The 142270-nt window shown below is 39.6% G+C and overlaps 9 protein-coding genes, 4 long non-coding RNA genes and 3 pseudogenes across 17 annotated transcripts in view; 14 read left to right on the top strand and 2 right to left on the bottom strand.

Moving 5' to 3' along the window:
* The first annotated feature begins 5463 nt into the window (after nucleotides 1–5463).
* LOC115667495 (disease resistance protein RPV1-like) lies at nucleotides 5464–36286 on the top strand. Its single transcript, XM_056306010.1, has 6 exons — nucleotides 5464–5792; nucleotides 5889–6558; nucleotides 6667–7762; nucleotides 8694–8966; nucleotides 35368–36214; nucleotides 36279–36286. The coding sequence occupies exons 2-6, from the start codon at nucleotides 5996–5998 to the stop codon at nucleotides 36284–36286; spliced, it is 2787 nt and encodes a 928-aa protein (XP_056161985.1). The 5' UTR covers nucleotides 5464–5792; nucleotides 5889–5995.
* A 592-nt stretch (nucleotides 36287–36878) lies between these two features.
* LOC130136034 (disease resistance protein RPV1-like) lies at nucleotides 36879–37897 on the top strand. The gene is made up of 2 exons (XM_056306011.1): nucleotides 36879–36897; nucleotides 37038–37897. Exons 1-2 carry the CDS (start codon nucleotides 36879–36881, stop codon nucleotides 37895–37897), a joined length of 879 nt encoding a protein of 292 aa, XP_056161986.1.
* Nucleotides 37898–37993: 96 nt separating this feature from the next.
* LOC130136066 (uncharacterized) lies at nucleotides 37994–39027 on the top strand. The gene is made up of 3 exons (XR_008815133.1): nucleotides 37994–38684; nucleotides 38842–38872; nucleotides 38909–39027. It is a non-coding gene; the product is annotated as an uncharacterized LOC130136066 (long non-coding RNA).
* A 100-nt stretch (nucleotides 39028–39127) lies between these two features.
* On the top strand, nucleotides 39128–49974 carry LOC115684211 (26S proteasome non-ATPase regulatory subunit 12 homolog B-like; annotated as a pseudogene).
* Nucleotides 49975–55268: 5294 nt separating this feature from the next.
* LOC115693886 (disease resistance protein RPV1-like) lies at nucleotides 55269–82515 on the top strand. The gene is made up of 5 exons (XM_056306012.1): nucleotides 55269–55286; nucleotides 75672–76341; nucleotides 76450–77545; nucleotides 79992–80279; nucleotides 80770–82515. The coding sequence occupies exons 2-5, from the start codon at nucleotides 75779–75781 to the stop codon at nucleotides 82513–82515; spliced, it is 3693 nt and encodes a 1230-aa protein (XP_056161987.1). The 5' UTR covers nucleotides 55269–55286; nucleotides 75672–75778.
* LOC130136062 (toll/interleukin-1 receptor-like protein) lies at nucleotides 55398–56232 on the top strand. The gene has a single exon (XM_056306083.1). It carries the CDS (start codon nucleotides 55519–55521, stop codon nucleotides 56230–56232), a length of 714 nt encoding a protein of 237 aa, XP_056162058.1. The 5' UTR covers nucleotides 55398–55518.
* LOC115669559 (26S proteasome non-ATPase regulatory subunit 12 homolog A-like) lies at nucleotides 63189–64889 on the top strand. The gene is made up of 3 exons (XM_056306089.1): nucleotides 63189–63446; nucleotides 64509–64616; nucleotides 64707–64889. Exons 1-3 carry the CDS (start codon nucleotides 63369–63371, stop codon nucleotides 64776–64778), a joined length of 258 nt encoding a protein of 85 aa, XP_056162064.1. The 5' UTR covers nucleotides 63189–63368; the 3' UTR covers nucleotides 64779–64889.
* Nucleotides 82516–84163: 1648 nt separating the features above from the next.
* Nucleotides 84164–88931, top strand: LOC130136064 (uncharacterized). 4 transcript variants are annotated; one of them, XR_008815131.1, is made up of 7 exons: nucleotides 84164–84193; nucleotides 85968–86075; nucleotides 86351–86407; nucleotides 86485–86681; nucleotides 87107–87219; nucleotides 87323–87552; nucleotides 88335–88931. It is a non-coding gene; the product is annotated as an uncharacterized LOC130136064 (long non-coding RNA). The 4 variants fall into 4 exon arrangements; XR_008815128.1 differs by lacking the exon at nucleotides 84164–84193 and adding an exon at nucleotides 84200–85529; XR_008815129.1 differs by lacking the exon at nucleotides 84164–84193 and adding an exon at nucleotides 84200–85198.
* An 862-nt stretch (nucleotides 88932–89793) lies between these two features.
* LOC115665516 (deoxyuridine 5'-triphosphate nucleotidohydrolase-like) lies at nucleotides 89794–93509 on the top strand (annotated as a pseudogene).
* Nucleotides 93510–97268: 3759 nt separating this feature from the next.
* Nucleotides 97269–104556, top strand: LOC115668741 (disease resistance protein RPV1-like). Its single transcript, XM_056306013.1, has 5 exons — nucleotides 97269–97578; nucleotides 97676–98346; nucleotides 98455–99550; nucleotides 102013–102294; nucleotides 102784–104556. Exons 2-5 carry the CDS (start codon nucleotides 97784–97786, stop codon nucleotides 104554–104556), a joined length of 3714 nt encoding a protein of 1237 aa, XP_056161988.1. The 5' UTR covers nucleotides 97269–97578; nucleotides 97676–97783.
* A 126-nt stretch (nucleotides 104557–104682) lies between these two features.
* LOC115669618 (26S proteasome non-ATPase regulatory subunit 12 homolog A-like) lies at nucleotides 104683–132175 on the top strand (annotated as a pseudogene).
* On the top strand, nucleotides 108366–109049 carry LOC130136067 (uncharacterized). Its single transcript, XR_008815134.1, has 3 exons — nucleotides 108366–108465; nucleotides 108544–108656; nucleotides 108760–109049. It is a non-coding gene; the product is annotated as an uncharacterized LOC130136067 (long non-coding RNA).
* LOC130136059 (disease resistance protein RPV1-like) lies at nucleotides 116081–123141 on the top strand. 2 transcript variants are annotated; one of them, XM_056306070.1, is made up of 5 exons: nucleotides 116081–116204; nucleotides 116303–116973; nucleotides 117082–118177; nucleotides 120622–120909; nucleotides 121399–123141. In XM_056306070.1, the coding sequence occupies exons 2-5, from the start codon at nucleotides 116411–116413 to the stop codon at nucleotides 123124–123126; spliced, it is 3675 nt and encodes a 1224-aa protein (XP_056162045.1). In that variant the 5' UTR covers nucleotides 116081–116204; nucleotides 116303–116410; the 3' UTR covers nucleotides 123127–123141. The 2 variants fall into 2 exon arrangements, with proteins under 2 accessions (XP_056162045.1, XP_056162046.1); XM_056306071.1 differs by having other exon boundaries at nucleotides 120628–120909.
* On the bottom strand, nucleotides 128059–129698 carry LOC115667539 (uncharacterized). The gene is made up of 2 exons (XM_056306088.1): nucleotides 129221–129698; nucleotides 128059–128905 (listed from the first exon to the last, which is right to left on the bottom strand). Exons 1-2 carry the CDS (start codon nucleotides 129687–129689, stop codon nucleotides 128868–128870), a joined length of 507 nt encoding a protein of 168 aa, XP_056162063.1. The 5' UTR covers nucleotides 129690–129698; the 3' UTR covers nucleotides 128059–128867.
* A 6320-nt stretch (nucleotides 132176–138495) lies between the features above and the next one.
* LOC130136061 (26S proteasome non-ATPase regulatory subunit 12 homolog A-like) overlaps nucleotides 138496–142270 on the top strand; it is a 6629-nt gene continuing 2854 nt past the window's right edge. The window contains exons 1-2 of the mRNA XM_056306082.1: nucleotides 138496–138669; nucleotides 138804–138998. Coding sequence (XP_056162057.1) covers nucleotides 138667–138669; nucleotides 138804–138998 — 198 coding nt within the window. The 5' untranslated portion in view covers nucleotides 138496–138666. The remainder of the gene's footprint in view (nucleotides 138670–138803; nucleotides 138999–142270) is intronic.
* Nucleotides 139299–139828, bottom strand: LOC130136068 (uncharacterized). The gene is made up of 2 exons (XR_008815135.1): nucleotides 139593–139828; nucleotides 139299–139410 (listed from the first exon to the last, which is right to left on the bottom strand). It is a non-coding gene; the product is annotated as an uncharacterized LOC130136068 (long non-coding RNA).

The following is a 142270-nucleotide window of genomic DNA, read 5'->3' on the forward strand; positions in this document are numbered from 1 at the left end:
TAGAATCGCACTTGATCGAATTTGGCCGTTATTTAGACCCCAAACTTGGCAGTCGATTTTCGGGAGTTTCTGGAAGAATTTAATTGGATAGTGTCGATATTATTGTGGCCAGCCTCGAGATTGCCAGGAATAGTGGAAAAGTGAAATTTTGGACCGGGTGCGAATTTGGACTGGTAGACCTCCCTCGTAGTGTGTTTCGAGTTATTTTATTTTGGCCGTTATCTTATATTATTGTTTGGGATTTTTCGGGGACAGTTAGATCTTTTTCCGGGTTTGAATCGCGACAGTTAGAATAATATTTAGTTTGAACCGTGTCCGTTGGTTCGCGCTCGAGGATAAATATTAGCTTTTTCTTTCTCTCTCTCTCCTTTCTCCTCTGCGCCGCGCCACCCACCCCCGTGCAACGTCCCCTCCTGCGCACGTCTCTCTCTCTCTCTCTCTTTCTCTCTCTCCCTCCTCCCTCTGCCGCGCTGAGCACGTCCCCTCCGCGCACGTTCACCCCCCTCCATCATCACGTCTGTTCTCTCTCTCTCTCCTTCTTTCCCTCTCTCTTTCCTCCTCTGCGCGCACGTCTTCCCCATGCAGACCAACCCCCCCTGACACACTTCTTCTCTCTCCTCCCTTCTCTCTTCCTTCTTCTCCTTTCTTCTTCTTTCTTTTCCTTGTTCTTCGCCGGCGTCTGGTTCTGCTTCGCCCCGCTCCTGCTCGCCCAGCCGACCGCCGCCCGAGCCCGCCTGACCGCCGAGCGCCGCCGCCGTCTTCCTCGCGCGTCGCGCCGCCGTGTCGCCCGATAGCCCCGCCCCGACGCCGCCTCCCTTCCTTCCCAAGCGCGCGAGCTCGGCTCGCCGCCACTGCCTGTCTCGGCCCGGCGCTGCCCAGCCGGCCGCCTTGCTCCGCTCTGCTGTCCAGCTCGCCGCCGCGGGAGCTCAGCCCGTCGCCTTCGCCGCTCGTTTGTTCGTGCACCTGGGAGCTCGCCGATCTGAGCTCGACCGTCCCGTGCCGTCCACCGCCGCTGCTGCGAGTCGTCGCCACGTCGCCCAGCCGTCCCCGTCGTTGCTGCTCGCCGGCCGGCTCCTCCATCGCCAGCTCGCCCGGCCAGCTCACCGCCGGTCCGCCATCTCTCCCCCTCAGCCCCGATCCCTCTCTCCCTCACCCTCACCCTCACCCCCCCGGCTCACTCTCTTTCTCCCCTGTTCAGCTCGTCGCCGCCGGTCGCCGCCCCGGCCAGCCAGCCAGCCCCGACCAGCCAGCCCAGGCCGTAGCCGGCTCGTCGCCCACGCGACCAAGCCGCGCGCCCGTCGCCGTGCCGTTCCCGCGCCCGTGCCCGTGCGTGTGCCCGTGGCCGAGCCTTGAGCCCGTGGCCGAGGGCTGTGCCCATGGCCGAGCGCCGTGGCCGAGCTCGCCCGGCGCGGTGCCCGTCCGACCAGGCGCGTCGCCCGTCCGACTAGGCGCGTCGCCCGTCCGTTCGCCCGTGCGCCCCTTGGCACGCCGCACGGCCATCGCGCCCGCGCACCAGGCACGCCGATCGGCCATTGTGCCCGCATTGGCCGGCCACCGCGCCTGTTGGCCCACGCCCGCGCCCAGTCCGGTACTGTTCACCCGGGCCATTTTGGGCCCGAGCCGACTTTTCCCGGGCCAAACTTAGGTAAGTGACTTCCTAAACCCTACCTAGTACTTTGGGTATTTTTAGACTTGTTTAGGGTGAAATTTAGTACCGGCTTAGGAATTTAATTAGACGTGGGCTAATTAGATTGATTGTGCTTAATTGGTGAATTATTGTGACGATAATTGTGCGGCTAATTTAGTGATTGACTGAGATAAATATGCCTGACTGAATTGTCGTGGCGCTTGTGGGTGAATTGGATTATTTGAATGTGCCGACATGAATGTCGAATCGGTGGATTGATGTGGGGAGTGTGAATTAAATTGGTTGTTATAGTGTGTCAGATTGACATTGGTGTGAGCTTGGTAATTTGATTGTGAAATGTACGACGTGTTAGATGACAGATTGTGTGGTGGTGCATGTGCATGAGAGAAATGTCCTGAGGCGTGGTTACGCGGGACTGAGCCCGAGCTTGATCGAGGGCCGCTAACCCGAGGCGTGGTTACGCGGGTGTGGCTAGAAAGGCAAGTGATGACACGAGGCGTGGTTACGCGGGTCGAGAGAAATGTCCCGAGGCGTGGTTACGCGGGACCGAGCCCGGCTTGATCGAGGCCGCCAACCCGAGGCGTGGTTACGCGGGTGTGGCTAGAAAGGCAAGTGATGACCTGAGGCGTGGTTACGCGGGTCGAGAGAAATGTCCTGAGGCGTGGTTACGCGGGACTGAGCCCGGCTTGATCTGAGGGCCGGCCTGAGGCGTGTTGACGCGGGCCGTGTGAAAGGACCTGAGGAGGTCGTGAGAAAGTTGCTCGGCCACGCATGCGAATTGAGTGTGATTGAATTGGTGGTTGAATTAGTTGGAGTGATTGAGTGAAAGCATGGTTGGTGTTTGAGCGATTTGTGATGTGTTATTTAATTACTATTATTGCCTTATCACGTGACGACTAACGTGTAGAGTTGGCATGGATTTGATGGCCAGGTAAGTACAATGATGCGAAATTTTATATGTTATGGGGTAGATTGCATGTATGACTTGTCTGGGTACGCATTGGCCTACGTGGGGTTTAGGGGGTTGCTTATTGAGACTCGTTCTCACGGTTATTATATAACTATTTCAGATCCGCGACCGTAATCGATTCGGAGACGCCGCCAGAGCACCATAGGGATTGAAGAATAGATCATTTACCCTGTCTTTTGAGTACCTTTTGTAGAGGAGATAAGCTTATCAATCACCGCCCCTTTTTGAAAACTGTGGTTCTAAATTGGTAGCCCGAGTTATCGTTTTGTATAGTGACTACTTTATGATGGTATGCAATTATTGTTTCGTACTATCCCTTTGTCATTGTTTATTGTCTGGGTTAATTAGTTTCGCTTCCGCTTGCCTTTATTGTTGGGTGTTTCGTTTGGGTCGGCGACGCGTCCTGGGACGTCGCGTTCAATGATCGACCATCGAGGGATGACCGCGCGCTCGTAGGGTGCGGGGCGTGACAATTTAGGAATAATATGGCGCAGTATCCTTGCATAACAAGGGATTAAGTGTCTTTTGGGAGGATGGAATGAGGAACTTCAATGAATAATTAGGGCAACAAAGGGTAAAGATTTGGCGGCTAGACTCCTTAAGGTATTCTTTCTAGCAACCATTTACAGCATATTGATGGGGCGCAAAGACGGTTTCAAAATAAGTCAATTGATATCCATATTATCTTGGCCAACGTGCGTAAAAATGTAAGAGGTAGAGCGAACATTAAATCTTCTCAGACAAATATTATATTGGCTACTATATAGAGACTTCCTACTTCCATCTTCTCGAACTATTAGCATCATTTGTAATTCTGGGGATACCCCTAAGCTGCTATACTTCATTCGGTCTATAATACTGATATTTTACACACAAAAAAAAGAATTTAATCATCTCGAAGCCTTATTTGGGTAAACAGTCTTATGCGAAGAAAGCAAGGCTGCCCTATATTTCATCTTTCCATATTTATGCTTCGATTTTCCGAGGTACCACCTTAATGCTTATTTGGGAAGGAGGGAACAGGAGAAAAATGAAGTAAAATTTTGCAAATTTGGTGAGAAGAAGTGGGAGGGAAATTCAAAATTCTTCTCTTTTCCTTTCCTCCATGTATCCAAGCAAAGCAGCTTTTCCTTTATCACGACGGTGCATGCTGGCTAAATAGAGCACAAGCATAGGGTAATTTATGCGTTGTTGCTACCACGGGAGTCATCATCAATTGAAATAAACTAAACATTAATTTTATTCATCAAATGCACGGAACTTCAATTGACTTCCAATTGACGCGCATCGGCCATTATCCACAAGATGCTCCCATGAACAATCGATGTGTCCGCTTATGTGGCAAAACATGCCATGGAGACAAACATGTGAACTTGACCCTTGGAAGGCTGAGGTGTCGGGCGACCTAGCAACTCAGTCATCCAGATACTACCTGTTTCCCTCCTCGTCCAGCTTGTGGTGTTCAATTGTTTCAAGAGGAGGAGGATCTTACGCCACGAAGGAGATTATTATAGACCAACTAATGGACTAGTTTAAGAAGAAAGGGATTTTACCACACATACCTCGTTTCGAGACCGAAAGGAATAGCAAGGGGAGAGGGGTACCAACGGCCATGTGAGCTTCAAGTTTCCAATTAGTACATATTTAAAGTGCTTGGCATTTTGGGCCTGGAATTCTCAGTTTTGACGTGGATTCTCTTTTGTGGGTCTGAGCCGACATCTTTTGTATTCTCTTGAACGTCGGAGAATCATAATCACATTCAGGTCCCCACACTCACATGACTGAATAAGGTGCGCACAACACTTATTGGTGGATGAGGTGATGAGGGTTTCAAGGAAGCTCAATTGAAAACCCGTGGGAAGTTTCTTGCATCTTATGGGAGCAATTCATGGTCACTTCATGACCTTTTCTGGTATGATTTGCCAAGTGATTTTCGTGGACAATGTCATGAAATTGAAACTGAAACTAGCTGAATGGGTAACATTTGAAAAAATGTAGCACCTGAATAGATCTGCCGTCATCCAAAAGAAACCAAACATTCATTTCATCATTTAAATGGGCAACGCAAGAAAATAATTTCGCTGGCTGGGTTTACACACAATGACGTACATGCAATTTAACAACCGATGTTTAGGTAATGACCCATATTCGATTTTTACTTTAGCAAGCATTTCCATTCCTTATAGAAAGTGATATTCTATTTGTTCGTGTAAACATCTATCTGGATATTACGTACAAATCCTCTTATGAAAATCACAAAGGTCCATCCTTATCATCTGATAGGGGACCAGTTGCGAACAAATTCCTAGAATGGATTGACCGACAAATGAATAAAGTTTGGCCCGACATTTATCAAAGTGAATAGATAAAAGGTCGGCCTGCTACAAGCGAGAGCTACAAACAGTCTAGCATAAATTATGTCGAGACGGATTTTTCATAAGAGCAGAATGGGTTTCAATTACAGGTACAAGTGAGAGCAAATGCTCAAAATGCATTTGTCCAAGTCTTTAAGTTAGCTTTGGAACTGTTCATGTTGATCCTCCACAACCTCTACCGAAATTCACTACTAAATTCCAGAGATTCTCTGCTCAGTCACACCAATTTCCCAAACTCCTCGCACAGCTTGTGCTTCACATTTCTTTGCCCTTCCATTTTGGCATGCAGCAATGTAACCGTGGTGTCTTACTCGCTTCACCTTCCCATTACAATTCCCCGACGATTCCATCTATTAATGGAAAAGCAAGTCAAGTCATGCCGGATCTCAAATTTCAATTAAAGCATCTGCGTAGGTTCCACGCACCTTCCTCATAATGCAGACGAAATTACGCGTGCAATAACTCAGCATTCTTCAAGCAGTCAGCAGTATTCAAGCGCGCACGGTAGAAAAAGCAAGGACTAGGAGCATCTTTATTGCAAGTTGTTTTCTTTTCTACTTTTTTGTTAAAAGGAAAAGCAAGTCAAGTCAAGAAGCACTTCCACAGCTTCCCCGCAACTTCCGCATAATGCTGCGAATATTACGCGTGCAATAACTCAGCATTCTTTAAGCAGTCAGTAATCATCATTGTTCAAGCACGCACAGTAGAGAGTGTTGTGTGTTGGTAATCCAACGTCCAAGGCTCAGGATCGGGGGAGATCACAGCAGTGGGTGGGTTGTGTTGTTTGAACACTCCTCAGGTAGTTGACGACTCCTTGCCCTTCTCCGTTTCCTGCTTTGATTGCTCCTTTTTTCTGATGAGTTGTCTGAGAATTTCTATTGTTGTTTGAATGTAGATCCAAGTTTGAGTCCTGCGAGACATTTCTGCTATTCCCAGATCTGAGAATCCATATATCTCCCCTCTGTTTCCTTCTCCATCAATCTCTTTTACAATCCTCTCGAGATGAAAAGAAAAGAACCCACTCATTCAGAATATCCGATCCACAAGCCCTCTTCCTCATCGACTTCTCCACATGTAAGTGATTATGAAGGCGGAACCAAAAGGCCGAAGGGAAATGATTACGAAGTGTTCTTGAACTTCAGAGGGGAAGACACTCGCAAAGGCTTCACCGATTATCTCTATACTAGCCTTGTCGATGCGGGAATTCATGTCTTTAGAGATGACAATGAGCTCCATGTTGGTGAGGAGATTGGTCCAGAGCTTCTTTGCTGTATTACGAAGTCTATAATCTCAATCCCAATTATCTCAGAGAACTACAGTTCAAGCAAATGGTGCCTTCGCGAGTTGGCTCATATGTTGGAGTGCAAGAGAAGCAAAGGGCAAATAGTGTTGCCCATATTTTACAAAGTGGAACCCTCGCAGTTGCGACATCTCACGGGGAGATGGGCAGTTGCAATCAATGCACATAAAGGGAATTTGGGCGAGATGGTTGTGAAGGAATGGGAAGAAGCGCTTGAAGAAATTAGTTCCTTGAAAGGATGGGAATCGGAGAAAATTGATAACGGGTAGATTATTCTCCACTAGAACATTTTTTAATTTCTCATAAGTAGATCATTCTTGAAAATGAATATAAATATTCCCATTTTATAATAAAATTCATTGTCGTTTGACAGGCATGAAGGAAAATTGGTTAAAATTGTTGTCGGAAAAGTTATGAGTGAGTTAAAAAGACTTTTTATGCTACATGTTCCTGAACAATTGGTGGGAATTGATGATCCCGTGGAAGAAATTATGAGCTGGATAGATGATAAATTCAATGGTACAAGGATTATCGGAATCCACGGAATGGGCGGTATTGGTAAGACAACTCTTGCAAAGGTGTTATACAACAAACTCTCTAGTCATTTTGAGTATCTTAGCTTCATGGCGAATATTCGAGAGACATCTCAGCGTAATGGTATTGAATGCATACAAAAGCAGCTCATTTCTGACATAATAAGAAGTTCTTGTGATGTGTCTAACGTTGATGTGGGAATCGGAGTTATCAAATCTCGATTTACAGGTAAGAAAGTCCTTATTCTTCTCGATGATGTTGATGATTGTGCTCACTTGAAAGCTTTGGTCGGAGATGGCAGTTGGTTTGAAACAGGAAGTATAGTCATCATCACATCTAGAAATAAGAGTATTCTTGACAAGGCTAGGGCAACCCACAAGTATGCACTCAAGGAGTTGCCTTCAAGTCAATCATTGATTTTATTCAGTAGACATGCATTTCGAAAGGATTCTCCTCTGAGTGATTACGAAGATATCTCTCGTGATGTCGTACGTACTACCGGGGGGCTTCCTTTAGCTCTTGAAGTTATAGGCTCATTCTTATGTGGAAAGACAAAAGAAGCATGGAAAGATACATTAAAGAAATTGAAGAAAGTACCCCATAAGAAAGTGCAAGAGACATTGAGGATAAGTTACAACGCATTAGATTATGAGGACCAACAGATATTTTTGGATATTGCATGTTTTTTTATTGGATCATTTAAACAATATCCGATTTATATGTGGGAAAGCTGCGATTTTTTCCCGAGGAAAGGGATTGAAGTATTGAGTCTTATGTCCCTAATTAAAGTTGACAAGCACGGCTATCTAAGGATGCATGATCAATTGAGAGATCTTGGAAGGGAAATTGTTCGTCTAGAAAATCCAAAGGAGCCTCAAGAGCGTAGCAGATTATGGATTAATGAGGAAGCTATGGATGTGCTTGAAAGCAACAAGGTAAGAATTTTTTATACTTATTTTAGTTGGTGAATGTGAGTCCATCTTCTCTCTCTTGTTTGAGATAAAAATTATTGTCAATCTTGAGTCCCCAAAACTTGTGGCCTCTATGAGCAAAAGAGCTCTTTCGGTTAATTGTTCTTCTTGCATGATTCTAGGACACAATCTAGGAGCATCTTCTTTGTTATATAAATGTATACGTATATAGCTTTACCTCGTAGTATTGTGATGAGGACACTCTCCTTTGGTAACTTCAACGCAACAACAAAACTATAGAAACATAATGTTTGATAAGGCACTTTCAGGGAAAACCTAGCATCTGTGAATTGTTGGTAGCCATGCTTTTCCCACACGGGTGTCTGATGCACATATTTGATCTTTGGATTCTTCTTTTGATTTCTTGTGAGTCTTCCTTTTGCTATTGAGAATTGCAGGCAAGGTACATCAGGAAAAAAAAAGGGAGATTGTACAATTGGGATTTTTAACTTTGATACATGTTCTCGTGGCAAGTTTGATATATGTATTTGGATTGTAAGTGTCGTGTTGTTTTACATATAAATGATGAGTATGGGTTGTGATGTTTCCCATATAAAGGGCATGAATTTCGATAGATATATTCAAAGTGCGTGTGCAAAAGAGAGGCCATCTATTGTAATTGTGAAAAGATGCAGCTTCGGGAGTTCAAGAAGTGAAAATTGTGAAGGGGCATAATTAGAAGAGGAAAAGTTCAAAAGCACCCTCTTAAGCTTTGGATTTTTACATTAATTAGATAAATAATACGCAATCATAACTTGTCATCTCCCAAAGTAGAAAGTGAGAAGCCTACACAGTAATAGTATGAACAAATTGAAATGAGTTCATATTTTCTTATATACAGTTGGTCTCATCTCATCATTCAAAACTTACGGTCCATACTATTTCCTTATTGCAGGGCACTAGTAAGATTGAGGTCATTCATCTTGACAAGGGAGGAAGATACACAGCGGAACAGTTTAAAGAACTGACCAACTTGAGGTTCCTTAAAATGACCAATGCGAAGTTCACCGCAAATTTCCAGATCGTGCTTCCTCAGTTAAGATGGCTTGAGTGCCATGATTGTTACTTGGACTTAGAAGTGGCCAGCTTTCATATGAAGAAATTAGTCGTGCTCGATATGTCGTGGACTCAAATTTCAGAGAACTGGAGAGGATGGGATCCACTCAAGGTAAGATGTAGAAAAGGCACATCTCCTGCATTATCACGTATTGTACACGGGTGCAATGAGCCCAAGTTCTCCTTCCTTTCTTTCTGAAAGATTTAATATCCTTCCTCAGATTAAGGATTTTCTTAATATAAGAGGAATTTATAGGCACCTAAATATAAGCTTCTGCCCCTTAATATCTTAAATTGATAATATCTTTACAACCTGTCATGCTTAGCATTAGATATACTAGAAAAAAAAATTAACTATATTAATTAACATCTATTAAAATTGTAATTACAACAATGTACCTATCTTGATTTTTTTTAATCTAAACGGTTTAAGGCTTCTAAGTTAATTTCTCCCCATGCAAAGTAGGTCCTTTTAGAGATTCTTGCTATATGTCTATATCGATCTTCTTTCATGGAGAAACAAAAACTCCATGACAGTGACTTCTGTTGCACATACATACTGAAATTATACATTCATTTTTATCATAGAGTTATGGAATAATTTATGAATTGCTCTGACTTGTTGCACAGAAAATTTTGTTCATTATATTTGTTGATTATTGAAGTCACTGTATAACACAATTATAACTTAGTAATGTTGAAAGAGTGATAAAATTATCATTCCAATGGCTTTTCATATTTTTTGATATAACATTTTTTATATTTTGCACATACAAAATGTAATTTTTTTTCATAATTAAACTAGCCGCTTCTCTTTATTTTCATACTATTGAAGGAAAATATGGTGCCCAATGAATTTATGTCTCTTCCATTTGAATTCGTCATCTACTTCTTTGATTATAAATTTTGCTCATGTCTATTCAATAAACGTATATTTTCTTTGAAATGTTATCCAAAAATAAATGCAGTCAGCACTTGTATATCCTTAACATTGTTTTTGCAATGGATACGTATAAAAAATGTTTATATGTTGGTGTAGCCAAACACTACTACAAGAAATATATAAAATTAAATAAGACAATTGTGAAGGAATAATGGAGCATGAGTAATTTGAGGAAATTTTAAAAAGTCTAAAGAAAACGAGGAGTAGTGGAAATTCACACGTTGTAGAGGTCCAATATCACTTAGTTACTTTTTCTTTCTTTCAGATGTCAATTGAGCTCAAAGTTCTCAAGCTCTCATATTGTCAATCTTTGAGAAAAACTCCCGACTTGTCCGATTTCAAAAGCTTGGAAATTTTGATCCTTCAAGGATGTAACAATCTAGAAGAGATTCATCCTTCTATCGAGGATATCAAGACCCTCGTCTCATTGGATGTTAGTTGGTGTGAAAAACTAAAGAAGCTATCGGCACGAGTAGGTAGGATGGAAGAATTGAGGGAGCCCTTCTTAAATGATACTGCTATACAAGACATTCCTATTCCGAGAGATTGTTTGATAAAGTTGGAGAATGCCTGCTGTGAAGATCTTGCTCAACTTCCAGAATCTATGGACTCGATCGGAAAATTGGTATCATTGACTGAATTGAATCTATCTACAACATGGATTGAAGAATTACCCGAATTCATTGGTTCTCTAAAAATGCTCGAGACTCTTGATGCCTCTCGTTGTAAATCGTTAGCCTGCATACCCAGCTCCATAGGTTCCCTTGTGTCTCTACGGTGCTTGTCATTATCGAGTTGCCACTCGTTGAGAGAGATTCCCGACTCAATCGGAAAATTGGCATCATTGACTAAACTGAACCTATCTTTAACAGGAATTAGAGAATTACCTGAATCTATTGGTTCTCTGAGAATGCTCGAGACTCTTGATGCCTCTTGTTGTGAATCGTTAGCCCGCATACCTAGCTCCATAGGCTCCCTTGTGTCTCTGCAGTGCTTGTCATTAAAGGGATGCTGCTCGTTGAGGGAGATTCCCGACTCGATCGGAAAGTTGGCATTATTGACTGAACTGGACTTATCTAGAATAGGGATTGAAGAATTACCTGAATCCATTGGTTCTCTACGAAAGCTAGAGACTCTCAATGCCTCTTTTTGTAAATCGTTAGCCCGCATACCTAGCTCCATAGGTTCCTTCGTGTCTCTATGGTGCTTGTCAGTACCAGGATGCCACTCGTTGAGGGAGATTCCTGACTCGATTGGAAAGTTAGCATCATTGACTGAACTGGACCTATCTGGAACAGGGATTGAAGAATTACCTGAATCCATTGGTTCTCTACGAAAGCTAGAGACTCTTAATGCCTCTTGTTGTAAATCATTAGCCTACATACCCAGCTCTATAGGTTCCCTCGTGTCTTTGCAGCGCTTGTTATTACAGGAATGCCGCTCGTTGAGGAAGATTCCTGACTCGATCGAAAAGTTGGCATCATTGACTGAACTGAACCTATCTGAAACAAGGATTGAAGAACTACCTGAATCCATTAGTTCTCTGAGAATGCTCGAGACTCTTGATGCCTCTTGTTGTGAATCCTTAGCCTACATACCCAGCTCTATAGGCTCCCTTGTGTCTCTGCGGTACTTGGCATTAGAGGGATGCTACTCGTTGAGGGAGATTCCCAACTCGATCGGAAAGTTGGCATCATTGACTGAACTGAACCTATCTGAAACAAGGATTGAAGAATTACCTGAATCCATTAGTTCTCTGAGAATGCTCGAGACTCTTGATGCCTCTTGTTGTAAATCGTTAACCTACATACTCAGCTCTATAGGCTCCCTCGTGTCTTTGCAGCGCTTGTTATTACAGGAATGCCGCTCGTTGAGGAAGATTCCTGACTCGATCGAAAAGTTGGCATCATTGACTGAACTGAACCTATCTGAAACAAGGATTGAAGAATTACCTGAATCCATTAGTTCTCTGAGAATGCTCGAGACTCTTGATGCCTCTTCTTGTGAATCGTTAACCCGCATACCCAGCTCCATAGGCTCCCTCGTGTCTCTGCAGTACTTGGCATTATGGGGATGCTACTCGTTGAGGGAGATTCCCGACTCGATCGGAAAGTTGACATCATTGACTGAACTGGACCTATCTGAAACAGGGATTGAAGAATTACCTGAATCCATTGGTTCTCTGAGAATGCTCGAGACTCTTGATGTCTCTTCTTGTGAATCGTTAGCCCGCATACCCAGCTCCATAGGCTCCCTCGTGTCTCTGCAAAGCTTGTTATTACGAGGATGCCCCTTGTTGAGGGAGATTCCCGACTCGATTGGAAAGTTGGCATCATTGATTGAACTGGACCTATCTAAAATAGGGATTAAAGAATTACCTGAATCCATTGGTTCTCTGAGAATGCTCAGGACTCTTGTTGTCTCTTCATGTGCATCGTTAGCCGGCATACCCAGTTCCATAGGCTCCCTTGTGTCTCTGCAGCACCTGTCATTATGGGAATGTCCCTCGTTGAGGGAGATTCCCGATTCGATCAAAAAATTGGAGGACGCAGGATGCCGGATATGGCTCGATCGCTGGATCTTTCAGGATCAAAACATCTGAAGGCTATTGTGTGTTGAAAAGGGTGCCGTCTGGGGAAATGACTCGTCGTTTGTCATCCACTATGATCCTTCATCCTCGACACTGTACGAGGACCAGACTATTAAACCAGTTTATCTTTCCGCAAGTTCCGCATTTGAAGGATGCTCTGCTCGCTCGCGAGCCATCTCATAACGTGTTTGTTTTGTTCACACGGCTGAGTTGAACTTTTGATCTATCTTCTGTTCGCTTCTTCTAATGCCGGGCATCCTGGTCCATATCTACGCTGTGGAAATCGCAAGACGTTTGAGAGAACAAGCAGCTCTTCAAGAAACATCCCTTCGCCTTCGACCCGTAGCCATCTCGGTTTTCTTAAAGGTGGGACGATCGAAATCCTGCACTCTGGGAATGGCGCGAATTCGCTCGCTTTTTCTCGATTGCTTGAATTGGTTTCTTTCGATTTTCTTCCTTCTTTTTTTTCAATTGTTCGGTGATATCTCATCGACCGCAATTCTCTCTTTTGTGGATGATTCAGGGAAACTTCTGGAGGCGGGAGCACAAGAACACGTCAGGCAAACGAGGGAGAGAGAGAGAGAGAGAGAGAGAGAGAGGTCATGCTGCCGGATTTATGGATGGCGCTCACGATCCCTCCGGGGATTCGTCGGGTTCTGTCGAGGCTTAACGAGATTCGCGCCGTTTTATCCTGTCACCGCGCGGTCTTTTTTACTCTTCCTGCTCGTTATTAGTCATCACCAGCAGTTACTAACGCCCGAGAGAGACTGAAGCATCGTCACTTCCGGGCGGCGGCGGAGATGCGGCGGCGGCGGCGGCGGCGGCGGCGGGGGATCCGCTGAGCTGGGGAGGTGAGGTCGGGCCAGCGGGGGAGTTTCACTTGAAGGTGTTTCGGATCTCCTCCGATTTGCTCTTCCGTCGGTGCGCGTTCGGAGAGGAGAGAGGACAGGAGCGGAGAGTACCTCGCGAGCGAGGGGTTCGGCCAGTGCTCTTCCTCTCCCCTTCTTTTCCTTCCCCTTAGGGGCTCTCCACAGCGATTGCGCTCGCAGACCTTTTTGCCGATTTCCTCGAGCCCGCCCTTCTGATTTCTGCGTGCGGATCGAGATGGGTTGGTTCTTCTGATTGGATCGTCCTTTAGCAATTGTCGTGCTGATTCGCCTGGTTAGTTCTTCTTCTTCTTCCTCTTCTTCTTCCTTGAATGATGGAAGGTTGGGGTTGATATTCCCCGTGGAAGTTTAATAGGGGCGCCTGTGTTAATGTATGTATACAAAGTAAAATATGTCAAAAAGCAAATAGATTAGCCTGATGATATCCTTTCTGGCAGGGTACTTGAATCTACACTTACTTATGAAGTGAAAATTGATTGATGTCGGTGAGTCTTCATCGCCTCAGTAGCAACAAATTGAGTTTCCGCCATAACCCGCTTAGCTGGTAGAAAATTTTGGAGTGAAGGGCAAAGGCGGAGAAAATCGCCTTTTATCCTCGAACAAGTACGGGTTTTTTGTATTGCCTTTAGCCGTTTATGCACTATTACTATGATTGGTTTTCTGATTGCTGGATTAATGGATTTCGCAGGTTCGTTCATGCTTAGATCGCCAAGATCATGTCCGTGCACATATCCTTTCCGGGAAGATCATCCCCCGAGTTTTTGATGCAGATCCTTCCATAGAGAAGAAAAAAGCCTAATGAAGGTGAAGATACTGTGGAAGAAGTGCCAGCTGATATTCCGTCACTTCTGGAGTTGAAATGGATGTAGTATGACTCGCGACACGGTAAATTGGTGTTGTGCTTTTTCTAATGTTGTGTCCACTGTCTTTTTAGCTAGTTTGTTCTTGCCGATCAAGTGCCACCTGGTGTTCAGGTTGTGGTTCAAACCACGAACTTGTATGGCTTTATATATCTGGCACAAACTCTTCTTCCTTTCTAGCTTTATCACAAACTCTTGACATTCCAGATGTACTTGATGGATTTGAACTCACATCTCAGTATACCGCGCATTTATGTGGTTAACGATGTAGGTATTACTCACATAACAATGATTACCTTGAGATTTGTCGATACTAGAAGGTGATATATGAGATTCCATCAGTGAATGGCAACACGGAGCAGTAGATACAGGTGAAGCTCTTTCCTTGTTAAGTCTTCACTGAGTTTTTCAAAGCACAGCTGTTGATTCTGTGATTTAATTAAATGCAGGTTCTAAGGAAAATCTGCTGGTACTTGGTTCTATCACCACATGATCCTATGCAGTCAAGCCTTCTTAATGCCACTTTAGAGGATAAACAACTCTCAGAAATTCCCCAATTCAGGTACCATCTTTGAATTGTTCTAGGTAATTGGTTGTACATTTTGCAATATCTCGATAATGTGCCATAGAATTTGGTCAACCATGCCTCTGATAGTTTAATGCAGGTTGCTGCTGAAACAATTGGTCATGGTGGAGGTTATCCAACGGACTCCTCTTTAAAGCACTTTCAAAGATGAATTTGAGAATGAGATAACATGCTCGGAGGTGCACTTGTTGAGAAGGCAGCAGAAAATCTTAGACAGAGAATCATTGAACGTGTAATTACAGAACTTTGCCGTTTTTCTTCTTTTCATTGGATCATCATTAAGATGTGACTCAGTCCATTTTCTGCAGAATATTATTGTCGTTTCAAAGTATTACTCGAGGATTACCTTAGAGAGACTTGCAGAGCTGTTATGTGTCAGTATCCAGGTCTGATTATGTGGAGCATTTGTTTATGTTCTTTATCAATGTCACTCTTCTTGAATGATTGCCTAGACCCCTCATTTAACCCTGAGCAGCCTCTCTGCCCGTGATCCCTGATTGGGGCATGGTTGCTGGACTTGGATATAAGTTCCAAAATATGTGTAAAAGAGGTTTTGGTGCCTTGAATAGCCAAAGGCTTGTCATGGATTTGAGAATGTTTTCTTCATAGTTTTGTTTCGTGAACATTTCTGACTGACATATATGTGGACACTTGGCTTAGCCAACTTCTGCTCATAAATTTGTTGGAGCTGTAAGTGTCATTGTCTGGCATTGTGAAACCATTTCTTGTCCCATGGAGCTTGAAATTCTAACGCGCTCTAGAAGGGTGGGAGGAGCTCTGCTATATTTTGCTAAAGTAACTTTGCAAGCTTTCTTTGCCAGTATTAACACTCACCATTTCCTGTGTTGCAAAAGTATATCTCGCTATTAGAGCTTTCTTAATGTGTTCAGAAATCTATGGAGCTTAATCACTCAAGGAAAAGAGCTCTCATTATGGGGTTCTGTTACTGCTGTTTTAGAGTGCTTTAATTATTCAAATTCCTCAGTTTGTTAATCAACACCTATCATCTGATAAAGAGACTGTGCAATATAATTACACAAGCTTGTATGATATTCTATCAGCATGACCCGTTAGTTCTATATTTACATTTAGGAAGCTGAGAAGCATCTTCCTGTAACGGGTTTTCCATATCCCTAGTGGCAAAGATAGACCGGTCGATGGGAGTTGTCTGTTTCCAGACGACAAAGGACAGCAATGACATCTTGAACTCATGGGCATCCAATCTGGAAAGCTGCTCAATCTTGTTGACAAAAGTTGCCGCCAAATCCACAAGGAAACCATGGTTCGCGCGTGCTTGCGAAAAGAGAGAAGCTGAAGAATGCTGTTTCAGATTGTGCTCTGAAGTGGGGACTGAAGATATTCATCATAGAACTCTCGTGTAGCTGGCTTGTATTTGATTTCATAATTTGCAGGGGGACCATATCTGGGCACTTGTTTCGGACTGAAACGATATACTGCATAAAATTTCTGCATGGGAATGTATTTTGGTCTTTTCATATTTCCCCTTTCCCCCCTCATTTTAATTGAAGATTTGCGCGCTTGCAAGGTGCAGAACTTGTACCAACGGAACAGGCATCAGCACAGCCGCACAAGATGTGCACTCATTAGGACTGAAATGAGCGCCTTTGTTACTAACTTCTGTTTTGCATTACCAATTTTGCTGGTTCTTGTGTTTTTATAATATCGGAGATAACAGTGTCTCTCCCGAGTAAAGGCTCACGAATGTAATTTTCTATCTCATTTCACTTTTGAATTTCTTCTTCAGCAGAGGGAGAGCCTATTTCTTTTGGACCCAATCTCGGTTGTTGGTAGTTCTAAAAACCAATTTCAAGGGAGCTTTGTTTCCAACAAGATAACTGCGCTTTTTTATCTCCTCGAGAAATGTGGTTTTTCAGTCGATGGAACGTGTTTCAATATCCATTAGTTTTGACATTTCTCCCAACTCTTTGGGCATGTATATGGGTGATACAATTAGATACTAGAAGTTATGGTTGAAAAGCTCCAACTAATAAATGAATGTCGTGACATAGCTCTCGCCTCTCGGTCTCTTAGTTTCCCTCCCTCTATTTGCTCTTCGGTTGTTCGTGCGGGGCTTGAGCCATGTTCGGTTGGGGCCTAAAAGACCTGGAAAGCCCACACTAGCCCAAACATACTCAAAGAATGAAAAATAGATTTAAAACACTCAAAAAAGGTTTAGATAAAATAAAACATTGATGTAAAAAAGACCAAGTAAAGTCACTAAGAAGCTTCATATCCTGACGTGTGGCTTTGAACAAAATTTATGAAATTCATGAGCCGTTAAATTTAGATGGCACATACTTCTTATGGATGAAACTCTATAAATTTTCAGGTAATATTATGTTAATTGCATGCTACGAACTATTTTGAGTAAGTGCCAGTTTGTCAGTCCATTAATTACTTTATGCTACCTTTGCAGTTTCTTTGATATTGTATCCTTGCTTTTATTCGAACTCATCCAAGTTTATGTGATCCAAAATTGGTCATCAAGAGGTCGAATATGATGTGAATATACAATCCACTGAATATGATATGATATATGCTATTCACGTAATATCTAGGTCAACAAACGTAACCTATGCAATCAAACATGATACAGGGGTAAATCGAGGGTTGCTCCATTCATCTGCCGAAAATCTTTAGATGCACACTTCTGTTACACTATTTTTGCACTTGATTACGATAATATATCGTAATGTCATAGAACAATTTTACCCTAGGTTATGATGTTGTTATATTTAATTAGTATGATGCACCGTAATATTGTACATTACAACAGATGTACCATAGAAGTTTTCCTCATCATCCAACCGTTGCTACAATCTAGTGGCCTTAAACACAGCAATCTTTTCATGCTCCAGGTTGATACTGACAAAGTTTTGATTGAACAATTGCCAACATAAATTAAATGGACAGCTAAGATAAAGCACTTGCATTGAATTGTTGACAAGAGACATGATAAAATTGTTGTGTGTAAAAGCGCGGGACTAGAAATGGCCCTTTCTTGGCCACCGAGAGTTTTACTTCCTTCTTGTTTCATTGATCATACACCCATCAGTTGTGGCAGAGACGCCAACTGATGATAGCTGATTTAGTCCAGACATGGTTGACGAAGCCAAGTGCACAGGATTGTCATATTTTCAAGCAGGACCAAACTTGCAAATGCCATAGCGGCTGTAATATGGGCAGATATTCTGATCCTGGATATAAACATTGCAGTCACTTGTCCTTTTTCTGTCTTTTTACCCAGAAATTTGCTAGTTATCAGGTCTTTTCATCTTTCCTCTTTCCCCCCAACTTTTAATTGAAGATTTTTGGGCTTTCAGGGTCCACAACTTGTGCCAATGGAACAGGTATCAGCACAAGACGTACACTCGTTAGGATTGAAATGAGCTCCTTGTTACTAAACTTTGTTTCCCATTACAAATTTTGCCGATGCTTGTGTTTTTCTAACATCGGGGATAACATTAGCTCTCCATAGTAAAGGCGGATGAATACTATTTTTAATTTCATTTCACATATGAATTTCTTCTTTGGCGGAGAGAGCCTGTTTCATTTGGACCCAATCTTGGCTATTAGTAGTTCTAAAAGCCTGTTTCTATGGAGCTTTATTTCATTAAGATAACTGCACATTTTATCTCCTCAAGAGATGTAGTTTCTCTCCAAGTTGATGTTGTGATGTCATTTCCATAAGACACTCTGTTGTGATGTCCTTTCTCTCTAAAGTTTCTTTGACAACTCTGTTAAGATTCGGACTAGATGGAAGTTCTCTTTACATAGTTGCTTTCCATTTTCAATTTACTATTAGTGCTTCCAAGTGGCAACTTCGTAGGACATGTGATTGTGATCCTATAATTGAGACTTCGAGCAACAAGGTTTCACCTGTGTATTTCCAAATTACTTCTGAATTTGTGTATTACACAACTTATTAGATTTTCCTTTTCTTTTGTTTTTGGATAGCGATCATACAGGATTCCATTTCAAATCACTAGTTGATCATGTGATATAACGTTCAATTTTAATCTTCTTACTTGTAAGCTTTTGATCATAGAATGGTGAGGTGTGGTTAGTCACTCACACACTGAGCCGTTGAGTTTTTTTTTTAATATTATCTAATCATTTCATGCTCTGAAGAAGCTTAATACTGTGCTAAGAAAAAAAATGCACTTTGGTGGTGGCCGAAAATGTTAACATGAAATAAAAAGCTAAACACCAAATGACATAAAAAGAAAAATGATACCACTAAATAATTATTCGACTATGGAGAACCCGTTAGCCAAGAATATCTAAATGTAACACTGAATATATAAACCCGGGATTCTACCCACTCAGGAGGAGCCAGCTATAATGTCTTCGTGAGAGTCCGTGAAAAGGAAAAAGAAGGGTTGACAGAATCATCCGGTGTACATAATGAGATAGATTTAACATAACGCCGTAGCTCAATTAGTCGTTGATTGTGCAAACAAGATCATCGTAATCGTCTAACTTGCCCAAGCAAGGACAGACAAAATCTCCCGTATATTCTATCAATCGATTGTCGGTTGGCTCAAAAATGCAATATTCATATTCTGTAGATCATTATTGATATATCAAATGTCCGAATATGCTTGTTAGCTCCATTCACATTGGGATGCGGAGTCCCACCCAATTCCAGTCTTTGTAAAATGTGTGCATTAATCTTCGGTTGACCTTACTCCGAGCGTTAGTATTGCTCGTCGGTTTTCTTTTCAATTTCTTACTTAAAAGCAAGTCAAGTCAAGGAGCACATGCATAGGTAGGTTCAACACACCTTCCGCGTAATGCTGCGGAAATTACACCTGCAATAATTGCCCTTTGCATTTTATTTTCTAATTGTTTTATATAGAAAAAGCAAGTCAAGTCGAAGTCAAGTCGTGCTCGCTTTTAAACAAAACGCCAGCATTGACTCTACGCGCCTTCCGCGCAATGCTGTGGAAATCACGCATGCAATAGTTTCCCTTTTCGTGCAGCATGCATCGCAGCGGTTCAATTAGTTGAAGAGTCTTGGACCGATGGATGGCAAGAACTCAGCGTTGTTCAAACATGCACAGGAGAGTGTTGTGATGTCATTTCTCTCTAAACCTTTTGTCATTGTAATGTGTTCGATGTCGACTAGTTTTGACATTTCTCTCAAATCTTAGCATGCACATAGGTAATACAGTGAGAAGCTTGAATTATTGAGGATAATGCGTTTCTTCGATGACTATCAAAAATCTGATTTGATGGAAGTTTTCTTTACATAGTTGCTTCCCATTTTCAATTTACTATTGGTGCTTCCAAGTGGCAACTTTTGTTTCTTTGTTTAATTTGTTTTTGCTTTATCTTCTCGATGGCGAAGTATAGAAACCATAACATATTTCCTATTGATCTCGACATTTGCTCGATTTCATCACTCTATTGTTGTATGAAATCCCTTTTCTTTTTAGAAAAAGAAGTGATGGGTTTGAATATCGCGTCATAGAGTTAAATGGTAAAAGAGTAACTTCTATGGGAACCATTGAGTAGTTCTTGAGAACATGTTTGAATGGAACAAAAAAAAATGATTCACTCCTTAAGCTTTCTATCACACTTTTATGCAGATCTTCGAGTCTAATAAGTATCAAATGTATGGCAAACTCTCGTGGAAGGATGAGAAGCAACTCAAGTGAAAAGTCCTCATCTTTTCCTCACTTTTTTTTTTTGATAGCCGAGGTGTCCGCGCGGCCGGCGAGCTAGGGCTCAAACCAGCGGTGATGCCTGACTAGTTCTCGAGGGGGGCTAGCGCAGCTTCCCACCACCACGACCCCCCACTTAAATCACCGATGGGCGAACATCTCTTCCTCACTTTGAAAGCTGATTACTTCATTAATGCCAGTGTGCAGAGCTTTGGATACTTCATATCCTTCCATGTTTTGTAAGTGTACAAAAAGGCTCATGTTGAATACAACAGTCCGAAATTTACATCAACGCAAATAATATAAAAGGGAATATGCACAAATATGTATTAGTTAATTATGAATGTCTTGTGGTATGTGTTTTTCAGTTTTACACTAGAGTTGATTGAAAATTTGTCTCGAGAAATAATTTCTAATTAAGTCGAATTTGAGAAATCATAATCTGACTTACTAGCAATAAGTGACTAGCTATGTTTTGCTGTTAGGACTGGTAGATCATTGCCATGCCAGAGAACTTGTGGGTTCAACGACATTGTAGATTGATTTAAAGTCATCAGTTGGAGTTAAAGTGGACTGTAAAATGCATGTGAAGGAATTTGTGCACTAGAAGTCTTAAAATTTATCACGAAAGTGTAATTGAGTCCTTAAATTTTCAAAAGTGCAATAAAGTCCTAAAACTTATCAAATTGGTGTAATCAAATTCTAAAACTTGTTAACATTTTCCGTTTGTCAAGTTGGACGGAGTTAATGGAAAGACTTGATTACATCAACTTGACAAGTTTTAGGACTTGATTACTTTTTTAAAAAAAAATTATGACTCATTTGCACTTTTGTAATAAGTTTTAGGATTTTTAGTACATTTATCCCAAAAAATAAGCAAACTATATAGCTATAATACAGTAGGTATCAAGGTAAGCCGTCTCTCTCTCTCTCTCTCTCTCTTAATGTCAAATAAGCTAATATTTTAATCCTCCTCTATTGTGCTGCAAAAAATTATATTTTGGTGATGAACTCATTGACCAAGAATGTTTAACATGAAATAAAAAGTTTGACAAAAGATGACATAAAAAGAAAAAAAGCATCAACGAATAATTATTCGATTGCGGAGAACTGTTGGCTGATAATTTATTAATGCGCCGTTGAAAGATAAAATATATAGATAAAATGTTAAAAAATATTAATTTAAGGAGTGAGAGATAAAAGTGACTCAGATGGGGGCTAATGACTAGATAATTCTTAAGCATGATGTAGCATAGGAAAATCTAGTTTGAAAAAATTATTTTGGAAAAGATTTATTTTAAAAGTTATTTTTCCGGACAAATCTCTTTTGAAAAAGAAGAAGTTCCACGGTGGGTAGAAAAAAGTAAAGCCTCCTGCAGACTTTTAATAACAAATTCCTATATAATCCCACGATTGATGCTTTTGTCATTGGTTCATGTCTATTAGTTTTCTTTTCTGTTATTTTATTAATAGAAAAAGCAAGTAAAGTCAAGCCACTACTGTACCTCAGATTTCAATGAAAGCACCTGCGTGCCCCCTTCCGCATATAATACAAAACGCAAGTCAGGTCAATTACGCGTCCATTAATTGTTCTTTCCGTAGCATGCCTCACAGCGGTTCGATCAGCATGAAGAGTCTTGGACCGTTGGATGGCAAGGACAAAGCATTGTTCAAAGCACGCATATTAGAGAATGTTTTGTGCTGGTAATCCAACGTCGAAGGTTGAGAATCTGTGGAGATCCCAGGGTTGTGTTGTTTGAGCAGTCCTCGGGTAGTCAACTGACTCCTTGCTGCTCTTATCTGTTCCCTGCTTTTAATTGCTCCATTTTCTTCCGATTAAGCAAGAAAGAGTTGCACACATTCAACCGAGTTTAACATATTGCACAACCTTTCTTTTTTATTAATTTACCACATATAATTAATTCTCAAGAAAGAGTTGCACACCTTCAACCGAGTTTTAAATTTATTGAGTTTTTCCTCCACACACTCAATATGTTATTGAGCTCTAATTCAGAATTTGGATGGCAATATTTTGAAATACAGTTTACGAATGTGGAATCATTAATTTTACATCGATAAATGGCTAATAAATTCATATTGACAGTCATTTTAAATACATTCATTTTATCGCAAGAATTTCTCCTAAAATATCAATCATACTTAATGGATGGACTATAATCATATTAAAACTCGAACAACGGGAGAAATATATATCCTATTTTTTTGTGAAACTTATCTATAGTTTTTGTAGCTTTTTTCCCACTTCAAAATAAAGATTGGGGCATGGAATGAAAGAATCTCTAAGAAAATTGAAATTATTGTAGCTTATAGAAGTTAAATAAAATTCATTTAATTTGATATTAAAGCAAACTAAGAAATCAATCAAACTATCAACAAAGAAAAGTTACATTTAATCCACTCAATAGATATAAATTCATTTAAAATAAAGCTTTTCCTAAGACATAGCGGTTCTTTTTTTTTATGACCTAAGAGCACAATCGTAATTAACTGGCTACCTCGAGAAAACTCGCACAACAATACACTGCCAAGATCCCCCATTAAAAATATGTGGTGTTAATAGAAAAATATTGTTGACAAAAACTTTTTTGCCTTGATTACATCCTAGATTTCAAATTTTTTTTTTTCAGGGAGGGATTCATCCATCAAGCATGCCCAAATATTAAAAGCACCATTAAGGAAAAAGAAATACACTTTACAATGTGAAATAATTACATTTCATATTCTTTCCTAAAATATATTTTGCATTCTTAGAACTTCTGTCGCTCCATCCCGCAGGGGGCGGGTAGACTTCCCCTTGTCAGGGGATTATCTCAAAGAAACGGCAACTTATGGTAAAATGGGTGTTCTTACCTGAGGGATTTGGATAGGAGCATACTTTAAATCGGAATCGTGGGGAGTACTGTTTGATCATTTCTGCTAACGTCAAGTCTTAGTGGTCAAGCCCAAGTGACTATTTACCAAAAACATAGGTCTCCGTGTCTAACTGTGCCTTTTTGTTCACTTTCTCGCTATCCGAACTAATCTTATTATATGCATATGTTTGTTTATTTCTTCCATATTGAAACTTGTAAACAGTAAGTTGTCATCCTCGTGAACTACAATGTCCACCCTATTATCATGTATGATTTTTTTTTTTCCATTTGTAATACGAGGCAGAACATTCAACATGTTAACAAAATAGATTATACTTTGGAACAAAAAAAACGAAAAGAAAAGCAATTGGTTGTGATGGAATATTATGTAACAATAAAATTGGTCAAAGTCATGTTCTTGTAATGCAGTTGGTTCATAAAATCCAACCACTCATGACAAACACCTTTAACTAGATAAGTGACAATCTTCACTAAAAAGCTAAGAAAAATAAGAATGTCAACTTGATATAAAAAGTTCGACAAAAAATGAGATAAAAAGGAAAATAGTATCATTGAACAAGTATTCGATCGTGGAGAACCCGTTGGTTGAGAATTTCCAAATTAATGTGACACTAATATAAATATATATATGTAAAAGGTATATGTTAAATGTTGCTAATTATTAATTTAAGGAGAGAGATAAAAATGGCTCGGGTGACCTTCATTTAAGTTTTAATAAGGCTTGGAACTTCCTTTGCTTTAGGTTTTATGTTGCAAAACTAGAGTTAAACTGCACTTTTATGCTATCATGGGGATTATAGTGATGAGAAAAATGTAAGTTGGGAAGTAGTTCAATGGAAAGGGCATGTAAATAGTAACCTTTCGCATCTAATTGGGCATAGCATGGGGATTATAGTGATGAGAAAAATGTAAGTTGGGATTTAGTTCACTGGAAAGGCAATTAAATAGTAACTTTTCGCATATAATTGGGCATTTGAAAAAAAGAGTAAAAAGATCAGGAGAAATCCTAAAATCAAGGCTTTAAGCAGGACATGACAATTATTTCATGGGGGTCTACTATTGTCATGAAAAAATTATTTTGGTGGTCCTATATCTTAGAGCATGACATCAAGGACTTCATGATTCAGGCAAGTTTGCTTTCATGTTTATGTATGTAGCGTGTCATAAGTCCATGACAAAAACCCGTGTTCTCCATTTTGGTTGTGTTAGTTATTTTTCCTGGTGGTTTGGGGATTTGTCTGGGGTGTTCGACTACAACTTGACAAAGGCGACAGCTTGATTGATTGTTCCCATCTAAAGTTTTTGAGCGATTATCTAGTGAGAGCGGTGCATGTATTAAAATGTGTTTGGACCGTCAAACATGATAGATCTCAATCTCACACCAATCACATAATGTGCCGTTGCTAATTTTATCAAATGAATAAAGGCTGCTGTAATTGCTTCTCTTGGTCAATTAATAAGGCTAGTTTTTAAAAATTGCTGTTGCCCTGGTTGCTCCCATTTGAATTTGCCCCTTCGAGAAGGACTCGTATGTAACACTTTTTCCATTGCATACATGAACCGGAGTTATTATTCAATATCCCTACCGGTACGAGGAATATATTATAATCTGAGTTGGTTAGCATATATTAAGATTTTAATCAACTCGAGGCCTTATTTGGGTAAACAGTCTTATGAGAAGAAAGCAAGGTCGTTCTATATTTCATCCTTCCATATCTATGCTTCGATTTTCCGAGGTACTGCCTTAATGCTTTATTTGGGAAGGAGGGGAATAGGAGGAAAATGAAGTAAATTTTTGTAACTTTTGTGAGAAGACATAAGAGGGAAATTCAAAATTCTTCTCTCTTCCTTTCCTCCATGTATCCAAGCAAAGCACTTTTCCTTTATCAAGATGGTGCTTGCTTGCTTGCTAACAAGATCTTTTTTGCATGGAACTTCGCTAGACATCCAATTGACGCACATGATGTGTCCGTATATGTGGCAAAACATGTCATGGAGACGAACACGTGAAGTTGATCCTTGGAAGGCTGAGGTTTCACGTGACATAGCAGCTCAGTCATCCAGATACTATTTGTTTCCTTCCTCCTCTAGTGTGTGCTGTCTATTTGTTTTAAGAGGAGGAGGATCTGATGCCACGAAGGAGATTATAGACCAACTAATGGACTAGTTTAAAAAAGAAAGGGATTCTACCACACACAGCTTGAAACAAATAATAAGAGGAGTCCAATGTGTACATATCTAAAGTGCTTGGCATCATGGGCCTGGAATTTTTTATTTTGTCGTGGATTCTCTTTTGCGGGTATGAGCCAACAGCTTTTGTAATCTCTTGAAAATCGGAGTATCATAATCACATTCAGGTCCCCACATTCATATAAAAGAACAAGGTGAGCACAAAACCTATTGGTGGATGAGGTGATAAGGGTTTTAAGGAAGTTCAATGGAAAACCCGTAAGAAGTTTCTTGTATTTTACGGGAGAAATTCATGGTCACTTCATGACCCTTTCAGGCGCGATTTGCCAAGTGATTTTCGTGGAAAAGGTCTTGAAATTGAAACTGAAACCAGCTCAACGTATAATATTTGAAAAAACGTTGCATCTAAATAGATCTTCTGTCATCCAAAATAAACCAAACATTCATTTCATCATTTAAATAGGCAACGCAAGAAAATATTTCACTAGTGGACTTTACACAACGACATACATGCAATTAAAGAACCGATGTTTAGGCAATGACCCATATTCGATTTTTACTTTTATTAAGCATTTCCATTCCATAAATGAATTAGTATTCTATTTGTTCAGGTAAACAGTTATATAGATGTAGTTGTGATTTCTTTACGTAAAAATCCTATTTTGAAAATGTCAAAAGTCCATCCTTATTGATTGATGTGGGACAAGCTGCGAACAATTTTCTAGAATGGATCAACGGACAAATGAATAAAGTTTAGCCTGACATTTATCAAAGTGAATAGATAAAGCTCAGCCTGCCATGAGTGACAGCTACGAACAGTCTAGTATAAATTATGTAGACACGTATTTTTCATGAGAGCAGGATGGGGCAATTACGGGTACAGGTGAAGAGCATATGCTGAAAATGCATTTGTCCAAGTCTTTAAGTTAGCTTGGGAACTGTTCATGTTAATCCTCCACAACCTCTAACAAAATTCACTACTAACTTCGGGAGATTCTCTGCTCAGCCACACCAATGTCCCAAACTCCTCGCACAGCTTGTTCTTCACATTTCTTTGCCCTTCCGTTTTGCATTCAGCAACGTGATCGTGGGGTCATGCTCGCTTCACCTTCCCATTACAATTCCCCGACAATTCCACTTATTAATGGAAAAACAAGTCCAGTCGAGTCGTGCTGGATCTCAAATTTCAATCAGAACACCTGCATAGGTTCCATGCACCTTCGCATGATGCTGACGAAATTACGCGTGCAATAACTCAGCATTCTTAAGCTCATTGTTCAAGCGCACACAGTAGAAAAAGCAAGGACTAAGAGCATCTTTATTGCAAGTTGGTTTTCTTTTCTACTTTTTTGTTAAAAGAAAAAGCAAGTCAAGTCAAGAAGCACCAACATAGGTTCCCCGAAACTTCCGCAAATGCATTCTTTAAGCACTCAGCAATCAGCAGTGTTCAAGCGCGCCCAGTAGAGAAAAGGGGTTCATAGGGAAGGTCACCGGTGAGGCCAATACCAGTGTCAGTGAAAGTATGGAAACCAACGTAGTTGGCATCATAGATAATAAATAGAGGACGACGGGACGACGGGACGACGAGGTTTGTGGAAGAAGAAGGAGGAGGGGGATGAATGGGAGGCGTAAAAAGAAGTGAATGACCGACAAGAAAGAGACGAGTGGGAGGCGTGAAAGGAAAGAATGAGAAGGAAAGTGGGACTCATATGGAGAAAAAGAATAAACAAAATAAAAAGAGTCGACCAAATAAAAAAATAGGATCATATAAAAATTGTACCAGAATTGGTGGGCTTCAAAAGGGATGAGATGGTCAAATAAAAAAAAAAAAGAAGTGACTAATTAATAGGAGTGGAAAAAGCGCGGCCTTTAATTAAATGAATAAAGACAGTTGTATAACTTGATGTTGCCTGCTTGCTCCTATTGAATTTGCCCCTTCAAGAAGGACTCGTATGTAAGACTTTTGCCATTTTGCACAAACCAACCCGAATTGATATTCAATAAGGGCAATTTTCCTGTTCATATCGCCAATCTATATTTATACAATTTCTTGCAGGTACGAGGAATAATATTGTAATTCGAGTTAGTTAATATATATTAAGAATTTAATCAACTCGAGGCATTATTTGGCTAAACAGTCTTATCTTATGAGAAGAAAGCAAGGCCGTTCTATATTTCATCCTTCCATATTTATGCTTCGATTTTCCGAGGTACTGGCTTAGTGCTTTATTTGGGAAGGAGGGGAAGACGAGGAAAATGAAGTAAATTTTTGTAACTTTTGTGAGAAGACATGTGAGGGAAATTCAAAATCCTTCTCTCTTCCTTTTCTTTATGTATCCAAGCAAAGCACTTTTCCTTTATCACGACGGTGCTTGCTTGAGAAACGAGATCTTTTTTGCATGGAACTTCACTTGACATCCAATTGATGCGCATTGGCTATTACCACAAGATGCTCCGATGAACAATCGATGTGTCCGTTTATGTGGCAAAACATGTCATGGAGAAGAATATGTGAAGTTGATCCTTGAAGGCTGAGGTGTCGCGTGACCTAGCAACTCAGTCATCCAGATACTATTTGTTTCCCTCCTCCTCTAGCTTGTGCTATCTATTTTTTTTAGAGGAGGAGGATCTGAAGGCACGAAGGAGATTATAGATCAACTAATTGACCTGTTTAAGAAAGAAAGGGATCCTACAACACATTGCTCGCTTCTGAGACTGAAAGGAATAATAAGGGAGAGGGGTACCGATGGCCATGTGAGCTTCAAGTTTCCAATTAGTACATAATTAAAGTGCTTGGCATTTTGGGCTTGGAATTTTCTGTTTTGTCGTGGATTCTCTTTTGCCGGTCTGAGCCCACAACTTTTATATTCTCTTGAACGTCAGAAAATCATAGTCACGTTCAGGTCCCCACATCCATATGACAGAATAAGGTGAGCACAGCACCTATTGGTGGATGACGTGACAAGGGTTTCAAGGAAGTACAATGGAAAACCCGTGGGAAGTTTCTTGCATTTTATGGGAGCAAATTCATGGTCACTTCATGACCCTTTGTGGTGCGATTTGCCAAGTGATTTTCGTGGAAAAGGTCATGAAGTTGAAGCAGAAACCAGCTGGATGTGTAACATGTGAAAAAATGTAGCACCTGAATAGATTTGCTGTCATCCAAATAAAACCAAACATTCATTTCGTCATTTAAATAGGCAACGGAAGAAAGTAATTTCACTAGCGAGGTTTACACAATGACATACATGCAATTTAACAACCGATGTTTAGGCAATGACCCATATTTGATTTTTACTTTTAGCAAGCATTTCCATTCCATAAATAAAGTGGTATTCTATTTATTCGTGTAAACAGTTATCTAGATATAGTTGAGATTTCTTTACGTAAAAACCCTCTTTTGAAAATATCAAAAGTTTACTGATTGATGTGGGACAAGTTGCGAACAATTTCCTAGAATGGATCGATCAACAAATGAATAAAGTTTAGCCCGACATTTATCAAAGTGAATAGATAAAAGGTTGACCCGCTAAGAGTGAGAGCGACGAACAGTCTAGCATAAATTATGTCAAAACGAATTTTTCATAGCAGTGGAACGGGTTTCAATTACAGGTGCAGGTGAGAACAGATGCTCAAAATGCATTTGTCCAAGTCTTTAAGTTAGCTTTGGAAATGTTCATGTTGATCCTCCACAACCCCTACCGAAATTCACTACTAAATTCCAGAGATTCCCTGCTCAGTCACACCAATTCCCCAAACTCCTTGCCCAGCTTGTGCTTCACATTGCATTCCCCTTTCATTTTAGCATGCAGCAATGTTATCCTGGTGTCATGCTCGCTTCACCTTCCCATTACAATTCCCCGAAGATTCCATTTATTAATGGAAAAGCAAGTCAAGTCGTACTGGATCTCAAATTTCAATCAAAGCACCAGTGTAGGTTGCACGCAGTGGCACCTTCCGCTTAATGCTGACGAAATTACGCGTGCAATAACTCAGCATATTTCAAGCAGTCGGCATCGTTCAAGCGCGCACAGTTGAAAAAGCAAGGACTTTTCTTGTTTTTTGGTCCGTAGAAAAAGCAAGGACTAGGAGCATCTTTATTGCAAGTTGGTTTTCTTTTCTACTTTTTTGTTAAAAGGAAAAGCAAGCCAAGTCAAGAACCACTTGCATTGCTTCCCCGCAACTTCCGCATAATGCTGCGAATATTACTCGTACAATAACTCAGCAGCCCTTAAGCACTCAGCAATCAGCATTGTTTAAGCACGCACAGTAGAGTGTTGTGTGTTGGTAATCCAACGTTGAAGGCTGAGGATTGGGGGAGATCACAGCAGTGGGTGGGTTGTTTTGTTTGAACACTCCTCAGGTAGTCGACAACTCCTTGCCCTTCTGTGTGTCCTGCTTTGATTGCTCCATTATCTTCCGATGAGTTGTCTGAGAGTATCTATTTTTGTTTAATTGTAGCTCCGAGTTTGAGTCCCGCGAGACATTTCTACTATTCCCAGATCTGGGATTTCCATATTTCTCTCCTCCGTTTCCTGCTCTATCAATCTCTTTTACAATCGTCTCGAGATGAAGAGAAAAGAATCCACTCATTCAGAAGATCCAATCTGCAGGGGGTCTTCCTCATCGACCTCTCCACATGTAGGTGATTATGAAGGCGAAACCAAAAGGCCAAAAGGAAATTATTACGAAGTGTTCTTGAGCTTCAGAGGGGAAGACACTCGCAAAGGCTTCACTGATTATCTCTATACTAGCCTTGTCGAGGCAGGAATTTACGTGTTTAGAGATGACAATGAGCTCCGTGTTGGTGAGGAAATTGGTCTGGAGCTTATTTGCAGCATTAAGCAGTCCACGATCTTGATCCCGATTATCTCTGAGAACTATGCTTTCAGCAAATGGTGCCTTCGTGAGCTGGCTCTAATGTTGAAGTGCAAGAGAACCAAAGGGCAAATAGTGCTGCCCATATTTTACAAAGTGAAACCCTCACAAGTGCGCCATCTTACAGGGAGATTCGAAGATGCTATCAAGGCACATAAAGAGAATAGGGACGAAATGGTTTTGAAGGATTGGAAAAAAGCGCTCAAAGAAGTGAAGGAATGGGAAGAAGCGCTCAAAGAAGTCGGTTCTTTGAAAGGATGGGAATCAGAGAAAATTGATAACGGGTACAATTTTTCTCCACTAAATTGTTGTTTAATTTCTCACAAATAGATCTTTTTTGAAAAAGAATATTTATATCCCCTCCTATGCTAAAATTCATTATTATTTGACAGGCATGAAGGAGCATTGGTCAAAATTGTTGTCACAAAGGTTATAAGCGAGTTAAAAAGAACTTTTCAGTTAATTGTTCCCCAACAGTTGGTTGGAATTGATGATCATATCAAAAACATTATGAGCTTCATTGATGCTAAATTCAACGGTACATGGATTATCGGAATTCATGGAATGGGCGGTATCGGTAAGACGACCCTTGCAAAGGCATTATTCAACGAACTCTCCGGTCATTTTGAGAATTGTAGATTTGTGGCAGATTGTCGGGAAACTTATCAGCGCGAGGGTATTAAATGCCTACAAAAGCAAGTCATATCTGGCAATGGAAGTTCATGTGATGTGTCTAATGTGTACGAGGGAATCCGTCTCATCAAATCTAGATTTGCACATAAGAAAGCACTCATTTTTCTTGATGATATAGATGATGCTGCTCACTTGAAATATTTGGTCGACCGTGGTTGGTTTAAAGCAGGAAGTATAGTCATCATAACAACTAGAAACAACGATGTTCTTGGCCAAGTTAGTGCAGACCACATGTACCAACTCAATGAGTTGTCTGTGGATCAATCATTGATTTTATTCAGTAGACATGCATTTCGACAGGATTCTCCTCCGAGTGATTATGAAGTTATCTCTCGTGATGTCGTATCTACTACCGACGGGCTTCCCTTAGCTCTTGAAGTAATAGGTTCTTTCTTATGTGGAAAGACACAAGGAGTATGGAAAGATACATCACAGAAATTGAAAAAAGTGCCTCATAAGAAAGTGCAAGATACATTGAGGATAAGTTATGACGCATTAGATTATGAGGACCAACAAATATTTTTGGATATTGCGTGTTTTTTTATCAGATCATCTAAACAATGCCCGATTTATATGTGGGAAAGCTGCGGTTTCTTCCCGAGAAAAGGGATTGAAGTATTGAGTCTCATGTCTCTAATTAAAATTGACAAGGACGGTAATCTAATGATGCATGATCAACTAAGAGATCTTGGAAGAGAAATTGTCCGTCTAGAAAATCCAAAGGAGCCTCAAAAGCGTAGCAGATTATGGATTCATGAGGAAGCCGAAGATGTGCTTGACAGCAACAAGGTAGAGTTTTCTATACTTTATTTAAGTTAGTGGATGTGAGTCCATCTTCTCTCTCTTGTTCGAGATAAAAATTATTGTCAATCCTAAGTTCCCAAATGCCGCTTCTACAGGCATAGAAAAAGAGCTCTTTCAGTTAATTGTTGTTCTTGCCTGATTATAGGACATAATTGAGGAGCAACTTCTTGGTTACATGTATAGTTGACGAGGACACTCTCTTTGGTAATTTCAATGCAACAACCAAGCTATAGAAATATAATGTTTGATAGAGCATTTTCAGAGAAAACCTAGCATCTACGAATTCTTGCGAGTCTGATGCACAGTTTGATGTTGGTAGCCATGCTTCCCCACACGTGTGTCTGATGCATAGTTTTTGATCTCTGGATTCTTCTTTTGATTTCATGCGAGTCTTTTCTTTCTTTTCTTTTACTAAGGTATTGACTTCTTATGAGTCGTTTGCTATGATAAATGGGACCTCCATTCATTTGTGACAATTAGCTATCTTGATTCCTGTATTTTTCAAATTGGATTAAGCACAAATTTAGTCTCCCAAGCAGAAATGTTTGTGTGATTTAGTCCCCTATCTATTTTTTTCGCACAATATAGTCCTTTATCTTTCAAATTTGTGCAATTGAGTTCTTTGTCATCAACTATTAGTTAACACCGTCGATTTGCTAATATGGCTTTTATAATTATTCATGACATATGCCCAATCGTGTACTATAACTCTCTAAATAAATAATATTTTTGTTCTATGGACATTTCATAATAGTGGATAATTTTTTTTCTATGAATTTGCTCACTCTTTTTATTTTTCTGTGACAATGGATATTCCTATTAATCCCTTGATAACATTTATTTGCCGAATATAGCTATCGTTGTATAATAATGATTTCAGCATTGTTCAACTTTTAGTGAGCATCTTATTTAGCAAAGATTTAGTTAATAAAATAACATCAATAGTTTCTAAACTTTAGCCCAATGTGCAATATCATCGTCGGACTTTTAATTCGTTTCATGTGGTACTTGAACTATTCCTAAATGCTCGATGCAGTCGTTTTGTAATAGTTAGATTTAATTCAAAATAAATTGTTTTTACAATCAGAGATAGGTCTTATCACTTTGTAATAGTTAGATGTAAGTCAAAATAAACTTTTTTATCATTAGATCTAAATGTGAAGGTTGTCCATTGTCACGTAAATTTTAAGATGGCATATTTATTGGTGAAAAAGCGGGAAATTGAATTTTATTGATTAGATTAATATGCGTAGTATCAAAAAAAGTGGGTGAATTCAAAGCAATGGCTTATTCCGATACTTTTAAGTTTAATTTTTGTTGTCGTCTAAATAATATGATTTTGAATGTTGTGTGATGATTAATATCCATTATTAGCATGAAAATTAAAAGGTACGCAACTAAAAGCTATCATAACATATGGATGATTTGTACAAGCATGTGCAAATGTGATGAGTATCTTTAATTAAAACAGACTAAATATAAACATTGAGATGCAAAATATAATGAAGTAAGAAAGGAATGTAGAACACGTACGTACTTTTTGCGATGACATTTTCATTTTCATTTTGATATTGAGAATTGCGAACAAGGCACACCAAGAAAAAACAAAAGGGCGCGGGGGGGATTGTACAATTGGGATTCTTTAACTTTGATACATGTTCTCGTGGCAAGTTTGATATATGTATTTGGATTGTAAGAGTCGTGTTGTTTTACATATAAATGATATGAGTATGGGTTGTGTTGTTTCCCTTATAAAGGGCATGAATTTCGATAGATATATTCGAAGTAGCGTTTGCAAAAGAGAGGCCATCTATTGAAATTGTGAAAAGGATGCAGCTTCAGGAGTGTTTTTTTTTTGGTCGAACCTTCAGGAGTTCAAGAAGTGCAAATTGTGAAGGGCGTAATTAGAAGAGGAAAAGTTCGAAAGCACCCTCTTGAGCTTCGGATTTTTACATTAATTAGATAAATAATACGCAATTGTAACTTGTCATCTCACGAAATTGAAAGTGAGAAGCCTACACCGTAATAGTATTAACAAATTGAAATGAATTCCTATTTTCTTATATATAGTTGCTCTCATTTCATCATTCAAAACTTATGGTCCACACTATTTTCTTATTGCAGGGCCCTAGTAAGATTGAGGCCATTCATCTATACAAGAGAGGAAGTTACACAGCGGAACAATTTAAAGAACTGACCAACTTGAGGTTCCTTAAAATGATCAATGCGAAGTTCACCGGAGATTTCCATATCGTGCTTCCTCAATTAAGATGGCTTGAGTGCCAAAATTGTCCCTTGGATTTAGAAGTGGCCAGCTTTCATACGAAGAAATTAGTCGTGCTTGATATGTCGTATACTCAGATTTCAGAGGACTGGAGAGGATGGAGTCCACTCAAGGTAAGATGTAGAAAAGGCACATCTCGTGCATTATCACGTATTGTCCACGGGTGCAATCATCCCAAGTTCTCTTTCCTTTCTTTCTGAAAGATTTAATATCCTTCCTCAGATTAAGGATTTTTTTAATATAAGAGGAATTTATAGGCACCTAAATTTAAGCTTCTGCCACTTAATATCTTAAATTGATAACATCTTTACACCCTGTCATGCTTAGCATTAGATATACTAGAAAAAACTTCTTTTTAACTATATTAATTAACATCTATTAAAATTGTAATTACAATAATGTGCCTATCTTGATTTTTTTAATCTAAACGGTTTAAAGCTCCTAAGTTAATTTCTCCCCATGCAAAAGTAGGTCCTTTTAGAGATTCTTGCTATATGTATATATCGATCTTCTTTCATTGAGAAACAAAAACTCCATGACAGTGACTTCTGTTGCACATACATACTGAAATTATAAATTCATTTTTATCATAGAGTAATGGAATAATTTATGAATTGCTCTGACTTGTTGCACAGAAAATTTTGTTCATTATATTTGTTGATTATTGAAGTCACTGTATAACACAATTATAACTTAGTAATGTTGAAAGAGTGACAAAATTATCATTCCAATGGCTTTTCATATTTTTTGATATAACATCTTTTTATATTTTGTACATACAAAATGTAATTTTTTTTCATAATTAAACTAGCCGTTTCTCTTTATTTTCATACTATTGAAGGAAAATATGGCGCCCAATGAATTTATGTTTCTTCCATTTGAATTCGTCATCTGCTTCTTTGATTATAAAATTTGCTCATGTCTAATCAATAAACATATATTTTCTTTGAAGTGTTATCCAAAAATAAATGCAGTCAGCACTTGTATATCCTTAACATTGTTTTTGCATTGGATACGTATAAAAAATGTTTATATGTTGGTGTAGCCAAACACTACTATAAGAAATATATAAAATTAAATAAGACAATTGTGAAGGAGTAATGGAGCATGAGTAATTTGAGGAAATTTTAAAAAGTCTAAAGAAAACGAGGAGCAGTGGAAATTCACACTTTGTAGAGGTCCAATATCACTGAGTTACTTTTTCTTTCTTTTAGATGTCAACTGAGCTCAAAGTTCTCAAGCTCTCATATTGTCAATCTTTGAGAAAAACTCCCGACTTGTCCAATTTCAAAAGCTTGGAGATTTTGATCCTTAAAGGATGTAACAATCTAGAAGAGATTCATCCTTCTATCGAGGATATCAAGACCCTCGTTTCATTGGATGTTAGTTGGTGTGAAAAAGTGAAGAAGCTACCGGCACAGGTAGATAAGATGGAAGAATTGAAGGAGCTCTTCTTAAATGATACTGCTATACTAGACATTCCTATTCCGAGAGATTGTTTGATGAAGTTGGAGAATGCCTCTTGTGAAGATCTTGCTCAACTTCCAAAATCTATGGACTCGATTGGAAAGTTGGCATCATTGACTAAACTAAACCTATCTGTAACAGGGATTGAAGAATTACCTGAATTCATTGGTTCTTTGAGAATGCTCGAGACTCTTGATGCCTCTCATTGTATGTCGTTAGCCTGCATACCCAGCTCCATAGGCTCCCTCGTGTCTCTGGAGTGCTTGTCATTAGAGGGATGCCACTCGTTGAGGGAGATTCCCGACTCGATCGGAAAGTTGACATCATTGACTAAACTAGGCCTATCTAAAACAGGGATTGAAGTATTACCTGAATCCATTGGTTCTTTGCGAATGCTCGAGACTCTTGATGCCTCTTCTTGTAAATCGTTAGCCCGCATACCTATCTCCATAGGCTCCCTCGTGTCTCTGCAAAGCTTATCATTACCGGGATGCTACTCGTTGAGGCAGATTCCTGACTCGATTGGAAAGTTGGCATCATTGACTAAATTGGACCTATCTGAAACAGAGATTGAAGAATTACCTGAATCTATTGGTTCTCTGAGAATGCTTGAGACTTTTGATGCCTCTTCTTGTGAATCGTTAGCCCGGATACCCAGCTCCATAGGCTCCCTCGTGTGTTTGCCGCGCTTGTCATTATCGAGATGCTACTTGTTGAGGGAGATTCCCGACTCGATCGGAAAGTTGACATCATTGACTGAACTGAACCTATCTAATACAGGGATTGAAGAATTACCTGAATCTATTGATTCTCTAAGAAACCTCAAGACTCTTGATGCCTCTTGTTGTGAATCGTTAGCTCGCATACCCAGCCCATAGGCTCCTCGTGTCTCTCGCAAAGCTTGTCATTACGGGGATGCCGCCGTTATGCGCATTCCCGACTGGGATCGGAAAGTTGGCATCATTGACTAAATTGGACTTATCTGAAACAGGGATTGAAGAATTACCTGAATCCATTGGTTCTTTGAGAATGCTCGAGACTTTTGATGCCTCTTTTTGTGAATTGTTAGCCCGCATACCCAACTCCATAGGCTCCCTCGTGTGTTTGCCGCACTTGATATTATCGAGATGCTACTTGTTGAGGGAGATTCCCGACTCGATCGAAAAGTTGACATCATTGACTGAACTGAACCTATCTAATACAGGGATTGAAGAATTACCTGAATCCATTGGTTCTTTGAGAAACCTCGAGACTCTTAATGCCTATTGTTGTGAATCGTTAGCCCGCATACCCAGCTCCATAGGCTCCCTCGTGTCTCTGCAAAGCTTGTCATTGCCAGGATGCTACTCGTTGAGGCAGATTCCCGACTCGATCGGAAAGTTGACATCATTGACTGAACTGAACCTATTTGCAACAGGGATTAAAGAATTGCCTGAATCTATTGGTTTTCTGAGAAAACTCAAGACTCTTAATGCCTCTCATTGTGAATCGTTAGCCCACATACCCAGCTCCATAGGCTCCCTCGTGTCTCTGCGGTGGTTGTCATTAGAGGGATGCTGCTCGTTGAGGGAGATTCCCGACTCGATCGGAAAGTTGACATCATTGACTGAACTGAACCTATCTGGAACAGGGATTGAAGAATTACCTGAATCCATTGGTTCTCTGAGAAAGCTCGAGACTTTTGATGCCTCTTGTTGTAAATCGTTAACCCGCATACCCGGCTCCATAGGCTCCCTCGTGTCTCTATGGTGCTTGTCATTACAGGAATGCTACTCGTTGAGGGAGATTCCCGACTCGATCGGAAAGTTGGCATCATTGACTGAATTGTACCTACTTGAAACAGGGATTGAAGAATTACCTGAATCCATTGGTTCTCTAAGAAAGCTCGAGACTCTCGATGCCTCTTATTGTGAATCTTTAGCCCATATACCCAGCTCCATAGGCTCCCTCATGTCTCTGCGGCACTTGTTATTAAAGGGATGCCCCTGTTTGAGAGAGATTCCCGACTCGATCGGAACGTTGACATCATTGACTAAACTAGACCTATCTAACACAGGGATTGAAGAATTACCCGAATCCATTGGTTCTTTAAGAATGCTCGAGACTCTTGATGCCTCTTCTTGTGTATCGTTAGCCTGCATACCCGGCTCCATAGGTTCCCTCGTGTCTCTGCGGTGCTTGTCATTATCGAGTTGCTACTCGTTGAGAGAGATTCCCGACTCAATCGGAAAGTTGGCATCATTGACTAAATTGGACCTATTTGAAACAGGGGATTGAAGAATTACCCGAATCCATTGGTTCTCGGAGAAAGCTAGAGACTCGCCGCCTCTTATTGTGAATCCTTAGCCCGTATACCCAAACTTCATAGGCTCCCTCGTGTCTCTGCGGCACTTGTTATTAGGAGGATGCCCCTCGTTGAGAGAGATTCCCGACTCGATTGGAAAGTTGGCATCATTGACTGAACTGAACCTATTTGAAACAGGGATTGAAGAATTACCTGAATCCATTGGTTCTCTGAGAATGCTTGAGACTCTTAATGCCTCTTATTGTAAATCGTTAGCCTGCATACCCAGCTCCATAGGTTCCCTTGTGTCTCTGCGGCACTTGTCATTAAAGGGATGCCGCTCGTTGAGGAAGATTCCCGACTCGATCACAAAATTGAAGGACTCAGGATGCCGGATATTGGGCGATCGCCGGATCTTTCCGGATCAAAGCATCTGAAGGCTATTGTGTGTTCAAAAGAGTGCCGTTTGGGGAAATAACTTGTCATTTGTCATTTCATCCTCGACACGATACGAGCACCAGACTTTTAAATTATTTATCTTTTCGCAAGTTCCGCATTTGAAGGATGCTCTCTGCTCGCTCGCGAGCCATCTTATAACGTGTTTGTTTTGTTCACACGGCTGAGTTGAACTTTTTATCTATCTTCTGTTCGCTTCTTCTAATGCCGGGCATCCCGGTCCATATCTACGCTGTGGAAATCACAAGACGTTTGAGAGAACAAGCAGCTCTTCAAGAAACATCCCTTCGCCTTCGACCCGTAGCCATCTCGGTTTTCTTAAAGGTTGGACGATCGAAATCCTGCACTCTGGGAATGGCGCGAATTCGCTCGCTTTTCCTCGATTGCTTGAATTGGTTTCTTTCGATTTTCTTCCTTCTTTTTTTTCAATTGTTCCGTGATATCTCATCGACCGCAATTCTCTCTTTTGTGGATGATTCAGGGAACTTCTGGAGGCGGGAGTACAAGAACACGTCAGGCAAACGAGGGAGAGAGAGAGAGAGAGACAGAGAGAGAGACAGAGAGAGAGATCGTGCTGCCGGATTTATGGATGGCGCTCACGATCCCCCCGCGGATTCGTCGGGTTCTGTCGAGGCTTAACGAGATTCGCACCGTTTTATCCTGTCACCGCGCGGTCTTTTTTACTCCTTCTGCTCGTTATTAGTCATCACCAGCAGTTGCTACCGCCCGAGAGAGACTGAAGCATCGTCACTTCCGGGCGGCGGCGGAGATGCGACGGCGGCGGCGGCGGCGGCGCTGGGGGATCCGCTGAGCTGGGGAGGTCGGGTCGGGCCAGCGGGGAGTTTCACTTGAAGGTGTTTCGGATCTCCTCCGATTTGCTCTTCCGTCGGTGCGCGTTCAGAGAGGAGAGATGACAGGAATGGAGAGTTCCTCGCGAGCGAGGTGTTCGTCCAGTCCTCTTCCTCTCTCCTTCTTTTCCTTCCCCTTAGGGGCGCTCCACAGCGATTGCGCTCGCAGACCTTTTTGCCGATTTTCTCGAGCTCGCCCTTCCGATTTCTGCGTGCGGATCGAGATGGGTTGGTTCTTCTGATTGGATCGTCCTTTAGCAATTGTCGTGCTGATTCGCCTGGTTAGTTCATCTTCTTCTTCCTCTACTTCTTCCTTGAATGATGGAAGGTTGGGGTTGATATTCCCCGTGGAAGTTTAATGGTGGCGCCTGTGTGTGCATGTATGTATACAAAGTAAAATATGTCAAAAAACAAATAGATTAGCCTGATGATATCCTTTCTGGCAGGGTACTTGAATCTACACTTACTTATGAAGTGCAAATTGATTGATGTCGGGCGAGTCTTCATCGCCTCAGTAGCAACAATTTGAGTTTCCACCATAACCCGCTTAGCTGGTAGAAACTTTTTGGAGCGAAAGGCAAAGGCGGAGAACATCGCCTTTTGTCCTCGAACAAGTACGGGTTTTTTGTATTGCCTTTAGCCCGTTTATGCACTATTGCTATGATCGGTTTTCTGATCGATGGATTTTGCAGGTTCGTTCGTGCCTAGATCGCCAGGATCATATCCGTGCACATATCCTTCCCAGAAAGATCATCCCCCGAGCTTTTGATGCAGATCCTTCCATGGAGAAGAAAAAGCCTAAAGAAGGTGAAGATACTGTGGAAGAAGCGCCATCTGATATTCAGATGTGATTACAGAACTTTGTCATTTTTCTTCTTTTCATTGGATCATCATTCAGATGTGACTCACTCTATTTTCTGCAGAATATTATTGTGGTTTCAAAGTGTTACTCGAGGATTACCTTAAAGAGACTTGCAGAGCTGTTATGCCTCAGTATCCAGGTCTGATCATGTGGAACATTTGTTTATGTTCTTTATCAATGTCTCTCTTTATGAATGATTGCCTAGACCCCTCATTCAACCTGAGCAGCCTCTCTGCCTTAAATTCCTGATTGGGGCCTGGTTGCTGGACTTGGATACAAGTTCCAAAATAGTGGAAAAGAGGTTTTGGTGACTTGAAAGCCAAAGGCTTGTCGCGGATTTGAGAATGTTGTCTTCATAGGTTTGTTTTGTAAGCATTTCTGACCGACATATATGTGTACACTTGGCTTAGTTGACTTCTGCTCATAAATTTGTTGTAGCTATAAGTGTCATTGCCTGGCATTGTGAAACCATTTCTTGTCCCATGGAGCCTGAAATTCTAATGTGCTTTAGAAGGGTGGGAGGAGCTCTGCTATATCGCTAAAAATAGCTGACCAAGCTTTTTCTGCTAGTATTAGCACTCACCATTTCCTGTGTTACAAAAGTATATCTCACTAGAGATCTTGATTAATGTGTTCAGAAAATCTTTGTAGCTGAATCACTCATGGAAAATAGCTCTGTTTTTGGTTTCTCTTACTGCTGTTGTTGAGAGCTTTAATGAATCACATGCCTCAATTTATTAAATCAACACTATCCTCTAATAAAGAGACCATATAATGATAATTATACATGCTTGTATAATTGCCTTTTCATCTCTGCTTTTGGGTGATAAGCTGGTGGAATTTTCCCTCTTCATTGATGGTGTGTCATTGTTATGCTATGCTGAATGCTGATAAGTTCCTCTGGAATCATCTGGTTTTGCGTTTGTTTTCTTCTCTTCTTCACTTTTGCCCCAGATGCTTCTCTAGTTGACTTCCTTTAAGAGGTATCAGAGCATCTTCACTGATGTGCTTCTGCTGTGGTGATGCTCTTGCTTTTGTCTTCTGCTTTTGAGCTTCATTCCCTCTTTTCAAAGATAACATACAGGTGTTAGTACAGAAAAAAGATTAAGAATCTATCGCTTTAGACCCTAATTTTCTGTAGAGCCTTATGATCATTGATCTAAAGTATGGTCCAATTTCAATCATTTAGGATCTATCTTGACCACCTTGACCTTAAGGGTTATATTTTATACTGCAGGGATTGGCTCGCATATGTGTACTGATTAGATCATGAACTGTCGTTTTGTGTAGCTGTGACATGCCATCTATGTATAACTATCTAAAAAACGAATGTGCTTGGCATATCTACATGGGAATTGGCTCTAGGCAATTTGTCGGGATGCAAGACCTCAGGCCAGGTGCTTGTGCTCTAGAATCTAGTATGGTGGAATCCTCTAGAATCTAGCATTGTGGAATCCTCTTCAGTTTCTCACCTTGTGTTTCTGGATTTTTATCCCATGATTGTCCCCAATTTTTACTTTTTGTTCTCCTTCTCATGTATGAATCGCATTGCTTTTTTCTTTTACATGTCTAGTTCACGATACATTTCATGATATATCGTTTATGGGGATTTTATAGTGCTTGTGCTGTTTGCAAGTTTTCAATTGGCTGGGATCCTCTTCATAAGAGATACCTGTATCTGTATTGTACCTTGCTAGTGTCCCTTTTGGTTCCTTTTTTTACCACATTTTCATTCTAGAGCGACATATTCCGTGCTGTTAATCAAATAGTTCAAATCAAATTTGTAATTGTGATCTAGACATAATCAAGTCAATAGATAGTGACCTACATGTCGCTGTTTTCTTGTCAAAATGCTATGACAGCAATTGTGCAGCAGGCTATGCAATATGTTGACCAGACGCCTGATCTCAAGACCAAGATAGAGCTTATTAAGACACTTAACTCTGTCGCCGCAGGAAGGTGAATGTATTTTCAAACTCTATTGCAGCTTATGTTCATCAGCAATCTGTCTTAGTTTCGTGGTTTCTGTAGCTAGTTTCATAATGCAGATATATGTCGAAATCTTGAGAGCACGGTTGATCAAGAAACTTGCAAAAATAATGGAAGAACAGGGTCTTACAGAAGAAGCTACTGATTTGATGCAAGAAATTGGGGTAACTAGAAGTTGACTTCTGTTGTCACTGATCTTGGGATTGGTTTTTCCTTGTCCAACATTCCTATGATGGGTTTGAAGTGCAGGTAGAAAGTTTTGGAGCAACGGCAAAGACAGAGAAAATTGCCTTGATTTTTTAACAAGTACGGGTTTTTGTATTGCTTTTAGCCGTTTATGCACTATTACTATGATTGGTTTTCTGATCGATGGATTTTGCAGGTTCGTCTGTGCATAGATTGCCAGGATTATGTCTGTGCACATATCCTTTCCAGGAAGATCAGCCCCTGAGTGTTTGATGGAGATCCTTCTAAAGGGAAGAAAAAGCCTAAAGAAGGTGAAAACATTGTGGAACAAGCGCCAGCTGATATTCCGTCTTTTCTGGAGTTGAACGGATATCCTATGACTCATGATATGGTAAATTGGTGTTTTGCTTTTTTTGATGTTGTGTCTACTATCTGGCACATACTCTTCTTCCTTTCTAGCTTTATAGTAGACTCCGACGTTCCAGATGTACTTGATGGATTTGAACTCGCATCTTAGTATAACATTAGCTCTCTAGAGAGTAAAGGTTCAACGAATGCTACTTTAAAATTTCATTTCACATCCGAAATGGGCACCTTGTTTCTAGGGAGCTTCATTTCAATAAGATAACTGCACTTTTTATTTTCTCAAAGGACGTTATTTTTCTCCAAGTTGATACTTGATACGGGATGGGCCTAGTCCTAGAGATTTCCAGCTCCATCATCTTCTTCATGGAAACTGAAAAGATTGGGAAAAGCTATGGTCACAGCAACTTTTAACTGTGGAAATAGTTATGCCCACCTGAGTACAAAGCACAATTTTTGATGGTGAAAAGCACAACTTTCTTCGCAAAAGTAAATGTATTTATCATTTTATTAAAGAATGCGATCATCATTGAACTTACTTAGCATAAGCTAGACAAAGAAAATTAACAATTTTCAATGTGCTAACCTTTCTTGTTATATGTGGCATTCAATGGTTTGGAAATTACATCAATCATCATAAGATACACTTGAAAGTCATTCTTGAGGTCCTCATTAACATGATCAATTATTGATGAGAAGTAAATTTTTTTTTTCTTAAAAATTTAATTTTCAGTTTAAAGCAATCAGAAACATGTTTTGGTGTAATTGTCAATGCCTTATTTCAAGTGTAGGGAAAATTCGAGGTAACGCAAAAAATCAATTTTTCAGCCATTATTTGAAGAGCTCGTTTTGCCAAGTACTTGAAAACCAATTAAAATTCTGAAAAAGAAAAAAAAAACAACTACTATAAAGCATTCAAAACATGTGTCGGACAAAAATTAACGTAAAAAAAAGTTTGTGATGTTCATTACAGTAAGGGTGGATCGTATGCTTAATGAAGAAGACGCCATTAATTTTAGTCGACAATTTTCGCCCAATTGGAGTGGTACCAATTTGAAAACCCTAATTTGTTTTCCCTTTTCTTGTTTTTTTTTACGGAACCTTAAATCCCATCTTCCATTTTTTTTTATACAATTCTTTCGTTTTCAATTACTTTTTCTGTTCTTACTTTTTCATTCTACCTACAGTCATTTTAAAGGGGCCGACATTACATTGTTAGCATTTCGACAATCCACATCAATAACATGGTAAATTTAAAAAGTAGACATAGCTTTTGAAAAAAGAAAAAGGGAAGAGAAAGTCGAGAGACTAAAGTTGATATGAACCCTTTCTTTAATTGAAAACTTATATTCTTAATTTTTGGTATTACACGAATCGTTGCCCTATAAAGTACAGAGGACTCTCGCTCTTTTCCCACTTTCCCAGGATCTCAGTTGGAGTTGTAGTTTTGCTTGAACCAATCCAGACAAAAAACGGCCCAAATGGCGAAATCGGATGCTTGCGCTTTCTTCATCTTAAGCTCAAGGTCTTCGCGCCATTTCTTGGAGACCGTTGCCTATTATTCAAACCGGAGTGTTGTTGTCTTTCAACTCATACCCATCACCGTCTTCTTTAGCCACTGAAGATGATCGAGCCAAGTCCCCAAGATCCCGGAGCTCCACAACAATGGCGTCGTGGGAGCCGCTCTCTCTCTGCTTAGAGGGAAGAAGCTGTCCTAGAAGGCCGTCTTGCCTTTGCGAGTGTCCCCTCTCTTTGCGCGGGCTACCATCTTTCGAGACGAAAAACGTGACCCCGAATGTTACTTTCCTTAGAATCTCGAGTTCGGTCCCTGTTGAGAGATTGCAATGGTTTCTAAATGTGGGTTTCGTCGTTTGTGGATTGAAAACAGCGCGGCTGAGATTTAAATACCCGCAAGGGGAAAAGCCCTCGTCCCTACTCCCTACCAATCTGAGCATCACAATGCCCTAAGGAACATATGCTCAAATAGGTAATGTGCAACTTCTTACCTCAAAACATTCTCTCAATACCTTGTTTCCGATAATCGATGAGAGCTGAATCGAATCGCTTGTACATTTGTTGCTTCAGCGCCGGGATCGGGTTTGGCATGGAAGCATTCGATCAACATCGGTGCAGGCGTGATTGATGCGGACTACTGAGGCCCGGTTGGGGTAATCCTGTTCAACCTCTCGGACGTCAACTTTGAAGTGAAGGTGGGTGACAGGGTTGCGCAGCTGATCATGGTGAAGATCGTGACTCCCGGAGGTTGAGGACCTGGACTCGACTCTGAGGGGCGAGGGCAGGTTTGGGTTGTAGGGGCTGTGAGGCCCGTGTGTCAGGTTTTGGGAGTCAAATTTATTGTCTATAGGTTTATTTTCATTGGGATTCACATTGTGCCTAGGATGCACGCAGGCTGGTAGGAGCATTATGTTGGTGAGAAATCTTGTGGAACACTTGGTGCGTATATATCTGCTAATCGCTATGTGCTCAGCCTCTCTCTCTTTTATTGTGAAATTTGGATCCCGCTTTTCGAGTTGCTAGTTTGCCGGGCTGAGCTTTGCGGCAAGTAATTAGCTAGTCAATTGCTGGCTTACGTATTTAAAAGATTCTCAGTGCTTTTACCTAAACTTCTTGGTTTAGTGCCATGATTATGGAATATGCGTGACTTTGTTGATTTAGCAGATGCACCATCTTGCAAATGATTTTTTTTAGGGTCTGACACCTCTTTTGCATTATCTATTGACGTTAACTTTCCACGGGTATTAAATTATTCAAGTTGGCGAGATTTGGAAGAATTGCTTAAAAGATGTGCTTTTGGAACTGTTTGTTGATTGAAGATTGGGATTTATATTTCTGTGGAAGTTTAATGGTGCTGCTGCGTAAACAAAGAATGGGTAAAAAGCAAAAGGTTAGCCTGGGATATCCTTTCTGGCAGGGTACTTGCATTTACTTTATGAAGTGAAATTGATCAACATCAATGAGTCTTCGTCACCCAAGGAGTACAAAGTGAGTATCCACCATAACCCCTTAGCGTTGTCGCTCGCTCTCAAAAGAAAAAAAAAGGAGACAGAATACTCAATAGGTAGAAGTTGTTGAAAGATTACTTGGTAACTTAAAGGAAACATTCAACTAAGATTAGTTATAGGTAAATATCTCCCTGTTCCATCAAGTCAACGTAAGATCTTCTGATGTTGCATCCTATGAAGAACTCTAATTGGAAGTTCTCATTAACAAAGAAGAGAAATAACTCTTTCAACCGAGTAGGAAAATAATGCACAAAGCTATGAGGATGAGCTGGACATTGTGGTACTGTCTACTAGTATCTAGTAGGCAGTTACTAACAAAATACTTTGAACTTGTACTTTTACAAGATGGACCCTCCCTTTGGAATTGAAGTAAACATCTGTGAGTGAAGGATTGAAAGATAGATATCCTTAGACTATGATGACAAAGAGAAAATGTAAGGACCTCGGCCCCACCACGCTTCCGCTGCGCCACTCCTTGTGTAATATTGTCCGCTTTGGATACTAAGTCCTCACGGTTTTAAAACGCGTTACACAAGGGTTAGGGGCCAAGCCTTATAAATTCACCAAGATCTCACTCCCTAAGCAATGTGGGACAAGAGCAATGCAATCCCCTCGCCATCCGCGAAATCCGGGTCGTTACAGAAAAGGCACATTGTTTAAGTTAAGTAGTTTTATTTTGTTTCATCATCTCTTCAGGGTTTAGTGAAGTCATTAATTGGTGCTCCTCTTTGATTTTATTTCTGGTTTGTAGATTTGGTTTAGGATTTGAATTATCTTGTATAGGGATGGATTCTTTTTGTTTTAGATGGACAGGTATTTCCCTGGTGCCTTACTTATTATACCTTTTACATAAAAAAGAAACCAGGGAGAAAAAAAATTGAGATTGGGGGCTAGAGGAGTGTTTCAAAATGCTAATTCTTTAAGTAGATTTGGTTTAGGATTTGAATTATCTTGAACTGTTGTTGTGTGTAGTTCTAACATGCCATCTATGTATAACTATTTGGAAAACGAGTGTATGTTGGCATATCTATATAGATATTGGCTCTATGCAATCTCTAGAGATGCAAGAATCCAGGCCTGATGCTTTTGCTCTAGAATCTAGTATTGGGGAATCCTCTTCAGTTTCTCGCCTTGTGTTTCTGGATTCTTCCCCATGTATGCCCCGAATTTTCACGTCTTCTCATTCGCTTACAAATGTAAGAATCACATGACTCTTTTCTCAAGTCAAGTTTTGGATACATTTCATGATATGCTTTATATGGGGATAATATAGTGCTTGTGCTGGTTGCAAGTATTTTCAATTGGCTTGGATACTCTTGATAGAGATAGCTGTAGTTGTATTGCACCTTGCTATTACTCCTTTCGGTTCCTTTTTGAACTGTATTTTCTTTCTAGAATGAATAATTTTCTAATCAAACTGTTCAACTCAAAGTTTTAATTGTGCTCAAGACATAATCAAGTCATTGACTTGATTGGATGGTGACATATGCATTGCTATTGCTATTTTCTTATCAAAAGGCCATGACAGCAATGTTGCAGCAGACTATGCAATATATTGACCAGAGACCTGATCTTGAGACCAAGATAGAGCTTATTAGGACACTTAACTCTGTCGCTGCTGGAGGTGAATATGTGAAATCAAATTCTATTGCAGCTTATGTTCATGAGCAATCTGTTTTGGTTTCTTGGTTCCTATAGCTAGTCTCATTCTGCAAATATATGTCGAAATTGAGAGAGCATGGTTGATCAAGAAACTTAAAAGAATAAAGGAAGAACAGGATCCCATAGCAGAAGCTACTGATTTGATGCAAGAGATTGCAGGAGCAAGAAGTTGACTTCTGTGGTCACTGATCTTGTGATTGGTTTTTTCCTGTCCAACATTGGGTCGAATTGCAGTGGAAACTTTTGGAGCAGTGGCAAAGACGGAGAAAATTGCCTTTATCCTTGAACAAGTACAGGATTTTTGTATTGCTTTTAGCCGTTTATGCACTATTGCTATGATTGGTTCTCTGATCGATGGATTTTGCAGGTTCTTTTGTGCTTTGATCGCCACGATTCTGTCTGTGCACAAATCCTTTCCAGGAAAATCATCCCCCGAGTGTTTGATGCAGATCCTTCCAAAGAGAAGAAAAAACTTAAAGAAGGTGAAAATATTGTGGAAGAAGTGCCAGCTGATATTCCGTCACCTACTGGAGTTGAAACAGATATAATATGAACTCATGGTACGGTGAATTTATGTTTTACTTATTCAATGTTGTGTCTACTATCTGTTTTAACTAAAAAATTTCGTCAATCAAGCCCTACCTTGTATTCAGTTTGCGGTTCAAGCCATGGCTTTATTCATCTAACACGTACTCTTTTTCCTTTCTAGCTTTTTCGCAACCTCTGACGTTTGGGATGTACTTGATGGATTTGAACACACATCTACCTCGCATTCATGTGGTTAACGATTTAGGTACTATACACATCGCAATGAGTGAAGTCTTCACTGAGGGTTTGTTAGGAGCTCATTGTGGTTAACGATTTGTCGATGCTATAAGGCGATATAAGACATTCCATCAGTGAAGGGAAAATTCAGAGCAGTGGATACGAGTGAAGCTCTTTCATATGAGGCTTTGTTAAGTCTTCACTGAGGGTTTTAAGGCACAGCTGTTCAATCTTTGATTTAATTAATTGCAGGTTCAAAGGAAAATCTACTGGTACTTAGTTCTGTCACCGCATGATCGTATGCAGTCAAGCCTCAATGCCACTTTAGAAGACAAAAATCTTTCAGAGATCCAATTCAGGTACATCTTTGAATTGTTTCTAGGTAATTGGTTGTACATCTTGCAAAAATAATGTGCCATAGAATTTGGTTGACTGTACGTTCGTTATTTTAATGCAGGTTGCTGCTCAAAAAACAAATTGGTCACCATGGTGGTTATCCAATGAATGCTCTTTGGAGTATTTTCAAAGATGAATTTAAGAATGAGAAAAACATGCTCGGAGACGCACTTGTTGTGAAGGCAGTAGCAGATCTTAGATAGATCATCGAACATGTAATTACAGAACTTTGTCATTTTTGTTCTTTTCATTGGATCATCATTCAGATGTGACTCACTCTATTTTCTACAGAATGTTATTGTCGTTTCCAAGTATTACTCGTGGATTACCTTGAAGAGACTTGCAGAGCTGTTATGCCTCAGCATACAAGTTGATTATGCTGAACATTTGTTTATATTATTTATCAATGTCAATCTTTATGAATGATTGCCTAGACCCCTCATTTAACCCTGACCAGCCTCTCTGCCCATGATCCCTGTGGGACATGGTTGCTGGACTTAAAAGAAGTTTTGGTGCCTTGTAAGCCAAAGGTTTGTGGTGAGGTTGAGAATGTTGCCTTCATAGTTTTGTTCCGTAAACATTTCTGACCGACATATATGTGTAGACTTCACTTAGTCAACTTCTGCTCATAGAATTTGTTGTAGCTATAAGTGTCATTGTCTGGCACTTTGAAACCATTTCTTGTCCCATGGAGCCTAAAATTTTGATGCTCTTTAGAAGGGTGGGAGGAGCTCTGCTATCACTCACCATTTCCTGTGTTACCAAAGTATATCTCGCAATTAGAGCTTTCTTATTGTGTTCAGAAAATCTATGTAGCTGAATCACTCAAGGAAATGAGCTCTGTTTTTGGGGTTCTGTTACCGCAGTTGTAGAGAGCTTTAATCATTCTATATTACCGTTTTAGGAAGCTGAGAAGCATCTCTCCGAAATGGTTGTTTCCAGGTCCCTGGTGGCAAAGATAGACTGGCCGATTGGAGTCATCTCTTTCCAGAAGACAAAGGACAGCAATATCATCTTGAACTTATGGGCTACAAATTTGGAAAATCTCCTCGATCTTGTCGAGAAAAGCCGCCACCAAATCCACAAGTAAACCATGGTTCATAAGGCTGCTTTGAGAGATTGACGATGTTCTTAGTTGAATGAATGATCTCTCTCCCCTTGAGCCTCCCTCTCTCTCACCAAAAGAGAGAAGCTGAAGAATGCAGCTTCACATTGTGCTTTGAAGTGGAGACTAAAGATGTTCATCATAGAACTCTCGTGTAGTTGTCTTAAATTTGATTGCATATTTTGCTGGTGGACCAGATCTGGGCCTTGTTTTGGACTGAAATCATTCATGTTTTGGACTGAAATGATACACTGAGTACACTTTCTCCATTGGAAATTTTGATCTTTTTGTCTTTCTTCTTCCCCCCTCCTTTTAATTGGAGATTTTTGCGCTCTCAAGGTCCAAAACTTGTGCCAATGGAATAGGTATCAGCACAAGATGTGCACTCATTGCAACAGAAATGAGCACATTGTTACTAAATTCTGTTTGGCATTACAAATTTCGCTAGTGCTTATGTTTTTCTAACATTGGGGATAACATTAGCTCTCCATAGTAAAGGTAGATGAATGCTATTTTTTATGTCATTGCGCATTTGAATTTCGTCTTCAGCAGAGAGAGCCTGTTTCTTTTGGCAATCTTGGCTATTGGCATTTTTAAAAATCTGTTCCTAGGGAGCTTCATTTCAATAAGATAACTGCACTTTTTATCTCATCAAAAGACATAATTTCTTTCCAAGTTGATGTGATGTCATTATCATATGACACTCTGTTATGATTTCATTTCTCTCTAAGGTTTCTGTCACTGGAATGTATTCGATGTCGACTAGTTTGCACGTCTCTCTTAACTCTTGGCATGTATGTGGGCAATATAGTGACAAGCTTGAAATATTGAGGATAATGTGTTTCTTCAACAAATTTGTTAAGATTTGGACTTGATGGAAGTTCTCTTTACGTAGTCGCTTCCCATTTTCAATTTACTATTGGTGCTTCCAAGTGGCAACTTAGGAATATTTCTTCGTCTAATTGTTTTCGCTTTTATCTTCTGACTAGCGAAATATAAAAACCACAACATATTTCCTAATTAATCTCGACATTCCATTAATTTCATCAATAAGTTGTCTGTTATCCCTTTTCTATATGGAAGGTAAAGAGTTTGAATATCGTGTTATAGAGTGAAATGGAAAAAGAGTGACTCCTGTGGGAACCATTGAGTAGTTCTTGAAAAAAGTATGACAATCCAAAGTTTACATCAGCACAAATAATATAGAAGAAATAGCACAATTATGTATAATTGATCAAACGTTGCGTTCAATGCATTTTTCAATTTACACTTGAGTTGATAGAACAGTCGCCCCAAGTAGTAAATATCTAACCAAGTCTAATTTGAGAAATATTATTCATTATCTTATATACTAGCAATAAGTAACTCTCTACATTTTGTCGTCGGGATTTGTACATCATTGCCAAGCCAGAGAACATTTGGGTTCAACAGACATTGTTGATCGATTTACAGGTCTCAAAGTCGTAAGTTTGGGTGAAAGTGGACCATAAACTCTATGGGAAGGAATTCGAAAAGTACTCTTGTAAAAATGACCAAGGTGGAGCCAATGTCTAGGGCGTTCATAATCATAAACAAAATTTGGGATGAACGGACCAAAATATTTGAGACATCTGTGGCATAAGTTTTGTCATTTCGTTAATCATTTATTTGGATCTTGAGGAGAAGCTTCAATTGTGTTCATTTACAGCTTGAGACCTTTAAATGGACGTAAGTGAATGTTGACTCATTTTCTATGCTTGGTTTTTCGACGTATTTTCAAATTTCCACACCTTTTAAGAATATTTCGGAAAAAGAATTAAAAAAAATAAGGGAAAATTGGGAATTCAAAATGATTGTTGGTATTAGGTGTCAAATATTTGTCCAATTCGACACTACCTATATTTGGATTGTTACACTGGTAAGTAAGTATCGTACAAATTCAAATGGACATGACGCAATTTAAGGCTATGCAGACATGAGGGAACCGCTATCAAAGTTGAAAATATTTTATGTAGTGATAACAAGGCTTGCATTCAGTTGCCTAATAGAACAGAATTAGAATCGGGATTAGGATGCAGGGGGCCTGATAAATGTTGGCATGCTGTGCGATTCTTCTATTGCCAATTAATACTATTCTGCAACAATATCTTCAACTAATCAAATCAAATCATGGCATTTGGTATGTCTCTTTATATAGTCGATAGTATTAATTATACATCAAATAATAATCCTAAATTAGGCCTATGCATTTCATGCATTCCGTCCATCTTCAATTAAAGGAACTAGTTTGGACCTTGTCGTAGGACATGGGGTTGTGATAGTACAATTGAGACTATAAGTGACGAGGTTTTACCAATGTATTGAAACTTTCGACTTGAAATTATTTCTGAATTTGTGTATTACATAACTTATTGGATTTTCTTTTCTTTCTTTTTTTGGATAGCGAGCACATAGGATTTCCTTTTCAAATCACTAGTTGATCATGTGACATAACGTTAAATTTTTAATCTTCTTACTTGCAAGCTTTCGATCGTAGAATAATGAGTCGTGCTTAGTCACTCACATACTAAGCCGTTGAGCTTTTTTTTCTATATTATCTAGTCATTTCATTCTGAAGAAGCTTAATACTGTGCTAAGGAAAAATGCACACTGGTAGAACCGTAAGCTAAAAATGTTAACATGAGATAAAAAGCTAAACACCAAATGAAATAAAAAGGAAAATGGACATTGGGAAACCCGTTGGCCAAGAATTTCTAAATGTGACACTGAATATATAAACCTGCAATGTCACCCACTCGGGAGGAGCCAACTTGTAAGTCCATGAAAAGGAAAAAGAAGGGCCAACAGAATCACCTCGTGTATGTAATGAGATGATTTAACATAATCACCCAATTCATATACTATAGATTCTCCGGTCATTGTTGATATATCAAATGTCTGAATATGCTTATTAGTTCCATTCAAATCGTGATACAGGGTCTCACCCAATTCTAGTCTTTCGTAAAACGTGTGCATCTAATCTTCAGCCGACCTTACTCCGAGCATCAGTATTGCTCGTTGGTTTTCTTTTCAATTTCTTATTTACTTGGAAAAGCAAGTCAAGTCAAGGAACACATGCAGAGGTAGGTTCAACGCACCTTCCGCATGATGCTATGGAAATTACGCCAGCAATAATGGCCCTTTGCTTTTTATTTTCTAATTATTTTATTAATAGAAAAAGCAAGCCAAGTCGAAGTCAAGTCGTGCTTGCGTTGAAACAAAACGCCTGCGTAGGCCCTACGCACCTTCCGCGCAATGCTGTGGAAATTACGCGTGCAATAATTGCTCTTTTCGTGCACCACGCGTCGCAGTGTTTCGGTCTGTTGAAGTGTCTTGGACCGTTTGGATGGCAAGAACTCAGCATTGTTCAAACATGCACAGTTGAGATGTCATTTGTCTCTAAACCTTTTGTCACTATAATGTGTTTGATGTCGACTAGTTTTGACATTTCTCTCAACTCTTGGCATGCACGTGGGTAACACAGTGAGAAGCTTGAATTATTGAGGATAATGCATTTCTTTGATGACTTTATCAAAAATCCGATTTGATGGAAGTTTTCTTTACATAGTTGCTTCCCATTTTTAATTTACTATTGGTGTTTCCAAGTGACAACTTTTGTTTCTTTGTTCAACTTTTTTTTGCTTTAATCTTCTAGCCGGCAAAGTGTAGAAACCATCACACATTTCCTATCGATATCGACATTTGCTCGATTTCATCACTCTATTGTTGTATGAAATCCATTTTCTTTACAAAAAAAGAAGTGACGATAGAGTTAAATGGTAAAAGAGTAACTCCTATGGGAACCATTGAGTAGTTCTTGAAAACATGTTTGAATGGAACAAAAAAATATATGATGTAGCATAGGAAAATCTAGTGTGAAAAAATTGTTTTGGAAGAGATTTATTTTAGGAGTTATTTTTCCTGACCAATCTTTTGAAAAAAGAAAGTTCAACTGTGGATATTTGAAAGTAATGCGTCCTGCGGACTTTTAATAACAAAATCCTATATATATAATCCCACGATTAATATGCTTTTGTCATTGACTCATGCACATTAGTTTTCTTTTCCATTATTTTATTAACAAAAAGAGCAAGTCAAGTCAGGCCAGTACTGTACCACAAATTTCAATGAAAGCACCTGCATGCCCCTTACGCATATACAAAAGGCAAGTAAGGTCAATGACGCGTGCATGAATTGTTCAATGCCCCTTACCACAAATTTCCGTAGCATGCCTCGTAAGTCGTATCAATTCGATTAGCATGAAGAGTCTCGAACCGTTGGATGGCAAGGTCTCAAACATTGTTTTTTTTTTTTTTGGTCGATTCAGACATTGTTCAAAGCACGCATATTAGAGAATGTCGTTTGTTGGTAATCCAACTTCGAAGGCTGAAAATCGGTGGAGATCCCAGGGTTGTGTTGTTTGAGCACTCGTCAGGGAGTCAACTGACTCCTTGCTGCTCTTATCTGTTTCCTGCTTTTAATTGCTCCATTTTCTTCTGATTAAGCAAGAAAGAGTTGTCTGACAAAAAAAAAAACCAAGAAAGAATTGCACACATTCAACCGAGTTTAACATATTGCAACGTCAGCGATTTTTAGCGATTTTTAGCCAATTTTATCTGGAAGGACTAAATTGACAAATCGTCAAAAAATTTGAAACTCAATTGGCAAATTATCAAAATTTTTAGGACTAAATTAAGACAGTTGAAATGTTTAGTACTAAATTGACAAGTTGTCAAAAGATTCATGATTTAATTGACACAATTGAAATATTTAGGATTGAATTGATCGCCATACAATATGTTTAGGATTTTTTGGACAATTTTCCCGAAAAAAGCATTACCGAATATTTATTCGATTGTGGAGAGTCGTCACCGAGAATTTATAGACGCAGTATCGAAAATAAAATTCACATAAAATGTTAAAAGTTATAAATTTAAGGAGAGAGATAAAAAGTGACTTACGTGTGGGATAATGACTAGATAATCTGTAAGAATGATGTGGGATGGAGAAATGTAGTTTGAGAAAATTGTTTCTGAAGGGATTTATTTTGAGAGTTATTTTCCTAGACCAATCTCTTTTGAGAAATAAATAATAGTTTGATCGTGGATGGAACAAACTCACGCGTCCCCCAGACATTTCTATTAACAAAATCCTCGGGGATAAACGGAATCTCTTGTTAGCACGAGGAGCATGGGTGCATTGCTAGTTGGTTTTCTTTTCTATTTTGTTTCTCAAATCTCAATGAAAGCACATGCCATGCACCTTCCGCAGATAATGCTGAGCGTCGGTGGAGATCCCAGCAGGAGCACGTGAGTATTATTGCTTGTTAGTTCTCTTTTCTATTTTTCTATATTAATATAGAAGACAAGTCTAGTCAAGTTGTGCTGGATTTCGAGTTTCGATCAAAGCACCGGGAGCATGTGAGCGTTGCACGTGATTGCATGTGAGCACTGAGCATGTCAGTCTTTGCTCGTTGGGTTCCACACCCCTTCCGCATGATGCTGCGGAAATTTCGCGTGTAATGACTGTTCTTTTCGTAGCATGCATTCGCAGCGGTTCGATTAGCACGAAGAGTCTTGGACCGTTAGCTGGCAGGAACTCGGCATTATTCAAGCGCGCATATTAGTGAATGTTGTGTGCTGGTAATCCCACATTGAAAGCTGAAAGTCAGTGGAGATCCCAGGGCTGTGTTGTTTGAGCACTACTCAGGTAGTCCACGACGCCTTGCTCTTATCTGTTTCCTGCTTTGATTGCTCCATTTTCTTCTGATTTAAGTAAGGGGTATGAGAGTTCTTTTATTTTCGTTTGAATTAACTGAGTTCTGAGAGACATTTGTTCAATTTGCAGATCCGGACTGAGAAATCTGGCTTTCTTTTAACGCTCAGCTCGATCAATCTCCTATTTTAAAACAGAATAAGGATCTCTTTGGTCAAATCACTACATGATGTATATCCAATCAAGAAGAAGGAAATTGATCTCTCCCTTCTCTTTCTTTCTCTCCAATTCCTTTCTTCTCTTTTCCCTTCATTTCCCTCTCAACTTAAATTGCCAATCGAATTGCAAAAGAAAAGAACCCACTCATTCAGAAGATCCGAATTCTGGAGCGTCTTCCTCATCGACCCCTCCGCATGGAGGAGGTGATTATGAAGGTGGAGAGGAACAGCAGAAGGGAAATAACTATGAAGTGTTCTTGAGCTTTAGAGGAAAAGACACTCGTAAAGGCTTTACCGACTATCTCTACACTAGCCTTGTCGATGCAGGAATTCACGTGTTTAGAGACGACAATGAGCTCCGTGTTGGTGAGGAGATTGGTCCAGAGCTTCTCTGCAGCATTACACATTCCACGATCTCGATCGTGATTATCTCTGAGAACTACATTTCCAGCAAATGGTGCCTCCGTGAATTGGCTGAGATGTTGAAGTGCAAGAGAAGTAAAGGGCAGATAGTGTTGCCCATATTTTACAAAGTGGAACCCTCACAGGTGCATCATCTTACAGGGAGATTGGGAGATGCTATAAACGCACATAAAAAGAATGTGGACGAAATGGTTGTGAAGGAATGGGAAGTAGCACTCAAAGAAGTCGGCTCCTTGAAAGGATGGGAATCAGAGAAAATTGATAGCGGGTACCTTATTCTCCAACAAAACATTGTTTAATTTTTCATAAATAGATCTTTCTTGAAAAAGAATATACATATTGCTATCCTATACTAATCTTCATTATTATTTGACAGGCATGAAGGAACATTGGTTAAAATTGTTGTCAGAAAAGTTATGGGCGAGTTAAAAAGACTTTTTCAGCTAAATGTTCCCCAACAGTTGGTGGGAATCGATGATCATGTGCAACAGATTATGAGCAAGATAGATGATGAATTCAATGGTACAAGGATTATTGGAATTTACGGAATGGGCGGCATTGGTAAGACAACTCTTGCAAAGGTGTTATACAACAAGCTCTCTAGTCACTTTGACTATCGTAGCTTCGTGGCAAATATCCGAGAAACATCTCAGCGTATGGGTATTGAATGCATACAAAAGCAACTCATTTCTGCCATAATAGGAAGTTCATGTGATGTGTCCAATGTCGACGAAGGAGTCAGTGTCATCAAATCTCGATTTATGAGTAAGAAAATCCTCGTTCTTCTGGATGATATGGATGATAGTACTCATTCAAATGCTTTAGTTGGAGATGGAAGTTGGTTTGAAGCGGGAAGTATAGTCATCATCACAACTAGAAACAAAAGCATTCTCGATGAAGTTAGGGCGGGCTGCATGTACAAACTCAACGAGTTGTCTTTAGATCAATCATTGATTTTATTAACTAGACATGCATTTCGAAAGGATTCTTCTCCGAATGATTATGAGGTTATCTCTCGTGATGTCGTATCTACTACCGGGGGGCTTCCATTAGCTCTTGAAGTTATAGGTTCATTCTTATGTGGAAAGAGAGAAGAAGTATGGAGAGATACATTAAAGAAATTAAAGAAAGTGCCCGACAAGAAAGTGCAAGAGAAGTTGAAAATAAGTTATGAAGCATTAGATGACGAGGAGCAACAAATATTTTTGGATATTGCATGCTTTTTCAATGGATCACATAAACAAAATCCAACTTACATGTGGGACGCCAGCAATTTTCTCCCGGGGAGGGGGATTGAAGTATTGAGTCTTATGCCCCTGATTAAAATTGACAAATACGGCAAGCTAACGATACATGATCAATTAAGAGATCTTGGAAGGGAAATTGTTCGTCTAGAAAATCCAAAGGAGCCTCAAGAGCGTAGCAGATTGTGGATCAATGAGGAAGCCGTAGATGTGATTAACGGAAACAAGGTAAGACTTTTCTCTACTTGTCTTGGTCAATGAATATGGTTCCATCTTCCCATTCTTGTTTGAAATAAAATAGTTGTGAGTCTTGACTCCCCTAAACTAGCTGCTTCTACTAGCAAAAGAGCTCTTTTGATTAATTATTGTTCTTGCCTTATTCTAGAACATAATTGAGGATCAATTTCTTGGTTATGGGCAATTGATCTATATCTTTACCTAGTAATATGGTGATAAAGATACTCTCCTTTTGGTAATTTCAATGCTACAACAAAACTACAAAAGCAGAATGTTTGACAGATTACTTTTAGAGAAAACCTGACATTTACAAATTGTTGCAGCCATGCCTTCCCCAGATATTTGTTTGATGCAAGTGTTTGATGTTTGGATTCATGTTTTGGTTTCTTGTGAGGCCTTTTTTTATTTTTTATTTTTACTACTTATGAATTGTTTGGTGTGATAACTGAGACCTCCAATCATTTGTGATGATTTAGCTATCTTGGTTCCTGTATTCTTTAAGTTGGGTTAAGTGTAACTCCTAAGTATTATTGGTTGTGCAATTTAGTCGCCCATCTATTTTTGCTCTTGCTCAATATAGTCTTCTAACTTTCACTTTTTTGTGCAATCGAGGCTTTTGTGGCCAATCATTAGTTGACACCGTCAATTTGTTGATGTGACATTTGTATTTATTTATGATATATGAGCAACCATGTAATATAACCCTTTAAACATATATTATTTTCATTGTCTAGACTTTTCATAATAGGGGATAGTCTCTTTCTATGAATTTGCTAATACATTTTCTTTTTGTGACGATGTATGATTTTTCTATTAATTTCCAATAATATGTATTTGTTAAACATAGGCTATCATGTTATAATAATTATTTGTCTATTGTTCAACTCTTACTGAGCATCTTATTTTGCAAAGATTTAGTTAACATTTGTATCATCATTTTATTTTTGTGAAACGAAAATTAGTTTGGGGTAAATGTAACACGGGCCTACCAATTTGTGATTTTTTGTGACATGAAAATTAGTGTGGTGTAGAAGTGGAAAAAGTCTACTAGTTTGAGATTTTTGATATTATTAACCGAAGTAAATATGGTCTTGAATTTTGTGTGATGATAAATTTTCATTATTAGCATGAAAGTTAAAAGGTGATCCATTAAAAGCAATTATAACTAATGGAAGATTTGTACAATCATCAAACAAGCATGTGCAAATGTCATAAGTATCGTTAGTTAAGAAAAACTAAATATTAACATTGGGATGCTAAACATATTGAAATAACAAGACTATTGAAAAAAAATGCTACCGATGCTTTTCGGTGAGCATATTATCATACGAAGGAAAATATAATCAACTGAATAGAACATTGCTTAGAAGTGAAAAAAAAAAGGTATTTATGAAGTTGTTGACAAATATACAATAAATATACAAGAAACTTTTAATGTAAAAACAAGTGGCGTCTCATCTGAAAGAATAAAAGTTTGAAGGAAAAGTTGAAATCACCAAATAGATCGGTAATATTGACTCTCATGATTTGCACTCAACGTGCAATTCAACGCCTAAAACAAAAAACGAATTTGAGTTCCTGAAATATTAGGTTACGACAAAAGAAAAATGCAGAAGACTCAAGTTCCTTACGAATACAATTTTATCAATCTTCATGTCCAATTTGTTCATACGGAAGGTCTCATTAATCTATGGGAAAATTGATCAAAATTTAGATGACCACTACTACACTGTAACAAAATCAACGCGACAACGAAAAGATAGCATCAAACATATGTAGTAATAAAAAGAAAAGTAGGAATCATATATAGAGCATTCGATATTATCAATTTTCCTTCCTCGTACAATGAGAAGACCTCATCAGACAAAAAAAAATGATAAGAAAGGAATGTAAAACATATGCGTACCTTTTGCGATGACATTCTTGTTTTATATTTAGAATTGCAAACAAAGTTTACCAGAAAAAGTGAGGGATGTTACCATCGGGATTCTTTAATTTTGATACATGCATAGATGCCAAGTTTGATAGATGTATTTGGACCGTAAGTGTCGTATTGTTTCACGGAAACAGGATAGGAGTAAAGGTAGTGTTATTTCACATATAAAGGGCATGAATTTTGACAGATATATTTGAATTAGTGTATGCATGAAGAGAGGCCTTCTATTGTAGTTGCAAATTGATGCAAATTTTGGAAATTGAGAAGCTGCAAATTGCGAAGGGCAGAATTGGAAGAGGAAAATTTTTGGAACAACCACTTGAGCTTCTCATCTTTACATAGATTAGATAAATAATATGCAACTACGAATTGTCATTTCGCAAAATTGAAAGGGAGAAGTCTATGCCATAGTAGTATGACAACAAATTGAAACCAGTGCATTTTATCTTATATCAGTTGGTCTCATCTCGTCATTCAAAACTTATGGTCCACAACGTTTCCAAGTTGCAGGCCACTAGAAAGATTGACGCCCTTTCTCTTGGCGAAAGTGGTAAGGGAAGAAGATACACAGCTGAACAATTTAAAGAAATGACAAGCTTGAGGTTCCTTGAAGTGGATGGTGCGAATTTCACCGGAGATTTCCAAAGCTTACTTCCTAAATTAAGGTGGCTTCAGTGGGCGGGATGTCCCTCGGATTTTACGGCGGTCAACTTTCATCCGAAGAAGTTAGTTGTACTCGATCTGTCAAACAGTGCAATTTTGGAGGATTGGGGAGGATGGGTTCAACTCAAGGCAAGACGTAAAGAAGGCATTGAAGTATTTTCAATATAATTTTTTTTCCTTGTACGTATAACGTTTGAAAATTGATTTTCATAATTAGACTAGTCGTTTCTCTTTAATCTCATACTATTGAAGGAATACATGGCGCCCAATGAATGCATCTCTCTTCCATTTGAATTAGTCATCTGCTATTTGATAATAAAAGTTGCTTCTATTTAATCAGTAAACATTTCCTTTGAAGTGTTATTCAGAAACATATGCAGTCGGCACTTGTATATCCCCAACATTCTTTTGCAATTGATATGCTTAAAAAATATTTATATGTTGGCGTAGCCAAACACTACTAAAAGAGACATTTAAAATTTAAATAAGACAACCGTGATGGAGTCGGGGAGCATGGGTATTTTTTGAGGAATTCTAAAAGGTCAAAAAAATAAGGAGTAGTGAAAAATCACAGGCTGCCAGAGTCCAATGACATTGAGGTACCATTTCTTTTTTTCAGATGGCAACCAAGCTCAAAGTTCTCAATCTTGAGAATTGTCTATCTTTGAGAAGAACTCCCGACTTGTCCGTTTTCGAAAGCTTGGAGATTTTGATTCTTGCAGATTGTGGAAATTTGAAAACGATTCATCCTTCTATTGGGGACATCAAGACCCTCATTTCCTTGGATGTCTCTGATTGTAGAAGACTTCAGAAGCTACCGGCAGGAATAGGTAGAATGGTAAAATTGAGGGATCTTCGCATTAATGGCACTCATATACAAAAGATTTCTATTTCGAGAGATTGTTTGATGAAGCTGGAGACTCTATGTGCCACAAGTTGTGAACGACTTTCTCAACTTCCTAAATCTATGGGCTCCCTTGTCTCATTAACTCTATTGGACTTATCTGATTCAGCAATTGAAGAATTACCTGAATCCATTGGTTCTATGAAGAAGCTCGAGACTTTGGATGCCTCTGAATGTAGACTGTTAGCTCGCATACCCAGCTCCATAGGCAAGCTAGCATCCCTACAAAGCTTGTTCTTACGTCGCTGCTCCTCATTGACAGAGATCCCCGACTCGATTGGAAAATTGGCATCATTGATTGAGCTGGACTTAGGATACACATCGATTACGAAATTACCCGAAAGCATTGGGAATATGCCAAATTTGAGGATCTTGGACATAAAGAGAACTAACATAACAGAATTGCCTGATGCCATCGGGAAGTTGGCAAAACTCCAAAGGTTGGGAGCTGGAGTATGCAAAAAACTAGAACGACTTCCTAGTAATATATGCGAATTGGTTTCGCTAGAGAAGCTTTCTTTAGAAGGTTCAGGCATTTTGAGCTTGCCAGAAAGCATTTCTAAGCTCTCTTCTCTCCAAGAGCTCAATGTTTTGTTTTGTGAAAACCTCCGAGAATTACCAGAACTGCCCTCTGGCTTAACAAATCTAAGGATCACCTGCCAGAGTCCGCAGTTGCCCCATCTTTCCCATCTAACCCGTCTCAAGGAACTCGATCTTTGTAGTTGCCCCTGGCTTGAACGTGTCCCAGAGCTTCCCATTGGACTATCGCAGCTAAATATTATGAATTGCAGAAAATTGAAAGCATTGACGAATGTGTCAAACTTGAAGCACTTATCAAATTTGACTCTCCGCAGGTGCTTTGATCTCGCAGAAATCACCGGCTTGGAAGGTTCACATTGCCTATCCAACTTACATGCGGGGCAATGCTCTAAGATATCTAGGGTTGATGGGATTGAAGATTCTTCGACGTTGATGAGCCCAAAGGCATCTCCGCTTGATGGATCGCTAGATCTTTCCGATTCAAAGATTCCGCAGAGAATAGATGTCATAGCAAGTTGTGCGAATTCAGTTGAAATCCAAGACCTTGGTGGATCAAAATCCTCTCAAGTGTCGGATATCCTTAAGTGCACGTCCGCCGGACGATTGCTAGACTTTTCCGGTTTTAAATACCTGAGAAGCCTTTCTGTTCAGAATTGCAATAGTGTAACTGAAATTCAAGGCCCCGATGGATCAGAATCCTTGACATCGTTGTTTATTAGCCGGTGCTCTTCCCTTAGATCGGTGGACCTCTCGAACTTAAAGAATCCGCAGGATTTTCATTTTGACTTTTGCGAAAATTTAGTTGAAATTCGAGGGCTCGAGGGATTAAGACCATTGCAACTTTTCCATATTTATGGATGCCCGTCTCTTAGACAATCACCGGACCTGTTGCGTTTAAATGCGGTGGTGACGTAGGGGTGGAGGTGGTGATGGGGGGATCCCCTTGGAAGTGGAGGTCCGGAGGGAGGTCGGAGGGAGAGAGGTCGGAGCCTGGGCCAGTGGGGGGGAAGGATCACAGACAGAAGAAGGTGTTTCGGATCTCCTCCCATTTTCTCTTCCCATTCCCTCATTTATTATTCTTTCTTTTCTCTTCCTCTTTTCTCTTTTTTTTTTATTCCCCTGCCTCAACTTTTTGTTTACTTAACCGTTTCGTTTTCTCTCTCATCATCAGTTGCGTTCAAGAGAAGGAGAGGGAGGGAGGAAACGGAAGAAAGAGCAGAAGTTTTCGCGACTGAGGGACGGGGTTCACCGAGTCCTCTCTCGTACGTAAAAAAGCGATGGGTGCTCGCAGACTTGTTGCCGATTCCTCGAGCTCGCCTTCCGATATCCAGGAGCGGATCGAGATTGGTTAGTTCTTCTTCTTCTGATCGAATCGTCCTTTACTAGCAATTGTCCAATTTCTGATGCTTGATTCGCCTGCCTGGTTACTTCTTCTTCTGCTTTTTCCTCTAATGATGGAAAGGTTGGGGTTGATGATGTTCCTGCGGAAGTCTAATGGTTGCGCCTAAATATGTAAACAGCGAAGGGATGGCCTGGTGATATCCTTTCTGGAAGGGTACTTGTGTTTACTTATGTAGTGAAATTGCTTGATATCGGCGAGTCTTCATCACCTAAGTAACACAAAGTCAGTTTCCACCATAACCCCTTAGCTCTGGAGGAGACAGCAAACTCAATTGATAGAAGTTTTCAGGGTTTTGGTGAATTCAGTACTTGGTGCTCCTCTTCGTTCTTATTCCGGTCAATAGATCTGTTTTAGGATTTGAATTTATCTTGTATAGGGATGGATTCTTTTTACATAATAAAGAAACCTGGGGGACAACAAATTGAGATTGGGTGCCGGAAGGGGCGATTCTTTATACCGGGAGTAAGAATAACCTTTTATTGCTGGAGTTGGAAGTGGGCTCTACCTTCATGAGAGCTTGGGTTGGGGTAAATGGAAGGTCTTCTGTGCCTCCGCAAACAGCAGTGCAGCACAATGCCAACACCTTTGTACGGCAAGCATCGTTTGTGGCTGGGGACGGAATTCTTTTTTACGTAATAGTGTATAGCTCTTTATTTTTTCTATTTTTTTTCATCCTCCTGTCTTCTTCTTTTCACTGCCATCATCTGGTTTTGTGTTTGCTTTATTCTCTTCTTTACTTATGCCGCAGATACTTCTCTAGTTAACTTTCTTTATGAGATACGAGAGCTTCTTCACTGATGTGCTTCTGCTGTGGTGATACTCATGTTTTTGTCTTCTGCTTTTGAGCTTCATTCCCTCTTTTCAAAGATAACATACAGGGGTTAGTACAGAAAAAGATTAAGAATCTATCGCTTTATACCTTAATTTTCTGTAGAGCCTTATGATCATTGATCTAAAGTATGGTCCAATTTCTATCATTTAGGTTCCATCTTAACAACCTTTACCTTAAGGGTTATATTTTATACTGCAGGGATTGCCTCCTGTATGTGTACTGATTAGATCATGAACAGTCGTTTTGTGTATCTGTGACATGCCATCTATGTATAACTATCTAAAAAACGACTGTGCTTGGCATATCTACCTGGGAATTGGCTCAAGGCAATCTGTTGGGATGCAAGATCTCAGGCCTGGTGCTTGTGCTCTAGAATCTAGTATGGTGGAATCCTCTAGAATCTAGTATTGTGGAATCCTCTTCAGTTTCTCACCTTGTGTTTCTGGATTCTCTCCCGTGATTGCCCCAAATTTTCACTTTTTATTCTCCTATTCATTTATGAATCGCGTTACTTTTTTTTCATGTCTAGTTCAGGATACATTTCATGATATGTCCTTTATGGGGATTTTATAGTGCTTGTGCTGTTTGCAAGTTTTCAAATGGCTGGGATCCTCTTTATAGAGATACCTGTATTTGTATTGTACCTTGCTATTGTCCCTTTTGATTCCTTTCTTGACCATATTTTCATTCTAGAGTGACAAATTTTCCGTGCTGTTAATCAATAGTTCAAATCTAAGTTTTAATTGTGATCTAGACATTATCAAGTCATTCACTTGATTGGCTAGTGACCTACATGTCGCTGTTTTTTTATTGCCAGGCTGTGACAGCAATGGTGCAGCAGGCTATGCAATATGTTGACCAGACACCTGATCTTGAGACCAAGAAAGAGCTTATTAAGACACTTGACTCTGTCGCCACTGGGAAGGTGAATTTGTGAGATTAAACTCTGTTGCAACTTATGTTCATCAGCTATCTGCTTTTGTTTCGCGGTTTCTTAGCTAGTTTCGTAATGCAGATATATGTCGAAATCGAGAGAGCACGGTTGATCAAGAAACTTGCAATAGAAAGGAAGAACAAGGTCTTATAGCAGAAGCTACTGATTTGATGCAAGAAATCGGGGTAACTAGAAGTTGACTTCTGTTGTCACTGATCTTGTAATTGGTTTTTCGTTGTCCAACATTCCTATGATGGGTTTGAAATGCAGGTAGAAACTTTTGGAGCAACAGCAAAGACGGAGTAAATTGCCATTATTTTTTAACAAGTAGGGGTTTTTTGTATTGCTTTTAACCGTTTGTACACTATTACAATGATTGGTTTTGATCGATGGATTTTGCAAGTTTGTCTGTGCACAGATCGCCAGGATTATGTCCGTGCACATATCCTTTCCAGGAAGACCAACCCCCGAGTGTTTGATGCAGATCCTTCCAAAGAGAAGAAAAAGCCTAAAGAAGGTGAAAACATTGTGGAACAAGCGCCAGCTAATATACGTGAGTCATCGTATTCCGTCTCTTCTGGAGTTGAGATGGATATACCATGACTCATAATACGGCAAATTGGTGTTTTGCTTTTTCTAATGTTGTGTCCACTTTCTTTCAACTAATTTGTTTTTGCCGATCAAGTGCCACCTGGTATTCAGGCTGTGGTTCAAAACATGAACTTGTATGGCTTTATATATCTGGCACATACTCTTCTTCCTTTCTAGCTTTATTGCAAACTCTGACGTTGCAGCTGTACTTGATGGATTTGAACTCACATCTCAGTTTACCTCGCATTTATGTGGTTAACGATGTAGGTATTACTCACATAACAATGATTACCTTGAGATTTGTCTATACTATGAGGCGATATATGAGATTCTATCAGTAAAGGGCAACCCAGAGCAGTGGATACTGGTGAAGCTCTTTCCTTGTTAAGTCGTCACTGAGTTTTTCAAGGCACAGCTGTTCATTCTGTGATTTAATTATATGTAGGTTCTAAGGAAAATCTGCTGGTACTTAGTTCTATCACCACATGATCCTATGCAGTCAAGCCTTCATAATGCCACTTTAGACGATAAGCATCTCTCAGAAATTCCCCAATTCAGGTACTATCTTTGAATTGGTCTAGGAAATTGGTTGTACATCTTGCAATATCTCAATAATGTGCCATAGAACTTGGTTAACCATGCCTTTGATATTTTAAGGCAGGTTGCTGCTGAAACAATTGGTCACGGCGGAGGTTATCCTATGGCCTCCTCTTTAAAGTACTTTCAAAGATGAATTTGAGAATGAGAAAACATGCTAGGAGGTGCACTTGTTAAGAAGGTAGCAGAAAATCTTAGACAGGGCCCAATCATAGTCAATAGAAGAATTTCGGCTTCTTATGGGCGAGACAAGCAACCTTTGGCTGGGAGCCTCTTCAAAGAATCAACATGTAATTACAGAACTTTGTCATTTTTCTTCTTTTCATTGGATCATCATTCAGATGTGACTCACTCTATTTTCTGCAGAATATTATTGTCGTTTTGAAATACTACTCGAGGATTACCTTAAAGAGACTTGCAGAGCTGTTATGCCTCAGTATCCAGGTCTGATTATGTGGAACATTTGTTGATGTTCTTTATCAATGTCACTCTTTATGAATGATTACCTAGACCCCTCATTTAACCCTGAGCAGCCTCTCTGCCTGTGATCCCTGATTGGGGCATGGTTGCTGCACTTGGATATAAGTTCCAAAATGTGTGTAAAAGAGGTTTTGGTGCGATGAAAGCCGAAGGCTTGTCATGAATTTGAGAATGTTGTCTTCATAGTTTTGTTTCATAAACATTTCTGACCGACATATATGTGTACACTTGGTTTAGTCAACTTCTACTCATAAATTTGTTGTAGCTGTAAGTGTCATTGTCTGGCATTGTGAAACCATTTCTTGTTCCGTGGAGCCTGAAATTCTAATGCGCTTTTTCTGCTAGTATTAACACTTACCATTTCCAGTGTTCAGAAAATCTTTATAGCTGAATCACTCAAGGAAAGAGCTCTTTTTTGGGTTCTCTTACTGCTGTTGTTAAGAGCTTTAATCAATCACATGCCTCAATTTATTGTTAAGAGCTTTAATCAATCACATGCCTCAATTTATTAAATCAATACTATCATCTGATAGACAGTCCATATAATGATAAGTATACAAGCTCGTATGATATTCTATCCGCATGACCTCTTACTTCTATATTACCATTTTAGGAAGCTGAGAAGCATCTCTCCTTAATGGTTGTTTCCAAGTCCCTGGTGGCAAAGATAGACTGACCAATGGGAATTGTCAGTTTCCAAATGATAAAGGACAGCAATGAGATTTTGAACTCGGGTGACAAATTTGGAAAAGCTGCTCGACCTTGTCAAGAAAAGTTGCCACCAAATCCCCAAGGAAACCACGGCTCATAAGGCTGCTTTGAGAGCTTGATGATGTTTTTAGTTGAATGAATGATCTCTCTCCCCTTGAGCCTCCCTCTCTCTCTCTCTCTTACCGAAGAATGCTGTTTCACATTGTGGTCTGAAGTGGGGACCGGAGATATTCACCATGGAACTCTTACGTACCCGTCTTAAATTTGATTGCATATTTTGCAGGGTGACCAGATGCGGGCCTTGTTTCGGACTGAAATGATATATTGAATACACTTTCTGTATAGGAATGTAGTTTGGTCTTTTCATCTTTCTTGTTTCCTCTTTCCCCCCTCCTTTTAATTGAAGATTTGTGGGCTTTCAGGGTCCAGAACTTGTACCAATGGAACAGTCGCAGCACGAGATGTGCACTCATTTGGACTAAAATAAGCACCTTGTTACAGAATTGTGTTTCGCATGACAAATATTGCTGGTGCTTGTGTTTTTCTAACGTCGGAGATAACATTAGCTCTCCAGATTAAAGGCTTAATGAATGCTACTTTTCCATTTCATTTCACATTCGAAGTGAGCACCTGTTTCTAGGGAGCTTCATTTCAATATGATAACTGCACTTTTTATTTCCTCAAAGGACGTGATTTTTCTCCAAGTTGATACTTGATACGGAATGGACCTTGTCCTATAGATTTCCAACTCCTTCATTTTCTTCATGGAAACTGAAAAAATTGGGAAAAGCTGTGGCCACTACATCTTTTTGCTGTGGAAATAGTTATGCCCACTAAGCAAAAAGCACCATTTTACTTTCTTCACAAAGTAAATGTATTTGTCATGTTTTTTAAACAATGCGACCGTTAAACTTACTTAGCATAAGTGAGACAAAGAAAACGAGTGATTCTCAATGTAGTAACTTTTCTCGTTCTTTGTGCCGCTCAATGCTTTGGAAATTACATCAATCATCATAAGATACATTTAAAAGTTATTCTTGAAGTCCTCGTTAGCATATCAATTATTCATGAGAAGTAAATAGTTTTTCAAATCCTACATTCAAGAATGACGTGGTAGTGCCTGCTTTTCCTGACTGCTTGAATTGGGTTTTCATCATTCTGGTATAATTCAACTGCAACTCTTTTGTCTGTTCTTTTATGACTGCTCAAAGTAATTTAATGATTAACATGTGAATTATTAAGGAAGCTTGTGGAGGCAAAGTACAAAAACACTTAGGCAAAGGAGAGAGATCCTTCATCCTGCAGAACCTCCCATTGTATAAATCAGTTGCCTTTGCTCTCGAAAAAATTGCAGTCGCAACTGCGAGAGCTAAGACTGAGTTTTTGTGCTAGCCATTTTGGCCGGGCTTGTGTTATAATTTCAGGTTGAGGTCGCCCTTAGATCTCCATGCTTTCTCTTCTTTGTCGAAGGTGCGGTTTTCGAGCGCAAACATAGGTGGTAAGCAAATGTCGCGAACGATGCACATGGACTGTGTAGCGAGTCACTAGCTTTGTTCCTTCGACTTAGTACAATACTTTCTGAGTGGTTGGTGAGCGAGACTGTGATCGAAAATGAAGGAAGCAGGTGTGAATCGTTCATTCTCTGTCAGAATGACGCATTCACATCCGTTTCTTGATGGAGTGAAATTAGTCGATTCTAAAATGTTGCTCGAACGGATTGGGAGATGGCGTGGGAATGAACGCGGCACCGTTAAGCTCAAACCATTTGCATTTCTTTAGTCTTTCCAAAGAAAAGAGAAGAGCCGTGACTCAGAAAAAGCATTTTCGGTCAATGTCATCTGAGAATCAGCCGAATTTGTTTGTACCAAGTGTCTAAACAGCTTAGAAAACTATGTTTCAGTGTGTAAGCTCAACATCTATACACTAACATCGACTCAGACATGCAAAATACATTCATGACGTACGCACCATTGGAAACGACTCACGACGAGAAGAGATCGGTGTTGCACCACACCGATCCTATATCTGCTCTTCGCGAATTCCACGGATAACTCGCACGATTGCCCACGAAGAAAGGGATCGGGGCAATTGTGAGTCTTCCCGAAGAAAAGAGAAGCACCGGGACTCGGAAGAGCCTTTTTGGTCGATGCCATTCGGGAATCGGGTGAGCTTGTTCGTACCAAGAGTCTGAACCTCAAGAGCTAGAAAACTATGTTTCGGCATGTAACCTCAGCATCTGTACATAAACATCTGCCCCGACATGAAAGTAGCATTCACGATAGATGAACCACTAGAAAACGACTCTCGCGAAGAGAGAAGATCAGTGTAGCATCACACCATTATATGCTCTTCGCAAATTCCATGGATAAATCGCGCCAACGGTCTTGTGTATACATACAAGATTGTGCAAGAAGCCTGCAACTTTTGCTAGTTGAAGGACATAAAATCGACCCATCTCCGGTCGAAGCTGGTCGGGAATGGTTACTGATTTAGTCCGCTACTTCTCGGCTTTTGGTATGAATTTCGTTCTTTTAGTTGAATACCAGAAATAGGGAAGATGGTAGTATGGCAGCGAGGGCGAGCGACGAGCAGAACTCTTATTTCTCATTTTTATTCTAGAAATAGAAAAGTTAAGAAAATTTTTACTTCTCATTTCTATTTCAAACCTATTTCCGAAATCAAAATCTGTTCCAGAAATAGAAAAATAAAATTGCGTTATCAAAACGAATTTCTATTTCAAACCTTTTCCTGGGAACACAGAAAAATAAAGAAATAGAATGGTTATCATGCGCGCCCTAAATTTCTAACCACCCTTTTGATCGATGAATTACACATTGCTGGCACCATTCACATGCAAAATCGACTAAATATAAAATGCGAACGGTGTCGATGGTTGCGGCCCACCAGTCGCCCTCAAGGAAAGGAAATTTCGGGCCTGTTTGGTTCGGCTTTTGGGGAATGCATTTGCATATATGGAAAATACCTTTGAGTTAAAGGGGTTTTTCGAAATGCAAGTAGTGTTTGGTAACGTGTATTTTAAATTCACATTTGAAAGCAACTTTGGTCTAAATACCGTTTGGTAAAAATTAATTTTGTGAAGAACTTTTGCTAATATTAAAAAAAAAAAATCAAAGAAGGAAGAGCCATGGCCGGCTGGTCGCCGGCCAAAGCTCCGGCTGCCAGACTAGTCGCCGGCCAAGCTCCGGCTGCCAGATCTGGCCGCCGGCTAGCCTCGCCTGAGGTCGCGCGACCTCAGGCGTCGCCTGGGTTGCGCGACCCGGCGACCGCTGCCGGAGGGTTGCGCGACCTCGGGCGGCGTCGCCCGGGTCGCGCGAGACGGCGACCGCCGCCCGGGTCGCGCGAGGCCGGCCGATCGCCGCTGGGGGTCGGCCGACCCCGGCAAACGCCGCCTGGGGTCGGCCGACCCTCAAGCGGCGATCGCTGGACGTCGGTCGACCCTCAGGCGGCGGTGGTCGGACCCCTCAGGCGGCGGTCGTCGGTCTCAGTCGGGAAGATGAACAGTGCACGTGAACAGTGCACATTGCATTCCGAAAATGCAAGTCCCCAAAGCTCCTCCATCCCTCCATTCAGCCAAAGTCCCTTAGGGAGCTTTGGAGATGCAATTGCATCTCTTCAAAGCTTACAAAAAAAATTGCCAAACAAGTTTGCATTTGCCTAAGGGCCTTTAGAGCTCCAAAGCAGCATTCAAATGCTGAACCAAACAGGTCCTTCATCTCCATTTGAAAGATGGCCCGATCCAGTGCCCACGTAATTCTCGGGCTCGCTGGGCCGTCTTGGCGAAGTTTCAGGCCGTATCCTTACCTGCCATCGCATCTTCTCCGAGGACCAGGTCGGGCCAATCCCGATCCGGATCCGGATCCGAGATTCGCCTCCGTTCCGGCGTTTCGGGTCCCCCGATTCTCTCCTCCATTTTTTTCAATTCATTTTCCTATTAATTCCCCCCCCCCCCCCCCGGAACTCTTTCTTTTTCTTTTTCTTTTTCTCCTTTTTTTTTTTTATAATTTAATTTTCCTCTCGCGTCGGTCAGTGCGCTCAAAGAGAAGGAAGAAGAAGAGAAACAGAAGAAGCAGAAGAAGAAGAAGAGGAGGAGAAAGGTTTCGTGGGCGAGGGTTCACCGACCGCTCTCTCTCTCACCTAGGGCTCCGGAATCGATCCGTCGCCAGAGGGCTCCTGCCGATTTCCAGAACCAGATTGCGATGGTCAGTTCGCCCTCCCTGCCTTCAGATCTACGGCAATCTATGTCTTTCTTTCCGGTTGTTTTTTCGATTGATTCGTCATTTCCTGCGATTGTCCGATTCTTTATGCTCGTGGTTCGCGTGGCTGGGCGTGGCAGGAGGGCGGAGGCAACTTGGAGGCCGCCATAGAGCAGCTGCTCAACGTGGAGAAGCAGATGAGGCATATTAGTTGCCAGTTTATGTGGTGCATATTAGTTGATTATGAACTTTATGTGGAATGCGTTTTCCAATTTCACTTGAGTTGATAGAAGAGTCGTCTCAAGAAATAAATTTCTAATTAAGTGAATTCGAGAATCATAATCCGACTTACTAGCAATAAGTGACACTATGTTTTGTTGTTAGGATGGGTATATCGTTGCCAATTTGCCATGCCAGAGAACATTGTGGTTCAACGACATTGTAGATTGATTTATATGTCTCAAAGTCCCCGGTTGGAATTAAAGTGGATTGTAAAATTCATGTGAAGGAATTCGAAAAGTACACTTGTAAGAATGACCTGGGTGGAGACGATATCAGGGTGATTCATGAATAAATTTGGGTTGAACTGTAACACCCCGGGTCTACACTGTATAATATTATCCGCTTTGAATCCACTAACCCTCACGGCTGTAAAAACGCATTACACAATATAGGCCACTCAAGCCTTATCAATTAGCCCGGAACTTCCTCTCTAGGCGATGTGGGACAAGAGAGGTACCCCACTTCCCTGCGCACGTCCGAGGTAGGCACGGACGCACCGCCATCCCTCCTCCCCGCACTCCGCCACTTGACTTGGGCCGTCACATGAACGGACCAAAATATTTTATATATTTGTAGCATAAGTTTTGTCATATTAATGCATTTCGTTAAACTGTTATTTGGATCTTGAGGAGAAGCTTCAATTGCATGCACTTATAGCTCAAGACCTATGGATGGACGTAAGTGATCGCCGACACATTTTCTAGGGTTGCTTTTTCCACATTTTTTCAAATTTCATACCTCTTAAAAATATTTCGGAAAATGAATGAAAAACGGGAGGGGATATTTGGAATTCAAAATGTTGTGTCGGTATTAGGTTTCAAATATTTATCTGATTCGACATTGCCTGTGTTTAGACGGTACATTGGCAAATTAGTATTGCACAAACTCAAATCGGCATGACACGAGTTGAAGCCGCGAAGATGTAAGCGAACCATTACCAAAGCTGACAATATTTTAAATAGCGACAGCAATGCTCAGGTGGAGTTGCCTAGCACAACAATGTAAGAACGAGGATTGGAATGTTGGGCGTCCAATCGGTGCTGGCATTTGGTTTAACTCTTGTTTATAATTAATACTACTATTTATCCATCCAGTCATAACCTTAAATTGGGGCTGTGCATTTCATGCATTCCGTGCATGTCCAATTACAGGAATCTATTTGGACCTTATCATGGGACATGTGATTGTGATCGTACGATTGGGACTTCGAGCATCAAGGATTTTTTCCGTGTGTCGAAACTTTCTACTCCATATCACTTCTGATTTTGTGTATTGTATGACTAATTGAATTATCTTTTCTTTTTTTCTCTTTTTTTTCTTCTTCTTCTCTTGTTTTTTTTTTGGGGGGGGGGGGGGTGGGGTGTGGGATGGAGAGCATACTGGGATTCCTTCTCAAATCACTTGATCATGTGATACAATGTTCCATTTTAGTCTATTTCTGTGTAAGCTTTTGATCCTAGAGTAATAGGGTGGGGTTAGTCACTTACGTACTAAGCTGTTGGGCTTTTCTCATCGCCGCTTATCATTTCGGATTCTTAAGAAGCTTGCAAGGCAAGAGAGTAATGTCTGTAGCTATGAGTAAAGAAGTGAGTGTCTGCTCGGCAGCAGAAATAAGCAAACTACGAAGATATAATATAACAGGTGTCCAAGTAATCACACGTTGGGCTCTTGTAAATTGCAGTCTCTTTCTATTTAATTTCTTCATTTTTCAAATCATATATCCTAATGTTAATATTTGACTCCTCCAGTATTGTGCTGCAAAAAATTATATTTTGGTTAAGAACCGGTTGGCGGAGAATGTCAGCATGAAATATATAGTTTGACAAAATGTAATCATGACATGCTTGTTTCAAATGTAATATCTCGTTTGTAATGCAATGACATGCAATCACCAAATTCCATATCGCAAATCAACATTCAGAAAAATCAATCCATGACATTCAATGAATAGATGTCAAATTTTTCGAAAAATGGAGCCGCTTCTACCGATGTCTTTTTTTTAATATTTGAGAATAATTATTCGAAAATTATCACAAACACTGAGTTTCGGTCCATCCGTCGACTGACCACGCTCGAGGACTCCACTCATCCGGTTGGTTGGACCATTTTTGTATGTTGTTTTCATATTACTCTATGTTCACACACACATTAAACCTCTGTTTCCTCTGTTTCGCCACCTATTTGGTGCGAATTTGATTTGGTTTTTTAACTTATGAAGGAAGGCCGTGGGTGACTTCCAGGCAAGTGGAACACAATAACAAAGTAATGGCAAGTGGAACATATATTAAGTTATCCAACACGTCCAACATTTAAAGAACACGCAATCATATAATATATTTCCGAGACGACCTCCTCGCCTTCGAAGACTTTCACCAAATATTTCCTCAAACTTAGCCCCGTATTTGGTGCTTAGTTTGAATGGCATTTTTTTACTGATGAAGGAAGGCTCCAGGTAACTTCCAGGCAAGTGGAACATGATAATGGCAAGCGGAGAATATATTAACTTGTACAATACGTCCAACATCCAACTAAAATCCAATAATATAATATATTTTCGAGACGAACTCCTCGTCTACTCTCATTTTTTTTATTCTTTTCTTTTATTTTTTCTTTTTCCCTTTTCCCCTCCATCGGTCATCACTAGACCTCGTCAATGGCTGTCGGAGGTCGCCAGCCGCAAGCCTCAGGTGAGGGACACCCACGCTTGGGCTAGCAAGGGCTGCCCTCACTAAGGTCGATGACCTCTGCTTGCCATTGACAAGGCCCGACAATAGTAGCCGGAGGTAAAAATGGAAAAAGAAAAAAGAAAAAGAAAAAGAAAAAGAAGAAAAGAAAAGAAAAGGAAAGGAAAGGAAAGGAAAGGAAAAACAAAGACAAAAGTTCATAAAATTAAAAAAAATTGTAAAAACGGTCCACCTCTGCTTCTGCCGTGTCACGTAAGATAGCCGATACTAACTAGACATTAACGTCGGCGATTTCCTATCAATTTTTGCTGGAAGGACTAAATTGACAAATCGTTAAAAGATTTAAAACTAAACTTGCAAATTATCACAATGTTTAGGACAAAATTAGGATAGTTAAAAAGTTTAGAACTAAATTGACAAGTTGTCAAAAGATTCATAATTTAATTGACACAATTGAAAGATTGAGGGTTGAATTGGCCTACGTATAACATGTTTATAACTTTTTGGATAATTTTCCTGAAAAAAGTATCACCAAATATTTATTCGATTGTGGAGAATCATCCGCCGAGAATTTATATACGCGGTACCCAAAATAAAGTTCACATAAAATGTTAAATAAATTTAAGGAGAGAGATAAAAAGTGATTTACGTGTGGGATAATGACTAGATAATCTGTAGGCGTGATGTGGCATGGAGAAATGTAGTTCGAGAAAATTGTTTCTGAAGGGATTTATTTGGAGAGTTATTTTCCTAGACCAATCTCTTTTGAGAAATAAATAATAGTTTGATCGTGGACGGAACAAACTCACGCGTCCCCCAGACATTTCTATTAACAAAATCCTCGGGGATAAACGGAATCTCTTGTTAGCACGAGGAGCATGGAGCACTGCTAGTTGGTTTTCTTTTCTATTTTGTTTATTAATAGAAAAGGCCAGCCAAGTCACGACAGTGGTGGCTGGATCTCAGATCTCAATGAAAGCACATGGCATGCGCCTTCCTCATATAATGCTGAGCATCGGTGGAGATCCCAGTAGGGGCATGAAAGTATAGCTCGTTAGTTCTCTTTTCTATTTTCTTTCATTAAACTCGGAGCGTGAGTGTTGCGCGTGATTGCATGTGCGCATGTAAGTATTTGCTCGTCGGGTTCCACACACCTTCCGCATGATGCTGCCGAAATTTCGAGTGCAATGACTGTTCTTTCTGCGGCATGCCTCACAGCGGTTCAGTTAGCGTGAAGAGTCTTGGACCAGTGGATGGCAAGAACTAAGCCTTGTTCAAAGCGCGCACGGTAGAAAGTGTTGTGTGGTGTGTAGGGAATCCAACGTCGAAGACTGAGGATTGGGGGAGATCATAGCCTTAGGTGAATTGTGTTGTTTGAGCACTCCTCGCTTAGTCGACGACTCCTTGCCCTTCTCTGTTTCCTGCTTTGATTCCTCCATTTTCTTCTGATGAGTTGTCTGAGAGTTTCTATTTTTGTTTGAGTGTAGCTCCAACTTTGAGTCCGGAGAGACATTTCTGCTTTTACCAGATCCGGGATTCCATATTTCTCTCCTCTGTTTCCTCCTCCATCAATCTCTTTCACAGTCCTCTCGAGATGAAAAGAAAAGAGCCCACCCATTCAGAAGATCCAATCTATGGGGAGTCTTCCTCATCGACCTCTCCACAAGTAGGTGATTATGAAGGCGGAACCAAAAGGCCAAAAGGAAATTATTGCGAAGTGTTCTTGAGCTTTAGAGGGGAAGACACTCGCAAAGGATTCACCGATCATCTTTATAATAGCCTTGTCGATGCAGGAATTCATGTGTTTAGAGATGACAATGAGCTCCCTGTTGGTGAGAAGATTGGTCCGGAGCTTCTTTGCAGTATTGCAAATTCTAAGATCTCGATCCCGATTATTTCGGAGAACTATGCTTCAAGCAAATGGTGCCTCCGCGAGCTAGCTGAGATGTTGAAGCGCAAGAAAAGTAAAGGGCAGATAGTGTTGCCCATATTTTACAAAGTGGAACCCTCACAGGTGCAACATCCGACAGGGAAATGGAGAGATGCTATCGATGCGCATAAAAAGAATATGGACGAAATGGTTGTGAAGGAATGGGAAGAAGCACTCCAAGAAGTCAGCTCATTGAAAGGATGGGAATCGGAGAAAATTGATAACGGGTACATTATTCTCCAACAAAACATTGTTTAATTTTTCATAAATAGATCTTTCTTAAAAAAGAATATACATATTGCTATCCTAAACTGAAATTCATTGTTATTTGATAGGCATGAAGGAACATTGGTTAAATTTGTTGTCAGAAAAGTTTTGAACGAGTTAAAAAGACTTTTCCAGTTAAGTGTTCCTAAACAATTGGTGGGAATTGATGATCATGTGGAACAAATTACGAGTTTGATAAATGCTAACTTCAATGGTACACGGATTATCGGAATTTATGGAATGGGCGGCATCGGTAAGACAACTCTTGCAAAGGTGTTATACAACAAGCTCTCTAGTCATTTTGACTGTCGTAGATTCGTGGCAAATATTCGAGAAACATCTAAGCACAAGGGTATTGAATACGTACAAAAGCAACTCATTTCTATTGCAAGAGAAAATTTTGATGATGTGTTTAATGTTGATGAGGGAATTGATAAAATCAAATCTCTATTTACAAACAAGAATGTCCTCATTCTTCTCGATGACATGGATGATGATACTCACTTGAATGCTTTGGTCAGAGACGGTACTTGGTTTACAGCAGGAAGTGTAATCATCATCACAACCAGAAATAAGAGTATTCTTGACAAGGTTGGGGCAAGGCCCATGTATGAACTCAACGAGTTGCCTTTAGATCTATCGTTGATTTTATTTAGTAGACATGCATTTCGACAGGATTATCCTCCAAGTGATTATGAGGTTATCTCTCGTGAGATTGCATCCATTACTGGGGGGCTTCCCTTAGCTCTTGAAGTTATAGGTTCATTATTGTGCGGAAAGAAAAAAGGAGCATGGGAAGATACATCAAAGAAATTGAGGAAAATGCCTAATAAGAAAGTGCAAGAGACATTGAAGATAAGTTACGATGTATTAGATTTTGATGAACGACGGATATTTTTGGATATTGCATGTTTTTTTATTGGATCATCTCAACAAAGTCCGATGTATATGTGGGATGCTTGTGATTTTTTCCCTGGGATGGGGATCGAAGTATTAAGTCTTAGGTCCCTAATTAAAATTGACAAAGATGGCACGCTAATTATGCATGATCAACTGAGAGATCTTGGAAGGGAAATTGTTCGTCTAGAAAATTTAGAGGAGCCTCAAGAGCGTAGCAGACTGTGGATTTATGAAGAAGCCCTAGACGTGCTTGTCAACAACAAGGTAAGAGTCTTCTGTACTTGTTTGGGTCAATGATGTGGGTACACCTTCCCTTTCTTGTTTGAAATAAAAATAATTGTTAGTTTTATATCCCCAAAAACTTGCTGCTTCTACTCGCAAAAGAGTTCTTTTGATTAATTGCTGTTTTTGCCTAATTCTAGAACATAACTGAGGAGCAATTTCTTGGTTATGGATGATTAATATATATCTATACCTAGTAGTATTGTGATGAGGATGCTCTCCTTTTGGTAACTTCAATGCAATGATAAAAACTACAAAAACAGAATGTTTGACAGAGTACTTTTAGAGAAAAACTGACATTTATAAAATGTTGCGGGCATGCATTTCCCACATATTTGTTTGATGCACGCATTTGATGTTTGGATTTGTCTTTTGGTTTCTTGTGAGGTCTTCTATTTCTTTTTTCTTTTACTTAGTATTGACTTCTTATGAGTTGTTTGGTATGATAAATCAGACGTCCATTCATTTGTGATGATTTAGTGATCTTGGTTCCTGTATTTGTTAAGTTGGGTTAAGTGTATCCCCTAAGTATTATTGGTAGTGCAATTTAGTCCCCCATCTATTTTTGTTTTTGCTCAATATAGTCCTCTAACTTTCACTTTTTTTTGCAATCGAGCCTTTGGGGTCAATCGTTAGTGGACATCGTCAATTTGTTGATGTGGCATTTATGATATATGAGCAACCATGCAATATCACCCTTTAGTTATATATTATTTTCGTTGTATAGACTTTTCATAATAATGGATAGTTTCTTTCTATAAATATGCTAATACTTTTTATTTTTGTGACGATGGATGATTTTTCTATTAATACCCCGATATTATTTATTGTTAAATATAAGCTATCGTGCAATTATACTTATTTGTTTATTGTTCAACTTTTAGTGAGCATCTTATTTAGCAAAGATTTAGTTAACATGTGTACCATTATCTTATTTTTGTGAAACGAAAATTAAATTGGGGTAAATGTAACAGGGACTATTAGTTTGAGATTTTTTATGACATGAAAATTAGTATGGGATAAATGTGGAAGAATTCTACCAATTTAGGATTTTTGGTATTTTTAAACAAAGTAAATATGGTTTTGAATTTCGTGTGAGATAAATTTTCATTATTAGCATGAAAGTTAAAAGGTGATCCACTAAAAGCAATTATAATATGTGGATGATTTGTACAAGCATCAAACAAGCATGTGCAAATGTCATGAGTATCGTTAATTAAGAAAAACTAAATATAAACATTGCGATGCACAACATAATGAAATAACAAGACTATTGAAAAAAAATGCTACCAATTCTTTCCAGCGAGCATATTTTTGCATGAAGGAAAATGTAATCAACTGAATAGAACATAGCTTAGAAGTGAAAAAAAAAGGTATCTATGAAGTTGTTGACAAAATTACAATAGACATACAAGAAACTTGTAATGTAAAAACAAGTACCGTCTCATATGAAAGACTACAGGTTTGAAGGAAAAGTTGAAACCACCAAACAAATCCGTAATATTAACTCTCGTGATTTGTGCTCAGTGTGCATCACCTAAAACAAAAAACGAATTTGAGTTCCTAAAATATTAGGTTACAACAAAAGAAAAAGGTAAAAGACTAGAGTTCCTTAAGAATACAATTGTATCAATCTTCATGTCCAATCTGTTCATACGGTAGATCTCATTAATCTATGGGAACATTGATCAAAATTTAGGTGACTACTACTACACTATAACAAAATCAATACGGCAACGAAAAGATAGCGTCAAACATCTATAGTAATAAAAAGAAAGTAAGAATCATTTATAGAACATTCGATATTATCAATTTTCCTTCCACGTATACTGCAAAACCCTCAGCGAAGAAACGCATGATAAGAAAGGAACATAAAACACATGAGTACCTTTTGTGATGACATTCTCATTTTCATTTTGATATTTAGAATTGCAAACGTAGTATACCAAAAAGAATGGGGGGATTCTACAATTTGGATTCCTTAATTTTGATACATGTTTTGATGGCAAGTTTGATGGATGTATTTGGACTCTTAGAGTCGTATTGGTTCACATATGCAAGATAGGAGTAAATGTAGTGTTATTTCACATATAAATGGCATGAATTTTCATAGATATACTTGAATTAGTGTATACATGAAGAGAGGCCATCTATTGTAATTGCAAATGGATGCAAATTTTGGGCATTCAGAAGGTGCAAATTGCGAAGAGCATAATTGGAAGAGGAAAACTTTGGGAACAACCCCTTGAGCTTCTGATCTTTACATAGATTAGATAAATAGTATGCAACCATAACATGTCAAAAACAAAATTTAAAGGAGAAGCCTACGCCATGATAGTATGACAGCAAATTGAAATCATTGCATTTTATTTTACATCAATTGATCTCATCTCATCATTTAAAACTTATGGTCCACAATGTTTCCAAGTTGCAGGGCACTAGAAAGATTGAGGCACTTTCTCTTGGCAAATGTGGCAAGGGAAGAAGATACACAGCTGAACAATTTAAAGAAATGACCAACTTGAGGTTCCTTCTAGCGGATGGTGCGAATTTCGCCGGAGATTTCCAAAACTTACTTCCTAAATTAAGATGGCTTCAGTGGGCGAATTGTCCCTCGGATTTTACTGCGGCCAACTTTCATCCGAATAAATTAGTTGTACTCGATCTGTCAAACAGTGCAATTTCGGAGGACTGGGGAGGATGGGCTCCACTCAAGGTAAGATGTAAAGAAGGCATTGAAGTATTTTCAATATAAATTTTTTTTCCTTGTACATATAACATTTGAAAATTGATTTTCATAATTAAACTAGCCGTTTCTCTTTAATCTCATACTATTGAAGGAATACATGGTGCCCAAAGAATGCATCTCTCTTCCATTTGAATTTGTCATATGCTATTTGATAATAAAATTTGCTTCTATTTAATCAGTAAACATTTCCTTTGAAATGTTATACGAAAATAAATGCAGTCAACACTTATACATCCCCAACATTCTTTTGCAATTGATATACTTAAAAAAACATTTATCTATTGGCGTGGTCAAACACTACCAAAAGAGACATTTAAAATTAAACAAGACAACTGTGAAGGAGTCAAGGAGCACAAGCATTTTTTGAGCAATTCTAAAATGTCAAAACATAAGGAGTAGTGGAAAATCACAGGCTGCCAGTGTCCAATGACATTGAGGTACCATTTCTTTTTTTCAGATGGCAACCGAGCTCAAAGTTCTCAACCTCGAGAATTGTCAATCTTTGAGAAGAACTCCCGACTTGTCTGCTTTCGAAAGCTTGGAGATTTTGATTCTTGTAAGTTGTCAAAATCTAAAAGAGATTCATCCTTCTATTGGGGACATCAAGACCCTCATTTGCTTGGATGTCTCTTGGTGTAAAAGACTCAAGAAGCTACCGGCAGGAATAGGTAGAATGGTAAAATTAACGGAGCTTCGCATAAATTACACTGATATACAAGAGATTCCTATTTCGAGAGGTTGTTTGATGGAGCTGGAGACTCTATGTGTCGAATGTTGTGAACGACTTTCTCAACTTCCTAAATCTATGGGCTCCCTTGTCTCATTAACTCTATTGGACTTATCTGATTCAGCAATTGAAGAATTACCTGAATCCATTGGTTCCATGAAGAAGCTCGAGACTTTGAATGCCTCTGAATGTAGACTATTAGATAACATACCCAGCTCCATAGGCAATCTAGCATCCCTACAAAGCTTGTTCTTACATGACTGCTCCTCATTGACAGAGATCCCCGACTCGATTGAAAAATTAGCATCATTGACTGAGTTGTACTTAGGAAATACATCGATTACGAAATTACCTGAAAGCATTGGGAATATGCCAAATTTGAGGATCTTGGACATACATAGAACTAACATAAAGGAATTGCCTGATGCCATCGGGAAGTTGGCAAAACTCCAAAGGTTGGAAGCTGGAGGATGCAAAAAGCTAGAACAGCTACCTAGTAATATATGCGAATTGGTTTCGTTGGAGGAGCTTTCTTTATATGATTCAAGCATTTCGGGCTTGCCAGAAAGCATTTCTAAGCTCTCTTCTCTCCAAAAGCTCGATGTTAAATATTGTGAAAAGCTCCGAGAATTACCAGAACTGTCTTCTGGCTTAACAATTCTAATTATCACCTGCCAAAGGCCGCCGTTGCCCAATTTTTCCCAACTATCCCGTCTCGAGACACTCGCTTTTTATAATTGCCCTTGGCTTGAACATGTCCCAGAGCTTCCCATTGGACTATCGCAGCTTCTTATTGAAGGTTGCGGAAAATTGAAAGCATTCACGAATTTGTCAAACTCGAAGCACTTATCAGATTTGCATCTCACCAATTGCTTTCATCTCGCAGAAGTCACCGGCTTCGAAGGTTCACATTGCCTATCCAACTTACCTGCAGGGAAATGCCCTAAGATAGCTAGGGTTGATGGGATTGAAGATTCTTCGAAGTTGATGAGCCCAAATGCATCTCAGCTCGATGGATCGCTAGATCTTTCCGATTCAAAGATTCTGCAGAGAATGGACGCCGCAACAAGTTGCGTGAATTCAGTTGAAATCCAAGACCCTGGTGGATCAAAATCCTCTCAAGTGTCGGATATCCTTAAGTGCACGTCCGCCGGACGATTGCTAGACTTTTCCAGTTTTAAATACCTGAGAAGCCTTTTTGTTTGGAGTTGCAATGGTGTAACTGAAATTCAAGGCCCCGATAGATCAGAATCCTTGACATATTTGACTATTGGCGGGTGCTCTTCCCTTAGATCGGTGGACCTCTTGAACGTAAAGAATCTGCAGCATTTTCGTTCTTTCATATGCGAAAATTTAGTTGAAATTCGAGGGCTGGAGGGATTACGACCCATGCGAGAATTCATTATTTCTGGATGTCCGTCTCTTAGACAATCACCGGACCTGTTGCGTTTAAAGGCGTTGTCCCGCTGGAAGTGAGGGAGGTGGGAGGGAGGGAGGTGGTCTGGGCCAGTTGGGGGTGAGGATCACAGACAGACAGAAGGTGTTTCGGATCTCCTCCCCATTTTCTCTTCCCATTCCCTCATTCATTCTTTTCTTCTCATCATCAGTTGTGTTCAGTCAAGGAGAGAGAGAGAGAGAGAGAACGGAAGAAGAGCAGTAGTTTTCGCGACTGAGGGAGGGGGTTCACCGAGTCCAATTGCCGATTCCTCGAGCTGGCCTTGCGATTCCTAGGAGCAGATCGAGATGGTTAGTTCTTTTTCTTTTTTATTGAATCCTCCTTTGGCGATTGTCCAATTTCGATGCTTGATTCGCCTGCCTGGTTACTTCTTCTTCTTCTTTTTCCTCTAATGAAGGAAAGTTTGGGGTTGATGATGTTCCTGTGGAAGTCTAATGGTTGCGCCTGTGTTATGGATGTATACATAGTAAAATATGTAAAAAAGCAAAGAGATAGCCCTGGTGATATCTTTTCTGGCAGGCCTCTTGAATTTGCACTTACTTATGAAGTGAAAATTGATTGATATCGGGCGAGTCTTCATCACCTCAGTAGTAAACAACTTGAGTTTCCGCCATAACCATTTGGCCTTGGAGGAGACAGCAAACTCAATAGGTAGGAGTTGTCCAAAGGTTACCTGGTAACTTAACCAAAACATTCAACCAAGATTAGCTATCGGGAAACATCTCCCCGATACATCAAGTCAACGTAAGATTGTGCGATGTTGAATCCTACCAAGAACACTAACTGGAAGTGCTCATCAACGAAGGACAGAAATAATTCTTTCAGCTGAGTAAAAGAATAATGCACAAAGCTGTGTGGATAAGCTGGACATTGTGGGACTATCTAGTAGGCAGTTACTAGCAAAATACTTTGAACCTGTACTTTTACAAGATGGACCCTCCCTTTGGAGTTGAAGTAACATATGTGATTGAAGGATTGGAAAATAGATGATATCCTTGGTCTATGATGACACAGAGAGAAGGCACATTGTTTAAGTTAAGTAGTTTTATTTTGTTTTGTCATCTTTTCAGGGTTTAGTGAAGATAGTAGTAGCCGGTGCTCCTCTTCGTTTTTTATTCTGGTTACTAGATTTGTTTTAGGATTTGAATTATGTTGTATAGAGACGGATAGGTATTGCCTTGGTGCCTCACTTATTATACCTTTTACATAACAAAGAAATCAGAGAGAAAAGAAATTGAGATTGGGTTGCCAGAGGAGTGATTCATAATACTAATTCAAGGATTGATGTTCGTCTACCCACAGACAAACTAATATACAATCAATTAAAGATGAGCTATGAGTATGGGTTGTACCTCTCCATTCTGTGGAGTTTCTCCCATGCATGAACACAGCATGCGTTACGTTTGCCGGTGGCAAAAGGAATATTGAAAAAGCAGGAACCAAGATTATTGCGTTCAGTCATCTGCCTAGTTCTTGGGGCATGAACTTTTGTCTTCCCAGCTCAAAGCACTCTTCGCCTTCCCCTTCAAATGATATAAAGGAGCCAAAATTATTGATGACACTGATACTTGGATAATCATACATGTTAAATTGTTTTTCCTGTAGTCGGTTGCTCCCAAACTTTCGTGTAATAAAAAGAAGTATCTTGCGCTCCTTTTTTAGGAGCAAATGGGATCGTTGAGGTTAACCTATGTCCAGGTATTTACCTTTTCATCTCTGCTTTTGCATGATAACTTGGTGGAATTTTCGCTCTTCATTGATGGTGTTTCATTGTTATGCTACGCCGAATGCTGATAAGTTCCTCTGGATTAGTCAGAGCATTATGAATAGTGGCTGTTAGTTATATCTATACAAGATTGTTACATTGAAAATCGTTTTTAGGATTGCTGTCTGTATAGGATGCAATTAAAAAGATGGAAGTTGGTCACGTCAAAAATCATTCCCAGTTGGGACCAGGAGAAGGATCATTGGATATGTAGAATGGGATTCCTAATCCCAGTCCCAAATATCCTACTTTGCCTATTTAATTAGGACTCAACCTCATAGTAAATGAAATTAGGCCCCAGTTCTCACTGTCCATGATCCATTGTGCGTCTAAAACAATATCTAAAGGCCAAACCTGCTAATTAGGGCTAACTTTGGGGATTGAACTATGAGGGGATTATAAATGAGAATGAGGTGCCGCCCTCATCCTGAATTAGATTGGATGGAAGATTTAATTGGTGGTTGTGGCAAGGCTGAAGATACTTTCTATACAGACTTGGGTGAATCCATAAGCTTTTCACTGGAGTAAGAATAGCTTTTTATTGCTGGAGTTGGAAGTGGGCTCTATCTTCATGAGAGCTTGGGTTGGGGTAATGGAAGGTCTTCTGTGCCTCCACAAACAGCAGTGCAGCACAATGCGAACACCTTTGTACAGCAACCATCTCTTCTGGCTGGGGACGGAATTCTTTTTTACGTCATAGCATATAGCTCTTTACCCTGTTTATTTCTTTCATCCTGCTGTCTTCTTCTTTTCACCGCCATTATCTGGTTTTGCGATTGTTTTATTCTCTTCTTTACTTTTGGCCCAGATGCTTCTCTAGTTAACTTTCATTAAGAGGTAGGAGAGCTTCTTCAGTGATGTGCTTCTGCTGTGGTGATGCTCCTGCTTTTATCTTCTACTTTTGAGCTTCATTCCCTCTTTTCAAAGATAACATACAGGTGTTAGTACAGAAAAAAGTTTAAGAATCTATCACTTTATACCTTAATTTTCTGTAGTCTCATGATCATTGATCTAAAGTATGGTCCAATTTCAATCATTTAGGATCAATCTTAACAACCTTTACCTTAAGGGTTAGATTTTATACTGCAGGGATTGCCTCCCGTATGTGTATTGATTAGATCATGAACAGTCGTTTTGTGTAGCTGTGACATGCCATCTATGTATAACTATCTAAAAACGAATGTGCTTGCCATATCGAAGTGGGAATTGGCTCAAGGCAATCTGTTGGGATGCAAGATCTCAGGCCTGGTGCTTGTGCTCTAGAATCTAGTATAGTGAATCCTCTAGAATCTAGTATTGTGGAATCCTCTTCAGTTTCTCACCTTGTGTTTCTGGATTCTCTCCCATGATTGATCCAAATTTTTACTTCCGGTTCTCCTACTCATGTATGATACACATTACATTTTTTTCATGTCTAGTTCATGTTGTGTTTCATGATATGTCCTTTATGGGGATATTATAGTGCTTGTGCTGTTTGCAAGTTTTCAATTGGCTGGGATCCTCTTCATAGAGATACCTGTATTTGCATTGCACCTTGCTATTGTCCCTTTTGGTTCCTTTATTGACCATATTTTCATTCTAGAGTGACAAATTTTCCGTTCTGTTAATCAAATAGTTCAAATCAAAGTTTTAATTGTGATCTCGATGTAATAAAGTCATTGACTTGATTGGATAGTGACCGACATGTCGCTGTTTTCTTATCAACAGGCTGTGACAGCAATGGTGCAGCAGGCTATGCAATATGTTGGCCAGACAACTAATCTTGAGACCAAGATAGAGCTTATCAAGACACTTAACTCTGTTGCCCCTGGGAAGGTGAATATGTGTAATCAAACTCTATTACAGCTTATATTCATCATCAATTTGTTTTTGTTTGGTGGTTTCTATAGCTAGTTTTGTCATGCCAGATATATGTCGAAATTGAGAGAGCACGGTTGATCAAGAAACTTGCAAAAATAAAGGAAGAACAGGGTCTTATAGCAGAAGCTACTGATTTGATGCAAGAAATCGGGGTAACTTGAATTTGACTTCTGTTGTCATGTAATTGGTTTTTCCTTGTCGAACATTCCTATGATGGGTTTGAAATGCAGGTAGAAACTTTTGGAGCAATGGCAAGGACGGAGAAAATTGCCTTTATTTTTCAACAAGTACGGGGTTTTTGTATTGCTTTTAGCTGTTTATGCACTGTTACTATTATTGGTTTTCTGATCGATGGATTTTGTAGGTTCGTTTGTGCTTAGATCGCCAGGATTATGTCTGTGCACATATCCTTTCCAGGAAGATCAGCTCCCTGAGTGTTTGATGCAGATCCTTCCAAAGAGAAGAAAAGGCCTAAAGAAGGTGAAAACATTGTCGAACTAGCGCCAGCTGATTTTCCGTCACTTCTGGAGTTGAAATGGATATACTATGACCCGTGACACGGTAAATTTGTGTTTTTCTTTTTCTAATGTTGTGTCCACTGTCTTTTAACTAATTTGTTTCTGCCGATCAAGCGCCACCCGGTGTTCAGGTTGTGGTTCAAACCACGAACTTGTATGGCTTTATATATCTGGCACATACTCTTCTTCCTTTCTAGCTTTATCGCAAACTTTGACGTTCCAGATGTACTGGTAGATTTTAACTCACATCTTAGTTTACCCCACATTTTGTGTTTCATGATGTAGGCATAGGTAATACTCACATAACAATGATTACCTTGAGATTTGTTGATACTATAAGGCGATATATGAGATTCCATCAGTGAAGTGCAACCAGAGCAGTGGATACCGATGAAGTTCTTTCCTTGTTAAGTCTTCACCGAGCTTTTCAAGGTTCACCTGTTCATTCTGTGATTTAATTAAATGCAGGTTCTAAGGAAAATCTGCTGGTACTTAGTTCTATAACCATATGATCCTATGCAGTCAAGCCTTCTTAATGCCACTTTAGAGGATGAACATCTATCAGAAATTCCCCAATTCAGGTACCATCTTTGAATTGTTCTAGGTAATTGGTTGTACATTTTTCAATATCTCAATAATGTGCCATAGAATTTGGTCGACCATGCCTTTGATATTTTAACGCAGGTTGCTGCTGAAACAATTGGTCACAGTGGAGGTTATCCAACGGACTTCTCTTTAAAGTACTGTCAAAGAAGAATTTGAGAATGAGAAAACATGCTAGGAGATGCACTGGTTGAGAAGGCAGCAGAAAATCTTAGACAGGGCCTGATCATTGTCAAAAGAAGAATTTTGGCTTCTCCTGGGCGAGACAAGCTACCTTTAGCTTGGAGCCTCTTCAGAGAATCTTTGAACATGTAATTACAGAACTTGTCGTTTTTCTTCTTTTCATTGGATCACCATTCAGATGTGACTCGCTCTATTTTCTGCATAATATTATCGTTGTTTTGAAGTATTCCTTGAGGATTACCCTAAAGAGACTTGCAGAGCTGTTATGCCTCAGTATCCAGGTCTGATTATGTGGAACATTTATTTATGTTCTTTATCAATGTCACTCTTTATTAATGATTGCCTAGACCCCTCATTTAACCCTGAGAAGCCCCTCTGCCTGTGATCCCTGATTGGGGCATGGTTGCTGGAATTAGATACAAGTTGCCGTGGATTTGAGAATGTTGTCTTCATATTTTTGTTTCGTACACTTGGCTCAGTCAACTTCTGCTCATAAACTTATTGTAGCTGTAAGTGTCATTGTCTGGCATTGTGAAACCATTTCTTGTGCCATGGAGCCTGCAATTCTAATGCGCTTTAGAAGGGGGGGAGGAGCTCTGCTATATTGCTAGATATAGCTGAGCAAGCTTTTCTGCTTGTATTAACACTCACCATTTCCTGTGTTACAAAAGTATATCTCGCTAGAGATCTTGATTAATGTGTTCAGAAAATCTTTGTAGCTAAATCACTCAAGGAAAAGAGCTTTGTTTTTGGGTTCTCTTATTGCTGTTGTTAAGAGCTTAATTCAATCACATGCCTCAATTTATTAAATCAATACTATCATCTGATAGACAGTCCATTTAATGATAATTATACGAGCTTGTATGATATTCTATCAGCATGACCTCTCACTTCTATATTGCCATTCTAGGAAGCTGAGAAGCATCTCTCCTTAATGGTTGTTTCCAAGTCCCTGGTGGCAAAGATAGACTGACCAATGGGAATTGTCGGTTTCCAAACGACGAAGGACCGCAATGAGATTTTGAACTCAGGGGCGACAACTTTGGAAAAGCTGCTTGACCTTGTCGAGAAAAGTTGCCACCAAATCCCCAAGGAAACCACAGTTCATAAAGCTGCTTTGAGAGCTTGAAGATGTTTTTAGTTGAATGAATGATCTCTCTCCCCTTGAGCCTCCCTCTTTCTCTCTCTCACCGAAGAATGCTGTTTCACATTGTGGTCTGAAGTGGGGACTGGAGATATTCACCATAGAACTCTCGTGTAGCTGTCTTGAATTTGATTGCATATTTTGCAGGTGGAACAGATCCGGGCCTTGTTTCGGACTGAAATGATTTACTGAATACACTTTCTATATAGGAACGTAGTTTGGTCTTTTCAGCTTTCTTCTTTCCTCTTTACCCCCTCCTTTTAATTGAAGATTTGTGGGCTTTAAGGGTCCAGAACTTGTACCAATGGGAAACGTATCAGCACATGCACTCATTTGGATTGAAATAAGCGCCTTGTTACAGAATTGTGTTTCGCATTGCAAATATTGTCGATGCGTGTTTTTCTAACAGCGGGGATAACATTAGCTCTCTAAAGAGTAAAGGTTTAACGAATGCTACTTTTCCATTTCATTTCACATCCGAAATGGGCGCTTGTTTCTAGGGAGCTTCATTTCAATAAGAAAACTGTACTTTTTATTTCCTCAAATGACGTTATTTTTCTCCAAGTTGATACTTGCTACGGCGTCGACCTTGTCCTATAGATTTCCAGTTCCATCTTTTTCTTTATGGAAACTGAAAAGATTGGGAAAAGCTGTGGTCACGACAACTTTTGACTGTGGAAATAGTTATGCCCACTAAGCACAAAGCACAATTTCTATGGCGAAAAGCACAACTTTCTTCACAAAAGTAAATGTATTTATCATTTTATTAAAGAACACGATCGTAACTTACTTAGCATAAGTTAGACAAAGAAAATTAGTAATTTTCAATGTACTAACCTTTCTTGTTATATGTGCCGTCAATACTTTGGAAATTACATCAATCATCATAAGATACACTTGAAAGTCATTCTTGAGGTCCTCATTAGCATGATCAATTATTTATGAGAAGTAAATTGTTTTTTTCTTAAAAATTTAGTTTTAGTTTAAAGGGACCAGAAACATGTTTTAGTGTAATTGTCAACGCCTTATTTGTAGTGTAGGAAAAATTCGACATAACGCAAAAAATCAATTTTTCGGCCATTATTTGACGATCTCTTTTCGCCACTTACTAAAACCAATTAAAATTTTGAAAAAGAAAAAAAAAAACAACTGCTATAAAAGCATTCAAAACATTTTGTTGGACAAAAATTAACGTAAGAAAAGGTTTATCATGTTCATTACAGTAATGGTGGATCATATGCTTCATGAAGAAACCGCCATTAATTATAGTCCACAATTTTCGCCCGATTGGAGTGGTACCAATTCGAAAACCCTAATTCATTTTCCCTTTTCTTGTTTTTTCTTTACAGAACATTAAATCCCATCTTCCTTTTTTCTTTTTAGGGAAAAAACCACCAAAAACCCCAAACTTTGCCATCTGTGACACATTTACCCCAAACTTTTTTTTGTGACACCAAAAACCCCGAACTTTCTTTTTGTGACACATTTACCCCAATGTATTTAGTCCATGGGCATTTTTGTCTTTTTGCTTTTTCTTTTTTTTTTTTTTTTTTTCCTTTCCGGCGAGGGCCTCGCCGGCGTCGGCGAGGGCGCCCATCGCCGGATCCGGCGAGGGGCCCTCGCCGGCGTCAGCGAGGGCGCCCATCGCCGGATCCGGCGAGGGGGCCCTCGCCGGCGTCAGCGAGGGCGGCCTCGCCGGATCCGGCGATGGGCGACCTCTCGCCGGCGTCAGCGGCCCTCGCCGGCGTCGGGCGAGGTTCGCCCTCGCACGGGCGGCGAGGGCGGCCCTCGCCCGACTCGAGCGAGGTCGACCCTCGCCGGCGTGGGCGAGGTCGACCTCGCTGAGTCGGGCGAGGGCGCCCTCGCCGGCGTCGCGGCAAGGTCCGCTCGCCGGGCGAGCGAGGGCGGCCCTCGCCGTCTGGCGAGGTCGACCCTCGCCGGCGTCGGCGAGGGTCGCCCTCGCTGGGCAGCGAGGCGGCCCTCGCCGTCTGGCGAGGTCGACCTCGCTTGGGCGAGCGAGGGTCGACCTCGCTGGAGTCGGGCGGGGCGCCTCGCTCGCCCAGCGAGGCGACCCTCGCCGTCGGCGACCCTCGCTCGGCGCGGCGAGGGTCGACCTCGCCCGGATCGGGCGAGGGCCGCCCTCGCCAGACTCGAGCGAGGTCGACCCTCGCTCGCCCGAGCGAGGCGGACCTTGCGGCGACAGCCGGCGAGGCGCCTCGCTCGACTCGGCGAGGTCGACCCTCGCCCCACGCCGCGAGGGTCGACCTCGCCGACGCCGGCGAGGGCCGCCCTCGCCGGATCGGCGAGGGCCGCCTCGCTCGGCAGCGGCGAGGCCCCCACGGAAAGGAAAAAAAAAAAAAAAAAAGAAAAAGCAAAAAAGACGAAAATGCCCATGGACTAAATACATTGGGGTAAATGTGTCACAAAAAGTAAAGTTCGGGATTTTTGGCGTCACAAAAAAAAGTTCAGGGTAAATGTGTTACAGATGGCAAAGTTTGGGGTTTTTGGTGGTTTTTTCCCTTCTTTTTATACAATTCCTCCGTTTTCAATTGCTTTTTCTTTTTTTTTACTTTTCCATCCTATGTATGGTCATTTTAAAGGGGCCGACATTACAAGTCAGCATTTTGACAATTCACATCAATAACGTGATAAATTTTAAAAAGTAGAGATAGCCTTTGAAGAAAAAAAAGGACAAGAAAGTCGAGGGACTAAAGGCGATATTAGCCCTTCTTTTAATTGAAAATTTATGTTCTTATTTTTTGGTATTACGCGAATCGTTCCCCTATAAAGTATAGAGGACTCTTGCCCTTTTCCCACTTTCCCAGGATCTCAGTTGGAGTTGTTGTTGGGTTGAAATCAATCCAGACAAAGAACGGCCCAAATGGCGAAATCGGAGTAGTGTTGTTACGCTTTCTTCATCCAAAGCTCGAGGTATTCGTGCCATTTCTTGGAGACCGTTGCCTCTTGTTCAAACCGGAGTAGTGTTGTCTTCAACTCATAACCATCACCGTCTTCTTCAGCCACTGAAAGATGGTCGAGCCAAGTCCCCAAGATCCCGAAGCTCCACAACAATGGCGTCGTGGTGGTCGTCGCCAGGGAGCCGCTCTCTCCCTGCTTAGAGGGTAGAAGCTCTCCTGGAAGGCCGTCTTGCCTTCGCAAGCGTCCCCTCTCTCCGGGCGGGCTACGATCTTTCGAGGCGAAAAACGTGGCCGTAAATTTTACTTTCCTTAGAGTCTCAAATTCGGTCCTTGTTGAGAAGTTGCGATGGTTTCTGAAGGTGGGTTTCTTCGTTTGTGGATTAAAAACAATTGCGGCTGCGACGAAAGTGCCGGGGAGAGGATAAGCGCTCGTCCCTACCGATCTGAGCATCACAATGCCCTAAGGCACATTTGCTCAAATAGGTAATGTGCAACTTCTTACCTCAAAAGATTCTTTCAATACCTTGTTTTGGATAATCGATCAGGGCTGAATCAAATCGCTTGTACATTTGTTGCTTCAGCATCAGGATCAGGTTTGGCATGCAAGCATTCGATCAATGTCGGTGCGGGTGTGATCGATGCGGACTACAGAGGCCCGATTGGGGTAATCCTGTTCAAACCACTCGGCCGTCTACTTTGAAGTGAAGGTGGGCGACAGGATTGCGCAGCTGATCATTGAGAAGATCATGACTCCCGATGTTGCGGAGGTCAAGGACCTGGACTTGACTCTGAGAGGCACGGGCGGGATTGGGTCGACAGGGGTGCGAGGCTCGTGTGCTAGGTTTCGGCCATCGACTTTGTTCTCTATAAGTTTATTTTCATTGGGTTTTAGGTTGTGCCTGGGATACATGCAGGTCTGGCAGGCGGATTATCTTGGTTCGAAATCTCGTCGAACTCTTGGTTCGTAAGTATTTGCTAATTGCTATGTGCTCAGTCACGCTTTTGAAGTATCTCCTTGTGCTCAGTCTCTCTCCGTTTAATTGTGTAATTTGGGTCCCACTTTTCGAGTTGCCAGTTTGTGTGATGAAGCCTTACGATTTATTCTTTGTTGTGCACTCATTGTCCTCCATCAAATCTCTGTATCAGTTAAACTTTTTTGCTTTGTTTCAGTAGGTCTGCACAAGGTATATTACAGAAGCTGCATGATTTGATATTTATCTGTATTGTCCTTTTAGTATAACTAAGGCCAAATGTTTTGGCATTTTCCCAGGCATTTCATTTTGGGAAAATGATAAAAAAGCTGAAATCTTGCGCCTTGGTTATGTAAGTAGAGAGTTAATTCGATATTGTTTTTATCATATACAACTAGTGGAGAATGCTCACTTGTTATATTCTGCATACAAACCCGTTCCATTATGGGGTACCTCCCATTTCAGGGATCGAATGCACACATTAGCCCCTGCAATTGGGTGGACAAACAGAGTTTTACCCTTTCCTAAATTACTGGCGTAGAGTCTTCAAAGTGATGGCATGAGTTCTAACGTTATTGTCTTTACTTAACTGCAAATACATCCCTTGACTTTTTCATGTCAGCTGCTGAGTCACTCCTATCCTTCTCATTTTTGCAATTAACACTTCAACCTTTTAAGTGGTTGAAAATCATCTCCAAGACTGCTGTCCATCCAAAACGGCTCATTTTAATAATCTTCTCCTTTCGTGTGACATGAGCCTTGCGGCAAGTAATTAGCAGTGTAGCACAGTGCCATTACCTTGTGTACTTCTTTCATCCTTCTGTCTTCCTTCTTTTTACTGCCGTCATCTGGCTTTGCATTCGCTTTGTTCTCTTCTTTACTTTTGCCCCAGATTCTTCTCTAGTTAACGTTCTCAAGAGGTACGAGAGCTTCTTCAGTGATGTGGTTCTGTTGTGGGGATGCTCGTGCTTTTGTTTTCTACTTTTGAGCTCATTCTCCCTTTTCAAGATAACATACAGGTGTCAATACCGAAATAAAGATTAAGAATCTATCATTTTAGACCTTAGTTTTCTGTAGAGTCTTATGATCATCAGTCCAAATTATGGTCCGATATCAATAATTTGAGATCGATCTTAACAACCTTTACCTCGAGGGTTAGATTTATATGTACTTATACTGCATGGTTTGCCTCCCATATGTATACCGATTAGATCGTGAACTGTCATTTTGTGTAGCTGTGACATACCATCGACATATAACTATCTGGAAAATGAATCTCCTTGGAATATCTATATGGGAATTGGCTCTAGGCAATCTGTAGAGATGCAAGATCTCTGGCCTGGTGCTTGTGCTCTAGAATCTAGTATGGTGGAATCCTCTTCTATTTCTCACCTTCTGTCCTTGGATTTTTCCCCATGATTGCCCCAAATTTTTAGTTCTTGTCTACTCACGTATAAATCACGTAACTTTTTTTACATGTCTAGTTCAGGATACGTTTCATGATTTGTCCTTTGTGGGGATATTTATGTGCTTGTGCTATTTGCAAGTTTTCAATTGGCTGGGATCCTCTTGATAGAGATACTGTATTTGTATTGCACCTTGCCATTATCCTTTGCGGTTCTTTTTTGACTATATTTTCATTCTATAGTGAAAAATTTTCAGTGCTGTTAATCAAATAGTTTAACTCAGTTTTAATTGTGCTCTCGACATTTATCGGATGGTGACATACGTGTTGCTATTTTCTTATCGACAGGCTTTGACAGCAATGGTGCAGCAAACTATGCAATATATTGACCCGACACCTGATCGTGAGACCAAGATAGAGCTTATCAAGACACTTAACTCTGTTGCCGCTGGGAAGGTGAATATGTGAAATCAAACTTCATTGCAGCTTATGTTAATGAGCAATCTGTTTTTATTTCGTGGTTTCTATAGCCCATTTCATTTTGCAGATATATGTCAAAATTGAGAGAGCCCGGTTTAGCAAGAAACTTGCAAAAAAAAAAAAAAGAGGAAGAACAGGGTCTTATAGCAGAAGCCGCTGATTTGATGCAATGAATTGCAGTACCTAGAAGTTGACTTTTGTTGTCACTGATCTTGTAATTGATTTTTCCTTGTCCGACATTCCTATGATGGGTTTGAATTGCAGGAAGAAACTTTTTAAGCAATTGCAAAGACGGAGAAAATTGCCTTTATCCTCGAACAAGTAGGGGTTTTTGGTATTGCTTTTAGCCGTTTATGCACTATTACTATGATTGGTTTCTTGATCGACGGATTTTGCAAGTTCATTTGTCCTTAAATTGCCAGGATTATGTCTGTGCACAGATTGCCAGGATTATGTCTGTGCACAGATCCTTTCCAGGATTAGCCGTTTATGCACTATTACTATGATTGGTATCCTGATAGATGGGTTTTACAGGTTCATTTGTGCTTAGATTGCCACAATTATGTCCATGCACAGATTTTATTCAATGAATAAAGGCTATTTTAATTTCTTCTCTTGGTCAATTAAATACAGCCAGATTTTAAAAATCGTTGTTGCCTGCTTGCCCCTATTGGAATTTGATTCCCCTTCGAGAAGGACTCTTATGTAACACTTATGTGCCATTTTGCATGAACCAACCCGAATTAATATTCAATGAAGGCAATTTTCCTTGTTCATATCGCCAATCTACATTTATACAATGTTCATGCAGATACGAGGAATATATTATAATCCGAGTTAGTTAGCATATATTAAGAATTTAATTAACTCGAGGCCTTATTTGGGTAAACGGTCTTATGGGAAAAAAGCAAGGCCGCCCTATATTCCATCCTTCCATAGTTATGCTTCGATTTTCCAGCGGTACTGCCTTAATGCTTTATTTGGGAAGGAGGAGAAGAGGAGGAAAATGAAGTAAATTTTTGTAACTTTCGTGAGAAGAAGTGGGAGGAAAAATTCAAAATTTTTCTCTCCTCCTTTCCTCCATGTATCCAAGCAAAGCAGCTTTTCCTTTATCACGGCGGTGCATGCTTGCTAAGTAGACCACAAGCATAGGGCAATTTATGTGTCGTTGCTAGCATAGGGGTCATCATCAATTGGAATAAACTAAACATTAATTTCATTCATCAAATGTATGGAACTTCACTTGACGTCCAATTCATGTGCATCGGCCATTATCCACAAGATGCTCCGATGAACAATTGATGTGTCAGTTTATGTGGCAAAACATGCCATGGAGGCAAACATGTGAAGTTGGTCCTTGAAAGGCTGAGGTGTTGCGCGACCTAGCAAATCCAGATACTATCTGTTTCCCTCGTCCTCCAGCTTGTGCTGTCTATTTTTTTTATTTTCAAGAGAAGGAGGATCCGATGGCACAAAGGAGATTATAGACCAACAAATAGACTAGTTTAAGAAAGAAAGGGATTCTACCACACACACAGCTTGCTTTGAAACTAAGAGGAATAATAAGGAGAGGGGGTACCGATGGCCATGTGAGCTTCAAGTTTCCAATTAGTGCATATTTAAAGTGCTTGGCCTTTTGGGCCTGGAATTTTCTATTTTTTCGTGGATTATCTTTTTGCAGGTCTGAGCCGACAGTTTTTGTATTCTCGTGAACGTTGGAGAATCATCACATTCAGTCCCCCACATTCATAAAGCGGAGTAATGGGAGCACAGCAATTATTGGTGGATGAGGTGACGAGAGTTTCAAGGAAGCTCCATCGAAAACCCGTGGGAAATTTCTTGCATCTTATGGGAGCAAATTCATGGTCACTTCATGACCCTTTCTGGCATGATTTGCCAAGTGATTTTTGTGGACAATGTCATGAAATTGAAACTGAAACCAGCTGAATGTATAACATTTGAAAAAACGTAGCACCTAAATAGATCTGCCATCATCCAAAAGAAACCAAACATTCATTTCATCATTTAAATGGGCAACGCAAGAAAATAATTTCGCTAGCGGGGTTTACACACAACGACATACATGCAATTTAACAACCGGTGTTTAGGCAATGACCCATATTCGATTTTTACTTTTAGCAAGCATTTCCATTCCATATATAAAGTGATATTCTACTTGTTCATGTAAACATCTATCTAGATATAGTTGCGATTTCTTTACGTAAAAATCCTCTTATGAAAATCTCAAAAGTCCATCCTAACCGTCTGATATGGGACCAGTTGCGAACAAATTCCCAGAATGGATTGATCAACAAATGAATAAAGTTTAGCCTGACATTTATCAAAGTGAATAGATGAAAGGTCGGCCAGCTACGAGCGAGAGCTATAAACAGTCTAGCATAAATTATGTCTGGCACGGATTTTTCATAGGAGCGGAACGGGTTTCAATTATAGGTACAGGTAAGAGCAGATGCTCTAAATGCATTTGTCCAAGTCTTTAATTTATTTGACCCAAAAAAAAAGTCTTTAATTTAGTTTTGGAAATGTTCATGTTGATCCTCCACAACCTCTACCGAAATTCACTACTAAATTCCATAGATTCGCTGCTCAGTCTCACCAATTCCCCAAACTCCTTGCCCAGCTTGTGCTTCACCTCACATTCCCCTTCCGTTTTAGCATGCAGCAACGTTATCTTGGTGTCATGCTCGCTTCACCTTCCCATTACAATTCCCCGAAGATTCCATTTATTAATGGAAAAGCAAGTCAAGCCGTACTGGAACTCCAATTTCAATCAAAGCACCAGCGTAGGTTGCACGCAGTGGCACCTTCCGCTTAATGCTGACGAAATTACGCGTGCAATAACTCAGCATATTTCAAGCAGTCGGCATCGTTCAAGCGCGCACAGTCGAAAAAGCAAAGACTTTTCTTTTTTTTTGGTCCGTAGAAAAAGCAAGGACTCGGAGCATCTTTATTGCAAGTTGGTTTTCTTTTCTACTTTTTTGTTAAAAGGAAAAGCAAGTCAAGTCAAGAAGCCCTTGCATAGCTTCCCCGCAACTTCCGCATAATGCTGCGAATATTACGCGTGCAATAACTCCGCATTCTTTAAGCAGTCGGCAAACATCATTGTTCAAGCACGCACAGTAGAGAGTGTTGTGTGTTGGTAATCCAACGTCCAAGGCTGAGGATCGGGAGAGATCCCAGCAGTGGGTGGCTTGTGTTGTTTGAACACTCCTCAGGTAGTTGACGACTCCTTGCCCTTGTCCGTTTCCTACTTTGATTGCTCCTTTTTTTCTGATGACTTGTCTGAGAGTTTCTATTGTTGTTTGAATGTAGATCTGAGTTTCAGTCCTGCGAGACATTTCTGCTATTCCCAGATCTGGGAATCCATATATCTCCCCTCTGTTTCCTTCTCCATCAATTTCTTTTACAATCCTCTCAGAGATGACAAGAAAAGAACCCACTCATTCAGAATATCCAACCCACGAGCCCCCTTCCTCATCGACCTCTCCACATGTAGGTGATTATGAAGGCAAAACCAAAAGGCCGAAGGGAAATGATTACGAAGTGTTCTTGAGCTTTAGAGGGGAAGACACTCGCAAAGGCTTCACCGATCATCTCTATCATAACCTTGACCATGCAGGAATTCGCGTGTTCAGAGACGACAATGAACTCCGTGTTGGTGAGGAGATTAGTTCAGAGCTTCTCTGCAGTATTACGAATTCTAAGATCTCGATTCCGATTATTTCGGAGAACTACGCTTCAAGCAAATGGTGCCTTCGCGAGCTGGCTGAGATGTTAAAGTGCAAGAGAAGTAAAGGGCAGATAGTGTTGCCCATATTTTACAAAGTGGAACCCTCACAGGTGCGATATCCTACTGGGAGATCAAGAGATGCTATCAACGCACATAAAAAGAATACGGACGAAATGATTGTGAAGAAATGGGAAGAAGCACTCAAAGAAGTTAGCTCCTTGAAAGGATGGGTATCGGAGAAAATTGATAACGGGTATCTTATACTCCAACAAAAAAATTGTTTAATTTTTCATAAATAGATCTTTCTTGAAAAGAATGTACATATTGCTATCCTATACTGATCTTAATTGTAATTTGACAGGCATGAAGGAACATTGGTTGAAATTGTTGTCAAAAAAGTTATGGGCGAGCTAAAAAGACTTTTTCAGCTAAATGTCCCTGAACAGTTGGTGGGAATTGATGATCATGTGCAAGTGATTATGAGCAAGATAGATGTTGAATTCAAGGGTACAATGATTATTGGAATTTATGGAATGGGCGGCATCGGTAAGACAACTCTTGCAAAAGTGTTATACAACAGACTCTCTAGTTATTTTCGTTGTCGTAGCTTCGTGGCAAATATCCGAGAAACATCTCGGCGTAAGGGTATTGAATGCATACAAAAGCAGCTTATTTCTGACATAATAAGAATTTCGTATGATGTGTCTAATATCGATGAAGGAGTCAGTGTCATCAAATCTAATTTTACGAGTAAGAAAGTCCTAATTCTTTTGGATGATATGGATGATACTACTCACTCGAATGCTTTGGTCGGGGATGGTAGTTGGTTTGAAGCGGGAAGTATAGTCATCATCACAACTAGAAACCAAAGCATTCTCGATGAAGGTTGGGCGGGCTACATGTACCAACTCAACGAGTTGTCGTTGGATCAATCATTGATTTTATTTAGTAGACATGCATTTCGAAAGGATTCTCCTCCGAGTGATTACGAGGATAACTCTCGTGATATCGTATCTACTACTGGGGGGCTTCCATTAGCTATTGAAGTTATAGGTTCATTCTTGTACGGAAAGAAACAAGGAGCATGGGAAGATACATCAAAGAAATTAAGGAAAGTGCCTAATAAGAAAGTGCAAGAGACGTTGAAGATAAGTTACGACGCATTAGATCTTGAGGACCAACAGATATTTTTGGATATTGCATGTTTTTTTATTGGATCATCTCAACAAGGTCCAACTTATATGTGGGATGCTTGTGATTTCTTCCCTGGGACGGGGATCGAAGTATTGAGTCTTATGTCCCTAATTAAAATTGATGAAGAAGGCAAGCTAATGATGCATGATCAACTGAGAGATCTTGGAAGGGAAATTATTCGTCTAGAAAATCCAAATGAGCCTCAAGAGCGTAGCAGATTGTGGATTTATAAGGAAGCCCTAGATGTGCTTGACAACAACAAGGTAAGAGTTTTCTATACTTGTTTCGGTCAATGATGTAGGTCCATCTTCCCTTTCTTGTTTGAAATAAAAATAATTATTAGTCTTATATCCCCTAAACTTGCTGCTTCTACTAGCAAAAGAGTTTTTTTGATTAATTGTTGTTTTTGCCTAATTCTAGAACATAATTGAAGAGCAATTTCTTGTTTATGGATGATTAATATATCTTTACCTGGTAGTATTGTGATGAGGATGCTCTTCTTTTGATAACTTCAATGCAACGATAAAAACTACAAAAACAGAATGTTTGACATAGTACTTTCAGAGAAAAACTGACATTTATAAAATGTAGCGGGCATGCATTTCCCACATATTTTCTTGCTGTCTGCGTTTGATATTTGGATTCGTCTTCTGATTTCTTGTGAGGTCTTTTATTTCTTTCTTCTTTTACTACGTATTGACTTCTTTTAAGTTGTTTGATATGATCAATGAGACATCCATTCATTTGTGATGATTTAGCTATCTTGGTTCCTATATTTGTTAAGTTGGGTTGAGTGTATCCCCTTAGTATTATTGGTTGTGCAATTTAGTCCCCCATCTATTTTTGTTTTTGCTCAATATAGTCCTTTAACTTTTACTTTTACTTTTTTTGCAATCGAGCCTTTGTGGTCAATCGCTAGTTGACATCGTCAATTTGTTGATGTGGCGTTCGTATTAATTTATGATATATGAGCAACCATGTAATATAACCCTTTAGATATATATATTATTTTCATTGCATGGACTTTTCATGATAGTGGATAGTTTCTTTCTATTAATATGCTAATACTTTTTTATTTTTGTGATGATGGATGATTTTTCTATTAATCCCCCGATATTATTTATTGTTAAATATAAGCTATCGTGAAATTATACTTATTTGTTTATTGTTCAACTCTTAGTGAGCATCTTATTTAGCAAAGATTTAGTTAACATGTATACCATTATCTTATTTTTGTGAAATGATAATTAATTTGGGGTATATGTGACTAGGGTATACTAGTTTGGGATTTTTATGGCATGAAAATTAGTATGTGGTAAATGTGGAAGAAGTCTACCAATTTAGGATTTTGGGTATTATTAAACAAGTAAATATGATTTTGAATTTTGTGTGATGATAAATTTTCATTCTTAGCATGAAAGTTAAAAGGTGATCCACTAAAAGCAATTATAACAAATGGATGATTTGTACAATCATCAAACAAGCATGTGCAAATGTCATGAGTATCACTAGTTATAAATGTTGGGATGCAAAACATAATGAAACGACAGGACCATAGAAAAAAATGCTACCAATGCTTTCCTGCGAGCATATTTTTGCATGAATGAAAATGTAATCAACTAAATAGAACACTGGTTATAAGTGAAAAAAGAAGAAGGTATCTATGAAGTTGTTGACAGAAATACAATAAAAATACAAGAAACTTTTAATGTGAAAACAAGTAGCGTCTCATTTGAAAGAATAAAAGTTCGAAGGAAAAGTTGAAACCGCCAAACAAGTCTGTATTATTGACTCTCATTATTTGCGCTCAATGTGAAATTCGTCACCTAAAACAAAAAACGAATTTGAGTTCCTAAAATATTAGGTTACAACAAAAGAAAAATGTAAAAGACTAGAGTTCCTTAAGAATACAATTGTATCAATCTTTATGTCCAATCTGTTCATACGGAAGATCTCATTAATCTATGGGACAATTGATCAAAATTTAGATGACTACTACTACACTGTAACAAAATCAACACGACAATGAAAAGATAGCGTCAAACATCTATAGTAATAAAAAGAAAGTAAGAATCATGTATAGAACATTCAATATTATCAATTTTCCTTCCACGTACAATACAAAACCCTCAATGATGAAACACGTGATAAGAAAGGAACGTAAAACACATGCATACCTTTTGCGATGACATTCTCGTTTTCATTTTGATATTTAGAATTACAAACGAAATATACCAGAAAGAGTGGGGGCATTTTACAATTGGGATTCTTTAATTTTGATACATGTTTTGATGGCAGGTTTAATGGATGTATTTTGACTGTTAGAGTCATATTGGTTCACATATACAGGATAGGAGTAAACGTAGTGTTATTACATATATAAATGGCATGAATTTTCATAGATATATTTGATTTAGTGTATGTATGAAGAGAGGCCTTCTATTATAATTGCAAATGGATGCAAATTTTGGGCATTCAGAAGGTGCAAATTGCAAAGGGCATAATTGGAAGAGGAAAAAGTTCAGGAAAAACCGCTTGAGCTTCACATCTTTACATAGATTAGATAAATAGTATGCAACTGCAACCTTTCATTTCACAAAATTTAAAGGAGAAGCCTACGCCATAGTAGTATGATAGCAAATTGAAATCAGTGCATTTTATTTTACATCAGTTGATCTCATCTCATTATTTAAAACTTATGGTCCACAATGTTTCCAAGTTGCAGGGCACTAGAAAGATTGAGGCACTTTCTCTTGGCAAATGTGGTATAGGAAGAAGATACACAGCTAAACAATTTAAAGAAATGACCAACTTGAGGTTCCTTATAGCGGATGGTGTGAATTTCACCGGAGATTTCCAAAGCTTACTTCCTAAATTAAGATGGCTTCAGTGGGTGGGTTGTCCCTCGGATTTTGTTGCGACCAACTTTCATCCAAAAAAATTAGTTGTACTCGATTTGTCAAACAGTGCAATTTCGGAGGATTGGGGAGGATGGGTTCAACTCAAGGTAAGATATAAAGAAGGCATTGAAGTATTTTCAATATAATTTTTTTTCCTTGTACATATAACATTTGAAAATTGATTTTCATAATTAAACTAGTCGTTTCTCTTTAATCTCATACTATTGAAGGAATACATGGCGCCCAATGAATGCATCTCTCTTCCATGTGAATTAGTCATCTGCTACTTGATAATAAAAGTTGCTTCTATTTAATCAGTAAACATTTCCTTTGAAATGTTATTCAGAAATATATGTAGTCGGCACTTGTATATCCCCAACATTCTTTTGCAATTGATATGCTTAAAAAATATTTATATGTTGGCATAGCCAAACACTACTAAAAGAGACATTTAAAATTAAATAAGACAACCGTGAAGGAGTCGGGGAGCATGGGTATTTTTTGAGGAATTCTAAAAAGTCAAAAACATAAGGAGTAGTGAAAAATCACAGGCTGCCAGAGTCCAATGACATTGGGGTACCATTTCTTTTTTTCAGATGGCAACCAAGCTCAAAGTTCTCAACCTCAAGAATTGTTTATCTTTGAAAAGAACTCCCAACTTGTCCGTTTTCGAAAGCTTGGAGATTTTGATTCTTGCAGATTGTCGAAATTTGAAAATGATTCATCCTTCTATTGGGAACATCAAAACCCTCATTTCCTTAGATGTCTCTTATTGTAAAAGACTCAAGGAGCTACCGGCAGGAATAGGTAGAATGGTAAAATTGAGGGAGCTTTGCATAAATGACACTGATATACAAGAGATTCCTATTTCGAGAGGTTGTTTGATGGAGCTGGAGACTCTATGTGTCGGATGTTGTAAACGACTTTCTCAACTTCCTAAATCTATGGACTCCCTTGTCTCATTAACTCTATTGGACTTATCTGATTCAGTAATTGAAGAATTACCTGAATCTATTGGTTCCATGAAGAAGCTCGAAACTTTGAATGCCTCTAAATGTAGACTGTTAGCTCGCATACCCAACTCCATAGGCAATCTAGCATCCCTACAAAGCTTGTTCTTACATGCCTGCTCCTCATTGACAGAGATCCCTAACTCGATTAGAAAATTGGCATCATTGACCGAGCTAGACTTAAGATGCACATCGATTACAAAATTACCTGAAAGCATTGGGAATATGCCAAATTTGAGGATCTTGGACATAAGTGGAGCTGACATAAAGGAATTGCCCGATGCCATTGGGAAGTTGGCAAAACTCCAAAGGTTGGACGCCGTCCTATGCAAAAATCTAGAACGACTACCTAGTAATATATGCGAATTGGTTTCCCTGGAGGAGCTTTCTTTAGGATGTTCTGGCATTTCGGGCTTGCCAGAAAGCATTTCTAAGCTCTCTTCTCTCCAAAAGCTCAGCGTTGGAAATTGTGAAAAGCTCCAAAAATTACCAGAACTGCCCTCTGACTTAACAACTCTAACGATCACCTGCCAGAGTCCGTCGTTGCCCAATCTTTCCCAGCTATCCCGTCTCAAGACACTCACTCTTTGTAATTGCCCTTGGCTTGAACATGTCCCAGAACTTCCCATTGGACTATCGGTGCTTAGAATTGAAAGTTGTGGAAAATTGAAAGCGTTCACAAATGTGTCAAACTTGAAGCACTTATCAGATTTGAGTCTCTACGAGTGCTTTGATCTCACAGAAATCACCAGCTTGGAAGGTTCACATTGCCTATCCAACTTACCCACAAGGCAATGCCCTAAGATATCTGGGGTTGATGGGATTGAAGATTCTTCGAAGTTGATGAGCCCAAAGGCATCTCAGCTCGATGGATTGCTAGATCTTTCCAATTCAAAGATTCTACAGAGAATAGACGCCGCAGCAAGTTGCGCGAATTCAACTGAAATTCAAAATCTTGGTGGATCAAAATCCTCTCAAGTGTCGGATATCCTTAAGTGCACGTCCGCTGGACGATTGCTAGACTTTTCCAGTTTTAAATACATGAGTAGGCTTTATGTTTGGAGATGCAATAGTATAACTGAACTTCAAGGCCTCGATGGATCAGAATCCTTGACATTTTTTAGTATTGGCGAGTGCTCTTCCCTTAGATCGGTGGACCTCTCGAACATAAAGAATCTGCAGTATTTTATATCCATACGTTGCGAAAATTTAGTTGAAATTCGAGGGCTCGAGGGATTAGGACCCTCGCTAGTTTTCGATATTTATGGATGTCCGTCTCTTAGAGAATCACCGGACCTGTTGCGTTTAAAGGCGTTGGCGACGGAGGAGCAGATTAGACGGGAGTCCCGCTGGTGGTGAGGGAGATGGGAGGTCGGTTGTCGTCTGGGCCAGTGGGGGGGGGAGAGAGTTATCACAGACAGAAGGTGTTTCGGATCTCCTCCCCATTTTCCTCTTCCCATCCGTTAGAGGGATGTTTTCGCGAGAATGGAAGAAGAGCAAATGTTTTCGCGACTGAGGGAGAGGGGTTCACCGAGTCCTCAGCTTCCTCTCTCCATTTTTTCCTTCCCCCTCAGGGGGCTCCGAAGCGATGGTTGCTCGCAGACTTTTTGCCCGATTCCTCGAGCTCGAATTCCGATTTCCAGAACTAGATTGAGATGGTTAGTTCTTCTTCTTTTGATTGATGCTTGATTCGCCTGGTTACTTCTTCTTCTCCTCCTACTCCTCCTTCTTCTTCTTGAATGATGGAAGGTTGGGGTTGATGATGTTCCTGTGGAAGTTTAACGGTAGCGCCTGTGTTGTGTATGTATACAAAGAAAATTATGTCAAAGAAGCAAAGGGACTAGCATCAGCCTGGCGGATATCCTTTCTGGCAGGGTGCTTGTATTTACTGATGAAGTGAAAATTGATTGATGTCGACGAGTCTTCTTGAATGAGGATTGCTTCATAATACTAACTCAGGGATTGATGTTTGTCTACTCACACACAAACTAATATACAATCAATCAAATATGAACTATGAGTATGGGTTGTACCTTTCCATTCTGAGGAGTTTCTCCCTTGCATGAACACAGAATGTGTGACGTTTGCTGGTGGCGAAAGGAATATTAAAAAAGCGGGAGGCAAGATTATTGTGCTCGGTTGTCTGCCTAGTTCTTGGGGTATGAACTTTTGTCTTCCCAGCTCAAAGCACTCTTTGCCTTCCTCTTCAAATGATGTAAAGGAGTCAAAGTTATTTGATGACACTGTTACTTGGATATTCATATATGTTAAATTGTTTTTCCTGTATTTAGTTGCTCCCAAACATTCATGTAATAAAAAGAAGTATCTTACACTCCTTTGCTAGGACTGAATGGGGTCAACGAGGTTAACCTATGTCCAAGTATTTGCCTTTTCATCTCTGCTTTTTGGGTGATAAGCTGGTGGAATTTCCACTCTTCATTGATGGTACATCATTGTTATGCTATGCTGAATGCTGATAAGTTCCTCTGGATTAGTCAGAGCATTATGACTAGTGGCTATTAATTATACCTATGCAAGATTTTTACCTTGAAATTCGTTTTTAGGATTTCTATCTGTATAGGTGCAATTAAAAAGATGGAAATTGGTCACATCAAAAATCATTCCCAGTTGGGATCAGTAGGAGGATCATTGGATCCATAAAGTTAACCCTGATTAGCAGGTTGGCCTTTAGATTTTGTTTTAGATGTACTACGGGTCACGCACAATGAGAACTGGGGCCTAATTTGGTTTCCTATGAGATTGAGTCCTAATTAAATAGACAAAGTAGGATATTTGGGACTGGGATTAGGAATCCCATTCTACTTCTGAAACAATATTCAAAGGCCAAACCTGCTAATTAGGGCTAACTTTGGGGATTGAACTATAAGGGGATTATAAATGAGAATGAGGTGTTGCCCTCATCCTGAATTAGATTGTATGGAAGATTTAATTGGTGGTCGTGGCAAGGCTGAACATACTTTCTATACAGACTTGGGGGAATCCTTAAGCTTTCTGCTGGAGTAAGAATAACCTTTTATTGCTGGAGTTGGAAGTGGGCTCTACCTTCATAAAAGCTTGGGTTGGGGTAAATGGAAGGTCTGCTGTGCCTCCACAAACAGCAGTGCAGCACAATGCCAACACCTTTGTATGGCAACCATCTCTTCTGGCTGGGGACGGAATTCTTTTTTACGTAATAGCATATATCTCTTTACCTTGACTATTTCTTTCATCCTCCTGTCATCTTCTTTACACTGTTATCATCTGGATTTGCATTTGTTTTATTCTCTACTTAACTTTTGCCCTGGATTCTTCTCTAGTTAACTTTCTTTAAGAGGTATGAGAGCTTCTTCACTGATGTGCTTCTGCTGTGGTGATGCTCGTGCTTTTGTCTTCCACTTTTGAACTTCATTCCCTCTTTTCGAAGATAACACACAGGTGTTAGTACAGAAAAAAGATTAAGTATCTATCACTTTAGGCCTTAATTTTCTGTAGTCTTATGATCATTGATTCAAAGTATGGTCCAATTTCAATCATTTAGGATCAATCTTAACAACCTTTACCTTAAGGGTTAGATTTTATACTGCAGGGATTGCTTCCCATATGTGTACTGATTAGATCATGAACTGTCGTTTTGTGTAGCTGTGACATGCCATCTATGTATAACTATCTAAAAAACGAATGTGCTTGCCATATCGACGTGAGAATTGGCTCTAGGCAATCTCTTGGGATGCAAGATCTCAGGCCTGGTGCTTGTGCTCCAGAATCTAGTATGGTGGAATCCTCTAGAATCTAGTATTGTGGAATCCTTGTCAGTTTCTCACCTTGTGTTTCTGGATTCTCTCCCATGATTGACCCAAATTTTTACTTCCTGTTCTCCGACTCATGTATGATACACATTACATTTTTTTCATGTCTAGTTCATGTTACGTTTCATGATATGTCCTTTATGGGGATATTATAGTGCTTGTGCTGTTTGGAAGTTTTCAATTGGCAGGGATCCTCTTCATAGAGATACCTGTATTTGTATTGCACCTTGCTATTGTCCCTTTTGGTTCCTTTTTTTATCATATTTTCATTCTAGAGTGACAAATTTTCCGTTCTGTTAATCAAATAGTTCAAATGAAAGTTTTGATGGTGATCTAGACACAATCAAGTTATTGACTTGATTGGATAGTGACATACATGTCACTGTTATCTTATCAACAGGCTGTGACGGCAATATTGCAGCAGGCTATGCAATACGTTGACCAGACACGTGAGCTTGAGACCAAGATAGAGCTTATCAAGACACTTAACTCTGTCGCTGCTCGGAAGGTGAATATGTGAAATCAAACTCTATTACTGCTTATATTCATCAGCAATCTGTTTTTATTTTGTGGTTTCTATAGCTAGTTTTGTCATGCCAGATATATGTCGAAATTGAGAGAGCACGGTTGATCAAGAAACTTGCAAAAATAAAGGAAGAACAGGGTCTTATAGCAGAAGCTACTGGTTTGATGCAAGAAATCAGGGTAACTTGAATTTGACTTCTGTTGCCATGTAATTGGTTTTTCCTTGTCCGACATTCCTATGATGGGTTGGTAATGAAGGTAGAAACTTTTGGAGCAATGGCAAGGATGGAGAAAATTGCTTTATTGTTTAACAAGTACGGGTATTTTGTATTGCTTTTAGCCGTTTATGCACTATTACTATGATTGGTTTTCTGATCAATGGATTTTGCAGGTTCGTTTGTGCTTACTTCGCAGGATTATGTCTGTGCAGATATCCTTTCCAGGAAGATCAGCCCCTGAGTGTTTGATGCAGATCCTTCCAAAGAGAAGGAAAAGCCCAAAGAAGGTGAAAACATTGTGGAACAAGTGCCAGCTGATATTCCGTCACTTCTGGAGTTGAAATGGATATACTATTACTCATGATATGGTAAATTGGTGTTTTTCTTTTTCTAATGTTGTGTCCACTATCTTTTAACTAATTTGTTTTTGCCGATCAAGTGCCACCTGGTGTTCAGGTTGTGGTTCGAACCATGAACTTGTATGGCTTTATATATCTGGCACATACTCTTCTTCCTTTCTAGCTTTATCGCAAACTCTGACGTTCCAGATGTTCTTGGTAGATTTGAATTCGCATCTTAGTTTACCCCACATTTTATGTGCTTAATGATGTAGGTATAGGTAATACTCACATAACAATGATTACCCTGAGATTTGTCGATACTATAAGGCGATATATGAGATTCCATCAGTGAAGGGCAACCCAGAGCAGTGGATGCCGGTGAAGCTCTTTCCTTGTTAAGTCTTCACTGAGTTTTTCAAGGCACAGCTGTTCATTCTGTGATTTAATTAAATGCAGGTTCTAAGGAAAATCCGCCGGTACTTAATTCTATCACCACATGATCCTATGCAGTCAAGCCTTCTTAATGCCACTTTAGAGGATAAACATCTCTCAGAAATTCCCCAATTCAGGTACCATCTTTGAATTGGTCTAGGTAATTGGTTGTGCATCTTGCAATATCTCAATAATGTGCCATAGAATTTGGTCGACCATGCCTTTGATATTTTAACGCAGGTTGCTGCTGAAATAATTGGTCACGGCGGAGGTTATCCCAGGGCCTTCTCTTTAAAGTACTTTCAAAGATGAATTTGCCAATGAGAAAACATGCTAGGAGGTGCACTTGTTGAGAAGGCAGCAGAAAATCTTAGACAGGGCCGAATCATAGTCAAAAGAAGAATTTTGGCTTCACCTGGGCGAGACAAGCTACCTTTAGCTGGGAGCCTCTTCAGAGAATCATTGAACATGTAATTACAGAACTTTGTCGTTTTTCTTCTTTTCATTGGATCATCATTCAGATGGGACTCACTCTAGTTTCTGCAGAATATTATTGTTGTTTTGAAGTACTCCTTGAGGATTACCTTAAACAGATTTGCAGAGCTGTTATGCCTCAGTATCCAGGTCTGATTATATGGAACATTTGTTTATGTTCTTTATCAATGTCACTCTTTATGAATGATTGCCTAGACCCCTCATTTAACCCTGAGCAGCCTCTCTGCCTGTGATCTCTGATTGGGGTATGGTTGCTGGACTTGGATACAAGTTCCAAAATATGTGTAAAAGAGGTTTTGGTGCAATGAAAGCCAAAGGCTTGTCATGGATTTGAGAATGTTGTCTTCATAGTTTTGTTTCGTACACTTGGCTTAGTCAACTTCTGCTCATAAATTTGTTGTAGCTGTAAGTTTCATTGTCTGGCCTTGTGAAACCATTTCTTGTGCCATGGAGCCTGAAATTCTAATGCACTTTAGAAGAGTGGGAGGAGCTCTGCTATATTGCTAGAAATAGCTGAGCAAGCTTTTTCTGCTAGTCTTAACACTCACCATTTCCTGTATTTAGAAAATCTTTGTAGCTGAATCACTCCAGGAAAAGAGCTTTGTTTTTGGGTTCTCTTACTGCTGTTGTTAAGAGGTTTAATCAATCACATGCCTCAATTTATTAAATCAACACTATCATCTGATAGATAGGCCATATAATGATAATTATACAAGCTAGTATGATATTCTATCAGCATGACCTCTTACTTCTATATTACCATTTTAGGAAGCTGAGAAGCATCTCTCCTTAATGGTTTTTTCCAAGTCCGTGGTGGCAAAGATAGACCGGCCAATGGTAGTTGTCAGTTTCCAGACGACAAAGGAAAGCAATGAGATTTTGGACTCAGAGGCAACAAATTTGGAAAAGCTGCTTGACCTTGTCGAGAAAAGTTGCCACCAAATCCCCAAGGAAACCACGGTTGGTAAGGCTGCTTTGAGAGCTTGAAGATGTTCTTAGTTGAATGAATGATCTCTCTCCCCTCGAGCCTCTCTCTCTCTCTCTCTCTCTCTCTCTCTCTCACCGACGAATGCTGTTTCACATTGTGGTCTGAAGTGGGGACTGAAGATATTCCTCATAGAACTCTAGCGTAGCTGTCTTAAATTTGATTGCATATTTTGCAGGGGGACCAGATCCGGGCCTTGTTTCGGACTGAAATGATATACTGAATACACTTTCTGTATAGGAAATGTAGTTTGGTCTTTTCATCTTTCTTCTTTCTTCTTTCCCCCCTCCTTTTAATTGAAGATTTGCGGGCTTTCAAGGTCCAGAACTTGTACCAATGGAACAGGTAGCGGCACGAGATGTGCACTCATTTGAACTAAAATAAGCGCCTTGTTACAGAATTGTGTTTTGCATTACAAATATTGCCTGTGCTTGTGTTTTTCTAACATCGGGAATAACATTAGCTCTCCAGATTGAAGGCTTAATGAATGCTACTTTTCCATTTCATTTCACATTCGAAATGAGCACCTGTTTCTAGGGTGCTTCATTTCAATAACATAACTGTACTTTTTATGTCCTCAAATGACGTTATTTTTCTCCAAGTTGATACTTGATATGGCGTGGACCTTGTCCTATAGATTTCCAGCTCCATCATTTTCTTTATGGAAACTGAAAAGATTGGGAAAAGATGTGGTCACGATAACTTTCTTCACAAAGTAAATGTATTTATCATTTTATTAACGAATGCGATCATCCAACTTACTTAGCATAAGTCAGACTAAGAAAATTAATAATTTTCAATGCACAAACCTTTCTTGTTATATGTGTCGTTCAATGCTTTGGAAATTACATCAATCATCATAAGATACACTTCAAAGTCATTCTTGAGGTCCTCATTAACATGATCAATTATTTATGAGAAGTAAAATTTTTTTTTTCTTAAAAATTTAATTTTCGGTTTAAAGTGACCAGAAACCTTTTTTAGTGTAATTGTCAACGCCTTATTTCAAGCGTAGGGAAAATTCGAGGTAACGCAAAAAATCAATTTTCCGGCCATTATTTGAAGATCTCTTTTCGCCACGTACATGAAAACCAATTAAAATTCTGAAAAAGAAAAAAACAACTGCTATAAAGCATTCAAAACATTTTGTTGGACAAAAATTAACGTACGAAAAAGTTTGTGATGTTCATTACAGTAAGGGTGGATCATATGCTTAGTGAAGAAGAACCCCATCAATTTTAGTTGATAATTTTCGGCCAATTGGAGTGGTACCAATTTGAAAACCGTCATTCGTTTTCCAATTTCTTGTTTTTTTTACGGAACCTTAAATCCCATCTTCCCTTCTTTTTATACAATTATTTTGTTTTCAATTACTTTTTCTTTTTTTACTTTTCCATCCTACCTATAGTCATTTTAAAGGGCTGACATTACAATGATAGTGCAGGATAGTGCAGCTGATTATTGAGAAGATCATGACTCCTGATGTTGCGGAGGTCAAGGACCTGGACTCAACTCTGAGAGGCACGGGCGGGATTGGGTCGACGGGGGTGTGAGGCCCGTGTGCTGGGTTTCGGCCATCAACTTTGTTCTTTAAAAGTTTATTTTCATTGGGTTTTAGGCTGTGCCTGGGATGCACGCAGGTCTGGCAGGAGGATTATCTTGGTGAGAAATTTCATCGAACTCTTGGTGCGTAAGTATCTGCTAATTGCTATGTGCTCAGCCACCCTTTTGAAGTATCTCCTTGTGCTCAGCCTCTCTCCATTTAATTGTGTAATTTGGAATAAAGCCTTTGGAGTTGCTAGTTTGCTGGGTTAATCCTTCCGTCAAGTAATTAGCAGTGCCGCACGATGCCATCACCTTTGTACGGCAACCGTCCCTTCTGGCTGGGGAAGGAATTTTTTTTTTTTCGTCATAGCATATAGCTATTTACCTTGTGTATTTCTTTCGTCCTTCTGTCTTCTTCTTTTGCTGCCGTCATCTGGTTTTGCATTCGTTTTGTTCTCTTCTTTACTTTTTGCTCCAGATGCTTCTCTAGTTAACTTTCTCAAGAGGTACGAGAGCTTCTTCAGTGATGCGCTTCTGTTGTGGTGATGCTCGTGCTTTTGCTTTTCTACTTTTGAGCTCATTCCCCCATTCAAGATAACATACAGTTGTCAGTACCAAAATAAGGATTAAGAATCTATCATTTTAGACCTTAGTTTTCTGTATTGTCTTATGATCATCGATCAAAATAATGGCCCAATATCAATCATTTGAGATCGATCTTAACAACCTTTTCCTTAGGGTTAGATTTATACGTACTTATACTGCATGGGTTGCCTCCCATATGTGTACTGATTAGATCTTGAACTGTCATTTTGTGTAGCTGTGACATACCATCTACATATAACCATCTGGAAAACGAATCTCTTTGGCATATCTATATGGGAATTGGCTCTAGGCAATCTGTAGAGATGCAAGATCTCAGGCCTGATGCTTTTGCTCTAGAATCTAGTATGGTGGAATCCTCTCCTGTTTCTCACCTTGTGTTCTTGGATATTTTCCCATGATTGCCCCCAAATTTTTAGTTCTTGTCTACTCATGTATAACTCACATTACTTTTTTTTTCATGTCTAGTTCAGGATACGTTCATGATTTGTCCTTTGTGGGGATATTTAAGTGCTTGTGCTGTTTGCAAGTCTTCAATTGGCTGGGATCCTCTTGATAGAGATACCGTATTTGTATTGCACCTTGCTATTATCCTTTGTGCTTCTTTTTTGACTATATTTTCATTCTATAGTGAAAAATTTTCTTAATCAAATAGTTTAACTCAGTTTTAATTGTGCTCTCGACATTGATTGGATGGTTACATAAGTGTCGCTATTTTCTCATCAATAGGCTTTGACAGCAATGGTGCAGCAGACTATGCAATATATTGACCAGACACATGATCTCGAGACCAGGATAGAGCTTATTAAGACACTAAACTCTGTTGCCGCCGGGAAGGTGTCTATGTGAAATCAAACTCTATTGCAGCTTATGTTCATGAGCAATCTGTTTTTATTTCATGATTTCTATAGCTAGTTTCGTTATGCAAATACACGTCGAAATTGAGAGAGCCCGGTTGATCAAGAAACTTGCAAAAATAAAGGAAGAACATGGTCCGATAGCAGAAGCTGCTGATTTGATGCTATAAATTGGCGTAACTAGAAGTTTACTGCTGTTGTCACTGATCTTGTAATTCGTTTTTCCTTGTCCAAGATTCCTATGATGGGTTTGAATTGCAGGTAGAAAATTTTTTAGCAATGGCAAAGACGGAGAAACTTGCCTTTATCCTTGATTAAGTGCGGGTTTTTTGTATTGTTTTTAGCTGTTTATGCACTATTACTATAATTGGTTTTCTGATCGATGGATTTTGCAGGTTCATTTGTCCTTAGATTGCCAGGATTATGTCTCTGCACATATCCTTTCTAGGATTAGCCGTTTATGCACTATTACTATGATTGGTTTTCAATCGATGGGTTTTGCAGGTTCATTTGTGCTTAGATTGCCAGGATTATGTCCATGCGCAGATTTTATTAAAATGAATAAAGGCTGTTTTAATTTCTTCTCTTGGTAAACTAAATAGAGCCAGATTTTAAAAATCGCTTTGCCTGCTTGCTCCTATTGGAATTTAACTCCCTTTCGAGAAGGACTTGTGTGCAACACCTTCGCCGTTGCACAAACCAACCCGAATTATCATTCAATGAAGGTAATTTCCCTGTTCATATCGCCAATCTACATTTATACAATATTTCGCAAGTATGAGGAATATATTATAATCCGAGTTAGTTATGATATATTAAGAATTTAATCAACTCGAGGTCTTATTTGGGTAAACAGTCTTATGGGAAGAAAGCAAGGCCGCCCTATATTCCATCCTTCCATACTTATGCTTCGATTTTCCAACGGTGTTGCCTTAATGCTTTATTTGGGAAGGAGGGGAAGAGGAGGAAAATGAAGTAAATTTTTGTAACTTTTGTGAGAAGAAATGGGAGGAAAATTCAAAATTTTTCTCTCCTCCTTTCCTTCACGTATCCAAGCAAAGCAGCTTTTCCTTTATCACGACGGTGCATCCTTGCTAAATAGACCACAAGCATAGGGCAATTTATGCGTCGTTGCTAGCATAGGGGTCATCATCAATTGGAATCACCAAACATTAATTTCATTCATCAAATGTATGGAACTTCACTTGACATCCAATTGATGCGAATCCGCGCGCCATTATCCACAAGATGCTCCAATGAACAATCGATGTGTCCATTTACGTGGCAAAACATGCCATGGAGACAAACATGTGAAGTTGGTCCTTGGAAGGCTGAGGTGTTGCACGACCTAGCAAATCCAGATACTATCTGTTTCCCTCGTCCTCCAGCTTGTGCTGTCTATTTTTTTATTTTCAAGAGAAGGAGTATCCGATGGCACAAAGGAGATTATAGACCAACAAATAGTTTAAGAAAGAAAGGGATTCTACCACACCCTCAGAGCTTGCTTCGAAACTGAAAGGAATAATAAGGGAGAGGGGTACCGATGGCCCTGTGAGCTTCAAGTTTCCAACTAGTACATTTTTAAAGTGCTTGGCATTTTGGGCCTGGAATTTTCTATTTTTTCGTGGATTATCTTTTTGCAGGTAATGAGCCGACAGCTTTTGTATTCTCTTGAGAATCATCACATTCAGTCCCCACATTCATAAAGTGTGGTAATGGGAGCACAGCAATTATTGATGGATGAGGTGACGAGAGTTTCAAGGAATTTCAAGGAAGCTCCATGGAAAACCCATGGGAAGTTTCTTGCATCTTATGGGAGCAAATTCATGGTCACTTCATGACCCTTTCTGGTATGATTTGCGCAGTGATTTTCGTGGACAATGTCATGCAATTGAAACTGAAACCAGCTAAATGCGTCACATTTAAAAAATTGTAGCACCTAAATAGATTTGCTGTCATCCAAAAGAAACCAAACATTCATTTCGTCATTTAAATGGGCAACGCAAGAAAATAATTTCGCTAGCGGGGTTTACACACAACGACATACATGCAATTTAACAACCGATGTTTAGGCAATGACCCATATTCGATTTTTACTTTTAGCAAGCATTTCCATTCCATATATAAAGTGATATTCTATTTGTTCACGTAAACATCTATCTAGATATAATTTTGATTTCTTTAAGTAAAAATCCTCTTATGAAAATCTCAAAAGTCCATCCTAACTGTCTGATATGGGACCAGTTGCGAACAAATCCCTAGAATGGATCAACCGACAAATGAATAAAGTTTAGCCCGACATTTATCAAAGTGAATAGATAAAAGAGTGGCCCGCTACGAGCAAGAGATACAAACAGTCTAGCATAAATTATGTCTGGCACGGATTTTTCATAGGAGCGGAACGGGTTTCAATTATAGGTACAGGTAAGAGCAGATGCTCTAAATGCATTTGTCCAAGTCTTTAATTTATTTGACCCAAAAAAAAAGTCTTTAATTTAGCTTTGGAAATGCTCATGTTGATCCTCCACAACCTCTACCGAAATTCACTACTAAATTCCATAGATTCGTTGCTCAGTCTCACCAATTCCCCAAACTCCTTGCCCAGCTTGTGCTTCACCTTACATTCCCCTTCCGTTTTAGCATGCAGCAACGCTATCTTGGTGTCATGCTCGCTTCACCTTCCCATTACAATTCCCCGAAGATTCCATTTATTAATGGAAAAGCAAGTCAAGCCGTACTGGAACTCCAATTTCAATCAAAGCACCAGCGTAGGTTGCACGCAGTGGCAGCTTCCGCTTAATGCTGACGAAATTACGCGTGCAATAACTCAGCATATTTCAAGCAGTCGGCATCGTTCAAGCGCGCACAGTTGAAAAAGCAAAGACTCTTCTTTTTTTTTGGTCCGTAGAAAAAGCAAGGACTCGGAGCATCTTTATTGCAAGTTGGTTTTCTTTTCTACTTTTTTGTTAAAAGGAAAAGCAAGTCAAGTCAAGAAGCCCTTGTATAGCTTCCCCGCAACTTCCGCATAATGCTGCGAATATTACGCGTGCAATAACTCAGAATTCTTTAAGCAGTCGGCAAACATCATTGTTCAAGCACGCACAGTAGAGAGTGTTGTGTGTTGGTAATCCAACGTCCAAGGCTGAGGATCGGGAGAGATCCCAGCAGTGGATGGGTTGTGTTGTTTGAACACTCCTCAGGTAGTTGACGACTCCTTGCCCTTGTCCGTTTCCTACTTTGATTGCTCCTTTTTTTTCTGATGACTTGTCTGAGAGTTTCTATTGTTGTTTGAATGTAGATCTGAGTTTCAGTCCTGCGAGACATTTCTGCTATTCCCAGATCTGGGAATCCATATATCTCCCCTCTGTTTCCTTCTCCATCAATCTCTTTTACAATCCTCTCAGAGATGACAAGAAAAGAACCCACTCATTCAGAATATCCAACCCACGAGCCCCCTTCCTCATCGACCTCTCCACATGTAGGTGATTGTGAAGGCAAAACCAAAAGGCTGAAGGGAAATGATTACGAAGTGTTCTTGAGCTTTAGAGGGGAAGACACTCGCAAAGGCTTCACCGATCATCTCTATCATAACCTTGACAATGCCGGAATTCACGTGTTTAGAGACGACAATGAACTCCGTGTTGGTGAGGAGATTGGTTCAGAGCTTCTCTGCAGTATTACGAATTCTAAGATCTCGATTCCGATTATTTCGGAGAATTATGCTTCAAGCAAATGGTGCCTTCGCGAGCTGGCTGAGATGTTAAAGTGCAAGAGAAGTAAAGGGCAGATAGTGTTGCCCATATTTTACAAAGTGGAACCCTCACAGGTGCGACATCCTACTGGGAGATCAAGAGATGCTATCAATGCACATAAAAAGAATACGGACGAAATGATTTTGAAGAAATGGGAAGAAGCACTCAAAGAAGTCAGCTCCTTGAAAGGATGGGTATCGGAGAAAATTGATAACGGGTATCTTATACTCCAACAAAAAAATTGTTTAATTTTTCATAAATAGATCTTTCTTGAAAAGAATGTACATATTGCTATCCTATACTGACCTTAATTGTAATTTGACAGGCATGAAGGAACATTGGTTGAAATTGTTGTCAAAAAAGTTATGGACGAGCTAAAAAGACTTTTTCAGCTAAATGTCCCTGAACAGTTGGTGGGAATTGATGATCATGTGCAAGAGATTATGAGCAAGATAGATGTTGAATTCAAGGGTACAATGATTATTGGAATTTATGGAATGGGCGGCATCGGTAAGACAACTCTTGCAAAAGTGTTATACAACAGACTCTCTAGTTATTTTCGTTGTCGTAGCTTCGTGGCAAATATCCGAGAAACATCTCGGCGTAAGGGTATTGAATGCATACAAAAGCAGCTTATTTCTGACATAATAAGAATTTCGTATGATGTGTCTAATATCGATGAAGGAGTCAGTGTCATCAAATCTCATTTTACGAGTAAGAAAGTCCTAATTCTTCTGGATGATATGGATGATGCTACTCACTCAAATGTTTTGGTCGGAGATGGTAGTTGGTTTGAAGCGGGAAGTATAGTCATCATCACAACTAGAAACCAAAGCATTCTCGATGAAGGTTGGGCGGGCTACATGTATCAACTCAACGAGTTGTCGTTGGATCAATCATTGATTTTATTTAGTAGACATGCATTTCGAAAGGATTCTCCTCCGAGTGATTATGAGGATAACTCTCGTGATATCGTATCTACTACTGGGGGGCTTCCATTAGCTGTTGAAGTTATAGGTTCATTCTTGTACGGAAAGAAAAAAGGAGCATGGGAAGATACATCAAAGAAATTAAGGAAAGTGCCTAATAAGAAAGTGCAAGAGACGTTGAAGATAAGTTACGATGCATTAGATCTTGAGGACCAACGGATATTTTTGGATATTGCATGTTTTTTTATTGGATCATCTCAACAAAGTCCAACTTATATGTGGGATGCTTGTGATTTCTTCCCTGGGACGGGGATCGAAGTATTGAGTCTTATGTCCCTAATTAAAATTGATGAAGAAGGCAAGCTAATGATGCATGATCAACTGAGAGATCTTGGAAGGGAAATTATTCGTCTAGAAAATCCAAATGAGCCTCAAGAGCGTAGCAGATTGTGGATTTATAAGGAAGCCCTAGATGTGCTTGACAACAACAAGGTAAGAGTTTTCTATACTTGTTTCGGTCAATGATGTAGGTCCATCTTCCCTTTCTTGTTTGAAATAAAAATAATTATTAGTCTTATATCCCCAAAACTTGCTGCTTCTACTAGCAAAAGAGTTCTTTTGATTAATTGTTGTTTTTGCCTAATTCTAGAACATAATTGAGGAGCAATTTCTTGTTTATGGATGATTAATATATTTTTACCTGGTAGTATTGTGATGAGGATGCTCTTCTTTTGAAAACTTCAATGCAACGATAAACTACAAAAACAGAATGTTTGACAGAGTACTTTCAGAGAAAAACTGACATTTATAAAATGTAGCGGGCATGCATTTCCCACATATTTGTTTGCTGCCTGCGTTTGATATTTGGATTCGTCTTCTGATTTCTTGTGAGGTCTTTTATTTCTTTCTTCTTTTACTACGTATTGACATCTTTTAAGTTGTTTGGTATGATAAATGAGGCATCCATTCATTTGTGATGATTTAGCTATCTTGGTTCCTGTATTTGTTAAGTTGGGTTGAGTGTATCCCCTTAGTATTATTGGTTGTGCAATTTAGTCCCCAATCTATTTTTGTTTTTGCTCAATATAGTCCTTTAACTTTTACTTTTTTTGCAATCGAGCCTTTGTGGTCAATCGTTAGTTGACATCGTCAATTTGTTGATGTGGCGTTCGTATTAATTTATGATATATGAGCAACCATGTAATATAACCCTTTAGATATATATTATTTTCATTGCATAGACTTTTCATGATAGTGGATAGTTTCTTTCTATTAATATGCTAATACTTTTTATTTTTGTGATGATGGATGATTTTTCTATTAATCCCCCGATATTATTTATTGTTAAATATAAGCTATCGTGAAATTATACTTATTTGTTTATTGTTCAACTCTTAGTGAGCATCTTATTTAGCAAAGATTTAGTTAACATGTATACCGTTATCTTATTTTTGTGAAACGATAATTAATTTGGGGTATATGTGACTGGGGTATACTAGTTTGGGATTTTTATGGCATGAAAATTAGTATGTGGTAAATGTGGAAGAAGTCTACCAGTTTAGGATTTTGGGTATTATTAAACAAGTAAATATGATTTTGAATTTTGTGTGATGATAAATTTTCATTCTCAGCATGAAAGTTAAACGGTGATCCACTAAAAGCAATTATAACATATGGATGATTTGTACAATCATCAAACAAGCATGTGCAAATGTCATGAGTATCACTAGTTATAAATGTTGGGATGCAAAACATAATGAAACGACAGGACCATAGAAAAAAACGCTACCAATGCTTTCCTGCGAGCATATTTTTGCATGAAGGAAAATGTAATCAACTAAATAGAACACTGGTTATAAGTGAAAAAGAAGAAGGTATCTATGAAGTTGTTGACAGAAATACAATAAATATACAAGAAACTTTTAATGTGAAAACAAGTAGCGTCTCATTTGAAAGAATAAAAGTTCGAAGGAAAAGTTGAAACCGCCAAACAAGTCCGTATTATTGACTCTCATTATTTGCGCTCAATGTGAAATTCGTCACCTAAAACAAAAAACAAATTTGAGTTCCTAAAATATTAGGTTACAACAAAAGAAAAATGTAAAAGACTAGAGTTCCTTAAGAATACAATTGTATCAATCTTTATGTCCAATCTGTTCATACGGAAGATCTCATTAATCTATGGGACAATTGATCAAAATTTAGATGACTACTACTACACTGTAACAAAATCAACACGACAACAAAAAGATAGCATCAAACATCTATAGTAATAAAAAGAAAGTAAGAATCATGTATAGAACATTCAATATTATCAATTTTCCTTCCACGTACAATGCAAAACCCTCAATGATGAAACATATGATAAGAAAGGAACGTAAAACACATGCATACCTTTTACGATGACATTCTCGTTTTCATTTTGATATTTAGAATTGCAAACGAAATATACCAGAAAGAGTGGGGGCATTCTACAATTGGGATTCTTCAATTTTGATACATGTTTTGATGGCAGGTTTAATGAATGTATTTTGACTGTTAGAGTCGTATTGGTTCACATATATAGGATAGGAGTAAACGTAGTGTTATTACATATATAAATGGCATGAATTTTCATAGATATATTTGATTTAGTGTATGTATGAAGAGAGGCCTTCTATTGTAATTGCAAATGGATGCAAATTTTGGGCATTCAGAAGGTGCAAATTGCGAAGGGCATAATTGGAAGAGGAAAAAGTTCAGGAACAACCGCTTGAGCTTCACATCTTTACATAGATTAGATAAATAGTATGCAACCGCAACCTTTCATTTCACAAAATTTAAAGGAGAAGCCTACGCCATAGTAGTATGATAGCAAATTGAAATCAGTGCATTTTATTTTACATCAGTTGATCTCATCTCATCATTTAAAACTTATGGTCCATAATGTTTCCAAGTTGCAGGGCACTAGAAAGATTGAGGCACTTTCTCTTGGCAAATGTGGTATAGGAAGAAGATACACAGCTAAACAATTTAAAGAAATGACCAACTTGAGGTTCCTTATAGCAGATGGTGTCAATTTCACCGGAGATTTCCAAAGCTTACTTCCTAAATTAAGATGGCTTCAGTGGGTGGGTTGTCCCTCCGATTTCATTGCGACCAACTTTCATCCAAAGAAATTAGTTATACTCGATTTGTCAAACAGTGAAATTTCGGAGGACTGGGGAGGATGGGCTCCACTCAAGGTAAGATGTAAAGAAGGCATTGAAGTATTTTCAATATATTTTTTTTTCCTTGTACATATAACATTTGAAAATTGATTTTCATAATTAAACTAGTCGTTTCTCTTTAATCTCATACTATTGAAGGAATACATGGTGCCCAAGGAATGCATCTCTCTTCCATGTGAATTAGTCACCTGCTACTTGATAATAAAAGTTGCTTCTATTTAATTAGTAAACATTTCCTTTGAAATGTTATTCAGAAATATATGCAGTCGGCACTTGTATATCCCCAACATTCTTTTGCAATTGATATGCTTAAAAAATATTTATATGTTGGCATAGCCAAACACTACTAAAAAAGACATTTAAAATTAAATAAGACAACCGTGAAGGAGTCGGGGAGCATGGGTATTTTTTGAGGAATTCTAAAAAGTCAAAAACATAAGGAGTAGTGAAAAATCACAGGCTGCCAGAGTCCAATGACATTGAGGTACCATTTCTTTTTTTCAGATGACAACCAAGCTCAAAGTTCTCAATCTCAAGAATTGTTTATCTTTGAAAAGAACTCCCGACTTGTCCGTTTTCGAAAGCTTGGAGATTTTGATTCTTGCAGATTGTGAGAATTTGAAAACGATTCATCCTTCTATTGGGGACATCAAGACCCTCATTTCCTTGGATGTCTCTAATTGTAGAAGACTTCAGAAGCTACCGGCAGGAATAGGTAGAATGGTAAAATTGAGGGATCTTCGCATTAATGGCACTCATATACAAAAGATTTCTATTTCGAGAGGTTGTTTGATGAAGCTAGAGACTCTATGTGCCAGAAGTTGTGAACGACTTTCTCAACTTCCTAAATCTATGGGGTCCCTTGTCTCGTTAACTCTATTGGACTTATCTTGTTCAGAAATTGAAGAATTACCTGAATCCATTGGTTCCATGAAGAAGCTCGAGACTTTGAATGCCTCTGAATGTAGACTGTTAGCTCGCATACCTAGCTCCATAGGCAATCTAGCATCCCTACAAAGCTTGTCCTTATATGACTGCTCCTCATTGACAGAGATCCCCGACTCGATTGGAAAATTGGCATCATTGATCGAGCTGAACTTAGGATACACATCGATTACGAAATTACCTGAAAGCATTGGGAATATGCCAAATTTGAGGATCTTGGACATAAATAGAACTAACATAAAGGAATTGCCTGATGCCATCGGGAAGTTGGCAAAACTCCAAAGGTTGGTCGCCTTCCTATGCAAAAATCTAGAACGACTACCTAGTAATATATGCGAATTGGTTTCGCTGGAGGAGCTTCGTTTAGAACAATCCGGCGTTTCGAGCTTGCCAGAAAGCATTTCTAAGCTCTCTTCTCTCCAAAAGCTCGATGTTAAATATTGTGAAAACCTGCGAGAATTACCAGAACTGCCCTCTAGCTTAAGAGATCTAGCTATCACCTGCCAAAGGCCGTCGTTGCCCAATCTTTCCCAGCTATCCCATCTTGAGACACTGACCCTTTGTAATTACCCCTGGCTTGAACGTGTCCCAGAGCTTCCCATTGGACTATCGCAGCTTAATATCGCAGGTTGCGGAAAATTGAAAGCATTCACGAATTTGGCAAACTTGAAGCACTCATCAATGATTCTCTACAATTGTTTTGATCTCACAGAAATCACCAGCTTGGAAGGTTCACATTGCCTATCCAACTTACCCACAAGGCAATTCCCTAAGATATCTAGGGTTGATGGGATTGAAGATTCTTCGACGTTGATGAGCCCAAATGCATCTCAGTTCGACGGATCGCTAGATCTTTCCGATTCAAAGATTCTGCAGAGAATGGACGCCGCATCAAGTTGCGCGAATTCAACTGAAATCCAAGACCTTGGTGGATCAAAATCCTCTCAAGTGTCGGATATCCTTAAGTGCACGTCCGCCGGACGATTGCTAGACTTTTCCAGCTTTAAATACGTGAGAAGCCTTTCTGTTTGGATTTGCAATAGTGTAACTGAAATTCAAGGCCCCGATGGATCAGAATCCTTGACATTTTTTAGTATTAGTTGGTGCTCTTCCCTTAGATCGGTGGACCTCTCGAACATAAAGAATCTGCAGGATTTTTATCTTTACGATTGCGAAAATTTGGTTGAAATTCGAGGTCTCGAGGGATTAGGACCCTTGCGATCTTTCGAGATTTCTGGATGCCCGTCCCTTAGACAATCACCGGACCTGTTGCGTTTAAGGCAATGATTCGCGACGTAGGGGTGGAGGTGGTGATGGGGGGATCCGCTTGGAAGTGGAGGCCCGGAGGGAGGTCGGAGGGAGAGAGGTCGGAGTCTGGGCCAGTGGGGGGGAGGATCACAGAGATAGAAGGTGTTTCGGATCTCCTCCCATTTTTCTCTTCCCATTCCCTCGTTCATTATTCATTCTTTCTTTTCTTCCTCTTTTCTCTTTTTTTTATTCCCCTCAACTTTTTGTTAACCGTTTCGTTTTCTCTCTCATCATCAGTTGCGTTCAGAGAAGGAGAGAGAGAGAGAGGAAACGGAAGAAAGAGCAGAAGTATTCGCGACTGAGGGAGGGGGGTGGGGGTTCACCGAGTCCTCTCTCGTACGGAAAAAAGCGATGGGTGCTGGCAGACTTCTTGCCGATTCCTCGAGCTCGCCTTCCGATATCTAGGAGCGGATCGAGATTGGTTAGTTCTTCTTCTTCTGATCGAATCGTCCTTTACTAGCAATTGTCCAATTTCTGATGCCTGATTCGCCTGCCTGGTTACTTCTTCTTCTTCTTTTTCCTCTAATGAAGGGAAGGTTGGGGTTGATGATGTTCCTGCGGAAGCCTAATGGTTGCGCCTTTGTACGTATAATGTATGTATACAAAGAAAAATATGTAAACAGCGAAGGGATGGCCTGGTGATATCCTTTCTGGAAGGGTACTTGTGTTTACTTATGAAGTGAAATTGCTTGATATCGGCGAGTCTTCATCACCTAAATAGTACAAAGTCAGTTTCCACCATAACCCCTTAGCTCTGGAGGAGACAGCAAACTCAATAGGTAGAAGTTTTCAGGGTTTGGTGAATTCAGTACTTGGTGCTCCTCTTTGTTCTTGTTCCGGTCAATAGATCTGTTTTAGGATTTGAATTATCTTGTATAGGGATGGATTCTTTTTACATAATAAAGAAACCTGGGAGACAAGAAATTGAGATTGGGTGCCGGAGGAGCGATTCTTTATACCGGTGGTAAGAATAACCTTTTATTGCTGGAGTTGGAAGTGGGCTCTACCCTCATGAGAGCTTGGGTTGGGGTAAATGGAAGGTCTTCTGTGCCTCCACAAACAGCAGTGCAGCACAATGCCAACACCTTTGTACGGCCAGCATCGTTTATGGCTGGGGACGGAATTCTTTTTTACGTAATAGTGTATAGCTCTTTATTTTTTCTATTTTTTTCGTCCTCCTGTCTTCTTCTTTTCACTGCCATCATCTGGTTTTGTGTTTGCTTTATTCTCTTCTTTACTTATGCCCCAGATGCTTCTCTAGTTAACTTTCTTTATGAGGTACGAGAGCTTCTTCACTGATGTGCTTCTGCTGTGGTGATACTCATGTTTTTGTCTTCTGCTTTTGAGCTTCATTCCCTCTTTTCCAAGATAACATACAGGTGTTAGTACAGAAAGAAGATCAAGAATCTATCAATTTAGACCTTAATTTTCTGTAGAGTCTTATGATCATTGATCCAAAGTATGGTCCAATTTCAATCATTTAGGATCCATCCTAACAACCTTTACCTTAAGGGTTAGATTTTATATTGCTGGGATTGCCTCCCATATGTGTACTGATTAGATCATGAACTGTCGTTTTGTGTAGCTGTGACATGTCATCTATGTATAACTATCTAAAAAACGAATGTGCTTGGCATATCTACATGAGAATTGGCTCTAGGCAATCTGTTGGGATGCAAGTTCTCAGGCCTGGTGCTTGTGCTCTAGAATCAAGTATGGTGGAATCCTTTAGAATCTAGTATTGTGGAATCCTCTTCAGTTTCTCACCTTGTGTTTCTGGATTCTCTCCCGTGATTGCCCCAAATTTTCACTTTTTATTCTCCTATTCATTTATGAATCGCGTTACTTTTTTTTCATGTCTAGTTCAGGATACATTTCATGATATGTCCTTTATGGAGATTTTATAGTGCTTGTGCTGTTTGCAAGTTTTCAAACGGCTGGGATCCTCTTTATAGAGATACCTGTATTTGTATTGTACCTTGCTATTGTCCCTTTTGATTCCTTTTTTGACCATATTTTCATTCTAGAGTGACAAATTTTCCGTGCTGTTAATCAATAGTTCAAATCTAAGTTTTAATTGTGATCTAGTCATTATCAAGTCATTCACTTGATTGGCTAGTGACCTACATGTCGCTGTTTTTTTATTGCCAGGCTGTGACAGCAATGGTGCAGCAGGCTATGCAATATGTTGACCAGACACCTGATCTTGAGACCAAGAAAGAGCTTATTAAGACACTTGACTCTGTCGCCACTGGGAAGGTGAATTTGTGAGATTAAACTCTGTTGCAACTTATGTTCATCAGCTATCTGCTTTTGTTTCGCGGTTTCTTAGCTAGTTTCGTAATGCAGATATATGTCGAAATCGAGAGAGCACGGTTGATCAAGAAACTTGCAATAGAAAGGAAGAACAAGGTCTTATAGCAGAAGCTACTGATTTGATGCAAGAAATCGGGGTAACTAGAAGTTGACTGTTGTCACTGATCTTGTAATTGGTTTTTCGTTGTCCAACATTCCTATGATGGGTTTGAAATGCAGGTAGAAACTTTTGGAGCAACAGCAAAGACGGAGTAAATTGCCATTATTTTTTAACAAGTAGGGGTTTTTTGTATTGCTTTTAACTGTTTATGCACTATTACAATTGTTACTAAGCTGATTAGAGAACCCGCAGAAAAATAACGAGAGAAAAGAAGGAAGAGAGAAGAAAAAGAGAAGAGAAGAAGAGAGAAAGAAAGAGATTGTAAAATCCAAGAAAGGGGCTCTTGGTTTCTGTGTGTAACAGAAACCCTACACCCATCACGATATATTTATATTAAATATGAATTGTATATGACCATAATGCCCTTATATATGTAAAAAAGGAATAAAACCTAGAAAATAAAAAATAATTCTACTCTAACACTCCCCCTCAAGCTGGAGCATATAGGTCACCCATGCCTAGCTTGGAACAACCAGCAACAAAGGCAGGACGAAACAACGCTTTAGTGAACATATCAGCAAACTGATCTCTAGAGGCAACGTAAGGAGTGGCAACCAACTTCTGCTTCACAGCATCACGAACAAAGTGACAGTCAACTTCTATATGCTTAGTTCGCTCTTGAAAAACAGGATTTCCAGCAATATAAATAGCTGCCTGATTATCACACATCATATCAATAGGATGATTAATAGAAAATCCAAGCTCCTGGAGAAGAGATTTCAACCACAGCAATTCAGCCACAGTTTGTGCCATAGCACGATATTTAGCCTCCGCACTAGATCTGGCAATGGTAGTCTGTTTTTTGCTTCTCCAAGTAACCAAATTACCACCAAGAAAGGTGCAATACCCAGTCGTAGACCGCCGATCACACTTTGACCCAGCCCAATCAGCATCAGAATAGCCAACTAAGGTGGAAGAACCATTCGGTTTATAAATCAGTCCCTTACCAGGAGAGCCTTTAAGATATCGAAGAATGCGACAAACAGCATCCCAATGAGCCTTCTTGGGTGATTCCATAAACTGACTCACCACACTAACAGCAAAAGAAATATCGGGACGTGTAACAGTAAGATAAATTAGTTTCCCAACTAGACGCCGATACCGATGTTTATCTTCAGTATCATCTCCATCATCAACTCCAAACTTTTGATTTGGATCCATAGGAGTATCAACTGGCTTCGAAGCTAGTGTACCAGTCTCAGATAAAAGATCAAGAACATACTTTCGCTGAGACAAATTAATACCTTTCCTACTTCGTAAAACTTCAATACCTAGAAAATACCTAAGAGCTCCCAAGTCTTTAATCTGAAATTGCTGTTGAAGAAAAGATTTAACCTCAGAAATTCCGGTCGCATCACTACCAGAGACAATTATATCATCCACATAAACAACAAGAATGACCACTCCCGACTCCTTCTTGCGAACAAAAACAGAATGATCAGAATAACATTGGTGAAAACCACACTTGGAAATCACTGAACTGAATTTCTCAAACCATGCTCTAGGAGATTGTTTCAACCCATAAATGGCTTTATGTAGCCGGCATACTTTACTGCGATCCTCCCCCTGGGCAACATACCCAGGAGGTTGCTCCATATATACTTCTTCAGACAAATCACCATAAAGAAAAGCATTCTTGACATCCAATTGATATAATGGCCAATCAAAATTCACAGCAAGAGAAATAATAACACGAACAGAATTGAGACGTGCCACGGGGGAAAAAGTCTCAAAATAATCCACTCCATAAGTTTGAGTAAAACCTTTAGCAACGAGCCGAGCTTTGAGACGCTCAACTGAGCCATCCGGGTTATACTTGATAGTGTACACCCAACGACACTTCACCACATCTTTCCCAAGAGGAAGATCAACCAAAGACCACGTTTGGCGGGACACCAAAGCTTCCATTTCTACATCCATAGCTCTCTTCCACTCGAGATGAGACAAGGCCTCAGTGGTAGAAGTAGGAATTGTGTGAGTATGTAATGATAGAGCAAAGTCATGTAATGGAGGAGGAAGATGTGAAAGAGACACATAACGCTCGATAGGGTAAGCAAAAGAGGATTTTTGTGTACAAGAACGAGTACCTTTGCGAAGGGCAATCGGAAGATCGTCCGGACCAGGAGACAAGGAGGGAGATTGAACGGAGGGCACGGAAGAGCTGGAGACCGGTGGTGCCGTAGACTGCTTTCGCCGCTGATATACCTGCAAGGGAGGAGGTACGGAAGGACTAACAGAATCTAAGGGAATAAGTTGTGGAATAGGAGGATCAGCTACAATGTCAGTTGAAAACTCTTTACCCTCAGTAGAATAGTATGGTGTGCCCTCGAAAAAAAGTAACGTCAGCACTGACATATTGAGTACAAGTCATAGGATCATAACACCGATATCCCTTTTGAGTACGTGAATACCCGAGAAAAACACATTTAGTAGCACGAGGGGATAGTTTATCAGCACCAGGTCGTAGATTATGGACAAAGCAGACACACCCAAAGACACGCGGGGTAAGAGGAAATAACGGCTTGTCAGGAAATACAATACTGATTGGTGACTGTTGATTGAGGACAGTGGAAGGCATACGATTTATGAGGTAACAAGCAGTAAGGACAGCATCACTCCAAAATGATTTTGGGACATGCATATGTAACAAGAGTGAACGAGCAACTTCTAGAAGGTGACGGTTCTTTCTCTCGGCCACACCATTCTGCTGAGGGGTATAAGTACAACTTGTTTGATGTATAATGCCAAGACTAGAACAAAACAAAGAAATTGATTTTTGTGAGTATTCTAGAGCATTATCTGTTCGCAAAATTTTAAGGGATGTATTAAACTGATTAGTAACTTCACGATGAAATAATTGAAAAACATGTAAAAATTCAGAACGATCATGAAGCATATAGAGCCATGTTAGACGAGAATAATCATCCACAAAAGTAACAAAGTACTTAAAACCATTTCTGTTAGCAATACGGGAAGGTCCCCAGATGTCTGAATGAACAAGTTCTAATAAAGTAGATGCACGAGAATCACTACGACTAGGAAAAGAACTACGATGATGTTTCCCAAGTTCACAAGCCTCACACTCAAGAGTAGAAATTGATTTACACTCGGGAATTATTTGCTGTAACTTAAATAAAGATAAATGCCCTAAACGGGAATGCCATAATAGGGGGTAATAGGACTAGCAGCTAGACCATTGGCGTCAGCAGTGGAGACACCATCCAGATAATAGAGTCCATCATGTTCATGCCCTCCACCAATCTTCTTCTTTGTCTGAAGGTCCTGAAAAATGCAATAGGAGGGGTAAAATGTAACAGAACAACTAAGATTTTTAGTTAACTGACTAACAGATAACAAATTCAAAGGAAGTTGGGGAACATGTAAAACGGAGGACAAGGATAAGGAGGGTGTAAGTGAAAATGACCCTCGATCCAACCACTTGAGTAGAGGAACCATTAGCTAGAATAACTTCAGGTGAAGGACTAGAGTTATGGTGGGAAGAAAATAATTCTTGCTTACCGGTCATATGACTAGAAGCTCCCGAGTCAATGACCCAAGAGGTGCCAGGAGACAAAGTAGAGAAAAAGGCCATGTTACCTGTACGTGCAAGAGTGGCAGTAGATGAGAAATTGGAAGCCTCCAGTTGTTGGACACGCTTGATGAGTTGTGTGACCGTATCATCCCGAGACGCGGACTCAGAAGAACTACCCCCACTTGGGATAGATGGATTCGTGTCGCCGTAAGACACATTTCCAGCACTCCCTTCAGCCATAGCAGCATTTGCAGTAACTAATCGCTGAGCCCACTCAGGCTTGCCATGCTTGGCCCAACATGTGTCAACAATATGACCAGATTTGCCGCAGTATATACACTGACGGCTATCTCGATCAGAATTTTGTCCACTACGTCCACCACCACGACCGCGACCTCCCCCTAAACCACGACCTCTATTAGAAAATCCACCACGACCACGAACACCACTACTAGCCACAAATGCTGAATTATCTTTAGATGATGTAGAAGACGGAGGGACAATGCGCTGAATCCGACAAAATGCTTCATTCATAGAAGGAACTCTCTCCAAAGAAGAAGTCGACTCTTCATATGTAAGTCGCATTCAAGCCCGATAAAAACTTGGCCACCTGAAATTCAGCTCGTTGTGTCTTTAGTGTCTCAAGATTAGTAGTGATGGGCTGATAAAGATTAAGTTCTTCCCACATGCCTTTCAAAGCACTATAATACTCTCCAAGAGACTTGTCCCCCTGTTTAAAATTAAAGATCTTCTCATAGAGCTCATAGACTCTAGACATGTTTTTGTCTTGTGAGTAACTCTCCATAAGATCATCCCACACTCCCTTGGCAGTTGTGTGGAACATGACATTAGCAGCAATGGATGGTTCCATGCTATTCCATAACCACACCAAAAGTGTATCATTCTCTCTCATCCAGTCACTATAGTCTTTAGAGTTTTCAGCAGGGGGTTCTGTAGTAAGATAATTAAGTTTCCCTTTGGCATTAATATAAACCTTCACAGCTTGAGCCCATAGCAAGTAATTGGAGGATCCATTCAATTTAATGGTGGTAATCTGAACATTGACACTGTCCGTAGAAGACTTAGTGCCATTCATGGTGAAAATCTCAATATAAATATATCTACCACCGATCAAAAAGGCCGAAACTTCAGTGCAAGAAATAAAACAGCAATACCAACATATAATCAGATGCGATTGGCTCCATCAATCAAACAAAGGGATGCTGAAATTTTATAAATATAGGCTGCATAATCAACGAAATACCCTGATCCTTGAATCTGCTGATCAGGAAGTGTTGTAATCCATTGTCACAAACAGAACCTGATAAATCTGATTTCTCCTGATCTTATATGTATCGGGACTTGAAGAGAAAATAGGTAAAAATTGTAGCTTTAGGTGGCTACGCACCAGAGAAGGAATAGGATTATTAGGGGACTCTCAAACCAGCAATAGGACCAGGGAATCAGGTAGTCAAACCGAGCTTTGATACCATGTTACTAAGCTGATTAGAGAACCCGCAGAAAAATAACGAGAGAAAAGAAGGAAGAGAGAAGAAAAAGAGAGGAGAAGAAGAGAGAAAGAAAGAGATTGTAAAATCCAAGAAATGGGCTCTTGGTTTCTGTGTGTAACAGAAACCCTACACCCATCACGATATATTTATATTAAATATGAATTGTATATGACCATAATGCCCTTATATATGTAAAAAAGGAATAAAACCTAGAAAATAAAAAATAATTCTACTCTAACAACAATGATTGGTTTTGATCGATGGATTTTGCAGGTTTGTCTGTGCACAGATCGCCAGGATTATGTCTGTGCACATATCCTTTCCAGGAAGATCAACCCCCGAGTGTTTGATGCAAATCCTTTCAAAGAGAAGAAAAAGCCTAAAGAAGGTGAAAACATTGTGGAACAAGTGCCAGCTGATATACGTGAGTCATCGTATTCCGTCTCTTCTGGAGTTGAGATGGATATACCATGACTCATAATACGGCAAATTGGTGTTTTGCTTTTTCTAATGTTGTGTCCACTTTCTTTCAACTAATTTGTTTTTGCCGATCAAGTGCCACCTGGTATTCAGGCTGTGGTTCAAAACATGAACTTGTATGGCTTTATATATCTGGCACATACTCTTCTTCCTTTCTAGCTTTATTGCAAACTCTGACGTTGCAGCTGTACTTGATGGATTTGAACTCACATCTCAGTTTACCTCGCATTTATGTGGTTAACGATGTAGGTATTACTCACATAACAATGATTACCTTGAGATTTGTCTATACTATGAGGCGATATATGAGATTCCATCAGTGAAGGGCAACCCAGAGCAGTGGATACTGGTGAAGCTCTTTCCTTGTTAAGTCTTCACTGAGTTTTTCAAGGCACAGCTGTTCATTCTGTGATTTAATTATATGTAGGTTCTAAGGAAAATCTGCTGGTACTTAGTTCTATCACCACATGATCCTATGCAGTCAAGCCTTCGTAATGCCACTTTAGACGATAAGCATCTCTCAGAAATTCCCCAATTCAGGTACTATCTTTGAATTCGTCTAGGAAATTGGTTGTACATCTTGCAATATCTCAATAATGTGCCATAGAACTTGGTTAACCATGCCTTTGATATTTTAAGGCAGGTTGCTGCTGAAACAATTGGTCACGGCGGAGGTTATCCTATGGCCTCCTCTTTAAAGTACTTTCAAAGATGAATTTGAGAATGAGAAAACATGCTAGGAGGTGCACTTGTTAAGAAGGCAGCAGAAAATCTTAGACAGGGCCCAATCATAGTCAATAGAAAAAATTTCGGCTTCTTATGGGCGAGACAAGCTACCTTTGGCTGGGAGCCTCTTCAAAGAATCAACATGTAATTACAGAACTTTGTCATTTTTCTTCTTTTCATTGGATCATCATTCAGATGTGACTCACTCTATTTTCTGCAGAATATTATTGTCGTTTTGAAATACTACTCGAGGATTACCTTAAAGAGACTTGGAGAGCTGTTATGCCTCAGTATCCAGGTCTGATTATGTGGAACATTTGTTGATGTTCTTTATAAATGTCACTCTTTATGAATGATTACCTAGACCCCTCATTTAACCCTGAGCAGCCTCTCTGCCTGTGATCCCTGATTGGGGCATGGTTGCTGCACTTGGATATAAGTTCCAAAATGTGTGTACAAGAGGTTTTGGTGCGATGAAAGCCGAAGGCTTGTCATGAATTTGAGAATGTTGTCTTCATAGTTTTGTTTCATAAACATTTCTGACCGACATATATGTGTACACTTGGTTTAGTCAACTTCTACTCATAAATTTGTTGTAGCTGTAAGTGTCATTGTCTGGCATTGTGAAACCATTTCTTGTTCCGTGGAACCTGAAATTCTAATGCGCTTTTTCTGCTAGTATTAACACTCACCATTTCCAGTGTTCAGAAAATCTTTATAGCTGAATCACTCAAGGAAAGAGCTCTTTTTTGGGTTCTCTTACTGCTGTTGTTAAGAGCTTTAATCAATCACATGCCTCAATTTATTAAATCAATACTATCATCTGATAGACAGTCCATATAATGATAAGTATACAAGCTCGTATGATATTCTATCAGCATGACCTCTTACTTCTATACTACCATTTTAGGAAAGCTGAGAAGCATCTCTCCTTAATGGTTGTTTCCAAGTCCCTGGTGGCAAAGATAGACTGACCAATGGGAATTGTCAGTTTCCAAATGATAAAGGACAGCAATGAGATATTGAACTCGGGTGACAAATTTGGAAAAGCTGCTCGACCTTGTCAAGAAAAGTTGCCACCAAATCCCCAAGGAAACCACGGCTCATAAGGCTGCTTTGAGAGCTTGAAGATGTTTTTAGTTGAATGAATGATCTCTCTCCCCTTGAGCCTCCCTCTCTCTCTCTCTCTTACCGAAGAATGCTGTTTCACATTGTGGTCTGAAGTGGGGACCGGAGATATTCACCATGGAACTCTTACGTACCCGTCTTAAATTTGATTGCATATTTTGCAGGGTGACCAGATGCGGGCCTTGTTTCGGACTGAAATGATATATTGAATACACTATCTGTATAGGAATGTAGTTTGGTCTTTTCATCTTTCTTGTTTCCTCTTTCCCCCCTCCTTTTAATTGAAGATTTGTGGGCTTTCAGGGTCCAGAACTTGTACCAATGGAACAGTCGCAGCACGAGATGTGCACTCATTTGGACTAAAATAAGCACCTTGTTACGGAATTGTGTTTCGCATGACAAATATTGCTGGTGCTTGTGTTTTTCTAACGTCGGAGATAACATTAGCTCTCCAGATTAAAGGCTTAATGAATGCTACTTTTCCATTTCATTTCACATTCGAAATGAGCACCTGTTTCTAGGGAGCTTCATTTCAATAAAATAACTGCACTTTTTATTTCCTCAAAGGACGTGATTTTTCTCCAAGTTGATACCTGATACGGAATGGACCTTGTCCTATAAATTTCCAACTCCTTCATTCTCTTCATGGAAACTGAAAAAATTGGGAAAAGCTGTGGCCACTACGGGTGCGAATGGTAACCATTCTGCTCCAGAAATCAAATTCTTGCCAGAAATTGATTTCTGGAATTCTTGCCAGAGATTGATTTCTGGAGGAGAAATCTGTTTGGTAAAACATAACTAATTCTACTCCAGAAATTGATTTATGGAACAAAAATCTGTTTTGATTTGTTGATTTTTTTTTCACCTAAAAAAATTTAAATTTTACTCAAAGTGGGTGGCCACATGTATTATAAGCCATTTTGTGAAGTTTTGAAATTTTTGATTTTTTTGGGCACTTCAAAATATTTAAATTTCACTCAAAGTGGGTGGCCACAGGTATTCTAAGTCATTTTGTGAAGTTTTGAAATTTTTTATATTTTTTATTTTTTTGGGCACCTCAAAAAATTTAAATTTTACTCAAAGTGGGTGGCCACAGGTATTAGAAGCCATTCTGTGAAGTTTTGAAATTTTTGATTTTTTTGATTTTTTTTGGGCACATCAAAAAATTTAAATTTCACTCAAAGTAGGTGGCCACAGAGGTATTCTAAGCCATTTTGTGAAGTTTTGAAATTTTTTATTTTTTATTTTTTTTATTTTTTTGGGCACCTCAAAATATTTAAATTTCACTCAAAATGGGTGGCCACATGTATTTTAAGCTATTTTGTGAAGTTTTGAATTTTTTGATTTTTTTTGGCACATCAAAAAATTTAAATTTTACTCAAAGTGGGTGGCCACAAGTATTCTTGGCCATTCTGTGAAATTTTGAATTTTTTGAATTTTTTGATTTTTTTTGGATACCTCAAAAAAATTAAATTTCACTCAAAGTGGGTGGTTACTTGTATTTTAAGCCATTCTGTGAAGTTTTGAATTTTCGAGATTTTTTGGAAAAAATTTAATAAATTTTCTATTTTCCCGAAATCTGACTTTTTTTTATTTTCTGGAAATTTTTATGAATTTTTCTGGAATTTTTCAATTTTTATGGATTTTCTGAATTTTTTTTAGATTTTTAGGAATTTCCCAAATTTTCTAATTTTTAGGAATTTTTGGAGACAAGAAAGAAATCGCTTCCAGAATGAGAGAAGCTAAAAAAAATAGCTCCAGAATTTTGGGCCAAAACTCATTCTGGAATCAAGAATACATTCCGGAGCTAAAAAAAGAATGCGTTTTTACCAAACGCATTTTTGTTCCAGAATGCAAAAATTTCTCCAGAATGCATTCCGGAAATTTTTTAACAAACGTCATTCTGTTCCGGAATACATTCTGGAACAGAAATTCTGCTCCGGAATAGATTCCATGCGCGCCCTACATCTTTTTGCTGTGGAAATAGTTATGCCCACTAAGCAAAAAGCACCATTTTACTTTCTTCACAAAGTAAATGAATTTGTCATGTTTTTTAAACAATGCGACCGTTAAACTTACTTAGCATAAGTGAGACAAAGAAAATGAGTGATTCTCAATGTAGTAACTTTTCTCGTTATTTGTGCCGTTCAATGCTTTGGAAATTACATCAATCATCGTAAGATACATTTAAAAGTTATTCTTGAAGTCCTCATTAGCATATCAATTATTCATGAGAAGTAAATAGTTTTTCAAATCCTACATTCAAGAATGACGTGATAGTGCTTGCTTTTCCTGACTGCTTGAATTGGGTTTTCATCATTCTGGTATAATTCAACTGCAACTCTCTCTTTTGTCTGTTCTTTTATGACTGCTCAAATTAATAAAATGATTAACACATGAATTATTAAGGAAGCTTGTGGAGGCAGAGTATAAAAACACTTAGGCAAAGGAGAGAGATCAATACAGATGGATTTATGGCGCTCCCAATCCCCAAAATTTGCCGGGTTCTTTCAAGCTCCAAGGGTATGAGTTCGTTGTTTCAATGTCATTTCAAATTCTCGATGAACTGTTTGTGTGTTGAGTTTGATCCTAAGAAGATTCACTTTGTTTCTCTAATCGCTACGTGATTTACTCCTCTTTGCTCATTAGTCATTCCATTGCTGGGATTTTTTCGCTACTGCAATGAAGATTTTGTTCCGGTGAGGGATGTTCTGTTTCAACTTTCTAGTATGCAAGTTTATGTCTCCTGTTGCTTTCTTTCTTTTTCTTTTTTACTTTTTTTTGATAATCTTGGTCTTCATGATATGCGAATAGATCTGAGTTTCAAATTTTCAGAGGGAAACCATATATGTTTCCAAAAAAAAAATTGAACTATATTACAAGTTTGAGAAATGTTATCTATATAAATCATGCTAGAATTGTGAGAAGAAGCCTTTTAACGAGTTTATTCACTTTATGACAAGTAGCAATATCTCACAGTCTACCTATAGTCCACCTGTATCTAGTAGAAACAACGATCCTCATGTATTATGCACTTATAAATTAAGCTTGCGGTAATGGACATGAACAGGACTAGCAGTGTGACACCGAGAGATGACGCACCACTTCCCGGTGGTGGCGGAGATGGTGATGGTGTGGTTGGGGCTGGTAGTGACAGGGATCCGGCTGGACAGGAGGTCGGGCCAGTGGAAGTTTCACTGACCAAATTTTGGCCCTGTGAGCAATGGTCACCATTAGCAAAGGTGTAGATGTGAGTAATACTTGCCGGCTGTGGCGACAGAAAAGGTGGCCGGTCCCTCGGTGAGGGTGATGAACGGAGAAGCAGCATTGCGGTTGTCGTTGTCATCCTTTGACACGTAAGCAACATTGTGTGACCTTGTATTGAACACTGCAAAAATAATGGAAGATCATCGGCATTAAAGAGCGCAGCTCTAGATTGATTTTTTGGCCACTGAAGCTCGAAGATCGATTGCAGTTAGAATGGACTGGTCAGAGCAAAGTGCTTAACAACTATGATAAGCGAGTATCTGATTCCTATTCAAAGAGCGCCCAGATGAGAAAGGGCGTATTGGCTCGCGCAGTCAAAGCTCATTGTGGTGCCAAGAATGGATCCTTCATCCTGCAGAATCTCCCATTGTATAATTATGTTGCCTTTACTCTCGAAAAAATTGCAGTTGCAACTGCGAGAACTAAGACTGATTTTTTGTGTTAGCCATTTTGGCCGGGCTTGTGTTATAATTTCAGGTCGAGGTCGCCCTTAGATCTCCATGCTTTCTCTTCTTTGTCGAAGGTGCGGTTTTCGAGCGCAAACATAGGTGGTAAGCAAATGTCGCGAACGATGCACATGGACTGTGTAGGGAGTCACTAGCTTTGTCCCTTCGACTTAGTACAATACTTTTTGAGTGGTTGGTTAGCGAGACTGTGATAGAAAATGAAGGAAGCAGGTGCGAATCGTTCATTCTCTGTCAGAATGACGCATTCACATCCGTCTCTTGATGGAGCGAAATTAGTCGATTCTAAAATGTTGCCCAATCGGGTTGCGGGATGGGATGGGAATGAACGCAGCACCGTTAAGCTCAAACCATTTGCATTTCTTTAGTCTTTCCAAAGAAAAGAGAAGAGCCGTGACTCAGAAAACTATTTTGGGTTGATGTCATCCGAGAATCAGCCGAATTTGTTTGTACCAAGTGTCTAAACAGCTTAGAAAACTATGTTTTAGTGTGTAAGCTCAACATCTATACACGAACATCGACTCAGACATGCAAAATACATTCATGACATACGAACCATTGGAAACGACTCACACGATGAGAAGAGATCGGCGTTGCACCACGCTGATCCTATAATTGCTCTTCGTGAAGTCCACGGATAACTCGCACGATTGCCTGCAAAGAAAGGGATCGGGGCAATTGTGAGTCTTCCCGAAGAAAAGAGAAGCATCGGGACTCGGAAGAGCCTTTTTGGTTGATGCCATTCGAGAATCGGGTGAGCTTGTTCATACCAAGAGTCTGAACCTCAAGAGCTAGAAAACTATGTTTCAGCGTGTTACCTCAGTACATAAACATCTGCCCCGACATGAAAGTTACATTCATGATAGACGAACCACTAGAAAACGACTCTCATGAAGAGAGAAGGTCAGTGCAGCATCACACCATTATATGCTCTTCGCGAATTCCACAGATAAATCACGCCAACGGTAGTCTTGAAGATACACACAAGATTGTGCAAGAAGCCTGCAACATTTCCTAGTTGAAGGACACAAAATCGACCCATCTCCGATCAAAGCTTGTCGGGAATGGTTACTGATTTAGTCCGCTACTTCTTGGCTTTTGGTATGAATTTCTTTCTTTCAGTTGAATACCAGAAATAGGGAAGATGTTAGTCGACACCAAGCGATGAGCAGAACTTCTATTTCTCATTTCTCTTCCAGAAATAGAAAAGTTAGAAAATGTTTACTTTTCATTTCTATTTCAAACCTGTTTTCGAAATTAAAATCTGCTCTAGAAATACAAAAAATGAAATTGCGTTGTCAAAACGGATTTCTATTCCAAACATGTTCCTGGAAACACAGAAAAGTAGAAAAACAGAATGGTGATCATGTGCGCCCTAAAATTCTAACCACCCTTTTGATCGGTGGAATTACACATTGCCGACACCATCCACGTGCAAAATCGACTAAACATAAATGCGAATGGTGTCGATGTTTGCGGCCCACCAATCGCCCTCAAGGAAAGGAAATTTCATCTCCATTTAAAAGATGGCCCGGTCCACAGCCCACGTAATTCCCTGGCTCGCTGGGCCGTCTTGGCGAAGTTTCGGGCCGTATCCTTACCCGCCATCGCATCTTCTCCGAGGACCGGGTCGGGCCAATCCCGATCCGGATCCGAGATTCGCTTCCGTTTTTTCCTATTAATTCCCCCCCGAACTCTTTCTTTTTCTTTTTCTTTTTCTCCTTTTTTTTTATAATTTAATTTTCCTCTCGCGTCAGTCAGTGCGCTCAAAGAGAAGGAAGAAGAAGAGAGAGAAACAGAAGAAGCAGAAGAAGAAGAGAGAGGAGGAGAAAGGTTTCGTGAGCGAGGGTTCACCGACCGCTCTTTCTCTCACCTAGGGCTCCGGAATCGATCCGTCGCCGGAGGGCTCCTGCCGATTTCCAGAACCAGATTGCCATGGTCAGTTCGCCCTCCCTGCCTTCGGATCTACGTCCATCTATAAGCTTTCTTTCCGCTTGTTTTTTCGATTGAATCGTCGTGTCCTGCGGTTTGTCCGATTCCTTATTATGCCGGGGTTCGTGTGGGCGTGGCAGGAGGGCGGAGGCAACTTGGAGGCCGCCATAGAGCAGCTGCTCAACGTGGAGAAGCAGATGAGGCTGGCCGGCGACGTCGCCGGCACGAAGAAGGCGGTCACGGAGATCTTGCAGCTGTGCCTCGACGCCAAGGCGTGGAAGACCCTGAACGACCAGATTGTTCTGCTGTCCAAGCGGCGCGGCCAGCTCAAGCAGGTGAAAGAGAAAAAAGGGGCTTCGTTCTTACTTATTTCTGGTTGTGATCTTTTTGCCCTTGCTTAAATTATGAAATTTGGATCCCGCTTCTCGAGCTGCGGGTTTTCTGGGTTTGAGCCTTGCGGCAAGTAATTAGCTGGTCGATTGCTGGCGTACGTAGTGGTCCTAGGTGATGGCATTGGGCAACTAATTAAGTGGGTTCTTAGTGTTTTGCACCTGAACTTGTTTGGTTTAGTACCCATCAATATTGAATGTGTGTCACATTGTTGAGTTTGCGGATGCACCATCTTGTAAATGATATTTCTTTTTTGGGTCGGACACCTCCTTCTTGCATTATCATTTGAAGTAAACTTCTCACGGGTAACAAATTATTCAAGTTGGGGAGATTTGGAAGAATTGATAAGAAGATGTGCTTTTGGAGCTCTTTAATGAAGGAAGCTTGGGGTTTATATTCCTGTGGAAGTTTAATGTTGCACCTGTGTTAAACAAAGAATGGGTGGACAGCAAAGGGTTAGCCTTGTGATATCCTTTCCGGCAGGGTACTTGTGTTTACTTTTGAAGTGAAACTGCTTAATATCAGCGAGTCTTGAGCACCTGAGTAGTAGAAAGTGAGTTTCCATCATAACCACTTAGCGTTGTCGCTTGCTCCCAAAACAAAAAAATTACAGGAGACAGGAAACTCAATAGGTAGAAGTTGTTGAAAGTTTACTTGGTATCTTAACGGAAACTCTTATTCAAGATTAGCTATGGCTAAATATCTCCCAATCCATCAAGTCAACATGAAATCCTGTGATGTTGTATCCTATCAAGGACGCTAATTTGTAGGCAGTTACTAGCAAAATAGTTTGAACTTGTACTTTTGCAAGATGGACACTCCCTTTGGAATTGAAGTATAACACGTGTGAGTGAAGGATTGAAAAATAGTTATCCTTAGTCTATGATAACAAAGAGAAAAGGCACATTGTTCAAGTTAAGTAGTTTTATTTTGCTTTGTCATCTTTTTAGGGTTTAGTGAAGTGGGTAGTTGGTGCTACTCTTTGTTTTTGTTCTAGAGTAGTAATTTTGTTTTAGGATTTGAATAATCTTGTATAGGGATGGATTCTTTTTGTTGTAGATGGATTGGTACTTCCTTACTGCCTTAGTTAATATATCTTTTACTTAACAATGAAACCTGGGAGAAAAGAAATTGAGATTGGGTGCTATAGGAGTGATTCAAAATACTGATCAAGGGATTGATGTTTGTCTACACGTAGACAAACTAATATTTGATCAATTAAAGATGAACTATGAGTATGGGTTGTACCTATCCATTGCAATGAGGGTTTGCAGGGTTTGCTGTGGAGTATCTCCCTTGCATGAACACAGCATGTGTTAGGTTTACTGGTGGGAAAGAAATATCATAGAAGCAGGAGCTAGGATTATTGTGTTTGGTCGTCTACCAAGTTCGTGGGGCATGAACTTTTGTCTTCCTAGCTCAAAGCACTCTTTGTGTTCCTCTTCAAGTGATATTAAAGGAGTCAAAATTATTTGATGACACTGATGCTTGGATATTCATATGTGTTAAATTGGTTTTTCGTTTATTTAGTTGCTCCAAACTTTTCTGTAACAGAAGTATGTGAGAAAGAATACACTACCTAGTCAGGAGTGAATTGGGTTGTTTAATAGCCTATGTCCATATATTTGCCTTTTCATGTCTGCTTTGGGCGATAAGCTGGTGGAATTTTCGCTCTTCATTGATGTTATTTTGTTGGTATGCTGTGCTGAATGCTGATAAGTTACTCTATATTAGTCAGAGCATTATGACCAGTGGCTATTAATTGTGCAAACACAATTTTTTTTACCTTGAACATTGTTTCTAGGATTTGTATCTGTGTACAATGCAATTAAAAAGATGGAAAGTGGTCACATCGAAAATCGTTCCCAGTCGAGATCCTGAGTAGGATCATCGGATGTAGAATGGGATATTTGCCTATTTAATTAGGACTTAACCTCATAATACTCAAATTAGGCCCAAGTTCTGATTGCGCGTGACACATTGTATGTCTAAAGTTAAATGAGAATAAAGTGTTGCGCTCATCCTGAATTAGATTGGGTAGCCCGATAGAGGATTTAACTGGCGCTTGTGGCTAGGCTGAAGATACTTTCTATACAGACTTGTGAGAGTCCATAAGCTTTTGGCAGGAATAAGCAATAACCTTTAATTGTTGGAGTTGGAAATGGGATCCACTTTCATGCGAGCTTGTGTTGGGGTAAATAGGAGGTCTGCTGTGCCTCCACAAATGGCAGTGCAGCACAATGCCATCATCTTTGTACAGCAACCATCTCTTCTGGCTGGGGAGGGAATTCTTCTTGTCATAGCATATTGCTCTTTAGTTTGTCTCTTTCTTTCATCCTCCAATCTTCTTCTTTTCACTGCCATCATCTGGTTTTGCTTTTGTTTTGTTCTCTTCTTTACTTTTTCCCCAGATGCTTCTCTAGTAAACTCTTGAGAGGTACGAGAGCTTCTTCAGTGATGCGCTTCTGTTGTAGTGATGCTTGTGCTTTTGTTTTCTACTTTTGAGCTTCATTCCCTCTTTTTTAAGATAACATACAGGTGTTTGTACAGAAAGGAGTCAAGGATCTATCTTTAGACCTTACTTTTGTGTAGAGTCTTATGATCATTAATCCAAAGTATAGTCCAAATTCTATTATTCGATATTTATCGTGACAACCTTTACCTTAAGGATTATACTGATATGGACTTGTACCGCAGGGATTACCTCCCATATGTATACTGATTTAATCTTGAACTGTCGTTTTGTGTGGCTGTCACGTGCCAACTGTGTATGAATATCTGAAAAACGAATGTCGTTGGCATATCTATATGGGTATTGGCTCTAGGCAATCTCTAGAGATGCAAGAAGTCAGGCCTGGTGCTCGTGCTCTAGATTCTAGTATTGTGGAATCTTTTTCAGTTTCACACCTTGTGTTTTTGGATTCCTTCCCATCATTTTGCTTCTTCTTGTTCTCCTACTAATGTATGATCATACCTTTTTTTTCATGTCAAGTTCAGGATATATTTCATGATATGTCCTTTATGGGGATATTTTTGTGTTTGTGCTGTTTGCAAGTTTTCTATTGGATGGGATGCTCTCGATCGAGATACCTGAAATTTGTATTGCACCTTGCTATTGGTTCCTATTTTTACTACACTTTCTTTCTAGAATGGAAAAATATCCTTGCTGTTAATCAAATAGTTGAACTCAAATTTTTCTCTGTCTCTAAACATGATC

Source organism: Syzygium oleosum, unplaced genomic scaffold, assembly GCF_021117445.2.
Source record: "Syzygium oleosum isolate NSW1041296 unplaced genomic scaffold, Sole_v2.1 Sole_v2.41, whole genome shotgun sequence".
Lineage (NCBI taxonomy): Eukaryota > Viridiplantae > Streptophyta > Magnoliopsida > Myrtales > Myrtaceae > Syzygium > Syzygium oleosum.

Excerpts from the sequence above, each read along its gene's own strand:
- LOC115667495 (XM_056306010.1), top strand. The coding sequence starts at position 5,996 with ATGAAAAGAAAAGAACCCACTCATTCAGAATATCCGATCCACAAGCCC. Across the intron at positions 6,559-6,666 it reads TCGGAGAAAATTGATAACGG|GCATGAAGGAAAATTGGTTA; the intron begins GTAGATTATTCT and ends GTCGTTTGACAG. Across the intron at positions 7,763-8,693 it reads ATGTGCTTGAAAGCAACAAG|GGCACTAGTAAGATTGAGGT; the intron begins GTAAGAATTTTT and ends TCCTTATTGCAG.
- LOC130136062 (XM_056306083.1), top strand. The coding sequence starts at position 55,519 with ATGATGTATATCCAATCAAGAAGAAGGAAATTGATCTCTCCCTTCTCT.
- LOC115669559 (XM_056306089.1), top strand. The coding sequence starts at position 63,369 with ATGAGAGCTTGGGTTGGGGTAAATGGAAGGTCTTCTGTGCCTCCGCAA. Across the intron at positions 63,447-64,508 it reads AGCACAATGCCAACACCTTT|GCTGTGACAGCAATGGTGCA; the intron begins GTACGGCAAGCA and ends TTTTATTGCCAG. Across the intron at positions 64,617-64,706 it reads ACTCTGTCGCCACTGGGAAG|ATATATGTCGAAATCGAGAG; the intron begins GTGAATTTGTGA and ends TTCGTAATGCAG.
- LOC115693886 (XM_056306012.1), top strand. The coding sequence starts at position 75,779 with ATGAAAAGAAAAGAGCCCACCCATTCAGAAGATCCAATCTATGGGGAG. Across the intron at positions 76,342-76,449 it reads TCGGAGAAAATTGATAACGG|GCATGAAGGAACATTGGTTA; the intron begins GTACATTATTCT and ends GTTATTTGATAG. Across the intron at positions 80,280-80,769 it reads GAGGATGGGCTCCACTCAAG|ATGGCAACCGAGCTCAAAGT; the intron begins GTAAGATGTAAA and ends TCTTTTTTTCAG.
- LOC115668741 (XM_056306013.1), top strand. The coding sequence starts at position 97,784 with ATGACAAGAAAAGAACCCACTCATTCAGAATATCCAACCCACGAGCCC. Across the intron at positions 98,347-98,454 it reads TCGGAGAAAATTGATAACGG|GCATGAAGGAACATTGGTTG; the intron begins GTATCTTATACT and ends GTAATTTGACAG. Across the intron at positions 102,295-102,783 it reads GAGGATGGGTTCAACTCAAG|ATGGCAACCAAGCTCAAAGT; the intron begins GTAAGATATAAA and ends TCTTTTTTTCAG.
- LOC130136059 (XM_056306070.1), top strand. The coding sequence starts at position 116,411 with ATGACAAGAAAAGAACCCACTCATTCAGAATATCCAACCCACGAGCCC. Across the intron at positions 116,974-117,081 it reads TCGGAGAAAATTGATAACGG|GCATGAAGGAACATTGGTTG; the intron begins GTATCTTATACT and ends GTAATTTGACAG. Across the intron at positions 118,178-120,621 it reads ATGTGCTTGACAACAACAAG|TTGCAGGGCACTAGAAAGAT; the intron begins GTAAGAGTTTTC and ends AATGTTTCCAAG.
- LOC115667539 (XM_056306088.1), bottom strand. The coding sequence starts at position 129,689 with ATGAATGAAGCATTTTGTCGGATTCAGCGCATTGTCCCTCCGTCTTCT. Across the intron at positions 128,906-129,220 it reads TGCCACTCTTGCACGTACAG|GACCTTCAGACAAAGAAGAA; the intron begins GTAACATGGCCT and ends TGCATTTTTCAG.